General features: G+C 38.5%; 2 protein-coding genes and 1 long non-coding RNA gene across 10 annotated transcripts in view; 2 read left to right on the top strand and 1 right to left on the bottom strand.

Annotated features, from left to right (window-relative positions):
* LOC148225133 (uncharacterized) overlaps window positions 1–3,285 on the bottom strand; it is a 7,793-nt gene extending 4,508 nt beyond the window's left edge. The window contains exon 1 of the long non-coding RNA XR_015802903.1: window positions 1–3,285. This exon is cut by the window's left edge and continues 1,755 nt beyond it. This is a non-coding gene — a long non-coding RNA (uncharacterized LOC148225133).
* A 13,191-nt stretch (window positions 3,286–16,476) lies between these two features.
* Window positions 16,477–88,792, top strand: ITGB8 (integrin subunit beta 8). Of its 4 annotated transcripts, none has more exons than XM_088162843.1 (15): window positions 16,478–16,649; window positions 31,601–31,686; window positions 34,297–34,471; window positions 37,063–37,309; window positions 39,075–39,240; window positions 42,022–42,180; window positions 46,875–46,970; window positions 47,065–47,154; window positions 49,740–49,874; window positions 52,749–53,154; window positions 54,235–54,460; window positions 55,961–56,064; window positions 57,204–57,367; window positions 64,631–64,756; window positions 85,075–88,792. In XM_088162843.1, exons 1-15 carry the CDS (start codon window positions 16,520–16,522, stop codon window positions 85,258–85,260), a joined length of 2,496 nt encoding a protein of 831 aa, XP_088018969.1. In that variant the 5' UTR covers window positions 16,478–16,519; the 3' UTR covers window positions 85,261–88,792. The 4 variants fall into 4 exon arrangements, with proteins under 4 accessions (XP_014749859.2, XP_088018969.1, XP_088018972.1 ...); XM_088162846.1 differs by lacking the exon at window positions 85,075–88,792 and adding an exon at window positions 67,586–67,683; XM_088162845.1 differs by lacking the exon at window positions 85,075–88,792 and adding an exon at window positions 64,980–65,110.
* A 12,780-nt stretch (window positions 88,793–101,572) lies between these two features.
* ABCB5 (ATP binding cassette subfamily B member 5) lies at window positions 101,573–139,918 on the top strand. 5 transcript variants are annotated; one of them, XM_088162855.1, is made up of 29 exons: window positions 101,573–101,709; window positions 105,911–106,005; window positions 107,023–107,110; window positions 107,246–107,294; window positions 108,121–108,265; window positions 108,713–108,779; window positions 108,993–109,184; window positions 110,290–110,461; window positions 111,460–111,584; window positions 113,904–114,078; window positions 114,374–114,487; window positions 115,328–115,438; window positions 117,746–117,871; window positions 119,131–119,334; window positions 120,511–120,681; window positions 123,060–123,221; window positions 123,697–123,927; window positions 125,844–125,990; window positions 126,398–126,502; window positions 127,322–127,399; window positions 127,919–128,002; window positions 129,911–130,114; window positions 130,817–130,917; window positions 132,212–132,352; window positions 132,846–133,002; window positions 135,228–135,425; window positions 136,343–136,549; window positions 137,560–137,706; window positions 138,234–139,918. In XM_088162855.1, exons 2-29 carry the CDS (start codon window positions 105,957–105,959, stop codon window positions 138,429–138,431), a joined length of 3,948 nt encoding a protein of 1,315 aa, XP_088018981.1. In that variant the 5' UTR covers window positions 101,573–101,709; window positions 105,911–105,956; the 3' UTR covers window positions 138,432–139,918. The 5 variants fall into 5 exon arrangements, 4 of the variants coding, with proteins under 4 accessions (XP_088018981.1, XP_014749850.2, XP_088018982.1 ...); XM_014894364.2 differs by lacking the exon at window positions 101,573–101,709 and adding an exon at window positions 105,136–105,231; XR_015802959.1 differs by lacking the exons at window positions 101,573–101,709; window positions 136,343–136,549; window positions 137,560–137,706; window positions 138,234–139,918 and adding exons at window positions 105,136–105,231; window positions 133,185–133,287 and having other exon boundaries at window positions 135,228–135,366.
* Window positions 139,919–144,179: the final 4,261 nt, after the last annotated feature.

Below are 144,179 nucleotides of genomic sequence, written 5' to 3' on the forward strand. Positions count from 1 at the left end.
ATGCTTTCATTCTCTATGCCAGCAATTCAAGCCTTACATCTGACACTCAGAAAGTTTTCACAGATGGTCCATTCCAACCTGCTCTTTTTCTGCTTCCCCTGGGTTTGTACTTTTTTAGGCATTTCCCATCTGCCTGCTTTAAAATCTTTAAATAGGTGGAATTTCTGGTGAAAGGAATGAATACTTTTATTCTGCTTCCAAATTCTTTCCCAATGATGCCACGTGCACATTAGAGCTGGCACACCCATACTTTGAAAAGAAGCATAAAGTTAAGAAGAAAAATATGGACATGTTTCCTATAACAGTGAGTCACTGCTGCATTTTAGTCACAGGCTACAGACAATAAAAGGGAAATTAAGTGTCAGTGATTGAATTGGGAGTAATAGACAGAAGCTCTGTAGAGACAGCATCATCTCTTTTCAACTGAAAAAAAAATGTTCATTTACAGGTGCCTTGTCATCAGGCAATGAAGACAGCTTTAAAAACATGCATGGCCTAAGTGAACAGGACATATACTCATGGAAGTGGTTCCTGAATATCTCTCAGAACAATATGCTTGAATCATACAAAAATGACTGAGAAATAGCTATAAAGAAAGATGGTATCAATAATTTTTAATAAAAATGTTGAAAGAAATAAATTTCTATTCCACAGTGGGGGGAAAAAAAGTAGCAGTATCTGCAACAATTGATTGTTAACAATACAAGCCTACTTCTCCTAGTTTGGCTAGGTAAAAAAAGGAACACAGTAAAGGGTGGCAGCTTTGTTTGGAACTAAGTCTGGTTTTCTGTAAGAAAAATGGTTTGTGAAACCATCTTCAGATTTCAGATTGTAATCCACTTGGTTTCAGTGGGAACCAGAAGGAAAATCAGCTCCTGTGCAAGCTGGATATCCAAAATTATGTTGATCAGTTCCTCGGTACTTTGAATCCAGGCCATTTTTGAAAATCTGGGTTCAGTATACTACAGTCCACTTGTATTTGTAATTCAGTACCTCTATTGGAAAATTATATGAACACTTGCACAGAGAAAGAGGAGTGTATTCACCAGAACTGAAGTACTGAAAACAAATTATTAATCAGGTTTGGGCAATGTTAGTGTTTTCTGTCCTAAATCCAAGCCAATAAATATATCCTGTATGGAACATCTGTGTACTGTGCCACAGTGAAAGCCATGGGCATTCATCAACTCGGTGGAATATAAATTTAAAAAACAAGACAGTGAAGTACTGAAAGGTGTTTTTATGTCACAGGAAGATAGGAGAATTAACAAGCAAGCCAGAAATGAAACAGTGAAATGTGAGAAAAAACATCAGATTAATTTCAATAAGTTACAGTAAAAGCTGGAGGATGGATACTTCAATGAGTTGTTATTAAAAGATCAAAGGCCTTTTCCCAACAAAGTACTATTTGGAGACTCCCCATCTAACAGCAAACAGTCATGGATAAATAAGTTCTCTCCAAATCCATTAACTGTCTCGAAATGTGTGGAGCTATCATAGGAAGCCCTTGGGAATACTGTATGTGCTTTTGATCAGATAATAAAAACGTGACATTTAAGTGTGGTTATTCTGGCATCTGTGTCATTCTTGAGGTTGGATGAGGTTACACAGGATAAGAGTTAAACAGCTGATGAATTGAGCAAAATAAAGCAGATGACTATTTATCAGCCTTTGGGACTGCATACATTCTGTATAGTCTCATCTCAATCTAAATAAACATTACATTGTCCTTATGAAGGACACAGTGGAATGTCACGGTTCCAGAACCATCTGCCTATATATCTGTTAAAGAAAGACAGGCTATAGAAATGTGCTTTGCACTTGGAAGATAATGGGGAAATAACTAAAGTGCTTTAAAATCTGTAGAAGCCAATTCCACTTATCTTTTGCATATATGATTTCTACCTTAAAAGAGTCAAAACAATTTTATGGAGCCAGAATAAGGGCACTGTATCATTTGTGCAAGAGACAGGTTGACATTCCAAAATCATAAGTTGCAGCAATGTTCCAGAATCTGAAATTCTTTAGTCCAGGATTTGCCTTAATTACTACATTAGCTTTTCCACCTTGGATTGGAGAAATTTTACCCGGAATTAACTATCGAAGCCTATGTATTGCCAGAAAATATTCTTGAAGTGGTGCACTTCAATGGGTTCCTCTGAGAGGAGCCAGAGCACACTTGCTAAAATAAAAACTGGCTGACGAAACAGGTGGAGGACTGGTCTTTGTATGGAAATCCAAGGGAAGGTTTATTGGGTCTCAGAGGGAGTCCATGGACAAAGACAAAAGTGGATTGAGGCCACAGGATTAAATATGGAATGAAAGAGGCAGGTCTGAGGGTCAAGGTCCAACGGGAACAGGTAAAAGTGGTGCAAAGGAGGAGCAACCAATCAGGGGAACCAATGGGGTAACAGGGGTGGAGCACTGTGGCAAACCAGGACCAGGAGGGATCAGGAGAGTGGAGAACATTCTAGGAAGTATACAAATAAGATGAACAGGGGCAGAACAGGGATGGAAGGACTGTATAAACCAATAGAACTCAAGGGATTAACATGTGCCTGCAAAGGCCTATGGGAGGGAGGCACTTCTCACCATAACCTTGGAGGGGTGTTTCTCCTTGCCTGCTCTTTCTCCTCCAGGGCTGAGTTATTACAGCCCTAGCGGCAGGCCTCTGGGCTTCCAAATATTCTGGTTTCAAAAGAGAAGAAAATTACAGATAACCTCTTGATGGCTCTATGGAATTAAGAGCATGTTAATGTCTACTAGGATAGAGCCTAGCTAACTGGGGATAATATTAACAGTTAGAGAAATCTTTCTGTGAAGCATCTGTAAGGAATTGAAAACAACTGAGATGCTAGAATATGAATCAGTCAAATGTAAATTTGTGTCAATTGGCCAAAAGAATGGACCCTTTAGACTCCTTAACACTTCTTTAACTCTTCTTGTTTAGCTTTATCACAGACTTCTTCCAGGAAATATTTTTATTCAACATTAAGTTGACAGCGTGGTTCAAAGTGATGAACATTAGTTATAACATTGACATTTCACACTAAACACTCATTAACATAAAATAAAATCCTTTATGTGCACCCTTATATACAGACAGGTAGATTTTAAGTGACAAATAAATAAGAAGACAGACCAAAATGTGCCAACATAATAACAAAGTTACATACTTACAAATTATCTCCGTGTCAACATTCCCTAAGGCCTACCCATTTGATTTAGTACATCATGGATCATATCTTTCTCCATAAATATCTTTTTCTCAGCAGTTGTTCCTGAAAAGGCTTACCTAGAAATGTAGATGTAATTTCTGCTTTTTCTATTTCATCACCTCCTCTGCAGCTCTGGCCCTCTGTTGTGTTTTGTTTACAGGCTAAGAACACTTGTGCTTTAGTGTTTCCCTCCATTTAATGCTGCTGTATAGCAGGCTGAGAGTGTTGTCTAATTTGAAAGCTTTGGCCACTTAAAACGTAGCCGTCAGCAGCAGTTGCTAAGAAACTACAACTTAACTGCTTTCAAACATGGTATTGCTAAAGTGCAATTACCCACACCTGCTATTATTATTTATATGAGCTTATGTGTAATTCCTTCTTCACTATACTGGACACGTCCTCTCTTACCTCCCATTTCAATAAGCCCCTTCTTTCTGGTAACTTCTGAGATCATTCCTCATCTCATCCAAACAAACATTTCAAACCACCCCCATATCTCAAATATTCCCAGAGCGGGGAAATGAGCCACAAAATATCTTTGTGAAGCTCAGAACGAGAGCACATAAACGCCTTTCTGGTCACTGTCACTTAGAGAACCTGATTACGAGACAGAGCCTCCAAATAAATTTTCCCCAAAGAGAAATTGCATGTTTGAGTAGGAGTGGATGGGCATTTTTTACTTGAAGAAAATGTTTATGAAGTAATAAAATATTTAACTAAAAAGTAAGTGGATCATTTAGTAACTCTGTTTCTGTTAAGCCAGCCTTCAAAGTTTTGATATATGAACAAAAAAAATGCCAGTAATAAGGAATATACATGCAAGAGGAGTGGGTGTCCTACGGGTGGAAAACTTTTGTCCTTACCTTTTTTATCTTGTAAACATCTATTGGTGCCTCTTGAATAAAAATGGCATCTTTTACAGTATGTTGGCTGTATTCCACATCAGCTCTGCCCATTCTGTTTACTAAGTAATTTCAACCATGTGAATTAGATGTCGCTTTCTTTGCTTTCTGGAGATGAATGCAAACCTCTTGGAACCAGTCAAGCAGAGATGTGAATGAGTGGAAGTCTGAGCCAGATAATGGGAGTGAACAATTAAAATGCAAAGAATTTGTAAAGCTTGATGCTTGCCCTTTTTCTGCAGCCTGAGGTATGACAGTAAGGAGAAACAGCCTTAGGAAACACACGGCACCTCTCCACAGGTAGGAACAGACAGCCTTGGTCTCCTCTTTCCTTCTACTCTCTTCCCACTAAGAGCTGACGACACAAAGAAGAGAACAGGCTCTGCAGGGAGGCAGCTGTGTTAGCCCTAGTCCAGCTATGGTTTATTGCAGCTGTACATCTTCTGAAGAGACCCTTGCTGGCACCTGAAGATTCAGAAATACTGGAAATTTGGCTTACGTATGTCTCCAGTCACCCACATGGGCTCACACAAAATAGAGAATACAAAAAGGGGAAAAAAAGAAAAAAGAGAGTAAAGAAAAGGAAGAAAAAAATAATCTTAGCTAATAAATACTCACACTCAGGCAGACCTTACACCTTCAGAAACTCCTTAAAAGATAGTAATATATTCTAATGTAAATCTTGTTAGTCACTGAACCACCAGTCATTTAAGTTAGACTACTTGATTTTTAACATCTGGTTCACAGTCAAGGTACAATTCCTTGTCTCAGTGCTGTATTTGGGTATTTGTTCTGCACATATGTAGTTTTTTGGCACTGCAATTTTGAACATCTGAGTCTCTCTGTGGGGTAGTGAGGCAATGTATCCTGCATTAGACTGCAGAGGTAAACAGGATTTGTAGCTGCACGTGATTGTTAATTATGCAAAGAAATACTTTGAGAACATTACAGTAAACAAATGAGGTTATTTGTAAATCTCTCATTCTCTAGTTTTAACTTCCAAACTACATAATACAGAGGCAGTCAGATTTTCCTGTATGAAAATGGCAGCAATTAAAAAAAAAAAAAAAGGCAAGTTCTGCATCAAAAAATATCATCATGCAGTTATTTAGAACAACAAAGATGCATTTCTTTCCCTAAGGGAGAACCTTGAGCCTACAATTTCTTTCAGAGAGTTTTATGTTCAGTAAAAAACATTTTGATATCTCTAGACAACTTAACACATTGTTAGACTGTATTTCAACACATCTACTGCATAACTGCAGCAGTATAAGCTCAGAGTAGTTGTAGCTCATTTTATGAAAAAACCAACAACCCGCCATTTTCACAAAACTATGATTTAGAGTGGAATGGGAATAACAAGCAGGAACTATAACTCCACCTTTGGAGATGCTCAGGAGGCATCACTTTGTGGGAGAAGAAGGGGATCGGCAGTCCCCACCGTCCTGCTGTGATGGCCATGGGGCAGAGGATGTACATGCTAAGAAACCACCGAGGGTTTCCAACCTCCACCCAGATCTGCACACAAATTATCATTCATGTTCTGAGCACAACAGGAGGGCACTAGATTGAATGCCATTTTTATGATAAATTTATCATTAGGAGTAAGACATTGGGGTTTAAGGGTTTAGAACTCTTAAGAGTTCTTTGAAGCAAACAGGGTTCAGTGGAAGAGCAACAGACTGCAGAGTCCCAAGTGGCTCCTGTATACCCAGATATATCCAATTTTTTAAAGATTGTTTCACCTGCATTTTTATTTGTTTTACTTTTGAATAGATTAGAAATTCATTCTTCATCATATTCTGCTTGCTAACTGAGGCAGAGACAATAAAACACACTACTAATAAATCTAGGGATTGAAACTGCAGCCCTTGGCTGCCACCTAAAGGTTTTCCCTTTAGAGGGATACCACCAGACTCCACTCTCGTGTTTGGAATGGAAAAATGCTTGTCTACTACCATTACAGGCAACCTCCATGGTCACTATCACTAAAAGAGATTTAGGGGAAAAAATATTTGTTCTAAAAAAATAAAAACAAAAAGCCCCACCAAAACAAAACAATGGAATGAAAAGAAACTATGGTAGTTCAACTGTACTACAGAAAGAATGATTTCTTTTGCATGCATTTTCAGTTTGAAAGACAACCTAAAATCTTAAAAAAAAATTTAAAAATCCAAGAAAGAAAAAAGCACGCTACTTGGTTTTGATAAAAGACAACCAGAACAAAGAAACAGTACAAACTGCTGAGCAATGAATGGCTTAAGAATAAAAAAAGGGATGATGTGCCCAGCCACCATTTGGGCAACACAATCGGGGCAGCAGGCAGTTTGTGTAGGTCTTATGCTCTCCTCTGAGGAGACATTGATCTCTACAGACACTCTGTAAATTCAACCTCCTCAAAAATAGGAGGAGCTGAGATGGAAAAGAAAATCTTGGCCAGGGCTCCTTTTAGCACCAATAGGCAGAATTCTGCTTCAATTCTTCAACTAAGTACAATTATCTGATTGTCATCAATTAACTCAAAACCACTGTTCCTTATTCACAGTGTCTGTACTAGCTAGGCCGGACCAGTTTTACACAATGAAATCATTTGTTGGGAAAACTTTTTTTAACATATCTAGAATTTGTAACATTGCATGGCAAATGTTACACTTTGCTCCTGGTATGAAGGGACTCTTTTTTTTTTTTTTGGATGTGGATCTGAATGAAAATGAGAGATGTGGCCACCAAGCAAAAATGTAGAACTAGCAGAGAATCAGCCTACAGTATGAAATGAACCTTTTTATGAACTAATGAACTTTTTATGATTTTGTAATGTTCATCGTATATGTCATACATCCTGGAGTACAAATAGCAAACAAAAGAATACATTAAGTAGGAGGTATTTCAAGATAGAAAAATACCCTATATTATCCTAGGCTCAAAGAAATTCTGGACAACAAAAATCTGTTATTTCCTATGGTTTGAGTTTTGAAGTTTAATCCTTATTTACACATCCAACTCCATTTTGACTTTCCACAGGATCTGATCTGTTTATTTTTTGGTTCATCCACTCCTCTTACAGGAATGACACCTCTTGTGTTCTTACAGGGATGTGGACAGACAAATATACAATGATGATCTGAAAAACAAGCCAAGAATATACAGATAACTAGTGGTTTCCACCCACACATGGGAAGAAAATTAGTGACAGCGTCATCTTGGCCTCCATAGTAAAAATGAAAACCCACAAGTAATCAGTAAACTCATAACCGTGCATTTTCAAGCTGTGATCACTGTGTATTTGCAGTATTCCCTGGGGAACAGCTAATGGCTAAGGGCTAAAAATCTAGTCATTCTCTTCTGTCCTTTTGAGTGGTCCCTGTGTCTATGCCATCTGTGGCACGCACAGTTATATTTGAGGTTATTTCCTGGATCACATCTCCTGTGATCATAACCTCCCATGGTCGTTTTTAGCATAGTTTGTGTGTAGGTAAGGAGCATGTCACTGGTATCGTCTCATACTGCCTATGGTGCTGGCTCTTCTGTCCCTTAGTTTTGTTTGGCACCTGTGTTTTTATATTCATCAAGATGAAGTTTTAGTTTAATTTGATGTAATGTAATCTTTACTGGTTTCAGAGTCAGCCAGGAGACATCTTCAGATTAACTTTGTGTGTTCTTTTTTCTCTTCCAAGGCAAAGTCATATAGTTTTATAGAAGTGTGGACACTTAGAAGACTGATAGAATTTAAATCAAGAAAGAATTATAATGGTAATCTTTTCTGACCTCCTGTGTTGTACAGGCTATACAAGTTCACCCAGAAATTGAACATGAATGCTTCTGTTTCATCTATAGTCTGTCTCTCATACAACCATTAAGTCTTGAATTCAAGATCACCCGTGCCAAAAATGGAAAATGGTGCCAAAGAAGTTTTATCAGGAACATTTTTCTTCAAACACAGTTAGGATCACAAAATTCCTCTGCAATCACTATTTCCCCACATCTTCCAGTGTTCATTAGTGCATCATGTCACAGGAGGATTATTTGCTGCTACAATATCATATCGCATTAACTAAATGATAATGGAACAAATTATTAGCCTGGCTGTAATTTAATTTTGTAAAATATTTTCCATTTAAGATAAAAAGATACGGTCTGGCAAATCCTAAGGTAGCTGTGTCTCTACTCAAGTACACAGTTCTATTCACATGCTAACCATGTGGCCTTAATTTTGGTCCTCAGCTCACACTGACTTTATATACTGTGGAGCAATTCAATTACTCCTGACTGCCTCAACTCAGGCTAGAACTGTCTGTCCCCAGAAAAGTCTCTGTTCCTTAGCAATACATTAATCCCATAGTCCCTCTCATGCCTTACCCTGACTTCAGTCACTGTTGGTACCAGATGCTTCAGCAAAGGTGGAAATCATCTTTAAAGGAACATGTCATGGTGTGGCTGTAAGAGAAATTTCTGTGCAGTCTTACAAAGTGGCCAGTTCTTGTTCTGAGGTACTAAAGCTTACCTTTGTTGTGAACTGTTATCCTAGCTAACATAAAGGCACATACAATTTATATAAATATCTTCTCTATTTTTAAATCCTACAAATTTCTTATCTACAGCCAATGAATTCCAAGAGTTAATTATATGTTATTTTTAAAAGAATCTTAGCTTTATTATAGCTTAAAGGATGAACAGTAAAACCAGTAAATACAGTTCCACTGCATCCTGCAGTTAGACAGGAGAAGACTTACTGATATGAATTTAAAAATCAAAAGTAGAGATATCTTTCAGAATAAAGGATGAATTTGTGTGAGGTACTGCCCAGCATACATGCTCTTATGGCAAAATTAAAACAGTCTGAGGATAAGCAGGATGTAAGAGGTGAGAAGATATATGTGGACACATATTTGAAACAATTACAAAAATCAATAAGCAATTTTTTTTTACTATTTCTAAATCTTCCCATCTGCCTCCATTCTCTCTTGATTTTGCATTTAAATATTTCTTGATTTATTTTAATTGTCATTTTGGCAGTGAGTCTTGAGCAGCAATCTGGTGAGAGAGGGGAGATGATATGCAGGTAAATACCACACAGAAAGCAACCAGGCTGTAATTTGCACACCATGTTTCAAGACTGAGGACAAGACCAGATGAAATTCTACCAGAGATGTTCAGAACCTTTGATAATTCTGGAAAACCAGCCACTTCCTGTCCATGCTCCCCATCCCTCCCACTTCCCCCCTCTGCAACACTCAGAGTTTGCCTGTGGGATTTTTCCACTCATCAGCCACTGCTCAATGCAGCAGCTTAGCTATGGGCAGGAGAAATGATTTGCACTCATCAATCACCTAGTTACAAACTTCTGCTTTTGAACTGTTGGACACTTTTGAGCTTGACCCATACAGGTTATACTGAGCTAGAAAGGAACTTTAATTTCTGTTAAACAGCACCAGTGGTGTTTATGAACCGCATCTTAACTTTCCCTTTCAACCTCTAACATCTAATTTCCTCAAAAGATTCTCGGGAGGAACTTTAATCTTTCAGAAGTCCCAAAAAATATTTCCTACTTACTACCTACTTTCTTCCAGTTCCTTGTAAAACATAACATAGGAAACCTCTGGGAAATAACAAGTGAGCTAATGGTTGTCAGGGGCAAATGTGGGAATTTTCTCTGAAAACTTCCAAAATGTCAGGCCTGCTGTACTATTTACAGAGTATTTCATCTAGACATTTGGTAACCCAAGGTCTTAAATCCAGGGGACAGAAAATAGTGGTGTGGAAGGAGGATGAGGAAGAAGATGCAATGCTGCTCGAGATAGCTGCAGCAGAAGCAATCATGACCTTGGGACTCCGTTAGGGAAGTGAGAGACACTGAGAAGGAGTAGGTGGGGAAAGCAATTAAGTATCTGAAGATCCCTTCAAAGTGACTGGGCAGAAGGAGGGTGAGAAGAAAGAATAAAAACTTTTTAATTCAGATGAGAAAGAAGGCAGAATGGGAATAGTAGTCTTCAATGGGAAAAAAAAATAGGAGAAAAACTTTTGAGGAAGATGAAAATGAAAACACCTGAGGTGTAATACAGTCACTTGATGGGCACCTATGTTGGCTCTTAGCACTAAGTGGATATTAAATACTTTTTTCAAGTACCAGAGAGAAAGGTAGGAGACAGGCAACAAGAACAGAAGGAAATGGGTGGAGGTAAAAGAAAGAAAAACACATGGAATGCCAATGTTCTGTGGACAGTTTGAATTGCAATAACAAAAAAAAAAAAAAAAGAAACGTGTGACTTACTAAACTTCACAGTGGCTGTAGAAATAAAAATGCTATTTGTGCATGTCACAAGCTATTCTGTGAAAAATGTATTTTCAGAGTTCAGTTGACTCATCGCCTGTGGATCTATACCTACATCTATCAAAATAAAACCTGGTCTTCACCCATCCTCCACAGAGCTGGAAAACAACATCACTTCAAAGATGCTATGACTGTTTTCGGATGGGCTGCAGTCCTTTGTGAATATAAAACTGATTAAAAGGATATGCTCTTCTTTCTCTGTTAGTTACTGAAGGAAAACATGAAAATGGCACACAGGTTAGTAACACAGGGCCAGGTCTTCGGCCCTTCAGGCCAAAGCCCTACTGGAATAAGGTTAACGAAATAACTCATCTGGCCTAGTGTTCTGTCTATTCCTTTCAGAAATCAAACCATGGTGCCTGTAAGTCCATGAAGTAATATCTGCAAAGTATTAATGACAATATATAGAAGAATCCCAGGTAAATTTTATACTTCAAAGACAGACCACAGGGGAGCTCATGTCTCTGAAGTCAGAAAGACTCTCAAAACACAACACAGTGTATTTGTCAAAAGAAAACACTTCTGTCTAAAATACCAGTTCCATCACATAAAAACACATAGTGGAAATACCAAAAAATCTTAGTGTAGCACTGTTCTTTAAAACTGTTCATGTGACAACTGAAATGTTCTTCTTTCAGAATACATCTGTTCAACTAAATACTGCTGGGGGTTTTCTGTAATTACTTCCAGAAAGAGATTTTTAGACTATTTCAATAACTTCAGATTTGACCACTTGTTACAATACATATTTTTATGCTTTTGAGCATCCTAGGGAGATTACATAGATAATTTCTTATGCTTCCTTGTCTCTGGAAAATTCATCCTACTCTTTCTTAAACAGAGGACAGGGACACCTTCATTGAGGCCTCCTCCCCACCCAGTGCTAATTTACAGATCAGCTGTCTGCTCTACTGATCTCTTAGGAAATGAGTGTCTGTATGGAACTTAAAGCATTGGGTTTAACCTAGTGAACCCTAAACAGAGTGATACCTTCTCACCTGTGAAGCAACTGCCATGTCTGTTCAACTGCTTGCTGACCATTTCTCGTGAGAACCTCTCTGCACTGGCTTTTTTTTTTTTTACACCTGGCAGTAGTCTGAAATATCTCAGGTTTATTGTCTTATTATAAGTCTTCTCCAGTGGACTTGTCAGAAGCACTGAAGTACACAAGATCAGGCTCTGGGATTTCAGAAGGATTACATATCTATCTTTAATATAAAAATTTTACAATTCAATTGATTATATAAAAAAGGAAGAAAAGTGTACCAGCAAGGTATTGCAAGTAATTTTCTCAGAGAAGCAGGATGTAGAAACTTCTGCCAAATAGACGAGAAAAAAAATCACTTTACAGTTAAAGCTTTCCAAAATAATTATGAGTAACAACATTTAGATGCAATATACATAAGTCACCAGACTGATTATATGGAAAATAAATAGTGGTATTCCACCTGTCTCTGCATGACATTGACCGAACTGTTAACATTGAGAGGGTAAATGCAAAAAGCCAGTGGTTCAGATGTTGCCAGACAGTTTCATGCAGGCCTATTGAAGTTGCAAACCTAAGTAAGATTTGTAAACTCACGTAAAATGTCCACCTGAAATCAATGTAAGCCTTCACAAAAAAAAAATAAAATTAAATAGAATACTGGACAATTCAGATTACTGTTTTACCTTAAAATGGACCATTTTCTCTGTGCCATGTACATCAGGAAGTCCAGTAGTATGGGCTGGTAACTAAGGTAGGTATTAATGAAAAAAATAATGAAAAATACTATTTTGGGGAGTAAAGATTTTTCTAGTTTGGAAACTGGCATTACCAGCTCTCCAATAAGAACTGAGCCTAGAAATGAAAATCAATGCGCACGGTTTTAATATCTTATAAAGAAATGCATCACAACTTTTTTAGAATTCCAAAATAAAAACACATTTTGTTAAAAAAATTGTGTACTGCATCAGGCAGCTGGAATTATATATATAACTTTTCTGTATATAATAAACAGCATAGGTGGATTGTTCATAGTCTGCACTTCTGAGGAAGAGGCCTATGACTTCTTGGCAATTGTTTTTTTGGGAATAGTCATTGATTTTTAATTGTTCCATAATTTTTAATTGATGAATTATAAAGGATTTGCACAATACACTGACCTTTTTATATGAAACAAATGCAGTATCAGATTCAAATGTTTTATAAAGGAATGAACCCAAGTGATAGCAAATGCAATTGTATCTGACAGACAAGCATATGATTCTTTTACTCAGTTATACAGCAAAAAAATTCAAATTTGCATGTCAGAAGGACCAAGTGAAGCCACCAAATCCAAAACAATTACTGTACTCTTGCAGGATTCTGTACTATTCAAATAGGAAAGTTGGAGGAAAGCAGAATTAATTCAACAATACCAAAATGCTGTTTATGAGGATTTTAATTGTGTCTAAGATTCCATGATAATGTAAGAAATCACAAGATCAGATAATGAACACTTTTTATTTTAAAAAAGTTTTGATATTAGAAGTTGTAAAACACCATCAATCTTCCCTTTGCAGTCCAGGTTTGGACTCTCCCCCATGAAATGGCACATTAAAGTTGGTTGGAAACATTCAACCAAAAAAGGAACACGATTTTGGTAAGAAAAGTTTTGGGGCTTTTGACCAGCTCTAGTTAACATTCATTGCAGATGCAACATTTTCAATGCTGTTTCCTGAAAATAGAGACTATTCACCAACAAGGTGATAGACAATTCCATTTTCTTTCAATAAAGCAAATGTAAATACTGGAAAAAAGCCACAGTAATAACACTTCAAGAAACTTGGGATACATGTACTATAATAATTCTATAATCCATAGAATAACTTAGGTTGGAAAAAGCCTCTTGAGGCCCAACCATCCCTCTGCTCAAAACAGGTCCAATTAGTTCAGTCTGCTTGGGAACATGTTTAGCTGAGTTTCAACTCTCTTCAAGGACAGAGATTCCACAAACACATTGCTTCAAGGATTCATAGATCTGTGGATAGGACAATGGATTGAGACTTTAAATCCATTTCCAGTGGTGTTAAATTCCTTGTGACAGGAGTTTAAGAGTTACATACTCTCTTATGTGACCTTGGATGATTCAGTTTCTCTACTTGCAAGTCTAAATTATTCAAAACTCCTGCCTAATTATATTACTGCATTTTAAACACTGTCTAAATAACAACATATTCAAAGATGCTATCACTGCAAAGTAAATGTTTTTAAGTCCTTGGATTCCACCATGGGAAGAATGAAGCTAAACAAACAAGGCTTTACATAAACCAGCAGACTATACTTTAAACTCTTACAGCAGCCTCAACACATTGAGGCCTAAACTATTGGCATCTTCACCTCTTGACTTTTTTACAGGCGACTTTCTTCAGGGTGTATAGTTCTCCCCAGTATTGGCATCCTTTTCATTATTAAGTCAATGACCAGAGTGGTTTCATTTTGGTTACCTTATTATCAGATGTTATATGAAAAGAATATTTTTTTTTCTTCCACATTAAACTGTAGGTATTGTCTTTCTGCCCACAGTACCAAATCCTTGCATGATGTTCTCATCAGGAGTAGTGCATGTAATGACTGATTCCTGTTTTGATGATGAACAGCCTTTGCCCAGAAGCCTTTGCTCAGAAGATTATCACATTGTTGAGGACAGCCATTTTCTTTATACTGCTTATAATTTACACTCTGTCTAATAAAGTTTCATACACAGTATATCTGTGTGGGATATTAACTGTATCCTTCCTCCCATCAGCACCACTTAGACTATGCAGGTGATAAATCCAAAATAGGGAGATCCCACTTTCAGTCACTGTTGTTTCTGCTGGCATTTTGTTTAAAGATATTTCTTTGAATTTCTACATGTATCATCTGAATCCTCTTTTTTTTCCAGATAAATTTGAATCACCATAAATTTACAACATCATGATCTACAAATTAGACATTACAGCATGCAACAGGAGTAAATTGAGTTTAGTTCACCAATTACCAGTGTACCTTATTTCAAATAGCACCCAACTAATTTCTTAAGGGACATGTAAATCTCCGCCTACTGTGGAGAAATCATAGAGCTTACCCCTGAAATCATAGAGCTTTAAGGTTAAGAATGTCACAATATTTGAAGTCCTGTGGACACTACACTTCTTTCTGCATGATATTCATATGGCTTTCTCACATCCCATATCCTCATTTGGGCTGTGACACTAAAGGAATGATAGTCAGATGTCTGAAATGGGGTTTTTTTTCAAAATGAAGCAAAAAAGATGATACATCATTTAAAAACTCCCAAGAGTGGGACCACAGGACTGCTTCATTCCAGACTCTTCCTCAGCACTCTTGAACAAACCTACCGTGTTCAGTTTCTGACCTCTGACATTCAGATACTAAACCATTCACAGCTCCTCAAGGCTTAGCACAGGATCTGAAAAGGCTTCCGCAGCCCTTCCTTCGTAAAGACAGTGAAACAGCACATTATTTACACTGGTTGCATTTGCAGGACTTATTAACGTTGCAGCCTGCATAGGCGGACTTGGATGTTGCATAGAAATCCTTTTAGGAACCTGCGTGCACTGTCATCCGTTGCCGGTTTCAGAAATGAAGGATGCCACAGGGCTGGCCATCAGGTCGGCACACCTACCCCGTATGGCAACCGGGCGGGGGCCCGACCACCGGCGTGTGACAGGGCAAGGTGCCCAGATGGGTTTTACCTGCTGGGAAAACGCCTCCAGCCCCAGCCTGTCCGGAGCGGAGCTCTCCAGAGAAGCACAGCGACATGAGCTACGGGGAGCTCCGCCGGGGAGCGGAGCCGGCCGGGCGGGGTGGCGGCGGACGTCGCACCTTGGCCCGGTGGGGCTTTCCTGGCCGGCACGGCGCGGTACTTTCCGCGCACGGTTAACCTTTGCGTTACTCCCACTGCGCCCGGAGGGGTGGAAACTCCGGGCAGAAATCGCGGAGGGCGGTAAAGGAGGGGAGGTGTTTTTAGGTAACATGAAGTGACAGGGGGCGTTTTGCCGGCCTGCATCAGGGGCCGGCGCGCTGCTCCCAGCGGTTCGCCCCGGGAGGAACAGCGGCGTTCCCGGGCCCGAGGGGCAGCGCCGAGGGGTGCGGAGGTGGTGACGGGGCGGGAGTCGCACGAGCAAGCGGCGGCGGTGTGACATGGAGCGAGGGCCGGCCCCGCCGGCGGGGCGGGGCGCAGCGGCTGCCATGGGGCCAAAGCGTCGGGCGAGGTGCGGCGGGGGCTGGCGGCGCAGCGCTGTGCCCGCGGCCTTCGCCCGCCCCCCTGCCCGGGGCAGCGGCCGTGTCGAGCTCGGGGAGCCGCGGCCGGAGCCGCCGCCGAACAAAGGCGCGGGCGGGCGCAGTGACTTCACCGCCGGGTCCGCCCCCGCACTCCCGCTCGCCCGCGGAACCTGCCCCGCTGCCGTCTCCTGGCAACCCGCAGGGACGGCGGGCCCGGCTCGCACCCTCCGCGCTGGGGCCGGACAGCGCCGCGCAGCGCCGCCGGCCGCGGTCTCCCGTCCTCCTCCCTTCGCCGTCCTCGGCAGACCCCGGCCCCCCGACGCGGAGAGGCGGCCGCCGCGGCGGCTCGGGACGGCGCCGGGCAGCGCCCACCTGGCCCCGGCGGGGGCGGGCAGGGGGCGGCCGTCCCCGCCCCCCCCGGCAGCCACCCTCTTCGCCCGAGGGAGGTGCGGAGCCGCCGGCGCCGCTCCCCGCGCGGTGCCAGGAGCCTCCCCGCGCCCCCCGGGCAGGGCGGGCGGCGAGGCGCCCCTGGCGCGCCGGGCTGGAGGCGGATGGAGGGAGCCAAGCTCCGCGCTCGGCCGGGGCCCCGCTGCTGCCGGGGGGGGGGCGGCCCTGGCGGGGCGCGGGGGCGCGGCTGGCGCTGCCCCCGAGATGCGGCGGCCCCCGCCCGCCCCGCCGAGCGTCCTACCTGTGCCGGGCCCGCCGCCGCCCCTCCCCCGGCCCCGCCGCCGCCGCCCCCGCGGGGGCCGGGACTGAGCGCGCCGCGGCGCCGAGACACGGCCCCGACAAGAGGGAGCGGGAGCGGTGCCGGCCGCGGCGCATGATGTGGGTGCCGCTGCTGGCGTGCCTCACCGCGGGGATCGTCTCCGTGCCCAGGTGCCAGCGCGGCCCCGGAGCCTTCCTCGGGGCGGCCTGGCTGCTGGCCGCCGTGCCGGGACTCTGCCAGCGCTGTAAGTGTCCGAGCGCACTGGGGCTGCTCACCGTGCTGGTTGGGTTTGTGGCTGGGTTCGGTTCTGGCGCGGGGTCGTGCGTGGGTGGGGGGCTTGTCCGGGCCCGGCGGCTGCCTTGGGCACAGCGCTGACAGCTGGGACCGCGCGGTGCCGCCGGCACTCGCCGGTACCTGCAGGAAGAGCCGGGCTGGAGCGGCTGCCCAAACCTCGCACCCCCGGGCCAGCCCGTGACTTCACTGTCCTCGCCTTTAGGGAGCCGTGGTGGCTCCCGGGGAGTATCGCCCTCCAGGGTGCTGCGGGTCCTGAAGTGCACCCTCCGCAGCACATCGTAAAGCGGCACCCGGACCCGCCCGGGGCACCCAAGCTAGGGATGGACAGTTCTTGGGGATGGTAACACTGTTTTACGTAGTTTATATGGCATGCAGTGGCAGGGTTAAATAGGGATAGAGCTACGAGAAGATTGTCTTCTGTTTACCTTGGGATAATGCGCATGTTGACAGTTCCCCGGGAGCTACGGTCCTCGGGTGAAAAAGGCTCTGGTAAATGTGGGTAACCCCTCGCGTTGTGGAATTGCTTCCCAAAGCCCCGGGCATCAGTTTTAATGTGTGCGAGCTGAGAGGGGTTTGTGCAAATGTACTTTAGTTCAGCAGTTGACAAAGCAAGCAGGTTAGTCAAGTATTTCATAAAGGATCTTACTTAGCTAGCAGTAATCATAAAAGCAGATCTGGTTGTCAGTCATCTTTCTGTATTTTTTTTCTGCCTGTGGAATAATTGGCATTTCCCAGCTTAAGCCTGGAGCTGATTTAAAATGTGAACATGCAACCTCTGAAACTAAGATTTACAATGGGAACAATGTATTAGTCTTAAGTTCTTTATTGCATATGTGACAAATTCATGCCTAATTCAGCAGGATTTGCCCAGTGCTATTAAAAACAATGGAATAATTTGTTAACTTTCATAGGATAATTTATTTTGGTTTTTTGGCTTCGTATTTTGAATTCAGAACCAAACTAAATGTCAATAGGAAAAATAAAATACATTATTAAATTCCTTATGAAACATGACATCTTGTATGTAGTATCCCAGATTCTTTTTTATGCAGTGCAATTGAGTTGAAAGGCTAATTGAAACTTTATGAAGAGGATGGTTCTGTGCCTGAATGCAGTGTTGTGCTTGCTCATGAGTGTAGTTCCTGGGTACATACTAGTGCAAATAATGCATCAGAACAGAATGCCACAGGGGGGAGGTTGTGCATGGGGCTTTTGTGCCAGAGGATGCTTGCTGTCTTTGTTATGCTTCATAGTGAAAATATATATGGGCAATGCGTCATGGGTTATGTGTTTATTGTGACAACAGCTCTCAGATTGTGCAGACTGTAACTCACATAGACCTTGTTTTTTTCCTTTTTGTTTGAAACCTCTGCTAATTCATGAAAGCTGAAAGGCACACTGAATTCTTTCCTTCATACATAATCACTTTACAGGCTACAGCCGCAGTTGAAGCAAGAAAAGTGTTCTGTTTTGTTTTTCTGTGAATGAACTCGTGAAATTTTTTGTTATTATTAATGTTATTTGTGATTTTTACATTTGGTTGTGATAGCCAGTGCAGCACCACCTGAGTTCTTTGAATGTCTGCAGACTGCTTTGAGAGAGACTGGGCAGCAGCTCCATGTACAGATATTTGGCAGCATGGCTTTGTTCAAGCAGCCACTCCTCTTTGCTTCTGCATCGACTGTGCTGGGCATGGAGAAAAGCATCATGCTGTTCCCGTGCCATCAGCAAGTCCAGTTTATTTATGTGCAGAATTGGCAGAACCTGCATATCTGTTGCACTGAATATACAGTTCTAAAAGAGACTGGAAATAATATGAAATGTACATGCAAGTCAGATTTATTTCATTCTTGTTGGAGCATTTGTGGATCTTCTAATTGAAAAATTGAGAGCTTGATACTACCTGAGTTATTTGTTCTGCAAACTGCAGTTTGAGATGTGAGTCATTGCTTGGGTATAAGTAAATGTAGAATTTGGCGCAGGGTTTGAAGTTACAAGGAGCGGAAAAGGAAATCTCACAATGCTGTAAATTTGCAATTCCCAAATTACAGGTTCTGTAAGCTCAGATAAAAAGAGTAGTATAGCTGCCTTCTACAAAGAGTCCCTTGTTCAATAAGTCTCACCAAAAGGAAATTTGCAGCTCAGTAAGCCAACTATAACAAATACCTGACATAAGAATCAAGCAAGTTCTGTAGAGATTTCTGCAGATCCTTACACTTAGGTTTGAACATTAAAACCTGACAAACTCCTAAAGATGTAAACCAGTGAACTGAATAAAAGCTGGATTCTAGACCAAAAGCATGTGTATGCATTGTGCTAACTAGTTGAGTAAGTGCTCACTTCAGTGAAGACAGTTCCCTTGCCTTGTTCAGAAAACAACTGCTGAAACTCTTTATTTTTTACCTGCTGTATAAGGACATGGGTTATGTGGTCCTTAACTACTGAAGAATGACTGATTGGTCAGGGTTAACAGAGGATGTTGGTTCAAATCTCAGCAGTGTCCCAAAACCAGTTATAATTAAAATTAAAATCTGAAAACTAAGGTATTTGATGCTTTCCAAAATACCTAGGTTTTACTTCTATGAAACGCTAGTAAACAGAGTGTACTTGTGATGTGCAAACAGAGATGAGATGGAATGAAAAATCTTTATCTCTGGTTTAAAAGTTGGAGAACAGTCACACAGCAATTCTCTTAGATAGCTGTGATTGACAGTCTCTTTAAATACCAACTTCAAAAGTTTGTATTTTCAGTCTTCTTTAGAGTGTCATTTGGAAAGACGACTGGGGAAAGAGGGATCTGTGATTATTAAGGGGTCAGTTGTTAATTGATTTATTCCAATAGCATGACTTTTGATTGATTAATTTTCTCCCATCAAGGTTTTTGGTGCTTCGCCAGTCTTGTCACATCAGATTTCCATGTATTCCCTGCATAAGAAAGTTTTATAAGCCATTACTGTGTTACTTCTCAAAGGAATAAGAAAAGCTATTCAAACCACCCATGGAAGTTTTTGAAGAGAGGTGATCAGGAAATGTCCCATGACACACACACAAGCACACAAAAAAGTCTGAAATAAAAGAAACATCATGATAGCTTTAATTGGTGTTTGTCTGTTAATTCTCTTGTGTACTCATGCGGCCCATTTTCTTTTGAGACTCAGTGGAAGAAACCGAGTTGTATGGAATACCCAACACTGAGCCAGTTCAGCTTTTCCCGAGGCTTAAAACAATCCAAGAAGAAGAAAAAACTCATTTTTCATTTCCTGAGTCTGCGTGGGTGACCTGCTCCCTAGGGCTAATGGACCATCTTTGGGAAAGCCAACCTTTGGGAACCAGCCGTTGGGAAAAACAACCTGGGTGTTTGAGAGGGCTGTAAGTCACAGTTCTGAGGAGTAGTGAGGGGGAGGTTTGTTTATGTATGCATTGCTAGAGGAGCAGATTTTGCCCATAACATGCATACATTTGCTTTGTCTCTTTGAGGGGCTTAGGTGGTAAGGTTCTTTTTGTATTTTATGGATTTTACAAGTTGAATGAAACTCGTAGTTGCATGTGTATTATTTACAATGTTTTCATGCTACAGATGTTTGAGATGAGACTGGGAAAAGAGGAGAGGGGCAGTTTATGAACTAGAAGAGCAATAGTCATACTCCTGATGCTCTGGGAAGGTCATCTCTGTCACTTTGGATATGCTGTTGCTGAGGAAAGTTATCAAGGCAGCCTGAAGACTGCATGCAGCAGAAATACTCTCTACAGTTTGAAGAGGCAGTCACTTCTTTTTGGGCCTTTAAACTTTCAAGGACCAGAACTGCAACAACTGAGAAAACAAAATCTACACCCCCTTAGTCAAGAGGCCTGAATGAATACATTTGATTTTCCATTACAGTGCAATCTAAGTTTAATTTACTTCCCCAGACCATCAGAAAGATGTCAGAATGTTAACTTCATGGAAGCTGAAGAAAATTTTCATTAAATGACCTCTATTCCACAAGTGGACATTAAAACTTCAGATTGTAACCACCTTTAGACTTTATAGAGCACATAAATGCTGGTAATAGTTTTCAAATTCCTATGAAGAATTTGTGATGAGTTTCCCATGTTGTGTCTTGAGTTTGGGACAATTAGAACTAATTATTAGAGGTTGGCTAGTTATTGTAGGAGAAGAAAATATGAAGATATTTTATTTACAAATTGTGTAAGTTGACATGGGCTGCTGATACTTATCAAGACTTTGTCAGAAAGTCATCATTATTTTTGTAAGTTCTTACTTAGAAACTAGGTACCTCACATTTCTGGGTGCCTTCTGCCAAGTAACAAGTTGTAGGATGAGAGGAAATAGCCTCAAGTTGTGCCAGGGAAGATTTAGATTGGATATCAAGAAAAAATTCTTCACCAAAAAGGCTGTCAAGCCTTGGAACAGGCTGCCTGGGGAAATGGACAAGTCATCATCTCTGGAGAGATTTAAAAGACACATAGATATGCTCAGGAACATGTTTTAGTGGTGGGCTTGTGCTGGACTAACAGCTGGACCTGAGGATTTCAAGGGTCTTTTCCAGCCTAAATGATTCTATGATTCAAGGAGATACTCCTGAGCCTACATGTGCCTTTCTTTTCCTCATCTCTGAAAAGTTCCACCACTTATATGGAGGTAGAATCATTCAGGACTAAAACTTGAAGTTCAACAGAAGCCTCAGACAGGTGCATATAAACTCAAGTTTTTGATGTAAATGTATATCAGTGTAGAGGATTAGTGGTGGACTTGGCAGTATTGGGTTAAGCGTTGGCCTTAGCGGTCCTTTCCAGCCTAAATTACTCTGATTCTATCCTATGATTCTATGAATAAATCTGATGTAAGAAACATTAACCTTAATGTACAAATTAAATCTACATTACCTACATGATTTTTTTTTTCAACAATGCATATTTTAAAAATTGCATATAGAAAAGCTTTTAGATCAGGATAGATGTATCTTAAACAGTGATTGGGATTTAATGAGTTCTGTCAGGGTAAGAAGGACAGGTGGAATAACTTGGTGTTCTGACCTTTGAAGTTTGCTCAGTGTTATTAAAATATATTAATGGCACTAAAGTCATATGTTATATTTTTGAAGCTTACATATGTGAACTATTTAGTTCTTTTACTGTAACTGGTAATCCAGACATCTTGGTAGAAATTTTACCTCTCATGATGAATTTACCGAAAAATAAAACTGGAGAAGAGTATTGTTTCCATTTTTTTAATAAACTTTCTGGTTTGTTTGTTTGGTTTGTTTTTTAAATTTTTTTAAATAAAATTCTTAAGGCCTCAGTGCTTCTCATTCTGCTTTCATCCTCCCTTACAGCTAAATCATGTTTTCAAAGTTCCCGTATCTCCACTACTAATTGCTGACTTCTGTCTAACCAGTGGAAAGATGTAATAATTCTTTCTCATCTGCTTAAGCAAACATAATTTTTGATGGAAAAAATAGAATATGGTCTGTCATTCCTTTCTAAGTACTTGAACTTTATTAATTTTTTTTCCTTTTGGCAGTTTACATAAGTGGACTTGGGCTATTTAGTTTAACTTTTGGGAAGGAAGTTGGGCTCTAATGAATTAATTCACTGTACACTGTAATGGAACCTTTCTCCAAGAAGAAAAGTAAGCTTCTTGCCAGCCATTCAGGATTCCCCCTTGTTCTGGTGGCAGAACAAGAATAACCCCTTGAGCAAAATGTAAGTGTTTCAGGATGATCGGAATTTACAGCATTAAAAAGCTGCCAAAAAAGCAACTTCTAGCTGAGGCTAAATTGGCCTAAATTGAAAACTTTGCAAAACTCATAATTGACTTTTTTCTTTATATGTTTCTCTGCTTCCCATGACTTCATTGTCATATGCCTGTGGTGACTTCTTGGTATTTACCCATGGTGACAATAATAATGTGTCTGAAGTATTTATGGTCATCAGAAGATAGACAAATTTTTTTAACTATGCTTATTGGAGGAGGAAATTTCTGGAGCTTCAGGCGGGTAGAATGATGTTCCTAGATGTTTGATTTTTATTTTACTTTAGGCCTCTTCTCTGCGCACTGATTTGGGAGTTAGGTTGTTAGCAACAGCAGTTAATTTGGTTCAGATATTGCAGACTTTAGTATTTTTTGGTGTTTTGCAATGTTGGCAGTGTTATGAATACATCTGCATGATGTATGGTGGCATCACGAAAGTATTCCAAGTCTGATTAGACCAGTAGCTGCCCTTTCCAAAATAAATTCTGTTCCCTCTCTATGTTCAAGGGAAATAGGCTAAGTGAATTCTGTTTTTTCTATACTTGAGAATACAATTTATTTCCATCTTATCTCTGCAGGGTGGAAAGGGTTAGTACTGTGCTGAGGACAACTTGCTTCTCTCAGATGGGAGCTTCTTCCTGGAAACAACCAAGTTTCCATCTTTTTGTTCAAACAAGACTACCAGGAAACAAGAAAACTTGTAACAACTTACACGCTGGCACAAATGGCACAAAATAACTAAATAAAACTAATGACATCAGCAAGCAGGCTCTTCCAATCTAAGCAAAATTGTTGGAGTGCATTTTGCTGTTAAAAATGTTGTGGCATTACTTCAGAACATTAAATAAACCACTACCTGTTTAAAACCTAGAATTTACATGTTTGAAGTTTGTCCCTTAGAGAGCATTTAAGCTGCACCTGCAGACCATACACATACATATGTGAATACTTCCTTGAAGGAGCAGAAGCTTGCATTCAAAGAGTCTGTGTGCACCTGTAGTTTAGTTATAGTTAGTATGTGAGTCTGCATATTTTATAGCCTGCAGTCAGGTTTTGTGTAATCTTTGCCCCCAGATTATAAAAATTTAACAGGCTAAACCTAACCTAGAGGTTGGTCAGTGTCTGTTCCTAGACAGGAGGGTTGGGTTTTGAGGTTTTCAATTATGAAAAAATCCCAGAAAGTTTTTTACCAATTTGTCTCAGGGACAATAACCATCTTTGGAGATTGAAAATCCTATTGAAAAGCAAACTGCTGAAAAAACAAATACCAAAGACTTAGTATTCTAGGCAACAGTAACATTTTTTAAATAGCCCTCTTGCATAAATGCTCCTCCCAATCTTGTGGACTACATACAAATCCTTAGGGAGTAGTGGTTATCCTCTCTGATACCAGTCTTAGCTTTTATTTAATATTCATGAGGTTTTGTCATTGTAAGTGTAAACTATGTATTATGCCTTTTATCTTTTGTTTCAACTCTGACCTGTCTCCCTAATCCACACATGCACAGCTTTTAGTTTGGGGCTTTTGGTTTGTTTCAGGAAAATCTTCTGTAAAAGCACAATTGAGTTTATCATTTTGTGTTCAGAACTGAGGGATTTGTTCCCCTAGGGTGTCAGCTTTGGGAATTTCAGTCTAAAATGCAAAGTAGGATTGTTCCAAACCATGTATGCAGATAAAAGAGAGTGAAGTAAGATGTTTGCATTGCTATGGACTGAGAACCTATCAGGTGGTCTTTGGTGACACTGTGTGGGAAGAAATAGCTCTGAGCTATTCTTAGCAATTGCTGATCCTCTGCACTGCTGCTGGGTATGTGAATGAAGACACAGTGCCAGGATGAGGTCATGCTCCTCTGGGGCAGAAAGCAACAATTTGGTGATGATTAGGTATGCAATAAAAAGGTACATTAGAGAAACAATTGGAGGTTGAAGGCCTGGTTGGAGGAGGTAGAGCTATAGAAGATGTGAGAGATAAAGCTTGGGCCTGTCTTTTAATCAAGATTGAAGTTCTTAAGCAGGCAGAAAATAGTAATTTTTATCTATCTACCTTTATAACCATCATGACCTCCTAATTAGGTAAGACTTTACAGAATACACAGGAACATACCAACCATTCAGGGATGTTGATGGGCTACTTGTTAGCAGTGCTTACTAATACACTAATTACTTACTAATTACTAATACAATAAATTAGCAGTGATATATGGCACTAGCCATTCCAGGCTTTGCTCAAGCAGCATGACTGTATTCAAGGTGGCCAACAGGGAGCTTCTAGCTGCTGTAGATGACTGGAGTACAATGCCCATGTCCCATCCTAGGAAACAGAATTAACACAACTCCACACATCTTGAAGTTTCCTTGAAATCAAGGGATTTAATTAAAAAATAAATAAATAAAAATTAATTTCTCTGGTTGCATATGCTTTGCATTTTTATTGGTGTAAAGCTGTGCAAACAAAACCATCAAACCTGTGACATAGAAGCATTAGCTTTTAAGACTGTGGGAAATGAGTCTCTTCTAATGATACACTCCTAGTAAATCTTCCTGTATGTTTTTATTTGCAAGAGACAGGATAGGTTAGTTTCTGAAGCCAAGTAGTCTTTGACTCATTGTTTGCAGGCACGAACTGCATCATCAATAAAATGTAACCATCTCCCAGAAAAGCAGGAAGTTTCACAGAAAGGAGAGGCTGCAAGTAAAGTTGGCTAAGAAACAAAAATTGTGTTGTGAAAAATTTCAAGGTTGCATTGCTTGTTTTCATTCTGTATTGTGGCTTGGGAACAAAGTCAGAGTGGAGTAGTCAACAGCTCTGTCTCATAGTCAAGGCCATGTCTGAGGCTGTGGTTTGAATATTGTGTTTTTAAGTCCTAACTGCGATACCAGTAGCTACTATGGGTAGTACCTTTTCTAAAATGCTGTTATATACATATTTCTGAAAAAAAAATCTTCAAAATTTATATATATATGCACATTAAAAACTTAGGTTGCTATTCATCTGTCTGAGGCTTATGTTCACCAAGTCTTCATCTTGAATGATGTGCAAGCTTCATGTAAGGCTGGAACTTTTCAGAGAGATGAGGGTAAGAAAGACACATGTAGGCTCAGAGAATGTCAGGAGTATCTCCTTGAATTGCAGCATCTTTTAGGCTGGAAATGACCCTTAAGATTCTCTAGTCCAACTGTTAATCCAGCACAGGCCCACCACTAAAACATGTTCCTAAACATCACCTCTACATGTCTTTTAAATCTCTCCAGGGAATGGTGACTCTACCACTTCCCTCGTAAGCCTGTTCCAAGGCTTAACAGCCCTTTCAGTGAAGATATTTTTCCTGATATTCAATCTAAACCTTCCCCAGCACAACTTGAGGCTATTTCCTTTTGTCTTATTGCTTGTTAGCTGGGAGAAGAGGCCAATCTCCACCTTGCTGCAATGTCCTTTTCAAGTATGTCCCTCCTGAGCCTCTTTTTCTCTAGACTAAGCAGCCCCAGCTCCCTCAGCTGCTTTTCATAAGACTTGTGCCAGACCCTTCCCCAGCTCCACTGCCCTTCTCTGGACATGCTCCCATCTCAATGTCTCTTCTGCTAGCAGCTTTCCAGCCCCTTTTACCCCAGCCTGTGGCACCACATGGGGTTGCTCTGACTGAAGTGCTGAACCCAGCACTTTTCCTTATTGAGCCTTACATAATTGGCTCAAAGCCTAGTACGAATATTACTCTCTAATTACAGAAGTGCCCATAAACTTCTTGGCAACTCCATGTCTACATGCCATTACAGAACAGACTTACGATGCATTTTCTGTCCTCCAGTACCAGCTATGACTGTCGTTTTCTGCCAGGGCTTGCCTAATGCTATGTTGACAGAGGTGTCCTCATCTTTTGTCTACGCTGTTCAGCTAAATCCAGTGTCAGCCCTCTCCAGTGGCATCACTCAGACCTTGCACAATGTGCAAAAAAAGGAAGTTGTTTTTTCCTGCATGCTTTGCAAAGACACAAACTCACACAGGGCAGACTGCTGCATTGCTTTGCATTTTAGTGGCTTTTAAAATCACCTGTGTAGCTCTCACTAATGACCCTCGTGTTCAAAAGGCACTGTGTTCATACGGTAATGAAGATTAATTCAGGAACCCCAAAACTCTCAGGGGGAGTATATTGACAGAGTTAGGAATGGAAAGTCCCTATCAGTTATCAAGACTTGTTCACTAGGTATTCTTTTCACTGCCTTTATTTAGATGTGCAAAGACTTCTTATTAATTCTCACCTCTACTTCTTACTATGTCTGTAACCACACTATGGTTTATCTCTTCCAGTTCCATTTTTTCTTTTTAGGAACACTGTAACAGTTGCTTAGTTTGGTTTGGGGGGGGGGGGTGTTTTAGCTTGTTTGTTTGTAAAGGTGTTTTTACACCTTTTGTAAAGCTTGCCAGCTTTACAAAAGTATTTTTTGAGAGCTCAGAATTTAACAGTGTTTTGCACCTTTCTTTTACACATCTTTATTTTCTTAGCAAATTCATGACTCTGCCATACCGAGTTTTAGTTTACTACTTCTTCTGTTGCTGGCAAAAAACATTTTAAAATCAGTGTGCGCTTATATTTTCTGTCTGAATAGTGAAACTAAAGTGCCCAACCATTAATGGAGAAGTGAAACAAATTAACGAATCCCATATGTAATAGAATAAAAGAGAGAAGAAAGAAAAGTTGTTTGGTATTCTTCTCAAGTAATCTTAGGATTTTATTACAAAGCGTAAAAAGTGTACAGTATTCAAGTTGAAATCTCCTTTCCTGGGCAAGGTTGTGTACCTCTTAAAGCTGATTTTGAGGCATACCTTGTAATCTTCTTGGAAAATCTGGTGATGGCATAGTGTGTTTTTAAAACATGGCACAAAAGGCAGAGAGAATTATTTCTTGTTTGGGAAAAAAAAAAGAGGGGAAAAATCCCTAATTCCAGGTCTGTGTTTTAGGATTGGCAGTTAAAGCACAGGCACTCATTTTTTTCCTGTAATCTGAGCAAGTAACTGTCCAACACAATAATCATGGAAAAATAATCCCTCCTCTGTAGCATTTTTATAATGCTTTTCATTGTACCTGTGCGCTCCACCAAAGTGAATCAGGACGCCATGTGTTAGGTGGGACAGCCACTGTCTGTCCCCTCTGCAGGGTCATGTTGCTCTGCTCTGAAGACAGAAAGGTGAAGGTAACTGCAGTATACTACATAAAAACTGCAGCTTTCCTCATAGATTGGGTTATACACGAGTTACTGAAGGCCCCATTCATTATCTGTGCAAGGCATAGCCTGGCTGGTTGCTGCCCTAGAACAAGATTAGATGCACAGTTGAAGGAAAACCAGCTCTATAGAAGCTGAATAATTTCCTATCTTCTTGCTTTAATGAGTCTTCATCAGTCTGAGGGATCAGGGAGTATAAGCTGCAAGCTCTATTTTGGCTTTCTCTTTTAAGAAAGCGAGTGGTACACCCTCCAAAACCAGCACAAGCGTGTACCAACTGTGAAGCTGATACAAATCCAAATTCTTGGCTGTACTTGAACAAAGTGCTGTCTGTTTGAAAACCTGTTTAACATCCCCTCTGAGACGCCAGAGTGCTTTATTGCTATTTCATCTCTGAGATAAATACCCTGACTGTGATAAGGTTACTTTCATAATAAGGAGGCAGGATATAATTATAACATATATGATGTTTGTCTTGCCTTGATCCCTCTTGTTGGAGAGAGTTTAGGCTTGCCTCACCTGTGATCACTGTAAATAGCTGTAGTTGTTGGAGCATGGTTGTAATTTTGTGGAGTAGGCTGGAAAAGTGTAGTTTAACCTGATGCACTTTTTATTATATGCATATGCCTGTGCAGTTCCCAGCACAGAATTTGGCCCTTGTCAAAAATACCTTTTGGCATACATCAGTTCAAACTAAGCCAGTAGAAACTAGCCCTTAGCTTTGGCTGAACAGTAACTCAGTCTTGTCTGGACTCTGTTTTTGGTGAAGTGGCAGGAAAAATCTCAGTTCTTTTTTAAGTCAACTCATAAAAAAAAAATTTCTTGCTTTACTATGATTTTTTTTAAGTAACTGAAGAGTTTATACCTAAACAGTAATGGTTTTAGAGTACGCTTACAACTAAATAATAATATTTGATGAACAAAAGCACATCCATAAATGTTACTGTTTTAATGGACTATGTACTTGGGAACCAGAGTAATGATGTAGACAGAATAATAAATAAAGAAATTAATTCAACTTTTTCAAGTTTCTCTTTATTAAAAACAAAAAATTTCAACCTTTTGCTCCAAAGGTACCAAGCTTGCCAATCTGTGACTTCCTGTGGTGAAAAATTGAGCTCTTGAGAGTTATCAGCAAAGAGATTTGCATCCAGCAGTACCATATATCTCATTTGTTAAAGTGTTTTATCATCTGTGATCACACTGAAACTGGATTTTAAGATTTTTTTTTTGTCTTAGCAGTCTTCAAAGGCACACAGACCCCCCCCTATATTTTACTAGACAGGCTGTATTAATAAACTAAATCAAGTTTCAATAGATTACATAAACTAACCACACAGAAAAAAAATGGGACAGTTATTTTTCAGTCAGTTTTCCAATACATCTGGAAAATGGCAGATAGACACATATTGTTGTTTCTTTTAGCAAGTGCATATTAAATAAAAAAGGTCTTAATATTTTGTTATGTGACAAATGGCATTTAAATTAAAGTATGTGTTTTGCAGACTGGATTATATGTCTTAAGAAAAAAGTCTCAGATTTTGTTGCAGGAAATTAATTAGGCCAGGCTTATTATTTGGCTTACTTGGTTTACTGATTGCAGTGACAAGGAATTAATCTTTCTTATTCCTTATCGGAACAGCTAGAAACACAGGTTTCTCATTTTTTCATGTCAGCTATTTATTCTTATCAGAACAGCTCTGTCTCTTAGAGTGGATATGAGCTTGAATGGGTAACTTCAAAGTTCATATAGTTTTCTCCCTGTTTTGCTCCATGGTGGTCTTAAAACCACTATTATGCTGCAGATCAGCAACTTATATTTTTCCTTGTCCTTTGAAACTTTTACTGAATCTATCACTCTTTTTCTTGTAACACCTTTCATGTCTGCTATCTTTGATATCGACTTGAAGATGGGAGGGATGTTTGTGTGCCAAGAACAATTACATTCCTTTTATTTTTACTACTCCTTCAACAACTTTTCATTCTTTGCACTTTATGAATACTGTCTAGAAAGGGATCTGTGTTAAGGCCTACAACCCTGTGCATGTCAGTACCTACCCAAAACCTTCATACTTTTTTCCCTCTCCTGCAGTGTGTGGCAACATTTTCTATGGCCTCCAGGTCTCCTCTTTCAGACTGCAGAACATAAAGTGCAGTTGCGATCTTATAAGTGCAAAAAAAAGTTATATTGTGTTAGTGCTGAATGAGCTTACTGTCATTTCACATCCAAGTTAAACTTGCTATGTTTGTTTTTATAACAAAAAAGACCAAACAAAAACCTTTAAACCTTTCAGATTTTGTCTTGTTCTTTTCTCTCTCCTTAGCAACTCCTCCTTTATTTATCCCTACCAACCTCTCCCACCTTTTAATCAGTTTTCCCTGTGTTCCAGCACCTTCCTGGGCTGCTTTTCAACTTACAGTTTATATCATACCTGTAGGTCTCCATTTATGCTGTTTTTCTCACATTGCGTTCATGGCAAAAGTTGTCAGCAGCGATTGATATGAAATAGAAATATAGATGTTATTTAAATTGCCATTAACATACACATTATCGGTATAATGCTGCAATTGTGCTGCACTAGGCTTGTTAATACTGATAATAGTATATGTGTTGTTGATATTCATAACATGCAAACTGTGGTTAGTGCCTTGCATCAGCCATTGTTCTAAGTGACCTGTTGAAAACTACATCTTAGAATCCATATCTGAAATCAACAAAATAAATATAAATAAAAGATATTTTAGCACATATTTTCCTAATACAGCTGTTCACTAAGAAGTTTGTCTCATTACCCAGAAAGAGAGATGGTTTGCATTATTATTGCAGGCTGGAAAGAAATAATCTTAGACAGTGCATGTTGCCATAATTTTGGATGAAAACCAAATCTTTCCTCAAACTGTTTTAATATGATGATGCCTGCTATCACAATGGACAATTAACATATGTAGTCTTTTGTTTACAGAAATTAAATTTATTTTTTCCCTGTATATTTTCTAATATGGCATACTCAACATGTCACAAAACAGTGTTGTTAAACAGCACTGCTACCAAGCTGTGCATTTTATACCCTCCATGTAACTCTTAGCAGGTGACTTCTGTCTTGTTTAGAGGTGCACTGGTCTGCAAGAGACTTGTGCTCAAAATGCTGAAAAAATACACTAATGCTGGCATTCAAGCTGAGCTGACCAAGTCCCTTGAAAAGACTTCTCAATACCAACTGCCAGAGTTTCATAGGAAAGAGCAGTAACTTAAGCAATGATCTATAAAACAAAGATGTGAAAAGGATATAAAGGACTTTGCTGGTAGACATGTAAGTAGGCACAATTTGTGCAATTGTTGGTACAGAATGATGTGTCTTCAATCTGTGACACATGTAGTGTTGGATGCATTTCTATTTGCTTCTGGAAAAGAAAATCTTCCTCTTCTGGGAAACTATTCATTGCAAAAATGAATATGCAGAGGGGGAATATTTATAGAAGGTGAGAAAATACTTTGGGTTTCATGAGGAGTGAATAATGAATAATTCAGTCAAGTGTAAATGACTTAAAGGGAAAGTGTCTATGAAAAGATAAGCTACCTAGTAAATTTTTTTCTGTTAGGCAGTAAATCAGCAAGATACATGCCAAAGATAAACTTGAACTTCAAAATTATTCTAAATCAGGATCTTAAAAATTTGGCATTGTGAATTGTGAATGGAGTTTATTCAATCTGTGCATATAGTTCTTGACTGTAGATAAAAGAAAATGATAAAAGAAAATTGTATTCCCTCACCACAGTGCCTTTTATTCTGTTTTACTTCTGTTTTAATCAATTGTCATCACTCTTAATCTGGAGAAGTAATTTTTGAAATCTTGGTTTAAAATTAGGTATTTTACAATTTCACATATCATCATAAATCATGAATGTTTTGGTTTGTATTTCATTGCAGCGGAAAACAGATGTGCCACTTCAAATGCAGTAACATGCACAAAGTGTCTTGCTTTGGGTCCAGAGTGTGGATGGTGTGCTCAAGAGGTATGGCATTTTGCTTAATTACATTTGACTTTATATTTTACCTGCTTCTGGTCTTTATAAAGATAAAAACTTTTAAACTGAGAAAATTACACTGAGAAATAGCAAAAAAAAAATCTTTAAATGATCCCTAGAGACAGAACCTGAGAAATCATGTGAAGTATATTTTGTTTCCAAAGGAGAAAATGCAGTCTTTTATTTGGAAAATTGCAGTAATTTTAAATAAAGTGAGACCTTTTTAATGCATTCCATCTGCTATGTAGACGGCTTTGGCAGACTTACAGTAGCTTTGAGACTTTAATAGTTTTTGGCTTCAAAAGCAAAATTACTTATCAGTACTTTATACTAAGTCCTCATCATATGTGAAAACAAGTCTATACATATGTCTACTGCATTTAGCAAAGGGTTATACTAAAGTGGAGTTGACTTTGACTTCACATTGTATTATGATCCTATCACAAATGGAAAAATTGATGCTTTTCTCATTTTGACACTTGAAACTATCAGTTCTGAGATTTAGCATAAAAGATAGATCTTAGCAAGAATTATTCTGAAATTATTGTTACTTTGCAAACTGTAAGAATATGGGAATTTCTGGTTTTGTTTGACATAAAAAAACCCCCAAAACCCTGTTGGTAGCATGATTTTTAGTAATCATTTCAGAGGAGCAAGCTTTTGAAGAATATCACTGACAATCACGAGCTCGTATGCTCTTTAAGCTCACGGGGAAATTACTGGTAGTGGCTTTCAGGGTAGCAGAGAAGGTAGATAAGTACCTGAGGTGTGTCTGGCAGAGAGAAGGAGTGTAAGGCACGGCAATATCTGAGATACTATGTCTTGGAATCATTAACTTAGTCTGCCAAAGGTAGAAGGCTAAGTACTGCAGGGATAGGTAGAGGCATGCAGGGCTTGTTCTCCCAGAGGAAGCGTAGCACGTGTAGATGGCACAATGGATTACAGTGTGGAGGGGTTCATTATTCTGGCCCCGTGTCCTGCCTTACAAAGGGCAAAGCTTCATCCTCCTCCCTCTGCATTTATCACAGAACAGCATTTGCTGACTTTGCAGTGCTCTGGAGCTGCAGTAGGTCCCCTAATAAGTAGGTACATGGACTTGGCCAGTTTCACTTCTTCTCTGCTTGTGTTGCTTCACTTTTCAAGTCAATCCCGAGGGCTGTTCATGGACACTAGGGCTTGGTGAAACCCTCTTAAATAGCTGGTTCACCTACACACCATCCATGGTTATGGAATGGCAAAACCCATATTGTTGCAGATGGAAATATTGCAGTGCAGTTTAGCCTGCCTGCTTCATGAGAACAATATTTTTAATAAGATAATCAGCCCTGAGGAACTCTTGAGATGTTTTGAGTTTATACCCACACACAGTGGACCTCAGAAAACACTACAAATCTATTAGTCATTACTGGTAACGAGACTAGCTAAATTCCTTACACATTTAAAAATCTAGCTTTTTAAAAAGTACACACTAAAAAGAGTATATAAATAGCAGTAACTTAAAAAGTATTCCCTGTTGTTTTTAATAAAGAAGGTTATAGAAAAAATATATCAGAAACAGACTACAAAAATAAGCTGGAATTTGAAAAACAAGATACAGGACTGTCATATTTCATTCTTCAGGGTCTTTCTCTAATCTTTACAGGGTCTGGATGACTATTTATTATCTAATACACAATTGACTGTATTTTAGATTGCTTATTTTTCTCATTTGCATGTGAAAGATCAGAGATTGTCCTTTGTTTGGTTGGTCTCCAGCTTTGACTCAGATGGACCAAAACTTTGAAAGACTACAAAACATCTTGTCTTTTTCTTTTTTTTCCCCTTACATGTTCAGAATCATATCAATTATCAGATTAGTGGTCAGAAAGGAATTTTGCATTGGATCATTTTGGCACAATTTTTGACAACTCTTCTCTTTCAATGCTGCAAAGGGTGGGCTGCTTCTGACATCATCCTTCTACTAATCACTTTTCTATTGCTACAAGGGCTTTTTTATGTTGGTGGCATCTTAAACTGTCCACTCCTGTAATAATACATGGTTTCCTCTTTCCAGGAATTGAAATTATGTAGTTCAGCAGGTCTTTGGATTTTGTGTAGTGGGATAGACAAATTCAGGTGGCTAAATGCAGAGCTGACCTCTGGTGTTCCTCCTAAATAGCAACCTTAATAACGTTACCAGTGGATTCTTCTGAAAACTAACCGATTTTGATGTTGCAGGAATGATGCTTTCTTGCTGAAACAAGCTCATAGCATGGCACAGAATTGTTTTTAGTGACATTATAATTTCCTTTATATTTCCTTTAGTAATTTCCTTTTTCTCCCAAGTCGACTTGTTCTGAGTGTGCAAGATCCTATTTCTCATTTTTAAAAAATTCTGTGTAGAAAAGAGTCAATGTGGCAATTAGTTTTAACTTCTAATTTAAATATTGCATCATTGCCATTATTAAAAACATATGGCTTCATGAACTTGTTCTATAATTTATGCAATTATAGTAGCATATTTATTGTTTCAAAGACTATTATTTTGGTTTTCTTCATCCTTTGAAGGTGGTACAGGGTTTTTTTTCAGCTCAGATTGTTTTGTTTCTTATTAAACAGGATTTCATGGCTGGCACAACACAGAAGGGACGCTGTGACACTGTTTTCAGCTTAATGAAAAGAGGCTGCCAATCAGATTTGGTTGAAAATCCCACGGTTCATGTCACAATACCTAGTGACCATGAAACAAATACACAAGTGACACCAGGAAAAGTTTCAGTCCAACTGCGTCCAGGTTGGGTCGTCTCTAACATATTGATATTATAATAAATTTAAAATAAAAACGATACTTTTAAGTACAGATATTTTGTGAAAAAGCATCTTGAATAATTATTTGGAAAAATGATGCTATAGCATCGTATTGTACAACTGTGATGGTGTTGCTCCCTTATTCAAGTATTGTCTTCACCAAGAATTGTTTCTGTCAAACACAGCTGAAGGTCAGAATAATGCAAGTAATATGTGAAAAGTGAATTTTAGCTATTCTTTTGTGTTTTCTTATGTGGTTTCTTGATTCTTTAGCCACTTACACTAACAGTTTTGCCTCACATGTGTATAAACAATTCCTTCTGAAAGTAAATAGAGTTTTAATTCCTAAATTCATAATTTGATAACCTTCTTGATTATTTCTTTACTTTCAAGTGCATTGCCTAGAATTCACTAGACTAGAAAAATAGCAAATATACCAAAACCATTATATAAGAAAAGACTAAATTCCTAAAGAAGACTTAGGTGTTCACTGCCTGAATTTTTTTATTACTAGTATATCTCCATTTGCCCTCTGCTCAACTCTAGTTAAATCCGTGTTCATTCTCCTTCTCTAAAAAAGCTGTAGCCAACAGCAGAAGTGAAAGTGATATACAGGGATGCAGGGTTATCTTTTGCTCAATAAAATTTAATTTCTTTCTTTCTTTTGCAAAGAATAATTGGAGAAAGAATGTTTGAGAGGTCAGTCTTTGTCAGGAAAACGTTAGGTGTTTAGGAGGAGTATTCTGCTGATCTTCACTGTAGAAATGATAATTTTCTGTCAATTACAAGGGAAAAAGGAAGGATCTGCATGAGTGGAAAGCACAAAGGAGCTCTGTTTTTCACTCTTTATAATAATAAAACAGTCAAGGTAACATCAGCACTACTCTTTTCCTCCTTCCAAAGAAGTGACTGATGCTCTGCTTTGTACTCAGAAATGGCTTCAGGAACTGACCTACCTCTAAGCTTTGTCTGTAATCATATTTATTTCCAAAGGCATACTGCATTCATAGGAAAAAAGTTAGCTTCCTAAAATTTGGTTTTATTAATATTTTTTCCAGTAAATAATAAAATTAATTTTGGAGTTCCTTATGCTTTGCAGAAGTTTTTGCATCAGGGAAGCAGAAGAATGAAATTTCAAGGACTCCAGAAACTTTTCATATATAGATATCTTGCCCATATTTTCCACCTCAAGGAAACACACGGATATGCCATTATACTTCTTCCTCAGAACAGACATTTGATACAGTATAATCATGCAGACAAACATGCTTTTGTTTCGATACTGGGGGGGGGTTGTCACTGTTTACATATACTCAACATGTAGGATTTATGTGGGAAAAAATAAAAGCTGTGCTCAGTATTTTGCTATATGCAAGCTGGAGACCTGCAAAAGTAGTTTACAAAAAGTAATTCAATTGACATTGGCAAAGAGGAAACATAAATTACAACACTCTGAAATTGTTTTCCTCATGCAAGACCTAATACGGACAAATCCTGACATTTTCAGATGGATTATGTTGAAAGACCATTGGAAGAAAGTACTTTGCATATTTAACTTTTCTGAGTCAGATCTCTGTACTGGATGTACCTTTTGATAGTTTTTATTGAAAACCTGCATAGTTGTTCTGTAACATCTTCCTTCCTCCTGTCTTTTGCTGTATCCTCATTGCATAATACTGGATTAGATTCTCCACTCACCACATGAAGATCTTGAACTCATTTCTGCTGTGAGCTCACCTTTGGGTGACATAAAATGATGGCTAATTTGAAGCCATGCATTACTGCACCTGCTCTGCCCCTACAAATCACTTCACTCGTTTTGCTGACGTTACAGAATATTAGACAAGCAAAAATGTGAGGACTAGTTTTAGCAGCTTCCAAAGCATTAATGTTTTTATTGCATATGAGAATATGTTATAGTTCTGCAGGAGACCCTGACATCTGTCATCCTGAAATAAGAGTTCTGTTTTGTATATACCAAAAGATGGATTTTTTTAATATTAAAACCTTTTTTAAATATATATATATATTGATCCTATGGAGTTTTCTCATCAAATCTTTGGAAGCAGTTTGGGATAAACTTTTATCATCATTTATGTGAGTTTTTCAGGCTGTGCTGTCCATGTGTGTATGTAGTTTTAGATTCTGTCATATGACAAACTATATTTGCAGGATAAATTTACATACTTTGAAGTGACAACCTTGAAGAGACTGACCCCAATTTGTATGCAGATCTATGTCCTTTGTGAGCCACAACTGCTTTTTGTTATAATGCCAAAGGGATTGCATAACCATGAATTTAAAACAAAATGGGTAGAAGTCACATTTTTACAATAAATTGCACAGTGCTCTTGAAAGAAAAAAACCCCAAGATGTTCTGCTAAACACTCCTTTATGGCTTATTTTTGAATGCTTCTTCAAGGTTTCATTTACTCTGGGGAGATTTTCTTGTTTGTTTGTTTTTCTCTTTGCTGACACAAACAACTTTGTGCTGAGATTGCTACAAAAATAAATGTATTTTTAAGCAAGTCCATTCAAAAATAGCAAATAAACTTATTTATTTCTTTTTTTAATCAGGAAGTGAAGCAAACTTCATGTTAAAAGTTCGTCCTTTAGAGAAATACCCCGTGGATCTTTACTATTTAGTAGATGTCTCAGCCTCTATGCACAACAATATAGAAAAGTTAAATTCCGTTGGATTTGCTTTATCTAAAAAGATGGAGAATATTTCTCTTGATTTTCGACTTGGATTTGGATCCTATGTGGATAAAACTGTGTCACCCTATATTAGCATTCATCCAGGTAGAATCCATAACCAGTGCAGGTATGTAGTCTTTTTACATTTACCATAGCACTGAGACATGTATTTAATGACAGAAATATGCATTATACATTTTTTTAATTCTTCAGAAGTTACCTCTGTTTCCTTTTACCATGGTTCTTTGACAAAGTTCCTAAGCAAATGCTGAAAATTGTTTAGCAATGATTACTTCTGAAATACCTGGTGAGTGAATTCAGAAAAACTGTTTCCATATCAGAAAAAATGTGCTGTATTTTCTTTAGCAAAACAAGCCAAAATCCATGCTGCTTTGGAATATTTGGTTATGTTTTGTATTTCATTTTAAAGTCAACTGTTGTGGTTTTGGTTATTTTGGATATGTTACCTAGATTCATCACAAAGTTTTTGCTGTCTGACCTATGTACTTTCTAGTGTATGGTCATGTATTCATAAACTCTTTCCTGAAAATTCTACTTCTTTCAACATGATGTGGTTTCTTTCAGCTCATTTAATGAACACAAGTGATCTTCTGATCTACTTCTGTAGTTCCAGTGTGAAGGAACTCCTCTTTTAAGTAGAAAAGTTATTCTGGCCTGCATTTCCTTTTTTCTGCCATGCCTTATATACCTTGGGTTCAACACTTATATAAAGTGAGGGATCACTTCCAAAACCCTCTGGAGAACAAGATTATTCACAACAAATTCAGAGTTGTATAAATTATAGTAGTTGGAAAAGTGAATATTAATTATTCATGCTTTCTTGCTTGCCTTTTCTGGGAAGACATGATCCAAAGTTCTGTGAAGTCCCTAAGTACCTTTTGTGATTTCAGTGGGTTTTGAATTGGTTCCTAGTAGTGGAATTCATTCTAGAGATGTGATTATCTATGGATAAAGCAGTCATCTAGATCATCTATATATAGTGAGTGTATATTGATTAGCATTTCTGGGTCATTATGCATTTTGCTTGAGAGGAGACATCTGCAGAGGTTTTAATCCTTTCTATTCCAGTTTCTCTTCTTTGACTGTACTTTGATTTGGAGGAGAGCAGGTTACAGTCTGGATGCAGTATAAATTAAGAGAGTTGAAACCAGCTCAACATCTCTGAAATGGATGAGCACTTCAGCTTGTGCCATGAATCACACCTGTGAATGGGTCCCAGGTCAATGACCTGTATAAATGCTGTTTCACTAGCTTACCTATGAGAAAAATCAGACTTTTCCCTTTATGCATAATTTGAGAAATTATCATTTGCTATGATGCTACTGAAAATGGATTTTCCCATCTCTTTTTTGAGGTAGTTATTATTAATGTCAATATTAATTTTATGTACATTTATGTAACACTAATGGATATAGCAACTTAGATTTTGTTGCAGTTTGATCCATTAGCCTGTGTATCAACCTATTAAAAGATCTTATTGTTGCAGTGTGATGCCCTTTCTCAGGAAAATGAAAATCAAAGCTGTACCACGCTGTAGATAATCCAAAATGGTTTATATACTCCCTGAGATCGTGCCATCCCTCTTGTTGCATTTTTGTTCTGTATGAAGCACTACATATATACTGTTAATATATTAACTAAGTTATTATATACAAAATTCTAAAAAATACAAGATAATATACATTGTAGTTAATTATAGCTACTTGCCACTGAACTTAATTTCACATGGAATTGCTCTTTTTTTTCTGTTTCTTACTCTGTGCTACCTACACTGTCATTAGTATCAGAATTTTATGAGTTAATGGGGATGCAATATTTTCATCTCATTCAAAGGAAAAATAAGGCTTTTGATTTGTTTTGTTTTTGTACAGTGATTACAATTTAGATTGTATGCCTCCTCATGGTTATATTCATGTGCTATCCCTGACTGACAATATAGCAGAATTCAGAAATGCAGTGAATAAACAAAAAATTTCTGGGAATATTGATACACCTGAAGGAGGTTTTGATGCGATGCTCCAAGCAGCTGTGTGCCAGGTGAGGAAGGAACTTCTTTACAAAAGAGTAAAGAAAATAGTAATTCAGGCATTATATATATGTGTGTGTGTGTGTGTGTGTGTGTGTGTGTGTGTGTGTGTATGTGTATATGTGTATATATATACATATATGTATAGGTACAGTGATGGTCAGTGTTCCTGAATTCAAAATGCCAGTGCTATGCCTGATACTATTAAGATTTTTTTTCTCCTTTTCCATTATTTTCTCCTTAACTATACATTTCCAATTGAAACTGGAAAAAGAAGAGCATGAGGGAACATGTTTCAATATTGGTTATGGATCTTCAATTTCTGGCTTTAACCAATCTAACATAGGATGGATGATGAAAGCAACTGCTTCTTGTTTGAACAAACACATGTATTAATTTCATGTATTAATTACATAATTAGTTTCAAAAATCATTTCTTCTCCTTAAGAACTTGAAAATTCAATGAGAAGTTTTACATATCTGCTTGTGTATATAAGGAAAACAGAAGAACTTCTGTGTTCTCTGCTTTCAAAGATGTCAAATTTTAAAACAGTACAAATCAACTAAAAATTAACTTTTGTATATTGGTGAAATTTCATCACAGTCTCTCCCATGCAGAAAAAGATGGAAAAGATCTGTATCAGTATAAGCATATATAGCTTATGTAAGTATATAAGCTTATATAGCTTATATAAACTATAAGCATATTAGATAGAGTTTGTTTTGCTCTAGAGAGCTGTTTTGGTTGTTGTTTTTCTTCTTATGCATATTAATGCAATACAAATTTTGAAATTTGGCTGATTTATGGGTTTGCTAATGCTCTATAAATTATTCAACTCCCATTCAGATCACAGGCTTGATTTCTCATCTATTAGAATGATGTCAGGACAATTGTTTTATCTTGTCCATTTTCACACTGTTTTTCTGAGCAGTACAATATCTCAAGGACAAAAGGTAACCCAAACTATGCTAAAAATAAATAGTATGGTCCAATTTTATTTTCAAATTTTGATGAACAGGTAAGCAAAAAACACTCCTCATAAACACTGTGATTGAAGCTATTACAAAAAATTATTCTGAAACTTCAGAAAAATTCATAAAAAATTCAGTGTTTCTCACTGGACACATTCCACACTTATGACATGTAATTTCTAGAATAATATATTCTATGTTCCAAGAACAATAGAATGGAAACATTCCTGAGAATGTGGAGACTTTCCTGTTTAGTGGATTGTGAACTGAAATGGATGGGAAAAATGTGCAATTCATAATGACCATCATGAAGTATAAATTATATTAATGTGCATTCATTTTGCCTGCAACAGACCTTTATAACTTGCTCCATCTTGCTTTAACCAATACATCATAGTTGCAAGAGGTAGCAGGTTAGGACATGGAACTACTGTAAAATTTTGATTGCTGTGACATATGTAGGTAGGAATTATAGAATCACAGAACATCTTAAGTCAGAAGGGACCCAAAAGGATCATCGAGTCCAACTCCCTGCTCCTCAGAGGATTTCCTAAAATTAAACAAGTCCCAAAGTGACAAAGTCAAATGATGTGGTCTTAGGAGAAGAGGCTTTTACAGTGCTGGAGGAGAATCTGGAATTATTTAAAACAAAATCTGTTTACAAATAAAACTTAAAATACTCCTTATTTAGAGGAATGCAGTCTAGGAGTGTCCGAGGGAGACTGATACCTGAAGTATAAGTTGTAAAAGACATGACACCTCTGTACTTTTTATTCTTGCTGGTTTGAGATATTTAATCCCTATTCAGAGATAGTAGAGGTGAGTCTGAGAAGGGAGCTAAGTCCCTCTCCCCGAAGAAAGGAAGGCAGAGAGCAAGTCACAAACACATGACTGAGTACATGGGCTGTATTGCAGGTACATGTTTCACATGAGAATAGTAGAGATTCTGTGTCATAGGCAGGAGATAAAATGGAAGCAGTGAAAAGAAGATGGAATAAGCAAGAGAGGGAATAATGAAAAAGTATATGATATGTTTCCTGTGTGCCTCAGAAATTTGATTATAATCAGGGATATAAATGCTTTGAAAGTACAAATTGGCATCTAAATCAATTTAAATATAAGCTTACCCTGCTGCATCCTTCACATCACTGAATTCCTAAAAGACATTTAATTCACCCTTGAGGCTGCCACTTTGCTATCAATCCCTTAAGGTGGTCAATAAATGTAGAATTTTGCTGCATAATAGGGATTTTCTGAATTTGTAATTGCATGAAGAGCTTCAAAATTTAGTTTATTGATTTGTGATTGCATACTAATGTACTTTCCAGGAAATTGTTTAGGAGAAGGAAATTATAGAGTGATGAGAATATAAAGTAATTAAGTCCAAGTAAAAATAGAACAGAGTGCCAAGTATCAATATAGATGAATGCATATTAACTGGTTGTAATGCTTCCTTGGACCCCAGAGGATTTTACAAACTCTGTGCTTTGTATTTGTACGTAATAGTGACACACATAATGTGGCAGCTGTTATCAAGCCGACTATATAAAGCATAACTGGCATGTATAGTGGGACATCTTTCTTTAAAAAGCAAAGAAAATGGTAAACGGAAAAGAACAAAGAAATTGGTAGTTTTCAGATGTAGTACATTATGTCTATTTCCACACAAAATGCTTTAAATAGCCTGGTTTAAATGTAGTGCTGCCAGGCAGTGTAAAATCTGAAAGTGGTCTTTCATGTTAATTTTTCATTTTGTTGTTGCTTATTTTAGAAAATAGGTAGCTAGTGCTTTCTTATGCCTGATTTTGTTTTCTTTGTAGAGCCATATTGGATGGCGTAAAGAAGCAAAGCGACTGCTCCTTGTGATGACAGATCAAACTTCCCATCTGGCCCTTGATAGTAAATTAGCAGGAATTGTAATTCCCCATGATGGCAACTGTCACTTGAAAGACAATGTGTACATCAAAGCTACGAGTATGGTAAGGTATATGACATAGATTTTGCCTTCAGAGAGGCAATGCAAAACTGTGTAAAGGAGGTTTTTAGACTGCTCTCAAAGCATTGCTTTTATTTCAGTTACTAGAATACTATTCTCCAGGTAGGCAAGTTGTGAAATAAAGAATTGGTCACCTGGGATATTGGCATTATTTTTGTGTGGACTAAAGTATTTCGGAGTCTGAAAAAAACAGTACACAGCGAAGGAGGATAGGTTAGGGTTTTGGTGTGGATATTTATTAGTATCTCATGAAAATCACACGTTTTGTATAAAATATAAGTAAGTGTGTGGTGTGATATTTGCACAAGTAGAAGCTGATAGTATGTAAGAGTTGTACAGTCATGCTCACAAGAAAGTTTGTGGCTATGGTTTATAGTCAGAGGATCCACAGCATTAGTTGAAAAGGCTTGGTAAGAGTAAACCAGGGGCATACAACAGCAATGAGCTGCCTCAAATGGATGGACTAGCTTTAAATGCATTCAGATTTCACAGCAGAAAGCCAATGTGTGGTAATACACACCTGTGTGAAAAGTTGCATCAAATCTACTGCAGCAAAATAAGACATCTTCCACAGATATTTTTAGCTTTCAAAATATTTTCTTCAATAATATATGAAGTAGTCCCAAGTAACTGAAGAAAGGAATTTTTGCCTAAGAATTGTTTCAACTGCTTTGGGTATTTTCTTAAATAAATATGAATTGTTTACTTAGGAAACATGAATCACTGCTTAATTGTGATGTAATCCTGAAGAAAGCAGAAGTATGAACTGTGCTACAGTTAGAGCACGTTGAAGTTTGGTTCTCAGTGCTGGCTCCACTTAATTAAAGTGTACAGCCTGTGTTCAGCCAGAGCCAGCAATGTGCAAGTGAAGTCAGTGACGGCTTGTGTAAGCGAGGTTAGACCTGAATGTCATCCTGGCAACTGTTATTTCCGAGGATGGTGGAGCAGCAGGAAGAGGCTGCTGGCTGTTGTGTGGCCATGAAATAAGGGAGGTTTCTGGGAAGCAGTGAGTGTTCAGGACCTTGCTGAGCGGAGGAGGAAGATCAGTGTGTGCTAACAGGAACATTATTTAGATTTCCGATTATCTGGTGTTCTTGCATTCATATACTCCTTCTGTCACCTCCTGGATATTTCCTCACAGATGTCAGAATTATTTTTTTTTCCATTCTAATCAGTCTATTCAGTTTATTCTACTTAGAGCAAATAATCCTGAAACTTTTCTTTCCCAAAGCAGAACATTCTCTGTTTTTCTTTCTTTTTAGTTTTCCTTAGTTGCAGTGCTGTAAGTCAGAGGATATTTGCTTTGCTTATTAAATAATTGCTAAAGGTACAAATCTTTTTCTGGTGTTCAGGATTCCTTTGATAGTAAAGATACTTCTGTTTCAGGAAAAAAAAAAAAAAACTATTTCTTTTCTGTCCAACTTTGAGAATTAATTTCTGTTGCAACTGGAGAAACTCACCAATGGAAAATATAGACAAAATTAATTAGTATCTTTCTAAGCAGCTATGATAGGTGGATGGCAGACTGAAAAAAAAAAAAAAGGTGTTTTAACTGATATTCTGCATTCTGGTTTGAAAGATCATAATTTTACTGTCCCATTTGGAAAAAGAAATTTCCATTATGACTATTATTGATGTATTTTATGAAATCAGTATTTATAGCAACCCAAATGCAATGACCTTGAAAGATGCTTGGATCTATGATGGCACATTTAGATCCATGGGTTTTCTGGCTACTAACCCTTTTTATAAAAAATATGGGCTATTTTTTGTATGTTAACAGTAGGCATGCACTTAGCACTAGGAACTGCATTTTCTGGAGCAGATTTGATGACAAAATAATGGTGTCTGTAAGGGAGAGTGTGCTGTTTCTTGCTTTTTTCTTCTCATCCATGGTACGTGTAATTATTTTACTCATAGATATCCATAATGAGACTTCAAATAAATGAATGAAATCAGGGGGTGGGATGACTATTTGGTATTTAAATGAAATATCATAAAAGTCTGTCAATCTTTTAGAAAACATAATATAAAACATTTTTTTGGGTTTTTTTTCGTATCAATACCATTTTTTTTGGCTGTGCTAAATTAAAGAGACTCTATAATCACGTTGTTTTCCTGCTTTGATTCTTAGCTTTGAGTAGTCATGAGAAGATTGTATTTTGGCATATTTTTATTTCTTACTTGTGCCACCTAAGAGGACTTTGCTTTATTTATTTATTTGAATAAGCTCAGCCTTTACATCAGAAATGCTTCCACTTACAATTTTCTGCATGTTTCTTTCTAACTTTTGCCAAGCAGTCACATAAAGGTCAACAAAAAAAAATGCATGACAGGAAAGAAATCTAGTCTCTTTTATTTAGGTCTGTGCTTGGTTAACTCCCTTTCTGAAATACTTGACATCTGTATTAGTTATCTTCTCAGCTTAACACAGTAGGTTAAAATAATAAAATTAAGGATGTAATTGAAACAAGAAAGATGATCTAAAATTAAAGTACGTTTACCTGAGCAATAGTGAGAAGAGATAAGATAAAAACACAAAGTACAGCAAGGTTTTCACAGCAGGCAAAGTGAGGCTCCATGAGTGACCACTGGTACCTTATGTCATTCTTTACATGCTTAAAATTAAAAAACTAGTGTGGGTCTTTTGATGCTTTGGGCTTTGGTGTTTTGTTTTTTTTGTTTTTTTTTTAACTCAGTTCTAATAAAAAGACACAAGAAGCTGGACACTCTAGACACTTACTGATGACAAGTGCATGGAAGTTCAGCCTTCCTTGTGAGCAGAGGTAGTCTGGGGATCCTGTTGCTTTACACCTTGCATGTCTGTGGGTGCCATCTCTTGACTTCAGTACACTTTATCTGAATAAGTTTTTGTTTTATGAAGGCTTGGAAAGGTATTTCTGATACTCCTGATTCCAGAGTTCAGCTAGTAGTTGCAGAGTTGTTGAGGAGCCACTCTGCTGGAATTCAGACAGCTCTAGTACCATGTGCTAAGCAGGAATACTGACTTACTTTACCCCCATCTCATGATCCCTTGATACTGCCCCTGTCATTCCCACATTTATGGTGCAGGAGGTGTTTTCAGAACATCTGGCTTCACTTGTGTCCTGGGACCCCTTGGTGTGTCTGTGTAGGGTTTGTGCAGCAGAATGGAGGTCTGTGCTCTGTGCCATGGAGAAGGAAGGAGGGCTTAGCACTGTGTTACAGGCTACTGTCTCCAGCTGGAGCTGTAAGAAGGCCTGTTTAATACTGTGTTATCTTTCATCAGTTATCTTAAGGAATATAATCTTTACCAAAGTGTTGCAACGTTGAGAGAGGCACGTACCCTGGCTAATATCAAACTGCACCAAGAAACCCTCTTGTTCTCTCTGTACAAGGCTCTTTATAGTGGTGCAATATGATGGAAAATGGATTTTGCTTCCTTGCATAACTTTGTCTCAGTTGTCTTGCTATTCAGATTATTGCTAGCAGAGCTCTTGACTTGCAGGGTGTCTCAAGTAACAAGGGACAATGTGAGGAGAAAGGAATTGTTCAGGGTAACAGACTGTGTTTGTGCAAGAGAGAGATAATATGGGGTAGATGGTGAAAAATACCAGGAAAAGAAAGATAGCAAAAGCATATGGGGGATAAAGGTTGAAGTACCTGACCTAAGTGGAGGTGTCCAGATGAAATCTCTGTAAGTGGAATCACAGGTCAAGGCCCCAGTCACTTTCTTTCTTTTTAGTAATGAATTTCAAGTATTGAATTTACTTCTTGAGAACTATTCACTTAAGGCTGGTTAGTAAGTGGTGATTTTCAGATATAGTTTGGTTTACAATACTGGAGCTGAAGGGATCTCATATAACCCAGGTGTACAAAGCCTATTGGTACCCCACAGACACCCTTGAACTTCACCAGATCTTGGATGAAGAGATAGCAACACAGCTCTTGTTCTCAAAACCATGCCAGATCTCTCAATGAGAAGTGTAGAGAGCAGGTCATTGGCACAGGACCTGCTGTCATAGGTACTCCACCAAATAGAACAATGCATTACTGAGGAGAGCTGTGAAACTCATGCCATCTTCTTCAAGCACAAATATGGTTAAGAAAATGTTGCAGGTTGTCATGGTGAGCACTGGAGTCATCAGTCCTTAGGTAGGTCTTGTACATGCAGAGGAGAAAGCTGTCAGTCAGTCATAAGTGAGATAAGCATAGAATACTGACAACGCCTGAGCCTGATCCAGTGGCTGCATTTGATGCCAAAATACACATCTGAGAATCAAACATTTTTAATTACCCTCCTTGCTGTTCCTAAAAGCACACCTCATCTCAGTGCTTTATGTTGTACTTGCTCCCTGACTTTTGCACAAGAACCCTGTTCTAGATGGACCATGGACCATATCCATATTTCTTACACATCAGACTCAAACCAACAAAATAGTGCTGTAGAGTTAGTCCTCCCACTGTGCAGCAGATCTGCCTAGTTGGCAACAGATAAGCCTGGCTGATGCCCTGATGATTTTTTTTTTTATTGTTTATTCAGATGGCTCCATCCTGGTTTTGATGTCAGTCTAGCATTCCCTATACATTTAGGAGTTAAGATTGGATTGGTTTTAGAAATCTATAATGTGTCACATATGAAATACAAGATTTTTCCCTACTAATCTGCAATTTTTTCTTTCCTGTTGTATTTTGCAGGAGCATCCATCTCTTGGGCAGCTGTCTGAAAAATTGATTGACAATAACATCAATGTTATTTTTGCTGTTCAAGGAAGCCAGTTTCATTGGTATAAAGTAGGTTAGAAACCTGATTTATTTTTACGATTTTGAAGGCACAATATTTATACTTAAAATTAAAACTGTGCATAAATTATTGTCTTTCTCATAGGATCTGTTACCTCTCCTGCCTGGTACTGTTGCAAGACAAATAGAATCCCAAGCAGCAAATCTCAATGATTTGGTGGTAGAAGCCTATCAGGTATGATGAGAGTGACACTCTTGTATGTAATATTTGTAAATTTTTCATCTTTCATAGCCTGAAGTTGGAATTTCCAGGGGTGGAAATGTATCCTTCCAAAGGATGGAAGGGTACATTCCCTACTTTTCCTAATATCCAGGTGATACTATCTTATGATAGCTCTCAAAGTCACAGGCTGTCAGAGTCTCAAAGTGAAGAGCTACTGTTTTTAAATTTCTAAGGTTATGTCTAAATATTCTGTTTGATTCTCTGCACCTATTGCTATGTCGCTTCAAAACATGGTTTATTTATTTGAATTTTGGCACCTCAGATCTTTAGTTACAGACTAAGTTACACCACTGTCTAGGCACCATATAAATTCAGAGCTAAACCCTAATGCAGTATCTGGAGATTTTTGCAGCATCATTTTTAGCAAACAAACAAGAGATGAGAATTTACAAGGAGGTAGTTTGAGAATGGTAGATATTGTGAAAAGCAATATCTGTACTGTAAAAAGCAGTGTAATGACTTGGGGGTTTGAGGCATGGAAATGAAGAAGAGTTTTGATAGGGATTTGGGAGAGAACAATGGAAATGGCTTTGTGAACTCTTGCTTGGAGTCATCAATTGAACATAATAGTTTGGGAAAGAGAAAGTAATAGTATGGGAAATAGCATAAAGTCATTTTCCACATATGATTGACACAGACTGGCAGTTTGAAAGTGAAACAGGCATGTTTTTAGTGAAGGAAAGAGGGTATAAACAGTTTTGAAAATGAAGCCAAGAAATAAACATTTGAGGTACTAGAGCACAGGGAGCCCATAGAGCAGCATCTAAATGAATGTGATGGGTTGCATGGTCGAATGCTGTTAAGTTGTGCAGTTACACCCAAACATTCGATTTCAGAAAGCTGAAAACTCAGCTACAGAAGTAGATGCAAGGTATCACTTTTTTTTTTTTAATTAGTTGGATTTGGGAGGCTGAAATGATGCATTTTACTTGCTTAACCACAGAATCGAGCAATTTGCTTACAGAAATTTGCTATAATGAAGAGCCAGCCCCCATGCCTGTTCCTAGTCCATGGAGTGCTTTTGCACACATTTTTCTCACTGTCACATTGGAGACACTGGGAAAAAGGCAAACACATTCAAAAGCAGAGGAGTTTAGGGGTAGTCAAATTGCAGAGAAGTTCTCACTGGTATTTTACTTTCTCTTATTAAGTCAAGAGATCTCATTTTGAATGTGGGAGGCTTGCAGGAAGTTGCTGGCATAAAATTTTGAAAATTGTAGTCCTTTTGTATGACAGCTTTATACTGTCCATCCTAAATTGAAATACAGTTCTTACCCAGTGCAGTGCAAACATTCAACGGGAGGAAATGAAATTTTATGAAACAATTATTTAGTTCAATACAAGATTCAGTGGGACTTTCCTGGTCCAGCCACCCCTAGTTTGCTTTTGCTTTATTTTCATTTTTCAGATACTGTCTTTCTTCCCATCCTTCATTGGATTTTACTATTTGAAATTTTTTATCATAATTTTAGGGGCTTTTTAATATATAAACACATGGTGAACAGGTCTTGAATGTGTTGCATTCTAGAGAAAAAATGACTTAGATAAGAAAAGAAATTTAGTGTTTATATTCAATGACAGTGGGCCTCTTGCACTCTTGTTCCAGGCAGGGAAACCTTAGGCTTAGCTATGGAAAACCCTGGCTGAAAATCCCTGGCTAAAAACCAAAGATGAGTCACTAATTTTCAAAACGTTACTAAGATAAACATGTGTTAAGATTCATATAATTGCATATCCATTTGTAGCAGTAAAAATAGCCCACTAAACTAGTTTTTAATAGTAATATGACAGGAACTTTAAAAATCCCTCTCTAGAATTTTCATCTCATAAGTTTGTACAGATCTCTAATAAATTTTGTAGTGGTCAAAGAGCAGTATTTCTTCCTTGAAGGATTTTTGGTTATGTAGTAAATACAAGTTACAAAGTAGTTGCTTTTTCATTATTTTTTATTGAAAAATGCCCTAATGGGATCAGCCAATTGTTGGCTTATATAGTCTTAGCTGACCCAGAAAAATCAGTAAGAATAATCCCAATAGCCTTTAGGTCACCCTAGGGTTTGTTCAGAGAAGACTTTTCTAAGACAGATGTAAAATATCAGAAGTTTTTAAAGCGTCAAGTCATTTAGGAAACTTTTCTGCTGGATAACAGTGGTTGTATGTATGTTTACTGTTGTATTTTAGGTGTGTGGCTAAAAAAGCAGCATAGACTCAAACAATGAGCAGTTTTTGTTGCACATGGTTGTTAGAATAGATTTTCAAATTGTGAAAAATCCAGTCTCAAAACCATGTTAGCAAAGCTGAAAACATTTTTATCTGGAAAACCTAATCCTCTTTATCAGAATTACCAGTTCACTGGTTGTGTATATTTGGAATGTAATTGGGTCTCTACATGGGAAACAATGCTTTAATTCATTCCTTTATTCACACAGAAAAGCTTTCTTCGTTCTTAGTCAGACGTAGGAGCCATACTTGGTGTTAGTCACTAATGTACATTATATTTTGAGATGAAATGCAATTAAAACTTGTTTTCTGTTACAGAAACTAATCTCTGAAGTGAAAATTCAAGTGGATAACCAGATCCAAGGTCTTCATTTCAATATCACTGCAATCTGTCCTGATGGAAGCAAAAAAACTGGCATGGAAGGATGTAAAAATGTGGGATATAATAAAGAAGTATGTTGATAGGTCTCATTCTCAAGGAACTGGAATACTTATTTTTCTGTTTGGTTGGGTTTCAATGGTGTGAAATCTTCTAGGGATTTACTTAAACTGAAAATGGATTTATGTGATTAATGATCACAGGCTCTCTATTATTCTCTGGGTTTATTTTTCCTGAATCTTATTTTAATTCTCACTAATCCCATGGAACTAAGGCTCAAAGCTTTTCCTGAAAGCTAACGTCCATTAAAACTTTCCTTCTTTGTCCTCCACTGGGCACAACCACCACATCCATTGTGATGAAATCTGTACGTAAAGAGGTTGAAAGATAATCACCCAGTGGAAAAAAATCACTGGAATTTGTGTTCCTTGGATCTGTACTAGATGTCACCTTTCTCTCTTCTTGCTTTAGTAGTCTTCCTGCACAAACAGGGTTGTGGATAATTAGTTTATTTTATAAATCAAATTAATAAAATAATTTATTCCCATTTAAATTGTTTCCACCTACTGAATGAAACAGAGCATCATGCACCATGAAAATGCAGGGGAAGATGTCTGATTGATGTAAAGAACATGGTTTTCTTCCCAGAAAAACTTCTCTGTTCCTTGATATATTTATTTAATTGCTTGGACTACTGGAGTAATTATTTTTGCTTGCCAGGAAGAGGTCTGTGTTTCTAGAGTGCAGGGTCAGGGAGTTCTTTCCTGCTTGACATGTACATATGTCTCAGCTAGTGTGAGAAATAACTTGTGTCTCTGTGTAGAAATAGCAAAACAAATTAAATGTGTGAATTGTAATGTAAATTTGAATGTGTCTTATGCTCTTCTGAATTTTGTCTGCATGCTGCTGATTGTAGTTTCTACAGTTATGGGAGATTTTCTGTTTTTATTCTTAACACATCTTTTCTCCACTGTTGCTCCCTGGGCATGTCATAAGAAACAGGACTGGAATTTGTTCTGTTTAATGAAAAGAAAAATATTTATATCTGTTTCTTTTTAATAAAAAGCCAAGCCAGTTGATTGTAAAAGATTACATGCGGTCCTAAACCTCTACGGCTGTTGAAAATGAGCCATCCTTAAGAGATTAATTTATTTTAACCGTAAATCCTTCTTTCAGTATTTGTTTACAGACAAAATGCTTTTCCTTAATTCTCGCATTCCTTTCATTGTCTAATCCTTCTTCCTTCCTTTTCTTACCAAAACACAAAGTGGATTAAATTCTGGAAGAATCCTGTGGCCTCTTCAGGGTGCAAAACTGACTTTGGCTATTAGCAAGTGTCATGGTGTTGTAATTATTTAGTCACCACAGGTTTAATCTATTTGCTGCTGTGTTCAGAATCAAATTTCACGACTCAAATGCACGACATGATTTTCCCTTCCCTCCCATTTCCCTGCCATTCTTCCAGTGCTGTTTTGTACATGAGGATGATGTTTTCTGGCAGGGCTCCGTGCTGAATAAAAAGCACATTCCCTAGCTGCAGCCTGTCCTCCTCCCCTCGTGATACGCACCTGCTGTATGAATCAATTTCTCTATAGCCACACTTTTGCCCTGCAACCCAAGGGAAGAAATCTCAATGCATGGAGAGTGTGGGCTACTGAGGGGTTATGTGTGTAGTGGCACATTTGAGAAATGAGAAGAAGAAAAGCAAAGGGTGAGACAAAGGCTGTGTGCCCCCTCAATATGACATTAAGTGCATGTTTCTGCACAGCATTCTTCTCCTGTTGTCCGTGTAGGCAGCCGCAGCCCCACTCCCCACAAAGCCACCATTGTCCCCAAGGGCTGGGCTGTTCTCGTGTGGGGGCGCAGCAGGAGGGAGGGACAGTGATGAGAGATGAATGGCTTTAGTATTTGCGGGTAGTTTCAACCTCATATGTAATCAGTTTCTCGGGGTTTCTCCTTTTTTATTTTGAAATCTTTATTTCTTGGTAGTAAAGATTAAAGGTACTTGCTTCTCTTGCATTCCTTTCTCACTTTTTCCTCCTGGTTACATTTTCTTTATGAGGAGACGAGAAAGAGTTGTTTTACTTCAGGAAGCTGAAAAAATTAAAAACCTTTGAGAGAATACTCTGTCAGAAGTGTACTGATAAAAAAAAAAAAAGCCAAAAATCCATTGTGAAATACAAGATTGATATCTAGTGTGTCACACATGTCAGGAGCTAACAAAAGCTTTTAGGAGGGATTGATGGAAACTCTATGGCAATCACCTAACCACCAAAATGATCCTTAGCCCTGTGCCAGGACTACCAAAGCCATGGGAGCTGCTGCTGTAGTGGGCACTGCTGGAATGAGGACCTGGAGGATGGTGGTGATGGCCATGACATGGCCTGGAGCTAGACACTGGGCCCATGGAATTGGGAAAAGTAACTGCTAGCATGTGAGCCATATCTGTGTTTTAGTAGGAGTAGCCAGGGCAATCCAAAAACCTGTGTGGTTTCTATGTGCATGACCAATTCTGCAGCAGGACATTCATAATTTCTTTTTATGAAGAGTATCTTTCTGTTTGTATATTGTCTTGCTCAATCTAGTCCTGATTCTTACCTGAGTATTCTTGTGATATAACAGAATATGCACATTAAATAATAGCAGGAAGATGGTGATATTTCTATTTCCATTTAATTTGTATTAAAGTTGTCTTTTGCAACTATGCTTTCTTAACTTGAAAAGTAGTCTTCTGTCAATCCTCTATTGTTAGGATTTTAACTATATTTGTGAATACAATCATTATAATATATCATATTTGACAAGTGACCACTGTGTATTTTGCTGTTATCAGCTAGTGCACATTCATATACAATATAAGATTCTGCTTTATTTATGTGTTTAAAATTTTAAGCAAATGTAAGCAAAAAAAAAATAATAATGTTAAATCTGTCTTTATTTCTTCTTAGGTACTTTTCAATGTATCAGTTACAATGAAAGGATGTCATACAACTGGAGGAAGAAAATATGCTGTACTTAAGCCTATTGGTTTCAATGAAACTGCCATTGTCAATGTGCAGCATAGCTGTGCCTGCCAGTATGAAGACAGCACAGGGCATAAAAGAGTGTGGGCTGATGAAACTTCTCCTGACAGCAAACAGTCCCAGTGCAGTGACAATAACTGTAGCTCTAACAGAGACACACTTCCCTCAGAGAAGTGCAGGCAGCACCAGGATCAACCCATCTGCAGTGGTCAAGGAAATTGCATAGATGGAAAATGTTTCTGCTACAAAAACAAGCTAGGCAAGGTGTATGGCAAGTACTGTGAAATGGATGATTTTTCCTGCCCCTATCACCAGGGAAACTTATGTTCTGGTAAGTTGCAGCGTTTATGTCTGTATTTTCTTGGTTTGTTTGGTTTTCTGAGGCTACTGCACATGATGCAGCTGAAAACAATGATATAAGGCTGTCAAGAACAAGAATTGTGTGTGCAGAATTAGTGTGGGAAATGTGGTGAACATCCTGTTAGGAATTCACACTCCTGGGCTCTCTTCACCACAGGCATACACACAGTCTTCTAAATTTCACCACCATTTTCTAGGGGATACATTGATTTTTTTTCCCCTAAATTTAGATATTTTCGTATTTAAATCTCAAAATTCTTTATAAGTAATGATACTGATTTCTCAAACAAAAAATAACATTATTCCAGAAAGCTAGTTCATACATTCTAGTCTAATGGGAATATGAGATACTGAGAGATTAGCATGGGATCATAGCTTCCAGGTGAGGTTCTGATTTTCTACCACCCTATATCAGTCCTATGAGAGATACAGTGGCACTTGATTTCAAATACTGGTATAGACACGAACACTGTAGGGAATTTGTGCTTCAGAAAGGAGACTCTAAGTGAAACAGAGTTGTTAGAAATTTTTGTTCTTTTTGTAATCCACTTTATGGTAGGGAAGAGGCAAAAGAAAAGAAAAAAGGAAAAGGAAAAAAGGAAATGGAAATGGAAGTGGAAAATGAAAGAAAGAACCTGGCCTGTGCACATAAACTTTATACTCCTTCCACTGAATCTTGCTATTTATTTGAATGGAATGTTTTCTTGCTAAAGAGAAGTTTGTTTATATTGCCTGAAGACTATTTTCCTGGTCATTGTGTAATTCCTAATCTCCATTGTTTTGATCCAAAGCAAAAGAGAAAATTTTAGTAAAAGGTTTTAGGGTGACATCATAGTAGCAGCTTTTTCTCAACTTTACAATGAACAGCAGCCTTCAATATTGATTATGCCAGTAACTTCAGTCTAAGTTCCTAACTTAAAAACTAATTAGAATGTCCAGGTCTAAACTTGCTCTGTTTAAAGTAAAGCACAAGTACTACAAATGTATACATCTGGCATTTATTTTCTATGTTTTCATGGAAGCATATGACTCCAGACTCTCTGTGTTGTAGGTAATGGTGAATGTGAAGGTGGTAAATGCAAATGCTTTGCTGGCTGGGAAGGTGATCGTTGCGAGTGCTCATCACAATCAGCAAAGCACTGCCTGAATTCAAAGGGCCAAATTTGCAGTGGAAGAGGAAAATGTGTATGTGGAAAGTGTGAGTGCACAGATCCAAGAAGCTTTGGCCGTTTCTGTGAATATTGCCCTACTTGTAACAAAGCCTGTGAAGAAAACTGGTATGTTTCTTGTGCTAGACTTGACTTTTTCACTCCCTAATGTTGGAACATGAAGAAATATTTCTGCTTGGCTAGGTGCTATTTTTCTTAGCTATTTAGATTGTAGGAAATTGGTACAATTCATACTTGATATTTCTCTGTGTAGTTGGATTCACACTGGCAATTAAGAGAATTGCATGTCAGCATCTATTTTAACCATTCTTCATATGAGATCTCTTGGGTAGGAAATAAAACCATACATTTGTATTTTCAAAAATGGAAAATAGATCCTACTTTTGAATGCCACCAAGTCCAATAATATTGTCCACATCTGGTTTTGCACACTCCTTGTACTTCTCTGCTGAAAGAAAGAGGTGTGGAACTAGAACAGAACTTGTGCATTGTCACTGCCATTGATCAGCAGAGCACAAATGGTCTTACCCAGAGAGCAACATTCTTCATTGCTCAGTTTTAAAATGCAATTTTTGCCGTGCTAGTCTTAAAGCATGTAATTTTTCCTTACTTATGTAAAGGAGGAGATGGTGTGGAGGTCAAAATGAGCAAGTCTAGGAGGAGAGAAGCTAGACCAGGCTCTCAGTGGTGCACTGTGTGGGCCTAGCATACACAGCAAATGAAGCCCTTCCCTTGGGCACAGCTCCTCTGCACCCTCTCATCACACGTGTGATGTTCTGCATCTCACTGTGGTGCAAAGGGTAAAAGATCAGCCTTTCATTGGAAAGGTCATTGTACTCAAAACAGAATCATTGTTTATTTGTATTTATTTCAATTATAGCTCTCTGGTGAAAATACGAGAGAGCCGAGCTTGGCCACATCTGGAAAGGTTGCTGCTAAGATTTCACTAGATAAAATGCAGTTAACCTTTCTAGCTTACATTTGTTCAAAGTCTCTGTGAAATGTGTGCCTTTAATAAATTCAGAAGATGGCACGTCTTCATTAAAAATTCAATTAGGGCTTTTTTTGATCTCTTGTGACATCTGTCTCCTTCAGGGCTATACAGTGAAGACGGTAAGACTGAGCATTGCCTCACACTTGTAGTGCTCTCTAAAACTGCCCAGCAGCGCAGACTTAGTTGGCTTTGTCTTAACATAGCACCCAAAAGTTATTGACAAAGCTGTGTTTCCTCTACCTACCTTCAGTTCCAGCGTGCATCCAAATGAGATTGATAGGTAAGGAAAGACTAGAAAGGAACTGGAGGCTGAAAGCTGAGGAAAGCTGGACCTTAGCATCACAAAAGGCAGAGCAGGGATTGGATGAAGATGGCTTGAAGCCAAAGACATGTTTTAATTTGCAACTTCTGACTAGTTGGTTCTGAGAAGCATCAGAGGGGTAAAATACTGAGAGAGGCATCACATTTCAGAAAAAGATAAATAAATGTTGCAATGTTTTTACTAACAACAGGAAAGCATTATGTGTAAGCAATACGTCAGCCTGTTGATACAATCTCTTAAAGGGGAGTGCAGAGAAAGACATAGGTTTTTAATTATAATTTTTATTTTACAGGAACTGTGTTCAGTGCTATCATTCTAACAATGCATCTCAAGTAATACTTGATCAGTGCACAACCTCATGCGCTTACCTACTGCATTATATTGACAATACTTCAGGTAAGTGGCATTTTCTAGGTAATTTTAATAAAAGATTAAAATCTATTGTGATAAGTAATTGAATTTACCACTGTTAGTATGTCTTTTAGAAGTATATAACATTATTACAATAACAAAGAAAGAAAGCAGGAAAAAGAGAAAAATCATTCATAGCTTTAGGGAAAGTGAAAAATAAATAATAACATGAAATAAGCATTGCTAAGTTCAGTTTTCCCAGCTCCTCGAGAAGTCACGTCTAATAATGATAAATCCTGCCTGAGCAATGCTTAAAGAAATATTTATAAAAATTTGTTATGGCATCTGTATGTTTTATTACTTTGAATATGCTTATATTATTTGACATTACCAGAAACAAGAAATAAAGAAATAGAATGCTTACTTCGAGTTCAGTAATGTTTAAATGTTCCTTTCAAGAATAAAAAACTGCAGTTATGAGGGCTGTGGAAGAATAAAATCTTTTTTAATAAAATCTCATAAAGTTTAATCACTCCATGCAACAATAAAAATACAGGTAAATGGTTACCTCTTGTCACTTAACATTTATATAATTCTTTTTATACTTTTTATACTGCAGTTCATAAATGAGGAAACTAATTGCGAATACTTTTTTTCATAACTTAGTGTTAAGGGAAGCTTGCTGTGTTAGTCTACCAGTGAGGAGAGAACTCACTGGTCCAGTGAGGTGAGGTGAGACAAAGATTCGATCAAATACATTTTCTTTCAAATTTTACCAGCGATCTTCACTGTCGTCTTGTGAAGATTAAATTCTCTCTGCCCCAAGCATCTCTAATATTTCATCTTCTCTACTTCAGCTATAAACTCACTCCTGTACAGAGAATTTATGGTGGGCGATACAATGAATCCTGATTCTTAGTTCTGTAGGTGAAAGGAATAATAGTTTCACTGTTTTCTACAATGGATCTTGATCTGAATTGCCTTTCTCGATACGCCCAGCTTTAAAAGCTTACATATGGCAACTTTGCCTCTTAATTTCCCTTAATTTATTTTCCCTTAATTTTTATTTTAGGCTTGCATTACATTTATGCAACATTACTAAGCAGTGGTGGATATGCCTGTGTTAGAGGGATGTGCCTGTTCCATATGTTAGGCTTTACCCTTGTGTTTTCCTTTCATTACAGATTGTTTCTCTGGACGAAACTACTTTAGAGTCTTTTCCATAATCTTTATAGTTACCTTTCTGATCGGGCTGCTTGTTGTCCTTATCATCAGGCAGATAATTCTGCAGGGGAGTAGCAATAAAATTAAATCTTCATCTGATTACAGAGTATCTACAACAAAGAAGGTAATTGATTTCAGAGCCATCATCTTCAGTAATCTTTTTCTTGCATATAAAAGTTAGCTAACTGCTGATAAAAATTGTATCTTCTCCTTCAAGGATAAGATGTTTTTGCCTACAGTTTGTACAAGAACAGTAACATACAGACGTGACAAACCAGAGGAAATAAATATCGACATCAGCAAGTTGCGATTAAACGAAACTTTCAAGTGTGAATTCTGAAGACTGCAAATGTCTATTTCCATCATGCTCAACTTTTAAAAAATTACCTTTTGTACTCTGTGGGAGTCTTGACTGTTGCCATATGGTTTTGTGTTGTGCATTTTGTTGAATACTGTAACAAAGTGACATGTAAACATATTCACATTATGTGATTATGTTTGGAACTATAGCTGCTGTATTTTTTTAAATTTTTTTGAAAGAGAAATGTGCGTTACTACTGTTCAGAAACATTAGTGTTGATGTAGCACTTTAGTATATTCTAATTTATTTAGTTATGGCCTAGAATGTAGATACAAACCGGTCTGACAAAGCACTGATCTCACTCTACATGTAGCTAGTACTGATGTGCTCTGTGGGAATGGACAAAAGCTGTGACTGAAGTATTAACATTGCTGTATATTATAGCAATAGATGAAACTATTAAAATGCTCTTAAATAGAGTAAATGGTACTTTTATAGTTCTCTCAGTTGACAGAATCCACTGATTTGTCTGCATATGCCTCTTATATTTTCCTCATAAAAGTGATGGGATTAAATGAGAGTTTAGTTCCTGGTATGGGTGTATGTTGTGTGTGTATACACACACATGTGCTTGCACACACAGGTAAATTATATATATATAGGGGTTTTTGTATGGATGATGTCATTTAAGGATAATTTATATCTGATAAAGAGTAATTTTTAGCTTTTTTACTTGTTTAAATATAACCCTCCCAATTTTATACAAAATTTAAGGTGTTTGGAAACTGAGTGGCTACAGAAAATAAGAGTTCCTCTATCCAACAGCATAGTCTAGTCAGATCATGGTGATCACTGCCAGCAGACTACATCTTTAGAGTCAGCAGCATCAATTCCATTGCAAATAGATAAATTACACCAGAGCTGTGTTTGGTTTTCTAGCTACATGTCAGTGTTTTGCCAAATAAGGACTTGGATCTTTTCGTAGGATGTCAGGTATAAGTCTGATTTTACATGTGCTCTTTTTCTCTAGGTAAAATAGTTGATGAGATTAGGTTTTCTAAGTTTTTTTGTAACCACTACATTTTTTGGTGGCTGTGCATTGAGAAATGTGTCCAGTGTGTGATGGAGGAAAGAACCTGCAATTTAGAAGAAAGTGAGGAAAATAGGAGTCTTTTTCTCAAGAGAACACATTAATTGACTTTATGCGTATGGATCAGATTCTGCCTTCAGAAACGTGCAAAACTCTTCCAAACATGGTGGGACCAATATAAGCTTATCTGAGAGCAGAATGTGAGCTACAAAGTCAAGCAGAAGCATCTTTTTTTTTTATCCCTGAAACCAGCTAGAGTGGTAGAAGACATGTTATTGTTATATGCTTGTTGGAAGTGTCAGTCAGATTTACTAACTCCATGCTGCTGAAACCCTATGAAAATCTGATCAACCTCTAATGCACTAAAACCTTGCTGGCAAAAAGAAAAATCATCTCAGAAGACAGTGTATCATTTTAACAAAATTTATTACTAATACTAAATATTGTCACTATTTGTCATAGATAAGAGTTACAGAAACAAACCAGGACTTCCTTATGTGCAGTCTTTAGAAATGACTAGTATTTCCTATTCTGTATTTCTTCTGTAAATTCCCACTGAAACCTGAGGACTATGAGGATTTAAAGGAAGGCAGGATGTAGAAAAATGATGAGTGTTTTATGAGTGTTAAGTTTTTTGGGTAATGGATCAAGTGGGAATGATAAAAATAATATACAGACAATGGGCCTTTCATTCGGCATAAAAGCTTAGAGATTGTTTTTTAAAAAAAACAGTAAATTGGACTGTTAAATGTTTTTAAAGCAGTCTCCAAAGTAGGTCCTGAGTTTTCTACCACACAGGTAAAATTGTCTCCTTTAACAAAAAGAGTGTTTCTTTACACTGACCCTGACTTTAGTGATAGCTTAATTGTAGGACCTTAGTTATATATTAATTCTGTAGTCTATCAAGTACTCCTTAAACTGTCATTTTCTTTAAAAGTCTACAGAACCGTTTTCCTCCGCTGTAAAATAAGATTCTAAACAATTGGTTTTGGTGGGATAAAGATAAAAAATTGATAAATGTTGACCTGCTGTTACCCTTGTCACAATTCATGGCTATTTGTGAGTGGGAAACGATCTCTGGTTGTCTATTTAACTTCAAAAAAAGCTTACTGGAGTATATCTAAGTATATAAAAAAGAGGTTAATTATGTTCTTTAAACAGTGTGATAAACCCTTTAAGAAAAAAGATTGCTCAGAATATATTTTCACCCCATAATCGCCTTTAAACCATGTACTAAAGCATTTACTGAACTGATAGCACTCCTTTTTTCATTAGAAATTACTTCTCACTGTTAGAGGGAGTTCAGTTTTGTGGGTAGGAGATAATGGAACTGGGATCTTGGGGGAAGAAAGACTTGAGCTGTAATACCCATCTTCCAGACACATCACATCATGCTGCTACTGCTTTTCTTCTGTAGCACTTGGCATTGGAGTGCTGCCTGTGAAGGGGCACGGTCAGTATTTCCTTATCAGACACCTGCCTGAATGTTTAAAATGCTCTGGTCAAATAGAGCAGGCTTACAGGACGAATTTCACTGTAAGCTGCTTGCTGTCCTGAGATTAAAAAATGTATATAAATTTTCAAAATTTTTAAAAATCAAAAAAGAAAAAAAAGAAAAAGAAAAAAGAAAAAGGAAAAAAGAAAAAAAAAAGAAAAAGGAAAAAAAAAAGAAAAAAAAAGCTTTTTTGCATCTCCTTCATGGCTTTGCTGTATTGTGGAAGAGGCTGGTGAAAGAGAATAAGCTGCTGCTAATGTGACAGGTCAAGGCTTTTAGAAGGCCCGTGGGGAGCTTATACAGAGCAGGATTCTTGGGAGGAGGCTTTGTTTCTAGGGATGGAATCTATCCATGAGAAACTCTGGCTTTGCTTGGTACTTGTTTCCCTCTGCCTTTGACCATGTTTTTCAGAAGAGCTGCTGCAGGAGATGAATAGCTCAACAAAAGCCTCACTATTTAGGGAGCTGTGTTCCCTCAGCACATGACCTTAAATGAGAAAGCAGCCTTTAATTCACAAGGAATTTCTTCAGTGATTGCAGAAGGACTGTGCTTCCTATAGTGCTTAATATGGGAGATATTAAAGACAAATTAGTTCATATTAATTTTCAATGTATTGTGCGTCAAAGATGCTCATGAAAATAGGGAAAAAATAACTAACCTCAGAATAGAATGTTCCAAAGTTCTCAAATAACACTTCTTGTACAGAGCTTCTTCAAAAAAATTAGAAAGAAGTCAGATAATTCTACTGCATGCTTATATCCAAAAATATATGAGCAGATACTGCTGCATCTCATCATTGGTTTGGGGAATTGTTTTTAAATTTGGTCCCAAAAATGGAGACTGCGCATGACTTTTCACAGAATATTTGTTACTGTTAAAATCCATACGTATAGTTTTCAAATTCTAGTCCCCTTTTTTAACCTTTGTCTTGTTATTTGCCTGACACTTCCGAAATTGCATGTTTATGTAATTAAAAAGTATGTCTTTTACTTCAGATTTTTTTGAGTACTATAAAATGAAGAAATGCTATGAAATAGTTATTTCCAAGCATCATGACTACACTAATAAGATTGCTGCAGAAGTGTGTGGGAAAATAGCTGTTTCATCCAGAAAACGTGCACATGGTATGCAAGGAATTTTCATTGTGCCCAGCTGAAATTCCCTTACATTTGCAAGGACGTTAAAAATGAACCTTAAAAAGGAAGGATGTTTGTATGGGCATAGTTTACATTTTAGCTATTATTGACAACTGGATTTATTTTTTCCTCTCTATGATGTCATGAAAACCTGCTATGTAAAGCATTCTTCAAACTGCAATGGAAAAGTATTATTTTCCCAGTCTGATCATATATAATATTTATTTCCTGCTTAATGTTCAAGTTTTGCAAACCATGGGAGTAAATGTTTGAAACAGCTTCAAGCAACCCTCCATCCTAAAAGAGACATATAGGGTCTGGTGATGCCCAGGGCAGAGGCATGCAAGGGCATGGCTACGTGTGTGGAGACTTCAAGAGGGACAGTGCTGGGATCTTGCTTTGCCTTTTGTCAGGGCAGGAAACCTCTTCTAAGTAGGTTGGCTTGGCAGTGGTGGTGTCCTAGGTTTGCATCACAGGCACTTGGCCCCACACTGGGACTGCTCTGTGTGCAGTCTGAACCCTAATGCTGCAGGCTTTTCACATCTTTACTCATCAAAAATGCCTGCACACAACCCAGCACGGGCCAGCCTGTAAACGTGGATGCTGCAGAGCTCCATTAAAGCTCCTGGGGAGCATTTGGGTACCTGCCCATTGACTTCCCAGCAGCCCCTGGATCTCCACCAGCCAGCCTTAAGGAATGCAGGCAGTACCTTTAAAGGGCACTTCTCACACCGGCAGCTGTGCTGAGTCAGTGCTGGGTGACTCCTACTCTGTCCCCACTGCAAGTGACACTGGTGACAATGTCCTGGCTACATTTTGCAACAGAGGGGAAAGCAGAAATGAAGCAATACTTAAGAAAAACACTAATTTTTAATTCTGATCTTGAGGCTGCTCTGATGCACAAGTTCTTACAGAGAATTGAAATTCATGGAGAGGGGAGAAAAAGGTTAAAGGTTAAAGCGGGAATGCATCTTTATAGCAAGCCAAATCAGTGAGGTTTCAGTGAGAGCAAGTCGGCTCAGAATGGTTGGCCTGTCTGGAGAGGGGGCGGGATGGGGACAGGGGAGAAAAACTAAAATTCCTAGATTCTTAAGATTTAGAAATGCTGTTTTGAATTGCGTGTTCTCTTTGTTTCCTTTTCTGAATATGCTTTAAAAAAGAAAGGTACTTATTAAAAAAAAATGTGGCATTTGTTAAAATAATGACTTCTGTACAAATTCTAACATTTCATCCTGATACCTATATTGTATTTGGGCTGTTCCAGCTATATATTTTGAAGGGAGTTGTTGAAAAATGAAAGAGTCTTTTGCAGAGGCATTAGTGTTGGATGAATTCACTGTGCTGACATCTTCACTCTTACCTACTACTGCTTCAAAAATCATGCTACTTTAAAGTGTCCTACTTAGAGATTGTGTGACAGCTATTAATAATACTACAGTTTTAAAATTTCTATTTAACATATACTACCTTTTGTAAAAAAGAAATATAGAGAAATAAATAATGTGTCTCTAGATTTTATGCATAGAGAATGTTAGTAAGGGAAGCGGTTCTAAATTTGATAACTTCTTACTGCTCATTTTTCATTTTAAATACTTTTTAAATCACTACTTTTGCTCTTCTGGAAATATACTGAATATTTTATTATTTAAAATAGTATACTTTTATAGCTGTGTTATTAATTTCAGTTGACTACTAACTTCTATTGTGATATTTATTAATGAGTTACACTGTAGCATATTGAGATGTTTATTTTTCTATCAGAGCTGTAACAACTATGACATAGCATTATTTTAATGCAACATCATTGTACTTGCTCTCTAAAAAATAAAATCAATATTTAATCCATATGGATTTTTCATATTTTTAATATTAAATATGTCTGTAACAAGGAAGACGTTCACCTCAGTAAAGCACATTTATTGAAGTGCACTGATATCTGCAAAGGGAAGAATATGATTGTGGTTATTTTAAAATTGAACAATACTGTGTCTAGAGAGATAAAATACAAAGAATACTTTGTTTATCAGATGTAGTCAAATGGATAGATGTGCATTTGGGATGAACTTTGAGAAGATGGGAAGGAACAAAACTCTATTTATCAGTTTGGAGGTGCAGCTGGTTTACCTTGCCCAACACATCTGAAACCTGAATGTAGCAGAAGGTGCTGGTACTTTGTAGAAGACAAGAAGATACTTCCTATGTAAATACAGTCTCTAGATTGATAAATGGCTGTGATAGCCTCTCTTCTCCCTTGCTCTTTTGGGTGGTCGAGGAGCTGGATTTCTGGGAAAGGGTAAATCTCTGCAGATGCCTCATCCTATGCCACTCACTGCACAGTTTTGGGTCACTTCATGAGTCCTGGTGAAAACATGTCACTGGTGGGGAAGGTGACACACTCTGTCCTCGTGCAGGATCAGTCATAGCATTTGCTTGGCACAATGGCACAAAGTTGCTCTTGAAAAGGACGCTAGAGATGCCCTATATAAGGACATTAAAATTTTGCTGTGATGCCTCAGTAAGAGATATCTGTAGCAATAAGACACCTGCCAGACATCACTGGTAAAGCTACCCATCCATGCTGCTAACATGATCCAGGTTTTGCTTTAGGAGTGAGAGAGCTAGAATCAAGTGGCAACTGATGTGTTTGCAATCATAGTGTCCAGGACTTAACAATAAAAGAGAAACACTAAGAAAAGGTCAAAACTGGAAGGAAAAAAAATAATTAAATATCACAGGGAAAATCTGTAAATCTTTTTTGCTTCTTTTATCAAAGCAAGGAACGTCATCTTAACATATGCTTGGTGAGACTATGTCTGAGAAATTTCCTTTCACAGATGCCGTAATCAACCTTCACTGACACCAGAGCAAGCAGAAACAAGTCCTGTAAACAGAAATACACATTTTCCTTGAAATCTCTTTATTGAGAAAACATTAATGTTATCATTACTCAGAGTAAACATAAGCCTAAATCTGAGTTTTAAATGTAGAATTCATGCATATAACTTGAGCCAAAGCTACAGGCCTCCACTTTGCCATTTGGCAGAACTTGTGAAGCTGAGGTTTTCTTAACACTTAAGTCTCCCATAGTCAGTGATCCTGGCACCAAGCGGTGTTGCATATCCTGTATGTTGTGAAATGATGGTAAGTGCTCTGTATGAAATCTTTCTCTCTCTCTTCTTTCCTATGTTCTGTAATCCAGTAACTAATTCACGCCTATATAATTTTAAATATCCAGGTAAGGACAGGGATTTTGATGCTGGCATTGTATTTAGTCAGTTTTTACCCATATGTACACAACTGTCAGCAAGGGTAAAACAAGACCAAAATGTGTCTCTAAAGGTAACACAAGTGCTATTTTATTGCAGATGCCATTGCCGAGGAAAAGGCTTGCTGCCAAGACTCTCCAAAGAGAAAAGAAACCTAAATTGCAGCCTCTAAAGCCAGAGGAGGAAAGAGATCCTGATTTCAGCCACTTTTTTGACACCAGTCATGTAGGTGTATGCTATTACAGAATTTATCTGCCTGCATGATTCCTTTTGTGGTAGCTGCAGAATTTGATCCAATATTCAGAGAGAATGGCATTAGGGAGAGTTGGTTTGAGTGAGTATCTGAATATGCCTGATGACAACCAAAAGATGATGATTAGAATTAAGAATGAAAACTTTGACTAGGAAGGAGTTAATCAGACAAGTGAGTGGTTTCTTTTACTTTCAGGTCTGCAACAAAGACAAGAACCTTGGAAATGCATTCCTACTACCCTGGGTTGAAAACCAATCAGTTTCATGTATTGTATAAAGTAAATTAAAATCTAGTTTTACAGAAACTCAAATGGTCTGAAGCTGTGGTTAGAACACAGGTGCTGTGAATTCTTCTGGCTGCTCATCTTCTGCTTGGGAGTCTTGGAGTTGTCCAAGTTGGGTTGGACAGTACAGAGTTCATATAAAGTAGGTGTAGGCTGCCAGTCTGATTTATTAATACTCAAGAGGTCCCAGCATTACCATCTGGTTCCTCATTTCAGGGAAACTGGTGGGTGGCAGAAAACAGAATTTTCCTTATTTTTTGCAAACCATTCTATCTCCTCAGCACAGAGCATAGCATGGTCTCTGATTATTTTCTTGGCCTTGAACTGCATGATTCATGAAGGACAGTCACTGTTTAATAAAGATGATGTGTATGCAAGCAGATAAAAGTAAATTATTAACCACAAAAGCATAATAATGCCAAGTTATGTCACATATGCTTATTGAAGTCAGTACATGTGATATATTTCTTTCAGCTCTGCAGCTTGCCAAGTCCCCCTTTTGGGGCTCTAAGCCTCATCCCAAGCCTCTTGTTTATGCCTGAGCAATCTGGAAAGCTCAGGACCTGTTTCTGAGTGGTGTTCACTCTCAAAACTGCTCACAGGAGAAGCCTTTCTCACAAACCCCCTTCTGACTTTTTGGGCTTTGACCATACCTTACCCCAGGCATTCTGAAAGCATCACTGAAGCTGGAAGATGCGTGGCCTACTGAGGAGACTGGGGACAGGACAGTGGATGGAGTTTTCCCAAAAATTTTAGGCACAATTTAACTTTATTCTGTTCTAGACAAAGCAGGAATTTCAAAGACTTATACCACATGGTGTTCTCTAAATTGTCCATGTCTTCAGGAGTGTTTATGGTTGGCTTCTTTACTTGAAAAGCTGCACCCGGGCACCTGTGGAAAAAAAGCCCCACATAACAGCTAAAGTAAATACTTCCTGTCTTTCTCAGCTTCTTTTCTCCTTGTTCATCCCTCTATATCTAAATTGAGCTCTACCTGTGTCTTCTTTGAAAATTGCAGGCACAGGATCAGAGGGCTTCATCAGGAAACAGCTGATGAGGAAAGCTTTATTAGTTTTGGGCAGAAAAGAGCAAGTTAAAGTCTGTAGTGCAAAGCTAAACAAAGCCTCTCTGAACTAGGTCAGGTGCAGTCCAATTCCCCTGCTCCTTTCCAGAGTTAAGAAGTCAGGGCTATTTCTTGGTATACTAGCCAGCCCTCAGATATGCATAGGAATTCTCCTGCTGTAAGCTTTAAATCAGAGCTTCTGCAATGTATATGCAACATACAAACCTCAGAGACAAATTTCTCCTCCAATATCCCATTCTGATGACATTTTTTTTCATTTGTAAATGTTTCTTTCTGTGTAACTTCATATGTGTGTGTTTATGTGTGTGTGTGTCTGTGTGTTCCATCCAACTTAGCTTTTCCTCAACATTGAGAAGTCCATCTCTGCTAAGCAGCCTGTCATAGTCTCACACATCTTTTTTGTATATGCTTAAAATGGGACTCCTCCCCTAATTTCTTATGCATAGCAGTATCTTCCTTTTAAAATTCCTGTCTCTGTTAATGGCTAGGCTGCTATCATGTTGAAACTGTGACTTGAAGTGTTCCCTGTGTCCTTATTTATTCTTTATGCTTTTATCCTTTTTGGCTGCTGCCTAGCACATTAAACCTAAAACATAGGAGACAGGCACAGCACCTTACCCAGGGATTTTTGGTTCACCAGTAGGTCCTAATCACAATGTCAAAAATAATAAATGAATGCTTCCTTAGCCAGTTTTTATCTCATGCTTTGAAAAGAAGAAGTTTGTTTTTTTTTTTTCTCGTGCCCTTGGTTTTCTTAAAAAGAATCATTTGGCCCAAAGAAAGAAAAGACAATGTGTCAGATCATTTTGCAAATCCAAAAAGTGTCATTCTCAGAAGGAAGACTTATTCTTGTGTGACAGACTGAAAGTGTTTCATGCTGTCTAAAATGAAAACCAAGTAGATTAATTTCCAGACCCAAAACCACACAAACTCTGGTTTCAACAACTTTGTGCAAGCTTCACTTCTGTGAATTGCTGGGCTCTTGTGGTTCAGCTGAAGACTGTGTTAGAAGTGAACATGCTGGGCATCTTTAAATATCAAATCCATAAGATCTTTTTTGATATCAGATACACAACAATTTAGGAAAGTTAATGTTATATGTTATATTCCTTCTTTTAAAAAACCACAGTATTTCCTTTTAAAGACTTATTTGGTAATCCAAAACATAAACTTTATTTATTTTTTTTATCTGATATTGTCTCTTGGATCACAAATAATTTCTGCAAGTAAATAACATGTTCTATTTGTCTCCTTTTTATCCACAAAAAAAAAATTGTGTGGATTTCAACTATCTGAAAATACTGCAATGCATAATTTACTGTAATTTCCTGTACTAACTAAGAACTTTGCTTGTCTAATTAGCTGTCTTTATGTCAAGTGTGTTATTGTACTCAATTACTTTTTTCCCCTTCTTTTCCCTCTTTTTTTATGCAGGGAAGGAAAATTTAACAAACGTCTGTCAGCATCACTTGAAATGTCCGAAAGGAAAGTGTATTGCCTAGTCTAATAACAATTATTTAAATGATTTGATACATTTGGTGCCCTAATTCCTACGGAATTCAATGTTTTTACCTTGCCAAATTTTACTCCCTTACTTGGTCAGTGCTTGGTTCCTGCTTCTTCCTTAGGTCAATGCAAGTGCTTGCCAGCAAAGTCTGCAATTGTCCTTTGATCTAATGAAATAAGAGAATTGCTATTCTTCAGCAAGCTTTGGCAAAGAGGACAGTATTGTAATTTTTTATACGATTACAACACCTGGGCTATTGAAGTTTTATTGGATATAAAATGTATAGTCAATTTATACACAGCTGCCCTGAAGTCAGCAGTAAAACATACCTGAAATTTCACTAATTCTAAGGGTTATGATGTGAGGGACTTTCTTGAAGAACTTTTTTTAATGCAAGTATTTTCAAGATCCCCCATGGAATGATATTTTAAAAGACTTTATTTCCCCCTGGTGCCTCCCTAGAGGTCATTAAAATAGGATTTAATTTACAGTATTCACAAGGAAGAAGAATGATGCTGTGCCCTCCTTACCTTTGTGATATGGAAGTGACAGCACCAGAACCATGTTCCAACAAGAGTCCTTACTTTTTATATCAGTACCCCATGAGAATAGCTAGGCTTTTTTCAAACCTGGAGTCCATCTAGCATGATGTATCTGTCTCCAGCAGTGAAGACAAGATGCCATGGGAGGCATAACCACACTCCAACTGTATATTACTTCTGTGAGGTCCCCTAGCCTCAAGTCATTTTTCAGCGTGGGGAATTTCCTATATCTAATTATTTTGGTAAATCAGTAACCCTCACTTTCGAGTATATGCCATTGAGCTTACCTTAAAAAAAAATTTAAAAATAAAAAAATCAGCCACCAGGTCTGGAACTACTGCATGAAGAAGAACTTCCTCTGGTTTTGAATGAAGCACTTGGAATGCAGGAGCTATAGGCAACCAAGAAAACAGAGCGGACATTGAAACTCAGCCACTCAAAATCTGTCACATGTCGCCAGGTCACCTTTCCCAGACTGTGAAGTCCAAGCATACTGAATCATTTATACCAAAGCCTATCTTTATCCTTGATCATCTTTGCAGAACTTTTCAGAGCCTCTTCTATCACTGACATTTTCCTTTCCTTCATTAAGGATGAAGGAGTAGAGCTGTTTTCAAAATTCAGAGTGTATACAACCCACCTGTTTACTAGGGACATACTGATGTTTCTTCCCTTTCATTTTATTGAAATGGCTTCCTAACATTTTTGTTAATTCATTTGATACAGAATTTCCATGTCTTTCTCCTTAACAGAGGTCTTATACTGAATTACAGCATACTTTCCTGTTTAGCTCTGAAACCATCGAACGAAGATGATTCCTTACAGCTCTCTTGCATACAAGTGCTAGAAGTTCAGTTCTCTTTCAGCTCAAGAAGAATCTCTGTCTCTCTCCCTCTCTCTGTCTCTCTTTTTCTCTCTCCATAGCTTCTGCTTTTTCTGTGCATAGCATCATTCCTGGTGAAGCAGAAATCTCTGTCAGATACCCCCCTCCAGTATGATGGCTCTGCCTTTCTACTTCTGTCTCCAGTTCTGCACAGGCTATAGTAAAGGCTTCACAGAGAGTTCCCACCAAAGTCCTGGCTATTTTTTCCAGCATGAAAATCTTTTCCTCCAGAATTTCCTATCTTCTCTCTTCTCTATGAGATTGATGGTTACCTAAATACTACCCATTGCAACCCACTGTCTCTGAGGTTAACCAGGTTTGCACTTAGTAGGTAAATTGTATGTTTGCCTATATGTCTGAACTTTGTGCTTAATCAGAGCATTTTGCTCCTCTTCCCTTCCTGCTGGACATCCTAATTCCAGAAGGGCATTTGCATTAAGAGATGGCTCATGCAATCCAAAAGTTAAGAGAAACCTATTACTGGAGTCATGTTTCCTTTCATTTGCCAATATGACATTCCTGGTTATCTCATCTGCCAGCCTAGGTCTCAGCAGAAGTAAACAGGTTTTTTAAAGACAAAATATTCAGCAACTGCAATGTGTCCTCAATGAATGTCTCCATTAGCCCCCTTCCCTCTGGGCCAGCTATCTGACTTTGATATCCATACACACATATGCTGGCTTTTCCAGAGAGGTGATACTTATACAAGTCTCCCTCTCTCCCTGCAGGAAAGGTGCTTCTAGTGTTCTTCCTTCTTTTTGCCTTTTTGGACAGCTACAACATCAGTTCCAGAAGATGTCTCCATTGCCAGCTGCTCCTTTTTTTAACCTCCCATAGTGCCCTGGCAGCCAGGAAGGCCAACCCTGTCCTGGGGGGACATCAGGCACAGCATCACAGCCAGGCAAGGGAGGGCATTGTCCTGCTCTGCTCTGAGCTGGGGTGGCCTCACCTCGAGTGCTGGGGGCAATTCTGGATGTCACAATACAATAAGGGCATGAAGCTGTTAGAGCATCCAAAGGAGGGCCACAAGGATGGTGAAGTTTCTGGAGGAAAAGCCATATGAGGAGCAGTTGGGGTCATTTGGTCTTTTCAGCCTGGAGGAGACTGAGTGGAAACTTCTTTGCAGTTACACCTTCACAAGGGGAAGTGCAGGAGCAGACACTGATCTCTTCTCCATAGTGACCAGTGACAGGACTCGAGGAAATGGCTCAAAGCTGTGTGAGGGGAGGTTTAGGTTGGATATCAGCAAAAGGTTCTTCACCCGGAGAGTGGCTGGGCACTGGAACAGGCTCCCCAGGGAAATGATCACAGCACCAAGCCTGTCTGAGTCCAATAAGAGTTTGGAAAATGTTCTCAGGCTCATGGTGTCCTGTGCAAGACACATAGAAGAAGAAAATGTTATATATGGGCCCTAAACAGTCCTGCTATAAATGATAGCATCTGATAACTAGATCATTTGGTAAGCAAGTCTCCCTGAATTATATGCTGAATTTTTAATTAGATATAACTATGAATTATAAGCTGAATTTTTCATTAAATACAACTATGGCAAGGAAAAGGATTGCTTCTTAGACAACAATTAAAATGAGACAGAAACTAGTGCATCTGAGAAAAGTTGCAACGAGGATTATCATGTCCTCTACTATGGTGACTATCATCTTTCAAATAGTCTCCTGTGGGGTGGTAAATCACTATTTCACTTCTAGGTTTTGTTCAAAGACTAAAGTTTTGAACTTCAAAATTTTGGCAGAGATTCTTCCAATTTTTGGCACAACACAGTCCCAAATGCACTCCTACATTTGTTGAATCACAAGAAATGGAAAATTAAAAGCAAGAAAAGACTACTGGGATAAATGTGAAAGTAAGAATCATCATTATTGAAATCTGTTAAGGTATTTTCCACAATATGAATCTCTACTGCTTTTCCACATGGGGTGTGTATTTAGATAAAGGTAGACCTCTTGACAGGCCAAAAGAAGGGACTGGCAGGAGCCCTGTGACACTCAGCTAGAGCAAATGCCAAGTCCTGCACCTGGGACAGACTAACCCTTCACCAATCTAGACCAGGATTTGCCTGTTGGGGGAGGGCAGCTCTGCTGGGAAGGATCTGTGAAACCTGGTGGTTGCAACCTGAATGTGTGACAGCAGAGAGTCCTGGCACCAAAGCACAACAGCAGCACCATCTTGGGTTGTATTTATTGAAGCATAGCAAGTGAAATGAGAGAAGAAATTGTCCCCATTGTACTTACACTTCTTAGTACCACACCTAGATATTACATCCACTTTTGGGTCTCAGCACCAGAAAGGCATTCAGGACCTCAGCAAAGGGGTATTGAGATGGTCAGGGTTGCAGCACTTGCCCAGTGAGAAGATGCCAAGGGATATGGGCTTGTTCAGCCTCAATAAGAGGTGGCTCCAGGGCACCAAAGAGCAGCCTGCCAGTGCGTATGGGCAACTGGTCATGACAATGGAATCAGCTTCTTCACCAAGATTCATGGTAAGATAATGGATATAGGCTGAAAAGGGAGTTTGAGACTGGATATTCAGAAAAATTTTTCATTCTGAGGATAATTAAGCATTCTAAAAGGATGCTCAGAGAAGCTGTGCAGTGTCTGTTCTTCAGTGTTTTTTTAAATCCAGCTGGACAATGTCTCCAGCAAAATTTTCCAATGCAGCAGTGCTCTCCTTTGAACAGGAGGTTGGACTAGAGACCTCTCAAGGTCCATTCTAATCTGAATAGGTCTGTGAGTCTGTGAGATATGTTAACTCCAAGCACATATCATTGTTTCCCTCTGTGTTACCTACATTTGCTTCAAGAGGTTTGCTATATGCAGGTGGTCAGTCGTACAGGTCACAGCAGTTTGCTAAGGATCTTCCAAGAAGGAAAAGCTGCAATCATCACACTCCTTTACAAACCAGACAGATACTCTTCATTGAAGAAATAGCTATATAACGAAACTCAATTCAGTGACATTTATAACGTACATTGACTTTGAAAGTGTATTTCTTATCTGGCCGTGGAAGATTTTTTGCCATCTGAAGCGAAGAACCATACTCTGTTTCAAGGCATATATAAATCCCTTTAGCTTCAGTGGGAATAGCATGCACATAGCTTAGGGCATGGCTTGGCCCATGGTCAATAGCCTTCTAAAAGCACTTTTTCCTACTTTTTTTTTCTTGCAATATTCATCTTTTTCCTTTCCAAAGGTTCTGATGTCATTCCTGTTGCTGAAGTTATAGGACTCAATTTAGTGGGAACATCTTTGAAGTTTAATTAGATTTCTTGAGAAAGACCATGGGTAATCTGAAATATAAATTCACAAGACTGCTTCAGGCCAAAAGTGTCATGCAACAATATGAGACCAAATATTATGCAATTGTTCTGTAATTCATGCTCTCTTCCCACTCATGAGTTGAGTTTGAAAAGCTTGTGGAATATATATGACATACCAGAGAAGTGCCAAATGTTCCTTATATAGTCCATTCTCATATTTCCTATGGAAAATGTTCCTTCTTACAATCTTCTCTTTCCCACATTAAACTGAAGTTTGTCCATTACACCAAGGTAACATCATCCATGTCCACAAAATTTCAAGGAAAGCTTCACATGTCCAAAACATCTGTTCTTACAGCAACATCCAAGGTCAGGTACAGACTGCATCCATAGAGCTAGCAAGACTAAGTATTATATAATACATAGAGCTGCCATATATGCCCCTTTTTCTACAAATGCATAAGTAATTATACAGAATTATCCACATCTGACTATAAAGACTTGAAAATTGAACCTTATAGCTGTTCTGAACTAGTCCTGGCCTTGTCTACCTGCAAGTGTTTGCAGTGGATGTGCAGTCAGCTCTGATTTGCTTTTGGGGGCAGGGCCAGAGACCCAGGACAGGAGGACATGAGATTACACACACACACTCCTGTGCTTTACTCAGGTGGTCCCTCACAAGGCACACTGGCAAGTATGGGGCAGTGGGGAGAGATGCTGTATCCCACTCTCTGGCATCTCAGCACTTCCCTCAAGCCTAACAAGCAAGTGCATCTGCTTGGCAGCACAGAAGCTGGGCTACAGCAGAACAGCATCTTGTTCACAACTGAAATATTTTCAGCACAGAAGATCCTGAAGTGCATTTACAAATGCTAAGTTAAAATTTACTCTTAGTAACTTACTGTCCAACCATTTCTGTCTCCAGTGGAATAGAGACAGCAAAGCTGGTGTCAACTTGTCCAGACGTGACTGTTTCCAAGGGCTAACCTGAGACAACACAGTCACCAAGCTCATCCTAAACTGCTCCTCATTTGACCTCTTTGCAAATACTCCTGGTAATGGGTCAATATATGCTGCCTTGGGAAGAGTCTGCAAGGGCAAGACTAAGAGGTGACCAGTGGCAGTGACAAAGATGTTTTGTCAGCAGGTCATGGTGATGACAAACCACATGGTTGCAGTCCATGATACGTCCTTCTTTTCCTGAATATGGGGAAGTTTAAGATCCCAGAAGATAAGATCCCACATGGAGGTGGGATGATATTGCCTTAATCCCACTTTGAACAGATTTAATGCATGGACCTACTGAATCCTTAGGCAAAATCAGCATTTCTTCGTATCACTGAAATAAGAGTTTTGTGGATAAAAATCTTCCATTCTGTACATTCAGTGTTTATTTCTTATAAAAGAAATTAAAGCACTCATCAAGAGAACGGAGCATGTAGAATTTTACTGATGTTGCAACCCACAAACAGCAAAAGATCCCTTTGCGTGAAATAAAACTTATATTTGGTTACAGCCATCATTTTACAGCCTATAGCTTTGAGATCTGATTCATTATGGCAGAACTCTAGTTTTTTAAAAGGCATTTAGTGTAATGTTAGACTGATGCTAAGATGAATGTCTTTTTAATATTTTAATGGTTTGTTGTTCTTTAACTGTCAGCTATGTAAAAGTAATTTATGTGTTGAAAATAACAGCTGAATGTAATTTTCACAGCTGTGAGTCCACTAAAAGAAGTGCCCACAGGTCTCCTACTGCTGCCTAAGGAGAGGAGCGTGACTATGGACTGAGAATTGAATATGTTATAAGCCAGAAGTTTTGGGCAATGTATTTGAGATAGTTAGTATTTTTCATGGTGTGTAAATCTGTCGTGTGAAGGCCTGAACACATGACATCTTTGTGGGATGTCAATATGGCATCCATACAAGGTTCATGAGTAGTGGCACATTTGTGTCTCTAAATGCCAGATTTTGCTCTGAAGCCGTGTTCTCCAGGTCACCCAAATGGAACATGATCACCTGAAAGAAGCCACTCAGGCCCACCCAACCCAAAGCCCCACAGCTGGACCTCACTGACCTATCATGCTTTCCTCAAACCTTTTTCTAGCAGCTGCTTTATAAACCAGTGAGAAGGATGAGAGCAGTACAACAGAGCTGTGGGGCTGGAGCCAGCCCAGGAGGAGCCCTGGGGGGAAATCCCACTCCAGTTCATTATTTGTGTCCTGCAAACTGGCCCTTATTCTCACAAGCCCTCTGCCCAGTGCAGCAGTGCCCACACAAGCCAGCAGCTGCACTCTCTGTTAGTATAAAACATTCCTTTTTTGCCCCTTCTTTTCTTCATTTTAAACAGTCTGAGGAAACAATTGGGATCCCTAACTCATATGCCTTCTGTAGGGAAGCTGACTTGTCTGCTACAGACTGGTGTTGTGCCAGGACTTCTCCTTACAGAAAAATGAGTTCTTCCTTCATGATCATGCTTTGGGTTTGTGTAGGAGTGTTTGGTAATAATAAGTGCATGCTTTATTCAGCTTCATCCAGTGATTTTAGGTCTCAGGAGCACTACTCCTTTCCCCTTCAAGGGGATCCCTCCTCCACAGATGAACTGGTCAGCTATTCATACAAATACTGTTTATTCTGGTTTTGAGTTATGCCTATTAAAGAATTTGCTTTGCTGCGAGAGAGGCGTCCCTGGGATTTGGGACTGGCCACGTGCCAGTTTCCACATGCAAACCCTTGGAGCTACTCTCAGCCTTTCCATTGTGGCTTTGTGCTTTGACAGCCTTCAAGGGCAACATTACTTATTTATTTTCTCTTTTTTTGATGTGTGTCTGAAACTAGGCATCTGATTGTGCCTTTCAGACTTTAAAACAAGTTTAAAAAGCATGAGTTGTGGATATGATGAAATCTGGTTTCTCTCCATCTACCAGAAATCTCCACATCTTTCCCTGATAACCCCAGCACACTCCTTCACGTCCCTGTTTATTTGGTTGGTAGACAAAGGGTGGAAGCAATGCCTATGGCCATTGGCAGGTTGCTGGGCCAACAGGCCAGCAACAACCAACCTTTGGAAAGGGTAGAGGAACACAATTGTTCCTGTATCTTGTGTCCCCAGGCACCATTTTATCCAAACACCAAACTGGGAGAAATTTCTACATTTAAGAACTGTAGGCTGATTTAATCTTTCAGAAGTTATGAATGGCAAGTGGCCAATTGAAAATTAAGTGATCGTGCAAATCTCTCTTTCTCCTGCTTTTATTTTTTAGTGATGTTTTTCAGGAAACCACAAGAGTTAAATCAGCAGTTCCTAAGCTTTTTTCCTGTGGTTGATTTGGGCAAACAATGGTGCCCACCCACTTTGCAGTTCTTGCTGTGTTTCTATTTCCTCATGAGAAACCAACCAAAATCACTGCTGAAGATGGAGCTGGGAAGGAGAGGTCCCATAAGAGCAATAAGCTGCCAGTAAAGTCTATCAGAAGGACGCTGCTGCTGTTGCTGTGTATTATTACTGTACTTCCAAGGCTGAATATCAGTCTTACATGATTCTTTTTTCTTAAAATGCTATTTGGGTAAATAGGAACATATCCCACAGGAGGAAAAATTCATATGTCATTGCCTTCCATGTTATGAATTATTGACATCTTCTCATGCTTCCTCCAGGGAAGAAAAAAGGTGTGGATCCAAAGAATGTCAGCAAGAAAAAAACATCAAGCAATTTCAGTACACTTGACACCATGAAACAGGCCTTGAAATAGAATAACCTCTTTTTGAGGTTCCAGAGATATCAATGGGGAAATTAGGAAAACACTTCCAAAATGTCAGTGTTTAGGCCTATTAATTATAGTTTATTTTTAAAACAATAAGTTTTTGATCAGGAAGCCTAATTTCATTTTATATACCTTTATATTTAACATTTTCAGCCATTTTACTTATTTTTTCTTTTTTTCACAAATTTAACGATACTGGAGTGGCATAAACAGCACACAAAGCAAAGCTCAGTATTGGGAAAATTGCTCATACAGTTGTTTTGGTTGGTTGATCTATTAAAGTAGTGGTGTTAAGAGAACATCTTAAATTGCACAGTAATAATCTGTACTTCCTACTTGGAGTATGACGGTTTTCCAGTGTGGTTTATTACACTGTAAATAACTCTTTTGCATCTGGGTTGATTTGTTCATGCAATTAAATCTGAAGGAAAAACAACACAGTTTTGCAACAGTTAAATAACGCAATTGTGCCATCCAGTGGCTTGCTACATTAACTCATGTCTTCTCCTTCCACATAATCATTTGGTGTTTCTTTTTTCTTACTCAAAATAATATGCAATTCTTGCAACATTAAATGTTCCATGGTTGAAACCCTACATATATATATGTAATAAAATTTTAATTCTAGTCAAACTTCTTTTTTCTACACTGCTTAAACTGAAGGCCCAAAAGAAGAATAAGATGTGCCATATATTCTTTTAGATCAGTTAGGGATAAGTTACAGGTTATTACACATTCTATTATCAAATATCGCGGACCATCGGCAATAATGAGGAAATAAAAACATAGCATTTATCTACTGTTACTACGAAGAAGGGCAGAACCCTTTAATGATGTGTTCCCAACAACTTTTTGTAATAATAACTGTGACTGAATTTATTAATTGGTTCATGGAATATCTCTGCGAGTGTTTGAAAGAAAAAGTCAGAGGGGGCAGACAATATGACAAAATAATCCTATGGTATGTTTACAGTCTTAAACGTGTCATTCATCTCTTGAGGATAATTTCTAAGGCAATTCTCTGGAGCCTGGTGTGAGATCTGGGCCTTGTTGCTTGAGTCTGTACTGAGTAGATTGGGAAATGTGGCCACAAGTCAAAACTTGAAAATATGTCATCATTTCCAAACAAAAATCCACTGTGATCACTTCCGAGGAAGAAGAACCTCCCTGATTACAACATTTTGCTGGTGATTCACAGGTCTGTTTTGGGGAAAGTTTCATTACAAAAATTAACTTATGGCATCCATGTGAAGCCTGCAGTTTGGACAAACACAACACTGCGTGCATGGGTGTGGAGGACCAGGCATAAGCATTTAGGTGTATTTTGCCTCAAACATTCTGACTTGTGACAGGAAAGCTGTGATCAGAAAAGAAGGTCCTACAGAGGTGGGGCAGCACTTTGCTGAGCCAACTTCTTTATCCACCTTGAGACTCACTCCTACCATCTCCCAGCTCCCTTCCTTGGAAGGCTCAGAGGGGCTGAATGCACAGATGCAAACAACGTGGCTGAGTTTGTGTGATGAAGAGGGATGAAAAAACAGTTTTACATAAGAAGCTTGCATCAGAAAAACTAGAAAAGGGAGTGCATCAGTCCCACTCACTCTTTCTCTTTTTCCTCTTTTTTTCTTTGTCTTGTTACTCTAGATCCAGACTATTCACATAGTAGGACATTGAAGGATCTAAGGACTGATGATCTTCTTGCTTCTCTTTCTCTTTTCCACCTTTATTTCTCTCCTCTCTTGCTTTGTCTTGTCAAAGTGCAACTGCCATATTCTACCATGTACTTTGCTCTCAAGTTTGTTGCAGAAGCAGGGAGCTTGTAGAAGTGTGTTATAAAAGTTATGGGCTTGATAGAAAACCCTTTTGAGACTGAAGAGTGGGCTAGTTGCCAGAGTTAAGACAACTATACAATAAAGCCAAAGAGAGTTCCCTGACAAGTGGACAGGTTCAAACTTCTGGGAATTTGTAATAAACATTGTTCTCCTTAGCAAGTTGGTTGTGACAGTGAGAATGAAAAAAATAAGCAGCTGCTTGGTGGAGGCAAAATGCAAGCGAAGAATCTCAAACATATATGGTGCTACACATAGTGCTACATTGTGGAAGAGAAACAGATTCTGATGGACCATTCTGATAACTTTTCTCACTCAAGTGGTTTGCCATTGCCTTAAAACATTAACCCTTGTGCACAGAAGTAGCACATCTCAGAAACTGTCACCAGGAGAAAAAGTGCATCATTAAAATAGAGTGGGGGCCTCATGCTGTGGGTAGGACTCATGCAGGGACATTTCCCAGTCCCAGCACACAGTGACAGCTTGCTTCTTGTACGAGAGCCCTGTGTTCTCCCAGCAGTGGCAACATACTCTTTTAGTGGACAGACTGGCCATTTATTTTCACTTGGATTTAATCGCAGGTTTTTAGCTCTTGAGCTTTTCATGTGGTCCAACAGTGTAGTCCTTCCAGGAAGAGCACAAACACATGTTGTGATCCCATGCAAAGCTGTCTCTGTCAGGTACAGCTATCAAACCATCTCCCATTCTGGCACGTCCTCCCCGCTGTCCTCCTCCACATTGCTAGCACAGGTGTGACTCACTATATCTCAAACTTATCTGGCAAGTATTAAGCCATTCCCAACATATTTTTTTAAATGCAAGCAGAAATTCCTCTATTCCAGGACTTCCAATGAAATCTCTCTTCAATGCTGCCCTGCCCTCAGGGACATGAATTACCAGACATCAGTGCCTTACGCACTTCATCATGATGAGATATGAGAGAATAGGTAACACGGTGACAATCCTTTTGTTACAGAGATGCAGGAGGCTTCTCCCACAAGGAAAAACTCAGATCTAAACAAAACTGTATCTTAACCTGAGGTTTAGAAGGTGTCTACAGATTTAGGGTGTCTTTTGAGACGGCCAATCCAAGAGGAACTTAACTGGCAAGAATCCAGCATTTTTGAGGCTTCTTAAAAATGAGGCAGCAAAATCACTGGTCACTTTTGAAAATGTTGCTGGAGATGCTTTATACATACAAGTTACAAAACAGGGTGTTTATTCACCCTGTACTTCTACACCTGGAAATTATATTCATACTATTGCTTTTATTTTAGATATCACTAGCTGTTCATAATGAGAGATTTCTTATTATTATTATGCATATATTTAATATAATGTAACCTACATTAAATATATAGACAAAAATACATGTAATATAAACTATAATAAATATAATACATAGATGACTTATGCTGTGTTATAGAGTATACATTCCACTGTATTATATCACATAATTTCTAATATATACAGATCTATTCCCAGAAAACAGATGAATAACAGCTAAATGCAGATGTTCTCTGATGGTTGTTTGGTGATTTTGTCTTTTCTAAGTTGTTACAAAAAGCTAATGTTTAAAAAATGAAACTAACCACAAACCCCAGCACCAAAATGCCAGGAGAGATGAAGAATCAAGACCTTCTCAAGCCAAATTTTTCTCAGCTTTTCAGCTGCAAAACTCTGAAGAGGCTAAATGACAATTTTGGATGTTTGTGTTGGAGGGAAAAAAGTCTTCCTCAAGCACAAGACCCAGCCTTCCAAGTCAGTTAAAAATTCGCTGCTCGGCAGCCCTTTGAAGAAGGGAAGTGTTGACAGTTGTCGCTATTTCACTCCCGCTGGGTGTGTGTCTGCTGGGCAGACTTCTGCCACCCTTCCTGCATGAATCCCACTTACCAGATCCAACTGAAGTTGGGACCAGGTGTTGATACAGAATCGTGGATGAGATCAGCATTGCTGTAACGGTTCAGATCAAAGGAGGGGGAAAAATGTCTGAGCTGTCTTGAAGAAACATTTATGAATTTCTTGTGAATAATTTTTACTGGTCACAGGACCTAAGGTAGTATGTAAACAACAATCCTCATATTTAGCACCAAGAGAAAAAAACAGTATTAGTGTTTTAGTGTGGCAAATAGCCTGGCCACGTAGTTAATAATAAGACAAATGAAAGGAAGCTATGGTAGGGATATTTTTCCATTTTCACCCTCTTGCTAGAAGTGCTGGCACAGTTTTTTGAGTCAAATCTCAGTAGGGAGGAGATAAGGCTGTGATTATTAGCCCTCTGACTCCTAGCCCTGCCCTGTTAAAGCAAAGTTAGAGCTCGGCTGGACCTGCAAACAAGGAGGCATTCACAGGGCTGAGCTTTCATCCCACTGGAGTATGTGTAGCTTGAGATATCTCACTGCATTCAGATTCTTGTGTGCATGGTTTTCATCGTTCCCCAGTTAAGTGACTCCATTCCTTTTCCCATTCATTTTTGGCTCTCTAATCTTGGCTGTCTATGTTGCTTGTTCTTGGGGAGCTCTTGGCCCTACAGGCATGAACTCCTGTCATGTAACTCCTGTTAGTTAAAGCTAATCTCGGATAGTTTTGATATGCCTGGGCCGCCTTCCAGAGTCTGATATGTTAATGCACAAAAACAATGATGAGTCAGGCAGGCTCTTCTTTTTGAGGACGTTATATTTGTCCCTTCTATGGCTTATCTATTACAGGATATAACAGCCATGCCTGACCTCTTCTGAGGACACTTTATTGGCAGTGTGCAATGGTCATTTCCACTTATCATGAAGAGCAATTGCTGTGTTATCAAGTTTGTAAGGAAACTTCGTCAAAGGCAATCATCAGAGATGATTCTCTGTCTTCTTTCAGCTATGAATTCTTCTTCAGCAGTAGTATTTGTGAGTTACTCTGACATAAATAATTCTCAAAAATTAATTTCTCTCACAGCAGTCACCACCCAGGAGAAGATGCCAAATTTCTTTTTCTTTTGTCTCATTAGTCACAAGTAATGAGCATGTGTGCAAATTGAAGCTCTGATTCCTAAAACTTCAGGCAGGAAGGCAGCATCAGAAATTAACTACAAAAAGTCAGCAGCAAGTTTGCTTTTGGCTGTGGTGTTTCATGCTCATATCCAGATCTACAGCTACTTGGTAATCCCTGCTCACCCATCTTTTCCCACCATCTACTGTTAAGGTAAACAGACTTTTCCCCCAATGGTAGTATTGTCATCCAATGTATCATTTTCCTCCTATGTTTTCCAGTTATTTTCTAAGATTCATTTTCATTTTTAGAGAAATTTAGATTTTACTTTAAAACTTTTCAGTGATATGCTGGCTTAAAGATCAGGACCCAATCAGCAGTTACAACCTACTTTCAGTACTGATACAGTGTCTTGGAGATGCAACAGTTCTCCAAATTCTTTCTAGTATTCTTGTTCTTCCAGAAATATTTCTGCTGTTGTGATTGCTGATTCATATCATATCATATCATATCATATCATATCATATCATATCATATCATATCTAATATAATGAGAAGCAGACTACCTTCAAGATAGTCCTAGATTGTAAGAGGTTCCCAGCCCTTAATTTCTCATGAAGCTGCTTCTAGAGCTTCACATTCACTTGGTGCCTTTTTGCACATCTGCAGCATCACTAAAATTTTTGGAAAGGAAGCAGAACAATTAAGTAGATGAGCCAAGGACTGTTAAAATGTTGATTATGTTGAAATGTACAAGCTTTTTCCCACTACATCTGGTGCTGGCCTTCTTATGGCAAGGGAAGGAGATTTTGAAGTGGTTTGCTCAAAACCTTTCTTCTGAGCCTGGCAACATCTGGTGTGTAAGTATTGGTTCAAGGTCTGATTTTTATCCATACTTAATCATGATGGGTCATAAATGTACATTGTGTGGCTACAGGTAGAGCTACTAATAGAGTAAATTACTTTAAAAAGTTTAAAAGACATAAAATCTTATTGAAAGAGATAACCCTCAGTCAATGTTGATAGCAACAAATATGGCGTAAATTACAGACCAAAGTAGCTCCAGCACTGCTGTAACTTTCATGCCTTCTAAGAAAGTTTCTCCTGTTGAGATCTCTCAGTCTTCATTTCTGTCCAATTTTGGCTGATTTGATGAAAAGCTATTGACTTTGCTGGGTTTGACTTTTCTTTTGGTTTTAGGGAGTTTGATTCTGTTTTTCCCGGTTCTGGCCAATACAGGCTAAATTTTTTGCCATAGCCAGGAGTGGCATGACCAGTATGGAGAGGTTATTGTATAACACCTCATGTCACTGTGGGGAGTGAGAAAAGGGGTCCCTTTCAGGTCAGGCAGCATTGGGCAGTCGGGTATTGTGGAGTGTTGCGTGTGCTGAGCATTCACGTGGGAGTCGTTCGCCTCTTGTGCTCTGGTGTCAATATTATCACTCTTATTTTTCTTCTTCTTTCATTGCTGTTTCCAGTAAATTGTTCATATCTCAACCAGTAATCTTTACCTTTTATGCCTCCAATTCTCCTCTCTATCCCACCACAGGGGAAGGAGAAGGGAGACGGGATTGAGTGAGTGGCACATGGTTTGGAGTGTTTTGGTAGGAACACTAAATTGGGGAATACCAGTCCTAAATCATGACAGCCTTATTTTGAATGGGTAAGACCTCTGTGATATGGTGGACAATGGCTGAAATACAAATCTTGTGAGGCTTGGCAGATTGCTGACGTCACACTCCCAGAAATCCACCAAGACGAGTGCTGGGAGCTTGCAATGGTAGAAGCAGCTGCTGGATGGCTGGAGATGCATCCCAAGCCTCACCGTCCTGGGCTTTGGCACCCCTGAGAGAGCCGAGTCAGACAGCAGGACTCATTGCAAAAACAGCCTCAGAGAACACCTGGGCCAGGTTTAGAGTGGGTGTATCATACTGCCTACCATGCACCAGCCCAGGGAAAACTGAATGGTGCAACGGACTGCTAAAAACAACATTGAAAACAATGAGGGGTGCAACTTCAAACACTGGGATCTACATTTAGTGAGAGCCACCCAGTCTTCACCAATTGACCTGGCCCTGCCCAATGAAATCCTCCACATACCACAGAAAGGAATGAAGTCCTGTAGTGCATTTGAGAAAAGTGTTAGGGGATTAGTCCTTCCTCAAAGACAAACACACCTGTGGTATTCTTTTTGTTCAGGGACCTGGATGCATTTGGTGTGTAATGCAGAAGGACAGGGAAATATGATGTTTACCTCATAATTTAATTTTATTAAATTTAATTTTTTTTATTAAAAAGTTTGTAATATTGAATTGTATAATACTGTTGCTGAATGACACTGCCACTGTATGCCATAACTACCAAGGACAGAAAGTATGGACTGCTCCAGATAAACCATTCATGAAGTTCTTACGTGGCTTGCAAGCACCTGATGATAGCACACCAGCACTCCTGCAGTGGAAGACAGCTAGGATGGATAGAGCCCACAGTCAGGACTAAATGAACTCAACAGTCATCTTGGAGGGACAGCCATTGACTGTGGAAATTATGCCAGTGCTTAGATATAGATATAGATAGATAGATAGATATGGATATAGATTAGATATAGATATAGATGATATAGATATAGATGATATAGATATATGATATATAGATATGTATACATGGGAGGAGCAGCATCTGGACAAGATGCAGATGGCATAGAATAGGAGATGGTGATATGAGTGAGTAGAACATGGTTTGGAGTGGCTTGGCAGGAACATTAAATTGGGGAATACCATTCCTAAACCAGAATACTGCTCCATACAGCTTTTGTGGGAAGGGTTTATGGAAATACCTCTGTTCTGTTTGGGTACGACTCACCACAAGGTCTCTACACTCAAATGAGCAATGTGAAGGCAGGGGTGCTATGGTCATCCAGGAAGAGTCCAGCTGTGGGGCAGATGTGTGCTAGCACATGCAGCTGTGTGAGCCAGTGAGGACAGATGAAGTACTAAAAGATGAAGTTTTTTCTGATGAGATCTACAAAACAGAAAGAGAAACCAGGCACAAAGGAGCAAAGTTCACACAAATTTCATCACACCTGCTTTAGCACACCTCACTGTAGGAATTCCTGAGTGAATTAATTTTTAATGAGAATCGAGTGAATTTTAAAAATGTTTTGAATAAAGGCATGCATAAAGTTTTGAGTAAATGCTTTGATAAAGTATTGAATGCAAGACAAGACATTGCCATCACACACAGCTTATGCAGTGCACTCTCTTGCAATTCCCTTACAAATCATTGAGAGCTCCTCTGCCCAGATAAATATTTTACCCTACGCTGTAAATTCTAACTGTCTCAATAAATTTGCTAGACCTGACCATCATAACACCAATGCAGAACAAAGCTTGAGGGCAGAGTAGCATTATGGGCTCACTTTGTCTATGGTCTCTTGGACCTGCTGTCTTGTCACTAGCAAGTAATTAATGTGCAGAAACAGGCTGAACAAAATTTTACTCCCTGTAAATTTTGAATGTGCAAGTTCTGAGGGAGTTTTTAATTCAAAATTACTTTTGCAAAATAAAATAAGCATAGAACCCTTGCCAGATTTTTCTGAGATAAAATCAGAGACTTGGGGACTTGTGGTGAACTAATTGGTTATTTATTTACTTTTCTATTATCTTTTAATGTGTGGTGTTAATTTCGTTCTAGAAACTAGAGCAAAGGTTTTTGCTGAGTGTTGGCAGGATCTGGGAACCAGCAGCATCAGACTGAATGCTGCTCCTTCCAGTTTTCTTCTTCTGGGAGCAATGGAATTGTATTACTAAATTTTCTTTACTTCTGGTAAAGAGGCACAAAGATGTTCTGACCAACATGCATACTTTTCGTGTTAGATGCAATACGTGAAGCTGTATAAATTAAATATGTTAACACAGGGTAGGAAAAGAAAGTGATTAATTTTAGGGAGAGAAAATAACGAAATTAGGGCAAGACAGCAGTGCAGTTGTGAGAGACAAGGCCCAGGAACAAGCACTTCTTTAAGGGCAGCTGTGGGGACATGGTTTTGCTGGCAGTGAGTAGATATGTGCCTGCCTGAGGATGGATTAAATGCTGAGAGCAAGCAGATTTTCAGCATTATTCTCACATCATTTCTGCTTCTTATTGCAGATATTTCCATGGTTGAAGGTAGTATGCTTTTTAGCAGGACTGGAAGACCTGCTCTACAAGAAGTTCTCCTTCCCTGCTGTCATTGAATTTATGAACACTAAAGGAAAATCCAGGCATTCATGCCAGACAATACAGTCTGCTGTGCCTGTACAAAATGCACTTGAAGGTACCAAAGAAAATGTTTAAAATGTGTCTGCTCCCAAGTACAAGGTGATATTTTAAAATGTTCACCACCCAGAAGCCACTAGTCAATGGACATTTGAAAATAAAACCCAGAATACAACTATCTGTTTTCATTAAGAGTTCTTCTTACTCACCAGGTGCCTTATTGAACAATGAATTGACTCCCAGCCTTGCTCTCCAGAATTAGTGAACAGGTTTTTGATAAGCTAATATAGACTGAATGTCAGTCTCCTTTCCGTTTGAACATCTTTGATCAGAAGTAGGTGTAAGATTTGGTAAAAGCCTATAAACTGGTTTGGTCAGCAGGAAGCTGCATTTTTCCGTGCAGGAGAAGGATTGTTTTCCATTTGGAAATCCACTCTCAGATGTGGGAGCTGCTCTAGCTGTCCCTGCAGGTGAGGGGAGCGTGTGAACCACACCTCACTGCTCCTGTCCTGTACCAGTATCTCCAGGTGTGCCCTGCTAGCACAGAAAAACACAGTCCAACAGGCTACCCTTTGTTTCCAACATCTGCATTAATATTTTAAGTTCAATCAGCAGAGAAGAGTCCAGAGCAATAATCAGGCTCCAAGACCTCAGTGACTCACAGCAAGAGCCCAAACTTCAGAGAGACAGCACGAGGCTTGGTCCTCTGGCTGCTCAGCTGCACAATTTGCTTTCTATCCAGCTTCATCAAAGAACAAGTCCTGTCATGGTTTGGAGGAGGTGAAAGGCTTTGGCAAAATTCCAGGCTACAGATACAGGCCACAGATACTTATTCAAGACAGAAGTATAAGTCATCAGGATGAGTGATAAATTTTATTTGATTTCATAATCCCATTCATCTTTTCAGTTCACGGTTTCTATTTATTGTAATGAGCTTATCCATACAGTGCTAGAAATTCTGATTGAAAATGTGTTTGTTTTCTATGCTTTTCCCAATATTTGGACAATTTTCCCCTCTTAGATCTTCCAACTTTTTTTCATTTTACTTATCCAACAAAAGCTACATTATTTCTGCATATACTCTGTACTCTTTTTCAGTTAATTACTTTATCAATTTTTACAGTCCAGAATTCAATCAATGTGAAAAACTAGTTACTTCTGGGCTTTAATTAATAATTCATCTGCCCATCTGGAGTTCTTACCTCAACATGGAAAGATAAGGCTTTTATTTTGGCAAACCTTCTTTCCCGCCTTGTAATTCTGGGGATCCCCTGCGGGCCTTTGAGTTGGTATTAGGCAAAGTACTTTGACAAAATGATAGCTTCTTTATTTGCATACTTTCAACTGTAATGCCTAATTAAAAACAGGCAGTACATTTTTTCCTCATTTAGTGCTGATCAGATCAGATAGCATGGAGTAAATATTATCTCAAGCTAAACAAGGTATGAGAGCCATCAGATACCGGTTTTGGGTGTTTGTTTTCTTTGCTATTTTAATGGACTTTGAAAAGTGTAGCAAAAAAATCTATTAAGAGTGTATTTAAAACTGCTCAAGTTACACAAAGATGAAGTGAAGCATCCCAAGCATTCTTTGCCTGCAATGGGAAATGCAAAACCTGACAAAACTACTCGTTTGAAAAGGCAGCCCCAATGGAGCTGCCACACCAGCCACCAGCCATCACCCTTGACACTCTGCAGCTCTTCTCTCTGCATGCCAGTGGTGCTCCACTCCTCTTTCCTCCAGATGTAATACCCACCTCTTCCTGGTACTGGCTTTCTATAGAGTTTCTGGATTATATTATGTCTTCCTTTTTACAAACAGCCCAAAAAATTCATTTACAGGAGTGTCGGTCCAAATATGACAAAATATTTATGAAATTTTCATATATGCTCATTACCTAATAAAATGTTTTCCACTGTGTTAATAACCTCAGCCTCATTAATTAATCACATAGAGCACTGTATCCCCAAATATGTCAACCTCTGTCAGCTGGACCACTCTGAAGATTCAAGTAGGTTCAACAGTTTTTTCTCCAGTATTGTAGGAGACATTGGGATTTAGCTGAAATGTACTATTCAGTAGACTGTAGAACTTTGGATCATTTAAATTATGAAGGGTGACCTTCTTTTTTTAATTAAGAATATTCTATATTTTTCTGTTTCACTTCAATTAATGTTGCCATTAGGAGAAATCTCTCTGAAATAATATTATTACTGAAATTTACCCTGAGCTGGGGTGAAACCTGGAAAACACTTGTAAATGGACATCATCAGGCTGGAAACAGAGGCTACACTTCTCCAAAACAATCTTCCTTCAGACAGTTAACTCTCTTCAGTGATTTAGAAATACTAAAAGCAACTTTTTTCCAACAGTATTTTGGCTTTTCCACTCGCAGTCCAGCTGGGTCCTTCAGATTTGAGATAAGCAGTTACCAAAAATAAACTTTGTAAAAACAGAGCCAACTTGAGCAAACCTCCAAAAACACTGCATGCTAAGGTTGGGATAAATGCAAACACATTCTTTTGTGTCATCCAATTCCATTATCTAACATTTGGTTGGTGCATCAGAAGGAAATCACTATTTCAGTAAAGGTAATAGCAGTAAATGACTTACTTTCAGGAAAAGCACTATCTGCTTTAACATTTCTTGGCTATTGGTTTTGATTTGTTTGTAGTTGGGTTTTTTCCCATTCCTTGGATATGAATGTTTTTAATTAGTTTCCAGAAAATGTGCAGTGTATCTTCAAGTTCTCTAAATTGGCCATCTTCCCATCATGTGACTTACACCATGGAATCTGTCTTCCGTATATTTTATCTTCTTTCAGGTATTAAACATATAATAAATACAAAGTTGGAGAGCCTTATGATTTTTTCAGTGTCATTGAGGTCTCATGTGATTAACCCACCGAGTAGAGCGTGAAATACTGAGGAACAAATGTTCCACAAGACGGGAACTGCACACAGTAAATGAAGCAAATCGTAGCTTAATGCTTTATATGAATGTTTGGTTCTACTTTGTTTCCCTGAGGGTAAATGAATATTTTATTACTTTTGGTTGATATATTGAAACAGATAAATACGCTAATGCTGATTACCGATAGCAGCTTATGGACAAAAATTAAGAAAACTACATATGTGGCAAAGAAAAAGGCATACAATCCTGCTCTTCTTGAAGTCAACTATGTTAGTTTCAAGCTTACCTAAAAAGCTGGGCCATATGTTTCATTTGCATATTAGGGCCACCTCCATTAATGCAGTAAACTGGATCAGGAGGTGATTGAATTTCTAAGTAGCACTTATGTTTATATCTGTCACAGTGCATCAATAACTACTGCTACAAGTTACAGCTAAAGTCAGAGTTATCTGTAAGAATTTTGTTTTGGAGTATAAGATCCACCTGGAAAAGGATCTTGAAGAATATGAAGGTTTCTGACCAGCAGGAAAACATTCACCTAAACTTCCTGTGATGTAAAGTCAGCCTTGTGTTAAGTCAATTTGTAAACCTGCTCTGTTTAATGCAGGATAACAGTTTTGGGGACCAGCCTCCTCCACAAAGCAAAAGAGATCCTGGAGAAAATTTTCACTTCACGTTAGACTTTTTTCCTTTGGACAAAAAGTTCTTGGTCAGTGTTTGCTTCATATTTTTGCAAACATCCTTCAGTTTTACTTGCATTTCTCCATGTAGTAAGCAAATGCATTGAGGAATAGCTGGTACACTGGAATGAGTACATCTCCCTCACAATAAGATATCAATGGTATAATCAATAAAAGTAATTAAATTTAGAAAGATCTCGTTGAATCTTTTCTGCTTTTCCTTTGCCAAAGTATTTTCTGCATTCAAAGTTCCTGTCACCCCACAGTAAAATCTGGTTCTAACAAACATTTGTCTGTGAGACCTGTGAAAACTCTTCAGCTGTCTTCTTCTTCTTCTTTATGCCTTTCATCATTACATGTTCTATAAAAAGCTAATATTAAAGGACTAGTTCTTGTATGCCTCTGAAGAAAAATCTAAAATACATGTACTAGAATAATTGAAATAATGTATTTTATATATATGAAATGGAATAAAGGATATATCAAGGGCTCATAGATTTTTTTGAAAACATCTAAATTTTATCAGGTAAAAATAATAAACTTACCCTTGTTGATATTAAATTTTTTTCAGGAAGTCGCATGCATTTCAGAAATCCTGTATCTAGAAGTCCTGTCATTTTGAAGTTGTTTTGAAACTAAAGTAAACCTTACAGCCTCAGAGTAAGATCTTGCTAGACCAGACACTGGAAATATCAAGGAAATAAGCCATGGAGATAATTTGAGATAGGAATTTTAAAAATGTGAATGTGTTTTGGAAAATTCCAGATGAAGTGCCACTCTGATAGGAAAAATGTTTCAAGAGTTATAAAGCAGATGTCAAATTTGACTGAAATCTTGTTCAGAGAAGATGGGTCAGAAGGACAAGTGGGAACTCTTTTTTTAACTATTATTTTTGAAGCATGGAAGACAGATTTGTGGATCTCTTCCAGGGAAACATGAAACAAGTCCTGTTTTCCTGGGCATGGTTTTCCCAGGTGCTGGAAAAAGTGATAGAAAATTAATTTTTATTATGTGTTTGAGACTTTGATTTCTTAAACACAGACATGTCAGAAAATCAGTAAGGCTTGATCATAAAGAAGTAAACAATAATTCGTTTCCTCACAGATAGTAAATTATACAACAAAAGCTTAAATTTTGTGGCAGGTCTTTTTTCTCAGAAATTAATTTACAATCTTCATGATATTTCTGCCGAAATAAACACTCACACACTACCACTAAAGCTGGAAATATTCCATACTGTACAGAATTTTATTTTTTCTTTTGGTATGAAATGGGTGGCAACTTTCCAATATCATGAATGACCTTCCTGGAAAAAAAGCATTATTTTGATAAGAAAAAAACCCCCATCCTTATTTACTGGTAGATTTAGAGTTTTTGTTTTATTTTTTACAAGTAATACCAATTTCCAAAAGTTAAAACTGAAATGTTGATCTCCCCAGCTCCTGAAGCATGTCCCTTTTCCTGTTGCTGGACAAGACTTTGTCTATGACAGCTAAAACTTTGAGCTGTGATGGGCACAAATCTAGAAAAGTATCTAAAAATTCTTGGAAAGAAAACAACTGAGACAATAGAAAAACCTACACCTGTAAATTTCTCATACTTTTGCGTCCTTACATGACCCTGTTGTGATGTTGCACACTCCCTTCTGCTCGCAAGGCAGTAAATGGACTTTTCCTGGACAGATTTACCATACAAAAATAAATCCAGCACAATGTGGAGATTATTCTTGGAGCTCTCTCCCTGCTGGAATACATTAACCCTGTACAATAAAAGATCTACTGAGCTGTACCCAGCAATGATTGGTTTCTAAATATTGATCTTTTGCACCAGGGCAACTCCTACCTTCTGCACAGCACAGCAGCTGAGCAGATTGCCTTCTGCAGTGATGTTTGTTTGAATTAACAAGTTAACAGGAGAAAGAGGTGTGTTCCACTCATCACGGTGATGTGCATGGCGAGAGGCAGCTTTTCTATACTGGAAGGTGAGCTGAAATGAACCTCACTCCCTTTCTGTCACCTTGCATGAACATCAGGGCCAGGTTCCTGGTTCATAACCTTTTATCTCTTTGAAAATATTAAACATAAACCACCCTCTGATAAGCACTGATAGTGCATTTTGTAAAGGAGCTGTAAAACAGAGAAGGCAGTTAAGAAACTTGACTTAAAATTTCCCCTCTGGCTCATGGGAATTTCCTGCTCCCTGAATACAAAATAGGTCTGTGGGGGAGAGAACAGTAACCAACTGAAGGTGTGAGGGTACTACAGCTCTTGAATAATTACATGTAATAAGTGATAAGAAGTAACAGAGACTGTTTGTTTTTCTTTTTAATTTCAATATTTTCTGACTCATCCAACACGTCAGTAGTGCTTCCTGTCAATTTATGGACTCTTTGGCGAGTGAAGGCACTTTATCTCTCTCTGATTGTGGCTATATTCAGTTATCTGCTTCCCACTGCATAAATCTCTGGTCTATTTGCTAGTCACTTGTTACCAAAAGTTTGAAGCGTAATTTGATTCTGATAACCTTCACATTACACAGATTTAGCATCAAACTAAAAGCTGGTTGAACTGATCACAGATTATATTTCTTCTATAACACTCACAAGGGCCTTGTGGTGGGAGGGACATCAAGTCCCAACATTTTGTTTGTCTCTTGGAAATTAAGGTTTTTTCACAATGTTTCAGATTTCCATGCCTGGTTTTGTAGCTGGAGCTCAGTGCTTGGAGTCAGTCTGCCTTGGCTACGTTTTACCTTACTATGATTAACTTAACTATTCATTTACTCAAATATGTTTTGCTATTTTTTTTCTTTTTAATAAAAAATAAGAGAGATAAAAGGTCTTGCTTGTTTCACTAGAAAGTTGAAATCCAGTCAATACTGTAATATCATTGCAAAAGATCCTAAGTCTCAGATGACAGTCACTATGAAACTCAAGATATTACTAATTTAGGGGTGTTAAGTAATAACTGCTCCAAGAATAAAACTGCTCCTGCTGTGAGGTGCTAATGGGTGAATCCTAAGCCTGACCAGAGATGGGAGGGAAACATCTGGATTTTCCTTTGATGCCCAAGGATTCTTCATTTTGTTCTGCAAGTTCTTACAGAGCCAGGACTGGGACTTTATTGCCTTTGCTCACAGGCAGCAGGCAGAGCAGCAGCAGGGCACCTGTCCTTGGTGACCTTTGGGAGGCACACGGCAGGGACACAGCTGAGCTGGCCAGGAGTGCCCAGGAGGGCTGGTGAGGCCAGTGGTGGAGGAAAGAAGGAGTTATTTAAGGTCGAGGACAGAGGGGAGAAAGAACAGCCCTGGGTATCAGAGCAGGAGGTATCCTGTTTGCCACAGTGCCTTTCTGTGGGGTTGTTTATTACTGTGGAGCATGCAACACAGGGCACGTCTTTTATGGGAGGTAAACAGGAATGGCCTCAGCACAGCACATCAAGTTCTTAATTAGATTTCCCTTCACTTTTTTATCACGTGCTTCAGCAGGAGCCCAGCCTGCAAATGCTGGCCGAGCAGGCTTGTGCATGTGCATGACCCTGCATACTGATAATTCACCCACTTCTTCAGCTCTTTCTCACGATCCTCCCACTCCTGTGTCCTTACTGTTTGGGTTGTTAAGCTAAGAAACAGCTTCAGCAACTGAGATATTTTTCCTCTCTTTTAAATACATCATGTGGGAGAGTAAATGAAAGATAGAAGGTGATGTTTTAAAAAAATGCAGTAGTAGCAACTCTGCAGTTTACAGCCCACGCAATGCTTTACAAAATATCCCAGCTTTAAACAGAAGGTATGTCCTGCTGTGGCCTTCCAGATTTGCCAAGATTTCCTGACCAGCCTAGTTCAGTTCTGTTCTTCCTTAACAAAAGTCAACAGGTTTTTTTCATATACCATAATATTCAGCAAAATCTGAAGAGGTGTGACTCGTATTAATATGTTCTGCAAAATTGAAACCTTGGCTTTAACACATCTGCTAACACCACAGAAATTCTAGCTCCTCTTCTGTGGGCAAAGGTCATTCCCAATTGAAAGCTTATATTTCTGAGCTCTAGCCCACACAGTTCATCTTCTCAGAAGAAAATAAAATTTTATTGGATTTTGTTTTTCATCTGCTGACTGAATTTTGTACTATGTACGTATTTGACTTTTCTGTCTGTAGAATTTGGGCATTTCATCCTTTCTTTGTATTCTCAGACCACTGCTGTGGATCAGGAAAGGTGCCTTTCATAAATTCCATTTCATAAATATATAAATAATTTAAAACTTCAGTAAAATTTCTCCTTTTTTTAAAGTAAATAGGAGAAAATTATCTACCCAAGATCACACAAGTTAGAGGTTAAATAACTGAAAAAGCAAACAAATCACCACTTTCTGGACTACCTCATATCTAACAATATTTTCCTAAATATTTAGAGCAAAGTTCTTATTGTTAGAAGACATGGGGAGTTATATCATTACAGGAATAAGGGATATAACATAAAGAAAGTTGTGTGTGGAGTTCCAGTTTAATTCCCCACATTAGTATTCGTGAATCAATGCTCAATCAACCACTTCAATGTCTGATTTGCCTCTCCTGTGAACCTTCTGGTTTCATGGTGAAAGAACAATAATTTAATTCAGGATATGCACATAGAAGCAGATGACTGATCATAAAATAACACTTCTTAATTTACATGTTCATGTATCCTCAGCACCCAAAGTTTAAAATACTATCTTAAGGAAGCTACTTTGAACCTTTGTTTTGCAATATTTTTAGGAAAGCTTTTGGGATGGAGTAATTCAAAGACCATGAAAATAATCTAACCACTTGGAAAATATTTTTTTTTAATATTGCCCTTTGTAGCTATATAAAAAATAAATTTGTCTACAAAATAATTTTGAATACATTTTGAAAATTTCCCTGAATTTAGTGCAAGGTGCTCTTCTAACTGAAATCCATAGGAAGAAATTCCTTCTTCAAAAATTGACAACCATCAAGAAATAATCTGAACACTATTCAACATCATAGAAATATTGAGTTTGTCATGACAACATCATTTTAGAAACACTTCATGGATTCTTACTCCTACAATTCATCTGAATGGAATTTTGAAGTTACACCATGCTTTATACTGTCCCTGTGATATTTAGAAATAAAGCAAGGAAAAGCAAGATATACCACTCTCCCTGACTCTCTGCTCAACTAGTAATTCTTTCTTGGCAGTTACAGTGGAAATATTATGCTATATTGGTGTAGATAAACTTCATTATTTTATTTCTTGTATAAAATCTACCTTAATAGGCAGGATAAGTCTTGACTGTCAGTGTCAAGTCTTTTTCAATAAGGACATTTTGTTGAAGACAGCAAGTTTTATCCAAAACAGCAACATTTCTGAATTTTTATAAAAGAGGCCATCAAAGCAGGCAATTTAATATACTTTTTTTTAAGCTGTGGATTTAGCTAATCTCTTTTCACTTCTATGACCATTCTCAAAACAAGCCACATGATTTTTCTGCACATAAATGCCTAAATCACTAAATGCAAGTCTATAATATTTACCCATGTCACAAGTCGTTTTCAATGTTGTTGGCTAGTTTAAACTCACATTCTTTTCAAAACACATGTTGGCACATAAATTCAAATTCATCAGAAGGAAATACCCATAAGTACAGCTTTTTATAATGGAAGGTTTAACCAAGTCAGAGGTTCTTTTTTTTCTGAAGGAGTGAGCCTTATGTACTGCGTCTCAGACAGCGAGGGACACAGTTATCCTAAACTCAATTTTTTGCTCTCTAAGAGGATGATAATTTAGACTACTGTGATTCCTTAAGAGTAACATTTCAAGGGGATGATAGAGCAGAATGAATTATGGACTTTATTTAAACCAAAAAGACATGCTTACTGAAAGTTTTGACCATCCTGAGCCACCATCTTTCCAGGCTTTCCCCGGGGGAAAAATGCATTAACATTTGCAAAAACACAGTGATGTTTGCCTACATTCAGCATGGAACACTGTTCCCACCTTTGGACATGTAATTTTAGATGTCTGCTTGTAGAGATATCCTGCTCCCAGAGCCACACTTGTGACCCACATCCTGCAGAAGCAGCAATTTAAATGTTGTGCATCCCACAGAATGCTCATCTGCTGGTGGATAAGAGCTTCTTGCCCTCATTCTTGATTGCTTTTAGCACTTCAGTAATTTTTGGCTTAGTCTTGTTCCATGGATGAACTTTTATGTGCTTTTGGCAAGAGAGGGATTATTCCCTGTTGGATTCTGGTTAAGGCTATGATAGGTTATTCTGGGGTCTTTGGCTGGAAAAGACATAATAATAGTTTTCTTGATTAAAAAATACATAAATCTCCAGTTCTCAGGAGCAATAGCTGGGTTCTGAGCTTATTCATTTTTATCAAGTGTATAGCTAAGGCAACATTGCAGAATGTTGTATTCCATGGCATTGCAGTACAAATGCCTTGGAGGTGTAAAAGTGATGAATGATCAGATTGTGTCTTCTTACTGGTAATAGGATAGCATCCAATATAAACAGAAAAAAAAATCCAATGCTTTTACAGTGTTACTGGTTGAAAGTTCCTCCTGATTGCTTTCTTGGACATGTGGTAAGAATTTACTTGCAATTCATGAAAAGCTTTTCTGAATGACATTAAAAAGGGTAACACAGTACATAGTGACTTCCAGGATATTTGGTAATGGGTAGTGGGTACTGCTGGGATCTTCTAATTATTTCCATTAGTATCAGTTCATCAGAATAATACAATTGAGAGATAGTGAATGACACAGATTGTTATAAGGAGGAACAAAAGAAAAAAGTCTTTTTCTTTTTTTTTCTTTGTACCTAAGCAAATTTGTATCCCTTAATAAATCAAAGCAATATTTGAGTAACAACCATATTGCAACTGAATTTCTTATTGTACTTTGAGTTTACTTTTGGTGACACTGATCCCAAATAGTTACTTTTTAGTCTATTTTACTATCAATGTCTATTTTACTATCAATATGCAATACAACTAAAGATCCCTTAAAATGAAGTATTACTTCTCTGAATGTAGTTATTTTATGAGCTTAATTAAGTGATGTACTACCTAAATTTATTCCTGTGCTAAGACATTTATTAGGCAATGGTGAGATCATTCAGGATCTTCAAATAGCTTTTGGTAGTATTGCAGAGATAATTTGACATCCTTTTGAAAAGAATAAAGAGGAATTAAAATCAGTTACCTTTATTTTTCAGTGTTCCTATCCTTTCTCTTGTAGGCACATAAATGAAGATTGATATATTTCAAAACCTAGTCTCTGGTAACCTTATCTTCTTTGGGAAGCTGTTGCTAATTTGAAAAAGCTAACTATTTCCCAAATCTTTAAGAACTATTCAGGCATGATCTTGTGCATACTTTGGAAGAATCAAATTCTACTTAAAAGGAAATATCTTTCATCAGACTTTTATATTAGCCATGTTAAATTCAGTCCAACCAGAATTCTTTAGAGTTCTTGTAGTCTGTTTAGAAAGCAGTACAACAGAAGGAAAGTTTGGTGAGAGCCCAGGCATGACTGTGCAGTGATGCATACAAAAATGTACACTTACATAACTAGTTTAATATCACAAACACATTTAGAGCTAAAAGTTCAGCCCTGCATGAAAACAGCACAGAGTCCTGATTTAGAGTTTACACCACAACAAAAAACAGGATCTGTATCTCACTAGCCCCTTTAGTCACCTGAGGACTCCTCAGCCCATGTAAAGGGCTTCCTTCATTCTTGGAAGTGTAAATTTTTAAAGATCACACTGGACAAAACATGCTCCTAAACCCTGTTCACCTGTCAGCTGAAAGACTGGATCAGGAACTTATGGGAAACAGATGTAGTTTTAGATCCCAGTCTGCAGAGTATGCAGATAACCAAGGTCAGTGAATACTATCACTTCTCGAAGTGGAAGGGGGAAGAAGTGGGAAAGGGAGATTGTAGTGACACCTGAGAGACTACCTACTCAAAAGGAAAGGAAATTTAGAAGATGCCAGCATCTTCCTTTTCAGCACTGGAGTTTGACTAAGGCAGCTTTGGGACATGGAGTTCTCACTGTGCCTCTCACCACAATTTATCCACCTGTGCGACAGACAGGTGTGATACTTTGTTCCTCCCCTCAGCCCGGTCAGTCTTGTTACCTCTGAACCAGAACTCAGTGCCATCATAGCCAGCATCAAGACCAGCCAGCAGACACACTGCAGTCTGAAGTGCAGGAACCACTAGCTGGCAGGAATCCTACGGCTTTTTTTGTGGAATGCCAAAATATTTTTCCTCAGAAGGGAATGCAGCCAAGTACATGTGAATGGTCTGTCATGGAAAAAACCTAACTACCCCAAGGCAAAACAATATTGTGACCACATGGCACTACCTCATGAACAGAAGCAACAACTCTAACATGAGAGATTTAAGGCAAGTCTATAATTGGGATAATTTATTCTGGGGATTAATTGCAATTTGCATGCAAGTAGTACAAGGCAGCTGCCTTCAGAAATTTTCCCCATCTCCTCTGTTCTGAGACAATTTCTTATTAACCCTAGGGTACTTTTCCCATTCATGTCCACAGGGACCATATACCTTGGAGGTGACTATGAGATGTAATGCAAGGGGATAGCTAAGATTTTCAACACCTGACGCATGCCAAAAGAAATGGGAACTCTTAAACAAAGGAAAAACGTGGGTTTGAAATGAGGGAAATGGTGATACCAGCAGCACAGGCAGGTGCTGTGTCTCTCAGAAGAGGGAACAGCTAGGGTGCAGAGCTGGGTGGGGGAGCAGAGAAGAAAAGCTATGATTTAGGGAAAACTGTGCTCCCAAACATCAACACCAGCTCAATCTGGAGATAGCCACTCTCTCCATCTGTCAGGACTTGTCCATATACATTATTTAAATACAAAACCCACAATTGTTTGTCTTAAGAATTTTATTTTAAATAGGGTTAAATGTTTTATGTGTGTCTTCATCGCTTTTTTTCTGCCTCTCCGGCTTTTTTCCTAGATTAAATAGTATCAGTGAAGGTCACTCTGCACACATCTTTAAAATTTTTTTTAAAACCTTAATTTTTATTATGGCCTGTCCTGACAAGGGAAAGATTCAGTGATGTTCTCGTGAGTCATGAAGAGCATGCTCAGAGAGAAGAGATGTTTACACTGATTCCTTTAGATGAAAATTACCACATTCACTGACCCTTAGCAGCATATAAACATTTAATCAGAACATCTTCCAGTAGTAAACACATGCTACGTGTATGAATAACAGCCATTTGATTCAGTCATGTTATTTAAATTATATATATGTACAAAATGTTCTATTATTGGAGGGTGAGACGGTAAAGTAAAAGCGAGAGGTCCTTGCCCTCAAGATTTGGCATTATGTTGAGAAATACAAATATTTAAAAGAAAGTAATTGTCACTTGGTAATTCCCTTTGAGAGTTTAAGACTAAAAAGTGAACTTTCTCTGTGCTCTTCACATCCTGTCCAGCACAATGCAGCACGTTCAGTGTATTGTTCAGTTCAAAGATAAGAGCTTGACTGGTGCCATCCTTGTAGTAAAGACATCTGATATTTTCTCCAGATTTTTGTTGATAATTTGCTATCACCTAACTTTGTGATAGGTAAGATGGAATAGTGTGCTTGAATAAGACCTTTCAGACACAGAAAGGTTTTATTTCACACAGCTTTGTTCACCCCAGGGTTATATTCATGAAACACTATGAAAGTATGCCTCTGAAAAAATTGTATCAGGAGTTATGTCTACACTGCTGAAAATATATCCATTACCTGCAGAAGAGGTTAATGGACTTCATGGTTTTAACAGCTTTTATCCATTTTGCTCAGAAATAATCCCTCTGGACAGCTTCATTTCTATGGAAAATCACTTAGCTTGAGTTTCCTTGGCATCTTGGCAGTGATGTTATATGGAAAGAAAAAACACAGAGAAACATTTTTGTAGGCCAAAGCTAGGGATATTCATTGCATTGTCTAGAATGCATCATGTCAGTGCAGAAACAAAGCCACAAGGACAATGTTCCAGGATGGCGCAAGATGCAAAGAACCAAAAGTGTTCTATAGAAATAAGCTCTTGGGAGTAAACTCAGAAATAAACTACTCCCAAAACCAAACCCCACTTTCATCTGAAAGTGAAACAACTGATGCACTTCAAAAACAAGCCTGAATATTTATATTAATTTCAATGGGCCATGTCAGTGACCCACCCCAGGGTACAGGCTGGGTTGTGAAGTCACTGCCATTTGTCCATTTTCCCATCTTTCACCAGTGGAAATCTTCACCAAAACTGTTGCCAGCTGTTCCACAGACTCAGTTTATTTCTAAACTCGTTCTTTAATCACAATGCAAATTGTGATTAAACCACTTTTGTTTTGCTTTACCCTTCACTATATTTGTCAGCACAACAGAGAAAATTACGCTTACAAAGATCTCAGAAGATAACTTCATCTTTTCTCAATCTTCAAGGCAAAAATCTATACCAATCTTTTTCTTGTAGAAAAAATTGCTCCACTTTAAAAGAAAAAAAAAGGAAATACATCACAAGTCTAGACACCAAGAGTTTCATCAGTTATTTGGCCCAGTTCATTCTGTTTTTTTCTTTCTTATTGTAATTCAGTACCACAGTAGATATGGAAGACACTGGATTATACTGGTTTCCCAACAGTGTCTCAGATTTTTCTAGAGTCGATTGCATATTTTCCACTATATCAAACTCAATTCCACCTGTCTTTCCTCAAGGGTCATACCTTTTATATGCTTTCAGTTTCACTTTCTTCCTTAATTCCTATCACCCACATCTGTCTTGAAACAACCAAAATTAGAACTCGTGCTCAGGACTTGATGCAGTGCCATACAGAGAAAAGACGACTCCATATGTTTCACATGTGACTCTTGTGTGTTTTTGTGAATTTTTATTTTTTTCATCCCAGTTTGACAGCAGTGGCTACTATTCAATTTTCCCTCCAGTACATCTCCCAGATGCCATTTTGCAGAAAAGCTTCCTGTAAAGTTTTTCCTAGGTTCTACTTATTGATAGATTATCTCTACACAAGAATCCCATGCTTCTGAATGAAATGCTCTCTTATTTGTGTTTCAAATTCATAACAAGTTTATATTAATTACCAACTCTTTTTATCCCTTTTACCCTTAGACTGCCTTTCCATAAGTAACAATGATCCTATTGAGTAAAAACAATCCTATATTCAAGTTTTCATTTATTCTGTTATCATTCCTTTCTTTTTCTCTAAATAATAATGAACTACAGAATATCACTGTCTCTTTTAAGCGAATCTCCTTCTTTGATTTCATTCCATTTCTCAGGATGAAATGTGGAAAAGCCCATCTCGAGTTACTTCTTTTGACTCTTGAAAGAAAATTCTATTCTTGACACTTTCCAAGAATTTAAGGGGCATTTTTTTTAACTTTTGTCTCTGTTGCCCACTTAATGCTCCTGAGCTGATAGCTAAAAACTCATTGTTCTGTCTTTCTCCTGGTACAGGACAGAAGGCCCTAGAATTAATAAATTGATTACATAAGGTAGTTCTTCCTCCCTTTTGCTTTCTTTCCTCCTTGTCTTTCTGAAATACTTGTATAACAACATCCAGTCCCCTGAACTATCTCTATAGATCTTTACTGGTTTAAGTCACCATTTTCATAATGTATGAAATTTTCTTGTTCGAGGCATACGAAGTTTCCAGCAGAATGATTGCCTTCTTTTGCTTGATATGATCTTACTACTTAACTCACTCTATTACTTCAAAGGAAAAAATAATAAAAATCTCTATTTTATAAAAAGCAATGAATAACATTGGCTTGACTTCTTTTTTTTAAAGCAAGAAGAATTACAGTAATTCTGCCAAATTCTTCACACGTATCACTTAAGTGTCTCCCAAAACAGACCTGCAAACAGATGAGACTAAAATGCTTTTCCTTGTTTTTATTCTTTGAGAATATGTGTACTACAGAGAACTTGAAAAACTATTTCAGCGTCAATGAATGAATTCTTGCAAGTTGTTCTGTTTGGAAACTGTTATAAATAAATAAATAGCTATCTTTGATGTTACTTTTTAGTTAAAAAGAATCAGATGCATTCCTGCTCCCCAGTTTCTGAGAAACCACAAATAATTGTTTTTCTTGGTTACAGCATTAGGACTTTTGGACAATATAGCTCAGTCTTTCTCAGAAAGTTCAAGTGTTGGGACATATTTTTTATCTGATTTTTCATTCCTCCAACATTCACCTCTATCCAGACCTTCTTCCTTCACTGCGTCAAGTCTCTCCGCCGTTGCCAATGTTAAGCACAATAAATAACATTATTTCAGTTTGGAGAATTACAACATTTAGTTGGCTGCTTCCTTTACAAAGCCTCTCCATTTATGCCCACCAAAATCCAGTCTCCTAATTCCAAGTACCGTGCCATGACTACAGATACTCCCCGTGATTATTAATAGTATTACTGTTGAGCTTCAGTGTAGTATATATATATATATATATATATATATATATATATATATATATATATTTATATATATTTATATAGTATTGCTGTGGATATGTGGAGGGGAATTATAACTAATGGCCCCCAAATCCTACAATAGCAATTTCCCATTTTTAGTTTGATTTCCAACAAATAAATGAGCAAGCACGATTTTCTTATCTTTAAGTGACTCTGTCAAGTCCTTTCTGGCTGAATCTCAGGTCGCATAAGCAAAAGTTTCAAAGCAACAAAAACTGAAGTGCAACATGGTCTTTTATAGGTTCTCCCTGTGAATTACAAGCCAGCATGAAAGATGAAGGTGATCAGCTGTAATTAAGGTAGTGGGTCAAATACTAGCCCTGACTTCCCACATGGTTTCTGAGTGCAGAGAGGTGTCTTGCTATTGTTCTTCTGGTCTGCTGGAGAAATCAAAAAGTGGTAAGGAGCTATAATACCGGTAAAATACAGTACACCTCCTTTGTATTTGACTGTCATTTTGAGGAAATGTTTCAGTAAAGCTGGGTGTCACCTGGTTTTGCACAGCATGCATTGCATTCTTTTCAGGGTTAATGGTTTTCTTGAGAAAACAAGTTGTCATTTCCAGCTAGTGTTACAGGGTGTTTCTGGTAGGGTGTTTAATTTGTTTGTTTTTAATAATGTTCTTATGGATAATAGGGTTTTTTTTTAAGTAGATATATTTTCTAATCCATTATTGCTGTTGTTAATCAATGATATTTGATTGTGTTTAATGTTACTCTTCCTGTCAGTGACAACATTTAGACAGATGAACTAAGCACATGGAGACATGGGTGTATATTGGCTGTTTGGAATAGAATAATTTTCAGATGCATCGAGTGTTTTCTAAAGATAGAAAATACTTTTTGATAAAGGAAGAATACTATTTCTTCTCCAAATTGCATTATGATATTTTTATCATAATGTGTTTGCCCCAAAATTACAAAGGCAAAATTGTAAAATACTTTTTTCTTTGTTGCTCCTTTCCCTTCAATTTATCGGAGTCTTCTCTGTTTTACACGTGGATTTTAGTCCAGATTTTTTTTCTTCTGCAAAACTGTCAGAATATGCTGATTAATTTTTTACTTAAGCACACAGTGGTTAGTTGTAACTAGAATGAGAGCCCATGTTTCTCAATAGGATTGATTGGGAATATTTTTACAGGAGACCATTTCTTATTCCTTCTTTTGTTCATTTTCTATTTAATCTCTTTGTTTATAGCTTGAGTGGGTTTTTTCTCCCTTTGAAGATACTCATTACCTTGCATAAAGCATAGCATCACTTCCAAAGGAAGACATGGGGAGAGGAGGGAGAGAGAAGGAAACAAATTCCTGCTCAACACCCTGTGATTCTTTTTTCTGCGTGGTTGGTTCTTTGCCCTGCTCTTCTCTCACACCCTTTTAGGACCAACTTTTCTATGCAGGGGAGCTCTGAGGCTCTTTCTTGCCAGGCCTGTGGAGTGCTGAGCAATGGATCTGAGTTGTGATAGACACTTCACTGTCACTGTGTGTGAATAACTGATAATGAGGCTTTGAAAAGTGGAAGTGTCTGTGTTTTGGAGGTATTAAACACTACCTAGATGCCAGTGATGCTGAGTACAATGTGTGAACATTTCATAGCTCTGAAATCAAGTCCTAGTGATTTTTTTTTTTGCATCCATTCTTCTACTTTGCTATTTATGTGCTCTCAATTCCACACCAGGAGCTTGTTTTCCAGGTGGGATGTCTCTCTGTCTAAAATTTATATGCAAATATAGTTTTCTTCTGAAAATAACAGTTTATGACTGGTTTAAACAAAAAACTGAGATATGGCAAGGAGATGTTCTCCCTCTCGTTGAGATGAGCAAGAAGAAAACCTGTTACCTTTGGTGGAGGAAATACTGCATAAAATTGTGAGCCTGAGGCTGGGACAGTGAAGTAATTTCAGTTTGCTGTTCTGTCTCTTCCAAAAATCTGTAAATTCATATCCTTCATGGCAGCAGAAGCCAAAACCCTTCTTAATTTTTGAAACAGAGAACAGATGTTTATGTGCATAATGCAGGCTTTACACTGAGCTGTAGAATCATAGAACCATTTAGATTTGGAAAGATCTCCAAGATCATTGAGTCAGACTATTAACCCAGCACTGCCAAGTCCACCACTCAGCCATGTCCCTACGTGCCACAGCTGCACATGTCTTAAATGCCTTCAGGGATGGTGACAAAACAACTATCCTGGGCAGCCTGAACATGCAGGGTTCCAGTGGACAGGAGCCAATAATACCCAATACTACATTTTCTTCTGAAGTTCTTTCAGAGCATCATGAGCACTGAATGTAACATAAACGTAATCTGAATACCCAGTGGGAGGGGGACAAGGAAAACTTAAATTAGGCCAAGTTTTGAACTTGCTACTTGAGAAAAATTTCAGCTGAGTAACTAGTTCAAATATCTGAGAGTCTTCTTAGGGATGCTGGAATTTGAGTGGATGGAAGAACAACTAGGAGTTTATATATCATAAAACCTAGAGGCATTATTGCAAGCAAATTATATAAATTACAATATGTACCAGTGGGGGAGCTGAAGAACTGTTATTTTTAAGCCTGTGCAGAAAACCTTTTTTACCTGATTTCTTCAGACAGGCATGAAAAAAGCCCACATCAACAAAACCAACCATCACCCTCTCAATTAGCCGAAAACCAGAAACAGTCTTATTTCTGGGGGGAAAAATAAAAATCCCACAAAAACTGTGGGGAAGAGGTGACAACCAAATGAGTAAAACATGTTCCTTAACCTCTCTAAAAACAATTTTGAATTTAGCTGGCTTCAGTTGTTATGTCATTTAGAAGTGGAACACAAAAGCTTTTATTTAATAACATTATTTAGTTGAAATTCACCAGCGTATCTTCAGTCTTATTTGAAATTCTCCAAGTGCAGTGATGCAATTTCCCAAATGTGGCAGAACCTTGCAGATAGCTTTCCCGAATTTGAATGTTTCCCTGGACAAAGACTCTTCAAAGAACTCTTCCCTTCCTCTCTGCTTAGCAGCTGAGTTTTCTAGCTTCAAATTAATCTAGTTTTAGTAATGGTGAGACTCTGTGTTCCGTTCTGGGCTTCTCAGTGTAAGAGAGACGTGGAACTTCTAGAGCAGGTCCAGTGTAAGGCTGTGAGGATGATGAGGGTACTGGAGCACCTCACTAAGAGGAAAGGCTGAGGGAGCTGGTCCTGTTTAGCCTGAGAGGGATCTCATCAATGCCTGTGAGGATCCGGTCCCAAAGGACAGAGCATCCCTTTTCAGTGATGCTAGGCAATAGGGCAAGGGGCAACAAACAGAAATACAGAAAGCTCCACCTGAACATATGGAAGACCTTCTTTGTTTTGCAGGTGACCAAGCACTCTAACAGGTGTCCCAGAGAGGCTCTGGAGTCCTCTTTAGCTGGGAATATTCAAAATAAGTCTGTACCGATCAAGCCTAAATTATATGCTCTAGATGACTCCTCTGGAGCAGGAATGTTGGGTGGGGTGACATTCAGTGGTCCCTTTCTAATACTGACCATTCTGTGTGACTCGGGACGAAAACGATATCCCGGTAAGGAGCCGATGGGCTCCCGGTGAGAGCTCTGCAAGCTCGGAGACCCTCGGGAGGCTTGCGAAGGGCGGCAGAGGGCAGGAGCCGGCTGGCCGGCTGGCATCCCTCTGCGGAGCCCTTATCCCGAGAGGCTGCGGCACCGACCTTTATCTGCAACCCGAGCCGAGGTGGGCGGAGGGCGGCTCTGCCCTGCTGCGGCACCGACCTTCATCCGCAGCCCGAGCCGAGGGCGGGCGGTGCCGCCGCTATAAAGCCCGGGGCGGGCGCTGCGGACCCGCCCGCGCCGAGCGGCCGTCGGGGCTGCATCCATCCATCCATCCATCCATCCATCCATCCATCCATCCATCCATGCGTGAGGGAGTCAGCGTGGGCTGTGAAGGTGAGCTGGAATAACGAGAGGGGAAAAGCACAGTCAGAAATCCAACAGGTTGTTCGTTCTTTTTTTGTTGTTGTTGTTGGTTGTTTGTTTATCTGAGATTGATAAGGCATTTTCTTGTCAGTGTTGTTTTAGGCTTCGTCAAATTCATGTGTAACTTTTTGCTTGGGATTTTGTTGTTGTTTGATTTTTTTAAGCCAGTATATTTGATAGATCAAGAGGAAAAGCCTCGGGACACTTAGAGCATCATTTATTTACTGCCTCTAAATGTATCCTAGTACCACATGGCATAGCGAGTGCATGTCTTTATTATTGTACTCGTGACCACATTATGGCTGTTCATTTAGTTCTAATCAAACGTAAGGTAATGAGGGAAGTCATCTATTCTATAATAGATTGTTTACAAAAACTTTTATATTAATGATTTCAGGATTTAGCACAAAAGATTACTAAAACAGGCTACTGACCTAAGTTGCCTAGTAATAGTGTGCGTTGTTCTTAATATCTCATTAATAGTAGTTCTTTTTTCATGCTGTTACCTATTTTATTTACTTTTTAGTCTTTCTATATAAGTAGAATAATGTTGAGACCAAAATGTGATTGAGTCATGGAAAAATCCATTGATGTGAACTCTTTAAATATTTATTAAATCAAAGTGTTTGGTTGGGGGGGTTTATTGCAGGTTCTAATTAATGTGACTCTCTCATAAGCATACAACAAAAAGAACAATGAAGGACTATTCTGCAAATTCCACAGAACAGGACCTCCCTAATCCTGGTAAGAAGGAAAACCACACGTGTGTTTGAAGAATATGTTCCACAGATTTTAATCTAAAGAACATTAGAAAGCTCTTCTGATTGCCATAGTGGTTTTGTAGGAGAGAAAATGATGAAATTCCTACGAATGAGTGAATTAAAGCCACACCTATAAAACATTTTCTACATGAATCAAATTCAACAGAATTAATTTATATTGGCCCAACTTTTCAGGAAGGCATGAAAATTCTCCTGAGGTAAGCTGGAAGAATGTTATTGCTTTCAAATGGTTGTCTAAAACAGCCATTGTCGGCCAACTAACATTAAAACAGTAGGTAGAAAATTCTATTCATCGTGAGTCAGCAGCTAAAGTTAAGGTAAATGTAAATTGGGAGTGGCTGGTGCAGGGAGCACCTTTTCTCCTTCTGTTTTACAGCTGGCTCCCCACTGTGGTTCCTCGTCTGTTTCTTTATATATTTGTTACGTCTTATTCTATGCATTTAGAACTATAAGCTTGCAGGGTAGGATTATGCTTTCATATATCTTTCTGACATCCCCAGTACAAAGGAAGTGGGACATGCAACAACTACTGCAATAGAGTAGTGAAGATGGTTATTAGAGTCAAGGACGTGATTCTTTAGTTAACTGCCATCAATTCTGTGTTACCTACAGCAATTATAACCCTCACTATAAGCAATTCCACTACTTTCGTTAGGACTTCTCCTAATTTGCATTCAGTTGTGCAGGTATTTGAAGAAATAATTAACTCTTTCTTTTTGTCTTTGATAATATTTCTGTATACATATACTTTAATTATAAAAATGAAGTTGTCTCCGTCTCAGAAATGGACATGGAAACTTTTTCTGGAAATAAAGATGAACTGAAGAGAAAGAGCCTGTTGAATTTTTCTTGAAACTTCCTCCCAAGAACATGAAAAAAACATAAGTCTTTAAATGCAAAAGAATCAGCAGTGAAAGACACAAGAATGTGGTACAATAGATGGGTTGTTATGCTAAAAAAATGTCTTTTTATGTCACAGAATTTGGAAATAAGGGGTGTGATGGTCCTTCTTTCCAGCATGAAGAACATGTAGAACAAATTGACCAGTTAGAGCCCAAGAAGAAAAAGTAGGTATTTTTTTTAACTTAAAGTTAACTGGGTGTATGGGGAAATCAGAAGGGCAGGGGAAGGAGGAAAAGAGCTTAATACAGGTTTGCCAAAAAAACCCCTCATCTTAATTAGTCTTTTGTACTTTACTCTAGGAAGGAAGATGAGAAGCCAGAGAAACGAATGGTTGGTGTTCTTGAATTGGTTAGTGTCCCAACCTAAGGTTCAACTTTATACTTTTTCTTTATTTGGCATTGTGAGTTGTTCATGAATTACAATTCATAGGCAATGAAAAACCAAAGAAGCCTGAGGACTACTGATTCTAGACCTGCTCTCTGAGAACCAGTGATATGGTTCTGTGTCAGTTTTCTATAGGACAGCTATTCCCAAACAAAAATTACTCTTGCATGTGGACTTGCTTACTCTGAAACAACAAAAGTTTTATTCTTCTTCATGGTTTATTCCACGTGTATTTGCACTTTGAAATGGCTAGGCCAATAAGGAATAAAATGCTTCGATTTCAGATTAAACATATCCCGTGATATCTATAGCAGTTGAAATTCACATTCTTCTTTAAACAAAACAAAGCTTCAGGGGTAGACAAGTCTTAAGATACAATCTCTCTCTGCTGAAAACATTTTCTACTGATAGGTGTAAGCCAGGTGCTGGTCAATAACTCACTGTTGTTTACACTGTAGAGGCATTATCTTAGTAAATATGTAACTCAATGGAACACAAAATACAATATATTCTACAAAGGTCATCATCGCTTGCAAACATGTAGATTTTTTTCCAGACTGAGAATCTGTGTCCTGCCAGTATTCTCTTAGCAGCCTGAGTACTGATTTAAAGATGTTGGGCTACTATAAAATCCTTACATACTCAGTTTACCTTCAGTTGGAGTGTTGCTACTTAAAATATGTGGATGAAGCATATTCTGCAAGTCTGCTGTACTGTAGCAAATGCATGAACTGTCAGGTGCAATGTCACTTTTTTCTCTTTTTTCCTTTTCTTTTTAATGCTTACGTAGTTTCGCTATGCTGATGGGGTGGATGTCCTGTTGATGATAGTTGGTTTGGTCGCAGCAGCTGCAAATGGTACTGGAATGCCACTCATGATTATTATCTTTGGAGAGATGACAAACAGCTTTGTGCTAAGTGGCATACAATCCAATGGTAAAAAGTTTAAATTAAATTTCTCTACATACTGGTTTTGCTCTGCTACTGAGGCTAAGATTCTTTTTTTCCCCCAGACTATACACTGGTACATATCTAAAGAAGTATATTATGAGAATCACTCATCGTGCTGAAAATAACCCAGTCATTTCAATCCATCTTTAATGACCAGACCAAATGGGAAAATCAAAGCATTGGATGTGCATTTTATGAATGAACTCTGACTTTGTTGAAATAGTAGGGAGTATGACTAATCTCAGTTATCAGGCACTAATTGCTTAAAAATAAATGTGTATTTGCCAAATAATTTTGTATTTAAGTTTGCATTGCAAGACCCCATTTGCAAAATACAAAGCATACCCAAACTTATGACCCCATATTGCCATGAATCAACTGTTCTATATAACATTTCCACAAATATTCCTACTTTTTATTTCCCCTTCACAGATACCTCAGTAAACAGTTCCAGCTGCCCATCAGACCCAAGCGTGGATATAGAAGGTGAAATGACAAAGTAAGGGTCTGTAGTTATCCTGTTAATGTACTGGAGGATTTTCTTTTATTGTGTTATCTGTTTGTGCAGAAGCCATATTTGCTTCCCAATAATGCATCACAGGCTTCAGTATTTATTTTGGTGTGATTAATGAGGACTAGTTGCTGCTCTGTGTGTCTAACTTCTCTCACGAGGTACAGTGGGATCACATGGGCTTTTGTTCCCTTATCCCAGGTTTGCTTACTACTACGTGGCAATTGGCTTTGCTGTGCTTATCCTGAGCATCATCCAGGTGTGGACGTTTATGGTTACTGCGACAAGGCAGACCGCAAGGATCCGGCAGAAGTTCTTTTTTGCAGTGCTCCATCAGGAGATGGCTTGGTTTGATACTACCCAGATAGGAACACTGAACACCAGACTGACAGAGTGAGGGCTCTGTTTTTGGGCTTTTTTACACACATACACACACCTCCAAGTGTGGCATTTAAAAAGAAAACTGACATTTATCTCAGCAGAATAGCCTATAGAGAGTTAAAAAAACCCAAAAACCAAAAAAATCCACCAAACCTAAGGTGTGAAATATTACAGCTTAGAGTGAGAAATTCATTATCCTTTTCAGCTTCATTTGTGCAGTTTCTGTGATATGTGCATTGGAAGGGTTTTTTCATTAAATGCCTGACACGGGCTTTCTGAAGTAGATGAAGTACATGTCAACCACTGCTAAACAAACATCTCTGTCTCCACCTAGTTTATAAACACCAAAATCTGACATTTAATTGAATGGAAAGGACCTTGTACTTGCACCCAGTCCTATCTCAGGCAGTATTCTATCTAGCCAGTTAAAGTCTTTGGAGTTTTTCCATAGATTTAAATAGATATAAGGGTAAGGACTATAATGCCTATGTGCTATGGGATTATGTGTGTGAACACTACTTTTTTTAATTTTATAGTAGCCTTGGATACAGATCTGTCCTGAAAAGTGTATGAGAAGCTTAAATGAAAACACTCTCAACTGTAATATCTGTATTTTCTGGGAAGAGAAAATGAGGAAAAAAATTTGTGTGAAAAAATAGAAATTATTCCAAATAATGGTTTGATGGAATGGAAGTAGCTCTTCATCTAAGTCAGTAGCCAAAATTAAGAACATAAAGTGCATTGGAGATGTGAGCAGAAGAAATCATTTAGAGATGGTCATGTTGGGTGAAGAGGCTGCTTGTTTACTTACATGGCTCCATTTGGATGCCAGATGAGGAAACTAGGTCATTGGTGACCTAGTGACATGGCATAGAAACAGAAGAGAATGTTGAGAATACAGAAAATGAGTCCTTAAAAATAGGAGGTTTCTGCTGTGTTTTGGCCACAGAAGAGCTTAATGGTACAGTTCAGTAGCTGTGGTTAGAAATTTTGTTTTGCCAGTTAGGAAATGGCAGAGCTCCTGACATGAGGCCACACAGCATGAAAAGAAGTGAGAGGGAGTCACAATGAGAGGCATTCTAAACTAACAAATCTTTTTCTATTATTGTTATTAAAGTGACATCAACAGCATCCGCGAAGGCATCGGAGACAAGATCAGTATATTTCTGCAGTTTTTTTCCACGTTTGTGTCAGGGCTTATTATAGGACTCATCTATGGGTGGAAGCTGGCACTGGTGGTTTTGTCAGTCAGCCCACTCCTCGCTGCATCAGCAGCATTTTGGTCAACTGTAAGTGTGTGGGGATTTATAAACATAGAAACCAGGAAATCTTTACAATTCTTATGCACAGAAAAGGGGGAGAGAATGGGAGAAACCTAGTGTGGTTTCTAAGTTGGGAAGTTGGTCCCACTCTTACTTTGATTTCTGCTCCTCCTGCAGCCTTTCTCTGGGTTCCCAAGCACACACTTGTAAGTTGTGTTCCTCCTGTCTGCATATCCTGTCCTCATGCCATGTTGCAGGAGGGTAATCTGCATCGGAGCATCTTTCTGGCACTGCAATTTCCTCATGGCAAGCACTGGGGAAGAAGCCCTTGCTTTTCCCTCCTAGCACAAATACTTTTCAGTCTCTTTCCATCTGCACATGCATGTACTACGCCTCTTGCAAATAATTTTCCGAGCTTCATGCTGTATACAGAATAGATCTATACAGCTATGCAGATACATACAGCTGCTGCAAACTGAAGTGATATAAATCGCTTATAAATCACAGTATAATGGCTGGAGAGATTTCCCTTTCAGATAGGAAAACTTTTTCCCCTTATGCACTGTTTAGCCACATTAATGTGTATGGCTATTTATATTGTTTTATGGGATTTTTCCTACCTGAAGCATTACAAATAAGCTAAGAAGAAGAATGTTAGAGGCTGTAATGTGATTGACTTGCTTATTTCAATATCAGCTGCTGCTCTAGTGTCTGAACACCTCAGAAACTCAGAGCAGCTCCAGCACTTCCTGCTTCACTCTTCTTAGTGTAGTTTGTAGGCTGTCCTCAGCCTGGGAGGAAAGTGGATCAGCCAGGAAACTCACCTGGTATTTGTGTAGCCTTTGACTGTAATGAGGAGATGATGATAAATTGAACTCTGTTTGAGGGAAATTCCAGGTGTAGGGAAGAGCTGACTCCCACATTGCTAGTCTGATCTTGTGCACCTTGTGATTGTTCTGATTCACCAAGAAAATGTATGTATTCTTTCAGTAGGCTGCAATAACAGCTGTTTTTCAACTTTTCAGCTCATGGCTTCCCTTACTGCTAAAGAGCTGTCTGCCTATGCCAAAGCGGGAGCTGTGGCAGAGGAAATTTTGACAGCAATCAGGACTGTTGTGGCTTTCAATGGACAGCAGAAGGCATTAGAGAAGTAAGGTTTTAGATTAATAATTATATTTAAAATATGGCAAGGAAATTTAGTTGTGGATTTGGTTTGTGGGAATTTTTTTTCGGCAGGGGCAGAGGGATGAAATTCTCCTTGGTGTCATTCTGTCTTTCTATAAGTGGACAAATCAGCTGAAAACAAATGTGTGCAAATAGACCTAGTCAGTGAATACAGGCTGCCTGGTGTCACTGCAGCATAGATGAAAATTTCTCCTTTGATTGTGATCTGGAGTTGAATTGAATGTGAAAATGCTGAGAAGGTTACCTTTACCTATGAGTCAGATGCAATGAAGCATGCAATCAGTTGTTTATCTTCTAGAGCATTTGTGCTTCTCCTCTGATCTTTGATTACTGAGCTTAGTTTTAAACTACACTGGATAACAGCCCTGGGTAAAATCACATCACTGGCTTTTACAGTGATTTGCAAATAACGTGTAGTTGCCCAGTGCTGGCCCTAGTCACACATATAAGGTGAAATGATTGTGGCTGATCACAAACGTATTGACATGAATATCAGACAACTCAAAAGGCATAAGCAATAATTTTTTTTTATAGAAATACAAGGCATCACCGATTCCATGAAGTTGGGAAAGGCAAAGGAGATGACTTGATCCATATGTCCCATGAAACTCTTCTATATTTTTCAACTCATGTTTGCCTGTCTTGTGCAAAATTTTTAAGGTGGTGTCAACCCTAGTTTAGGATCCTACAGCCTGTTCCTGCATTTGCTTCCAGGGGATGGAGTTCTGACTATTTTATTGCCCTGTCTTCTGCTTACTGGAACTTGTTATTGAAATGCAACAGTATTAACACTGTTCCTGCTTGCACAATAAAGGCAAAAAAACCCCTAAGATGACCTAGATAAGTTGCCCTCCTCTCCTTCTGCAATTACCAGTGTCTGAAAATTAAATTATGGGAGCTGCCAATATTAATTCAAAATACTTTGCCTAAAAACAAAAGAACTGATACCAGAATCAAGTAAGGCTGTTCCTTTTTATGATTGACCAGTCAGCCTCTTCCACAGCTCTACCTCCATTTAATCTAAAAACCCCAAACAAACATGGAGGCTCCCCTAGGAACATCATCTGCTAGGGACAAGCTCCTACTAGGGAGTGCATTTTTCAGATAGTGGATTGTGACTCCTACACAGGTCTAGAATGCTGATCTCAGTTATGAAAAGCATCCTTTCACTGCACAGTGCCTCCACTGACCACAAAAGTTTACTCTTGCTAGGGATCTTCAGTCACCTTTAGTTTCTGGCACTGGGTTGGCTTTTCCTCAGCATTTGAGTGATCACATGTATTTATCACACTATTTAAATGCAGTATTCATTTCCCTGGATGACTTATGATGCTGCTGACTCAAACGTAGGGCCTGTTTTTAAGAGCAGAAACAAGACAAAATATTTCAATCTGTTTGACTAACAAATACAGTATTGGTGGCATCTTAGAAATATACATGAACAAAATTAATGCAGTTTTTATTAGGTTGCTTCCCAAATGAATGAATTTCATTAGTCTTTCTATGATGGGGTTGTACTTTATTGAAAATATGAATTGGGAAAAGAGTGCAAACTACTGACCATGCTGATTACAAGTAGAAAGCTACACTGTTCCTAGGCTACACTTTGCATAATGAGCTTCAGTAAATGAAAGCTATTTGCTGAAAACCATAGATGAGTAAATGAATTTAAACCATCCTTAGAAGAAAGAGTTCTCTAGTTGAAATTGTTAGTCTTCATACTGATCTTCTGTGTCCACTGGTTATATATGTTAATAAGTAAACTGATGTAAGGGAAAGATACTTGACATCCCAAAACGGCCAACTTTGCAGTCAGAGGGACATCACATTTTTCTCTTTCCCTATTGCCTGGGGTTGTTGGAGGATTTTACTTTTATTTTGTTTGTTTTAAATGTGGATGACTAACCTTTACCTCTGTGGTAAACAATGTTGCTAAAAAATTTTCAAGATTTCCTTTCAGGATTGATGGAAACAATGAGTTCAAGGGTGCTATTGTGTGTTCCATTACGATAACAAAGTTGTGCTGCTTAATTGCTTTCTGAATGCCTTCCATAACAGTATGCCAATATTGTTGGCATGTCAGAGCAGATTTATTCAAATTAAATACCTCCCTAATAGTTCTCTGTAAAAAAAAAAAAAAATTATATAATAATCTGTATTCTGTTTGAAATTTTAATTGTTTATCTTACATGAATCCAGTTAATTAAGAAAAGGGCACTGAGAAATATCAAGCAGAATGGCACGTGGTACCTGTCAAATTAATGGTTTCCTTACCCACTTTCAGATATGATGCAAACCTAGAGATGGCTAAACGTGTTGGAATGCAAAAATCCATTACCACTAACACATGTCTAGGTCTTTCACAATTTTTTATCTTTGGATCTTATGCCCTTGCATTTTGGTATGGAACCAAGCTCACTGCTGAGGATCCACATTATGACATCGCTTCTGTGTTAATTGTAAGTATAGCAATGCAGCTTTGAAAAATGTTCTGTATCTTCAGGGAAAGTTATGCAAGTGGTGTCTTTGCTTTCTGCCATGTGCTGGGTAAATTAGCTGTTAGAGACTCAGTATAAAACAACTGAAAGGTATTCTTCTTTCCTAGCTTTTAATAGAACAAGCTTGATTGTCTTGGACTCTATTTGTAAGGTGGGATGAATAACCTAGAGCTGGTGCTTAAGCCTTTCTAGTGCCCATGTGGGCACAGGTGGCACTGAAATCATTAATTGCAATGTTCCTCTCCATCTGCCACAGGTGTTCTTCTCTGTGCTTATCGGAGCTTTCTTCCTGGGCCAGGCAGCTCCTAACCTGGAGTCTGTGGCCAATGCACGTGGGGCTGCCTATGAAGTATATAAGATTATCAATAAAGTAAGCACCTAACTACATAGAACAGAAGTCTTTCAACCAACTTAGCTTCCACTCCCTCTCCTCTTAATTTTTTTCCCCTTGAGAAATGTTACAAAAGTGCTCTAAAGCCCCAAATCACCTATAGATGTTTGCTACAGAAACCCATACCAGTTTCATTCATTTAAAAAACCCGGCCTCTTTGTTACAGTGAAAGCTGGAAAACCTGGCATGTGTGTCTGAGACATGCAGTTGAGATTTTTCTCTAATTAGACTTTCAACTCCAGACGGAAAGTAATATGGCACTATGCTAATTTCAAAAAATGCATATATGCACAAATTCAGCTGAGATGGGGTTTATTGGGGAGGGCAAATTGGTGAAGAGGGATTAATATCTACTACTGAAAGTTATAACAATAATCTGTAATGCTGATGGTGTTATAAAAATGGTTTTCCATATCATTCTCTTGGTCTTGCTGCACTATGCAGCAATTGCATATCTGTGTATATAAAATATTTCAAAGTAGAACTAAAAAGTTCATGGAGAAATGGCTACATCATTCATTTTGATGTGAGCATAAAACCCTCCTAATACAGATTGCTGAGACCCATGTTTTAGCTGCAAGAGAATGCAGTTAAGTTCTGCAATTACAGATTTTCTGCTATGGATTTCTTGCTTTTGAAAATGTACTATATTTGTCAAGTAGAATTCACAATTTTATGTTCTTCCCCCATACTCAGCATTCTGCAACAATGAACTGCAGTGTAAACTAGGATCTGAGAAAGTAAAGAATAATGCATGTAACAGAAATAACAGTTCCAAAGTGAAATAACCACTAATTTATTTTACAAATCTCTTTCCAGAAACGGCTCATAGATAGCAGTTCTAAGGAAGGTTACAAACCAGACAAACTCATAGGAGAAATTGAATTCAGAAACATCCATTTCAGTTATCCTTCTAGACCTGATGTTAAAGTAAGTGTTCTGTTTAGATCACTGTACTGAAATTCCTCAGCCTATGTCCATATTGTTTGTCTAATTTTGTTCTTGAATGCGAAATGCATCCCTGTTTTGGGGAATGGGGAATAATTCCCCCCCCAGTTATGCACAAAGGCAACGCTCTAGATCTACTCTCTCTGCATATCTCATTCTCTTCTGCAGGACAAATCTAATACATGTTGCTCCTAGTATGAATTTCTATGAACAAGAACTTTGATAAATCAAATACGATTTTTCAAAATCTTTAATTAAGGCTTCCGGACTTTAAGCAGTTAAACCAGAAAGTTACTTTTTTCCAGTTTCTTGGCTCTTTGGAGTTATGATATCCCATGTGAAAAATTGTTGGAGACAGAATTTACAACAATATGCTATCCAGTGGATTGAAACATATCATCCTAAATGTACATTTGGAAGTCAAACATTGTTTTGGGTGCATGTTAAAATTGCTGTTCAAGAAACTATTGTCTCTGTTCTTTGCTAATTCAGTTTCCATTAGTGACCTGTGTGCATCATGTCATGGTGATTACTCCCGTGGTGAAACAGTTGGTTTGACCTCTCTGCCATATTTGTTTATAGTCTTTTGAACACCTTGATAAAGGTGAAAGGAAAAGGAATTCACTGCTGTTATTTCTTGTTTGATGAAGATGGAAATAGAGATTTCAAATGTCAACAATTAAAAGCTTGACATGTGGATTTAGTGGTGAGAATAGGAAGGGTTATATCTCTATGACTGTTTCTTCAGGTGGTCTTTCCCAACTCAGTCATCTGAAGTCTCTCCCATTGTGCATCAAATATGTTTCCAGGACAATGGGATGGCTGGAGGGCAGATTCAGAGCTGGGCTTTCTCCTTAACTGTATTTTGTACAACGCATCTTCTATCCCCCTTGGCTCAGAAATCTGAAGGGACAGAACAGCGTCTTCATCTTTCTTCCTAGAAATCCTCTTAGGGCTCCTGATCTATGTTGTGAGCACACCAAATGAGAGAGAAATAAGCAATATTTCTCATCCTTCCCAAATCTGAGTCAGCAGCTCCCCCTACTAAGAGCATCAATGTTATTTAGTAGAGCCAAAAGGAAGCAGCAAAGCTGCATAGAAGTTACCCACGATCTCTCAAGCAATTGATGCAACACAGTATAATCTTCCCTGTCCAGGTTAAACCAAATCAAAGAGATCTAAGGAGTACAGTTATTGTTAGTTTTAATCTTGACAATACATTGCCTGATGAAAGAGAGTTAGAAGTAGCCTAGTATGTGGTAGTGATTATTTGCATCTGGAGATATTATGGTATCTAGAATAAAGTTTATTCTTGATAATGCAGGCACCAGGATATCAGCTTCCTGAAGATATAAAACTGAGTGGATGTAATACAGGGAGAAAAGAGGAATATTGCAACTATTTTAATCTCTCATTGCAAAAACATGTGTAGGCAAACTTATAAATCAACCTGGTATAAACAAGAAGAGTTCCCATAGCAGCCAAATATTTTGGCAACTACACAGCATTACTTGTAATGACATGGACCTCTTTTGAGGTAAAATATTCTCTAAATGTGAAAATAGCAAAAATTATATCATTAATCTATAGCTACTCCCCAGGTTGCTGAGGCTGTTAACAATAAAGAATAGGATTTATTTAGGGCTTCCCAGCAATTACTTCATCAAAACAGCCATTTATATTATAAGAATAGAAGAAAGCAAGCTTGGTTTTTAGTGATACCCTTTAGCACCTGAAAATAATTTTCTGAGATTCATAGTTATTATGCTTTGGAAAATGGAGGACAGCAGGAGAATTTAAAACCCCAAGCCTGCTACCAGATCACACAAATTGGAAAAAATGAGCTATGAAGTTCAGAGTAGTGTGGCTGTGTCAATATTAGTTTATTTGAGTGTGCTGGGGAATTTTCCCAGGCAATGGAATGCAATGGTCTATGCAAGGGAGCTCTTAAAATGTTTCTTGGCATGAACTTGGCCTGTTCCAGCTATCAATCTTCTCAAAAAATTCCCAGGCTTGCTTTGGTAGCCAGAAGGATCTAGGGACCATTCCCAAAAGGCAGGTTGCATGCATCCTTCCTGTTTCAAAGGCTAATACATTTCACAAGCACAGGTGAATACTTCTTCCTATCAGTGCTCCAGGATATTACCAGGCACAATTAACTTATTAATGTTGCCATAACTTCAGACTGTAGTCTTCACTACAGCCTTGGTAGCTACAATTACCTTGACAGATTGTTTTCTAATTAAACTTGTTAAATTAAGGTATAATTTATTTTTTTATTATTCCCAGATCCTCAAAGGTCTAAACTTGAAAGTTCAAACTGGGAAGACCATTGCTTTAGTTGGTGCCAGTGGCTGTGGAAAAAGCACTACTGTTCAATTGCTGCAGAGATTCTATGATCCTGACCAGGGAGAAGTGAGTGTCTGCAAAAGAATTGTAAAAACTCAGAACTATTAGGACATGCATGAGTTTCCCATGTTGACTGAACCTTTTTTTCTATTTTGACTGAATTTGACCATATATCTCCATAGTTCATAGTTTCCCAATTTAAATTTCAAATGAACTATCTTCTCTTGTTGGCTTGACTTCATTATTCTGCTCCTTCTTACAGTGCTATGTCACAAATAGCAAATTCCACAAGTCTTGGAATAGACTTGCAAGATCTGACCTTAAAATAATTGTTATCAACTGTTCATTTTTAAAGTTCCTTAAATTTTTTTAAGCAGAGCATAATCCAACACAGACCTGCTGTATTTTGCTTGCTTTCCATTGAATGTAAGTTAAAACCTGGACAGAGTTTTCCTATTTTAAATGGTTGTTTTCTTGGCTTTTTTTTTCACTATCTGCTAACCCACAGTAGAAGTTTCAGTCATTACACATTGTATATGCTTTACCACGGAACACTAAATCCAGTTGGTAAAAGGTAAATACTTCCCACAAGAAATTTCCAAAGGAAAGAAAAGGAGAGAAAAGAAACAATGTGTTTTTTTAAAATACACTTTTTATTCTTGATATTTGAAGGATATTAATTAATAGTTGCTACTGTTACTTGAAATTAGGTAAACATTTCAAATATGAAAAATTGAACTATCAATATATAAGGTGTCAAGGCAGCTGTTTTCAACACAGTTCTTTGTTAAACTTAGTTTTCCTGTGACTGTTCATTCCTGCCCCCATGCTTCATTTTGCTGTGTTAATGCCGATGTTCACATGACCACACTGCAAATTACCTAGGTTAAAAATAACTTTCCCTTTCCTTTTAGTCAGCTTGAACTCTCTTTGATCTGGTGTAAAGCCCAGGCACAGAGATAATTGTGTAACCACAACTGTGAGGACATCAAACTGGCATAGGGGCTTGCGAGTCATGTAAAAACTGTGCAAGGAAGCTGTAAAATTCTTAAGCCAACTCAGACAGGATGGTTATGAGGGAAAACAGGCAGGAAAAAAAAAAGCCCCAATGTCTTCTCTGTTTATGCCACTCCTCATCATTTTCCAGCTTGTGCAATGGCTGGAAAAACTGCAGTTGTAGCTTCTCCCCCAGCATAGTTTTCTATTAAAGACAATTTTTTTTTTCTTGACCTTCTGGCTGATACTTCATTCAAGTAAAAGTAATTAATTGCTTTATATAAACAGAGTACATTTCCTTGATTTCTTCGACACACTTTTCCTCTCAGATTACCTTAGATGGTCGGGATATTCGGACTCTTAATACAAAGTGGCTACGAGAAAATATTGGCATTGTGAGCCAAGAGCCTGTTTTGTTTGCAACCACAATAGCTGAGAACATTCGCTATGGCAGAGAAGACATTTCTGATGCTGAAATTGAACGAGCAGCCAAGGAAGCCAATGCTTTTGACTTTATATCTAGACTGCCTGATGTAAGTTCATTAATTTACTTAATAAAGGTCCATTTAGGCTGGTGTACTATTTCTGGGAGGTAGAGCATGGGAATCCAAGTTATACTACAACTTCTCAAAATATACTTATTGCCTCCAGCAGCTTTGAGTTTAGAGAGTTTTTCAGCTAGATATTGTGCCTTTGGTTGCTCTCAAAAGACTTGTGCTGGAGTCTGGGAAAAAATGTCAATGCCTTTACTCAGGAGAAAGGAAGCTTCACAACTGTAATGCCATCCCTACCCATTTCATGAGGCATAGAAGAGCTGGCTTTTAAAAAGAAGAACCAGAGATCCAAAGCCCTTTGTCAGGACCTGTTTGTACATTCACGTGAAATGGGGGGAGTGGGTGGAAGTAAATAAGTATGCCCTGAACCAAGACCCTTTTAGCAGCTACGAGCTTAAGCTCTCCCTTTGCCTGTGATTCATAACTTTGAGCTCTCTCTTAGCAATAGGTGCCTTACTCCTTTCAGGATGGGGATTAGAAGCAAGGTCAAGCATTCTAAACACATCCTCATAAGTGGATAATATGTCCTTCCCTTTGCTCTGGAAGTTAAAAAATGTGGGAAAAGTGCCCACGTAGGATTTGATTTCAAATCCTTTTACTAGAAAGCTTGGCTCCATCTCTCAAGCATGTGCCATTCCAAGCATGTCAATCTATTCCAAGGCTCCTTCTTCTCAGGAAGAGTGATTTGATCATATTTGCACTTAAATAGCTATATAACAAAAACCTACAGTGGACTTTGAGATTTGTCAATAAGTGATATGGTCAGTAGGAGCCAAACCATGACTCTGAGGGGGAGTGTTTCAGATTCAAAGGAAGAACACTCTTGGTGTGCCCCTATAATTCCAACCCTTTTGGAAAGGTAGGCAATGCTCATAAAATATAGAGATCCTTTTACAAATTTTTCTTGAGAAACCCCAAGGTTTGGAGCACTGAGTGAGCAATAAAGATCTTTAAAGAACCGTAAGTTCAAAGTCAGGCAGACAAAACATGTGGGGGTAGGATGGTTTGGCTTAAGGGCTGGTTGGATGGATGTTTGCTCTGCCTGTGCTCAAGTCAGCTGGAAGAAGCTACATCTTCTAGAAGATGAGTACTTGGGGTTACACTGAGAAGTGAGTATTTGAGATGTCTCACAACTTCTGTTCTCTCCTTTATCAGAAATTTAACACTATGGTGGGAGAAAGAGGGGCTCAGCTGAGTGGAGGACAGAAGCAACGAATAGCTATTGCCCGTGCCCTAGCAAGAAATCCCAAGATTCTTCTTCTGGATGAAGCTACGTCTGCATTAGATACTCAGAGTGAATCCATAGTGCAAGCAGCTCTTGATAAGGTAGGACTCACTTAAGCTAGCAGCTGCCATGGAAAAGTGCAACAAGTGCTTTAGAAAAATTAATGTACAATTTTCAGTGCAGGCTTCCATCAGAATCAAGAACACTGGAAAATGAAATTGGGATGGATGCTCAATTTCACTGTTTGAACAATCAAAAATTTAATTGAAAATCGGGTTTGTTTATTTAGGGGTTTGGGTTTTGCATTATTACTAATTACAAAGACACTTAGTCATGTGGAACTGTAACTTAAGTCTCCTGCACTCCCCTTCTCAAATAATAATTGTTCATTTGCTGGTCAAATATTGATTGCCCTATCAAGGCAAGGTATGAGGTCAGAATGGCCTTTCTCTGGTGGATTAAAAGAAAAACGTATGTCATTGATATCCCTAGTATTTGTTCTTTACTGAATAGTTGCTTCATAATTTTCAGAAAGCTGTTGGGATTTAGCCATTTTCATTCTTTCCCTGCTTTTAACAGCCCCACAGCTCTAGGGTGGATACTGCTGCAGAGCAGAGCTGTCAGATCTTGCATCCATGTCTCTGATTAGCACACAATACAATCCTCACAGCCCATCTTCATCAGCAGTTTCCATCAACATACAGTGGAACCCACAGGCTTTGATTGAAAAAACTTCATGGTTTGGCTTGAATGTTTTTTCTTTTGTCTAATATTTATTTTAATGTATTCTTTTAAATTAAATGAAAAATCCTCTCTTTCATTTCAGTAGTTAAGCAGAGAGATACAAATTACCAGTGTGGCTCAAGGGAAATATAGAATTTGTCATCTTCACTTGCTAGTCAGTTTATTTCCGAGGTAAAGTGCAGCTGTTTGTTATATTCGTGTCATTCCAATGATATTAGTACTGAGGTAACATGTAGATGCAAAAATAATATTCATATAATCTTTCTTCTGCATGTTTGTTTTTGTTTTTTTAATTTTGTAATCAAGCACATGGCTTTTCCAGAAGCTTATCGCTTCATTTAGTGCATAACAGAGGGAGGTCACTCAATTAAGTGGACTCTTTCTCATCCTTCTTCATGTTCTCAGAACACACCAAAATAAGCCCTGAATCATAACTTAGTCATCTTTTCACAGCTTTTTGATGTCCATCAGTGTAGTCCCCTAATGAGATTTCCAAATTTCTTTTCAATATCCCTGAGTGGAAAAAGTGGTGCTACTATTGTTCATTATTTTTACAGCTGAGAAGCAGAGTTAACCTCATGAATGCTCACTGTTTCTGGGCATTCATGTGCAGCTCCTTGTAGCCAGATGTTTTTTAGATAACTTTGTATCTTATAAAGCATCTTGTTAGCTCTGATCACAGCTCCCAGCTGCAGGGGTGAAGGCTTTGTGTGTTAGGCCAGGGGTATAAAAACCACACTGGGTCAACTTCCTGGGAGTGACTTGTATCAGGTCCATGAGAATGGCAGGTGCAGGGGGAAGAATTTAAATCTCCATGGAAGCAGTCCTCTACTGCAGATGGCCTCATTTTCTTCATGCCCCTGTTCCTGTGCCCATATGATGCACAACTTCTGTAGCAAGAAACTTCCAGCAGGCTCCAGGAGCACAGAACATGCTTGTTGCATGAGGTTGCCTTGGATCTCTCCTCCTGCCAAGCTGCCATCTGCTCCAGGCATCAGGGTGGAGGGAAGCCAGCCTCTCCAGCAGGCACAAGGTGGCCTGTGTTCATTTTCTGCCTGAGGGCTGTGTGTGCCACTGGTCTGTGTGAGGGAGCTGGAGAGGGCTGGAACACATAACCTGCCGACTGAGACCTCAGCAGCTCTTCCTGCCAAATCCCAGCAGGATTATTGTCAAATAAGTTTGTTTCAGAAGGGAGTGGCGCTCACCCATTTTTTGATGCAAGTTTGCTCCTCTATGATTTCCTGCTAAGTCCTGTCAGAAATGATTCTGATGTTGTACTTCCAAAAATTTGCAGGGACAGTATATAAAGAAAATATCTGCTCTTTCTATATTGGCTATCCTAGCTTTATTTTCAGAAAAATCTAACTATTCTCACGGTATCTCCCCATCATGCTTGCATGCACATGGATACATTTTGTGAGCAACTCTAGCTCAAACAGTTCAAGTGTTATTAAAAAGTCAAATAATACATTTTAGTTATGGTTTTTAATACTTGTTGCCTGTTTAAAAAGTTTAATGTGGCTTTCTTTATCTAAATTAGTCAAACGAAATTGTCCTTGGACTGCTAAACAAGGACACGAAACCAGGAAAGAATAATAATCCTTGCTCTTAAAAGAAAGAAAAGTATTTTTAAAGTTTTGATCTACTTTATGTTACAGGTGACTGAAGTAACTTTATTTCTGTGCTGTTTTCTGTCACAGTTCAACTGTAACTGTGTTTTGTGTGTTTCTGCAAGGCTCGGGCTGGACGTACCACCATCGTGATTGCTCACAGACTGTCTACCATCAGGACTGCTGACACTATTGCTGGATTTGAGAAAGGTGTTGTGGTTGAACAAGGGACACACAGTGAACTGATGCTGCAGAAAGGCGTCTACTATTCCCTTGTAATGCAGCAGGTAAGAGCCAATTTATTTACTTTCTTTCTCCATTTCACAAAGCTGTCAAATGGTGGGTGGAGCCATTTTCTCTCTCTAGTTCCTGCATGTTGTCCAGCTGGCAGCTGCCCAGTTATTCTAGTCTGGGCACGGACACAGGCTTGGAATTCTTGGGGGTTTTACCCATAAGTGTTTCATATATATGCAATCCAGTATGTCAAAACCATAAGTGAGTTTAAGGCACAAACTGCATAATTATGGCATAACCACAGAGGTGTTAGATTCCAGGTGGATTCCATAGACTGCTTTAAAGGAAAAGAGAGGGAAAAAAATCAGAATCAAATGGCCTACTGCTCTGCAATTGCAGACCGAAATATGTGGCCTATAGACAACTGCAGTTACACAATTGAAGCAGCAGTAATCATGAGAAAAAAATATACTTTTCTTTCTTCCTACTCAAAATGCCTTGTAACTGTATATCCTGAATTCTCACTAGGGTTGTAGCAGTGATGTTCAAGATGATGGCACATCAGAAGATAGTGAAGGCACAGGAGGTGAGGAATATGAGGAAAAAAATCCTATGGAAGAGCTGATTCTTCAAGATCATTTTGAAACATCTGTGATACCAGAGAGAGGCAGCATTCGAAGAAGATCCAGCAGATATAAGAGCAAGAGGAGGTCATCTAAAAATCCCTTTGGAAAAAAGAAGAAAAAAAAGGAGGTGGAGGTTGGTATTAGAACTTCAGTTTAGAATTTTAATTATAAGATGTAAGCATTAAAAAAAAAAAGCACATAACTTGAATTATTTTTAGATAGCTGGCTTTCAGGCAGCTCTGGTGCTATTGCAGTTGAAACTCACCAGTCTGAGTATCTGAGGACAATTTGTCTTAACAAAGATCTTCATTTTAACACTACTGAGTTAATGTAGAACTGGAAAAAAATTGCAATTGATTTGTCACATTACTTTGTACAATTTAAGAGTACTATTCCAGTGGTGCAGATGTTTTAATTCTACCTAATTAAAACTAGTTATGAAATTTCATTTGCAAGATTCTTTACTCCCTGGTACTTGCTGTTGCAAATACTGCTGGATAATACAATCCCTGGAGTGTGCATACCCAAACTGAAGGCACTTTGGAGTATCATATTACATTTATGTCAAGCAAAAAATAAGGAATCAAAACACTGACATTTTGAAGAGCATTCCATTAAAAGAGCCATTACTCTCTCTGTTTTAGTATATGCTTCAGTTTTGCAGGGTTTTTGCAGATCAAACAACTTAGCTGACATCTGTCATACATCAATAAAAATCACATAGGAAGTTTGGGTTAAGAAAAACTATTTTATTTCATCAAAGTTGAATAAAATTTGCTCATAGCATCAAAAAGTAGATTTCTAGTGCATTCTGGATCAGACTTGGGATGAACAGCTCAATAGAAACTTGATTTTGTTTTCTATTTCGTAGTACTTTTTTCATGAAATGTGTTGGAAGAGTGGTTTGGTATACTAAGGTTGCTTGAGTTTGTTTATTTTTTGGGCTTTTTAATTTCAAGACCTTTGAACTGAAGAACTAAAATATAAATTCCTAAGTAAAACCATTAATTCTTCTAAATCTGTGGAAGTTAGGATCTCATCTGTAATAAATAATATTTAAAATAATTAAATCCTTAATATAATTTTGTCTATAGAGTTTTCCTCCTCTCTAAAATACATCTTTGAGCTAATGAATATTTCAAATAGTGAGAACGAGCTGGACCCATTCCCATTATCACATAAAAAGTCATGTAACTTCAAAAGATGCTTTTTGGCTGTATATTAATACTGCTTAAGACCTTAGAGGAAGCAGAGGGCGTTCATGCTCATATTCATCACATTCAGAAAAAATGAAGAAGTTGAACATCCAGTAGTTGTGATTATTTCTCAAAAAGTCAGCCCACTTTTATAGTTGAGGCTTAGCCACCCTCATTCAGTATCTAAAACACAAGATGAAATAACCAGGAAGCAAGAGCAACCTGTTTATAATCCTGACTAATATTTTGTCTCATTTCTGATGTTTTCATTATTTGCTTTTCCAGAAATATCCTGTTGGAGGCACAGGCACTTAAATAAAGTGGTAAAGCAAGACAGAACTTTTTTTGTGCCTTCAAATTGCAAACAGGTTAACTGACTCTAACAAATGCCTCGTTCCTGGCTTTGGCAATGATTCATTGTACATAGTTTGCCAAAGAGAAAAATGACCTCTCGACCCAGTTGTTCTATTGCCAGCCCACTGGCATTTAGCTGCACTGAAGGGATCTCTTCTGTCCTCTGAGCTGGGAGTTTTTCAGCTCTTTGTAATGATTGAAATGTTAGTTGCCATTAACGGTGACCAGTCCTGCCTGACTTTCAGTGAACTGTCCTGGCCCTTCTCCCTTCATGACTTAGCCTTTTGTTGAGTTTTTTGCCTCCAATTTTTTACAGTGCAGTTGATGTTCTAGGACATTAAATAGCAAAGCAGCAAATCCAGCATGTTTGGAGTGCACACAGAGGGCTTTCAGCACTTTACCAAGACAGTTCACTGCTCAAGGTCTAATGAACACTCACTGTCTGGGGAGTTTTATGTTCTGCAACCTTCCAAGGAAAACTTACAACTTTTTCCTGTAGGAAGAATATCTCCCTGCTGTGCCTTACTTAAAAATCCTGGCTCTGAACAAACCTGAGTGGTTCTATGTGCTGCTGGGAATGATTGCTGCCGCTGTCATAGGTGCCGTCAATCCTACATTTGCTGTTATATTTGCAAAAATTATTGGGGTAAGTGTCTTGGGGTTTTTCTTTTTTTTTTTTTTTTTTTTTTTTTTTTTCCTTCTTTCCTCAGTTCTTTCCATGTAGGTCTCTGAGTGGGATAAGCTTGCAAATACATCCATTGAAAAATGTTGAAGGGACTCTCTAGAAGCAGGGGATTGTGGAACTGCATCTGACTAGCAGAGGAAAGGAAGAACATTGATGGATCTGGGAGAACAAATTAGTGCAATGTAGCTTAAAAGGAAAGCTGGACTATCTACTGGGTCCTCAACAGAAAGTTGACTGCAGACTGATTTTAGGATCCAGGATACTTGCCAAAAGAAATTAAAGTAGACAAGTTTCTTGAAGTGAAGGATGGCTAATGTAATGGATGCTTGTCTATGTACTCATTTTTATGGGTTATTTCCTTTTTACAGGCTTTTCAAGAAAGAGATCCAGAAAAAAGGAGTAAAAACACTGTGGTGCTTTCTTTAATATTTCTTTTACTTGGAGTGATTATTTTCGCAGCATACATAATCCAAGTAAGTGTCAGTGAAATCTGAAAAGTTCTGAACTCTCTAGCAGGCTGTACCTATAACTCATATCAACACAATCGGAGAAGTAAAACACCAATCAGATCTTACAAAAATATGCACAAGTGCCAGGGTCTTCCTGAGATACGTAGGTTTAATGTTAATGTTCACCTAAAGATATATGTCTATATTTGCTCTTGGTTTAATCCAGCCACTGAAGGCAATGTTAATTCAGCATGATTGAAATCAAAGTTGAGGCTCTGGCCTTAAAAGTCAAAGTTAATACTGATATTTCTTGCTGACTAGTCTATAGGCTCTTGCCAAAGTAAGTATAAAGCAGACTCACTCTTTCCATTGCAGAATGTGCTTTTTATACCATCGAGTCAATTCCATCATTTGCTGTTCTCTTATGCCTGCTTTAGAGCTTGCAGGAAACATTAGTGCTCACTGATGTCCATATCATAAAAATCCATTGGTATGACTGCTGTGAGTGAATGTCTGTGGTTGCAGTCAGGGTAGGGAGGCCAATCACCAGACAGGTTTATTTATCTTGTAGTTCTGCTGTCTCTGTGTGCAAGGTTGACCAGAAAAGTTTAATCTCCCTTTGCTTGGGTGGTTGTGGTATAATTATGTAATATATAGATGCCTTCTTTGCTATGTTGCTTTATTTCTGTGAGAAAATCAAGTTTCAGGTTCAGGAATGTGAATGATGCTTTTCCCAGGACATATATTCACAGGAGGTTGTAGAAGTGATGGCTTTTGTTGTGCAGATTTATAAACAGAGCTACAGAATCAGATGAGAAAATGTGACTCTTTTTCCTCCTGCAGGGAATCATGTTTGGGAAGTCTGGGGAAGCCCTAACAATGAGACTGCGCTCTTTGTCCTTCAGAGCATTACTTCAGCAGGTATGAATTAGGCAGTTAGGATATTGAGAGAGCAGTGGGTGTGGACTAGAACCTGTGTGTTCATAGGAACATCTGAAAGGAGCCAGAAGACAGTAAATTGGTGATTGGAAGAAAGAGACCTACCACAGTGTTTGTAAATAAAAAAGCTTCCTTTCCTTTCTGTGTGTACAAATCCTTGTTGGTCCTTTCCAACTCAGGATTATTCTATGATTCTATAGCTGATGGGATAGGTAATTTGTAACAGAACAGTTAACCTCTTCCAGGTTCCTTAACAGGACTAAGGAATGTCTAAGTAAATAGGGGTTATGAGTTTCTAAATAGGCGTGTTCAGGAAAACATTGCGGCCAAGAACACTTTGATTATGAACAATTAGATGTCCACAAAAGAATAATTTTTTTTAAGCTTTTTCTTTTTGTTTACTTGGAAATGCTGACTAGACAGAGAGAATATTCAGTTAGCCATCCTGTTTTGTACTTTCATGTAATCTTTTGAAACAAAAATCAATATCTTTTCTTGCAGGAGATTGGATGGTATGATGACCAGAAAAATGCTGTTGGTGTTCTGCTAACTCGTCTTGCTACAGATGCTTCCCAAGTTAAAGGCGTATGTTGATTCTTTTATGTGTATTTTTTAAATATCTTTTTCTTTGCAAATATTAATTGCAATTGGCAAGGAACTCCAATATTGTTTCAGAAAACAAAGTAGAAAATCTACCCCACAGACTGGCAGATGCATTTACATAGCATGGTAGCATGTTCCACACTGGAAATGGTTTCCCAGCTGATAATTTACAACAACTATCAAAAACCCAGCAGATGTTCATGTACCTTTCATGTACCTCCCTGCAAGTCTTTAAGCTAAATATATAATAATTGTAGACCATTTCACCAAAGTGAAATCTCCATACATGCTTGGAGCACAGTCACTGGACCCCAGGTTTTTACACCCTGTTATGAGTGTCACCTGAATGCCACACAGGTTGCATTTGCAGAGGAACCTCAGTGAAGAGAATTCTTCTTCCCATTGCCACAAAATGTGCTTCACAAACAGAAATAGATCAACATAATTAAAAAGCACCATGGAGGGCAATGGCCAAGGAAGGGAACTACTCAAGAAGCTGGTGTGAGAGAGGTGGCCACTGGTGAGAGAATATGGCAAATTCTGCACAGTTCCTTCAACTGCTCACCTCATCAGCAGAACCTGACAGTCTGCCAAACATTGCTGTTTCTTCCTGTTTCTTTCCAGGGGAAAAAAAATCAGTGCAGGATTTGTGGGGAGAAGTTTACTAGTGCCCTTTTTCCCCTCTTCAGATTTGTATATCACTAATCCTTTAACCCCTACATTTTTCAGTCTCTATAGGTTTTTGTTTCTCTCCAGCCCTCCTTCGTTGTGGGCTTGCAGGGATAAAATAGTCTCTGACAAATGTAGTCATTTTCATCTTTTAAAGTTTGTTTGATTCAGTAGCAATGAAGTCTATCACCCTGTGAGGGCTGTAAAAAGGAGGGATGCACAGAGCTCCCTAACTTCAAAAAGCAACTAAAGGGCATGAATGGGTCTCTAGAGCTACTGTGTTCTTTGGAGTGCCAGATGTCAGTAAGTCAGTACCATGCCTCATGTTGCTCTGGTTGAAGTTTCCAAACCTATCTTTATGTGCAACCCCTAGAACATATGGCAACAATTCACCTTGGCATTGGTTTAATTAATATTTTAAATTTATTGAACAAGAAAAGTCTTTTCAGGGCAGGAAAGCCTTTGGCAAAAGAAAGAATATTTGCTTCCCACCCAAGGGTTTTTGTTTTTACCATCACGCCAAGCTCTGGAAGATGAGCTATTTCCACAGGGCTATTTGCAGAAATTCTTTCTGCAGATCAGAGGCCACCCATATGCTGGATACTAATCAGCTCTCATTTTGAAAAGTTTTTGATGAAAAGGTTATACAGGCTGGGAGGAGGTGAGAATTCTTCAGTCAGAGTTAATCTTTCCTACTCATTATCCCACTGAGATAAAGCATTTCTGCAGGGTGGCCAAATTCAGATTTCCTTTCTCTAAGAACATAATCTCAAGTGCAGCAATATAAGAAGCTGAGGATGAATATTTTTCACCACTGTTAGTGTGGAGGGTCTCAGTGGATGGCTGTTGTTAGAACCAAACTCCTCTTTCCTAATGCTGGTCACTTAACTGCCAACTTGCTCTACCGTCACAGTGGTCACCATTTTCTCTAGCTTGGGTAGTGTGTGAAGTCCCAGATACAAATGAAATCATTAAACAACTGTCACATCCATCTCTCTAGACTACATTAACACCTCTTGAAGGCCTGAATGCTGGCAGGTGTGAGGAATCTCCAGGAATGGTTACAGAAGTTGGTGCATAATGTCCACACACGTGATTACACGTGGTTTAATTTTCCAGCCAAACCTTTGGCCTTGACTACAGTAATTTGAAGAGGTAATTTAAGCAATAAAAAGAAAAATCTAATTACATATATTTGGGGGGCTTCTGGGGTTTTCTTAGGCAACTGGAAGCCGACTTGCACTGATGACTATGACTGTTGTTACCCTTGTGACTGCCATCGTTATTGCATTTGCATACAGCTGGCAGCTAACTTTGCTTGTCCTGGCCTGCATTCCTTTTGTTGCTGGTGCAAATGCTGTGAATGCCAGCTCTATGGCTGGTCATGCTGCAGAAGACCAAAAAGCTTTGGAAGAGGCTGGAAGAGTAAGTTCTTCAATTTTATCTACAGAGCTTGTGTGAGATCACTTTTAAGAACAACACTGCAGCTGTATTATAGCTGACTCAACTGTCCAAGATAAATGAAGGGTGTTGAGGGGAACGTTTATATATCTTCAAGAAAAGCAAAACACAGATAACACAAACCATCTGCAAATTAGAATATAAAAATGCATCTGAAAGACTCCATAGTGGATTTCTGGGCAGTGGCAGCAGAAGCAGCCACAGCACCAGTGCACCTTGTGTCTAGGATGAGCAACAGGCCCTGCGCTGCTCTGCTGCAGCCAGAAGTGTTGCAGCATTGATAGCTTTTCATTCTGTCATAAAGGCAAGCCATTAATGTGCTCAAGAGTTTCAGGGTACTGTCTTTATTCACCTAATAGTGATCTTCCAGGAGACAGAAGCAGTCCACGCAAAAGAGCAAGCTGTGTCCAGATTACTAGTACTTGTCCTCATTTTATTAAATCTGGTTTCATTAATGAGGGCCACAACCTATGGGTTAGGGAAGACAATGCTGATGAATAATTTCATTTCTCAGGACTTTCTTTACCTTGATCCCTATTCTTAAGCAAATATGTTCTGATCTAAAATAATGCGAGAGCAGAAATCAAGGGCTCAGAAGATATCTTGCAGATTGCAGTTCTAAGAGTAATGAGTTGTACCTCTTATTTTTTTATTATCTTTGTTTAGATTTCAACAGAAACAGTTGAAAACATAAGAACTGTAGCTTCACTGACCAAGGAAGAAGCATTTTATGAAAGATATGTTGCTAGTTTGAATCATACATATAGGTGGGTTTTCTTTCTTTACAGTGCATTTCAATCTTCCAGATTTACTGTAAATACCTTTCTTGGAACCTAACCAATACCCAAAAGACTGGGGAGAATATAAATAGCTGTTCATATAGCATTGAAATGTGTATAGTCTCTATATTTTAATATATGTTCTTATGTGCAGAGTGAAAAGAACTTTTGAAGGATTTGTCTTTTATTATGCAAACACTTTATAAACTGCATTCTCTGCATATGTGTTACAGAATACTGTGTTTGCCTACAATATAAGATATATGTTCACTCCTTATCAATGTATTGCACTGATACTACTTAACTTAGGAACTGACAGTTCCACCACACCCTTTATAACATAAACCAGTTTTATTCCCCTCATATGACTTTGAACCTTGAAAATAACTTCATACATTTCCCTTGTTTGATCCACTACATTCTACTGACTTTTCTCCACTGAAATGCATTTGAATCACCACGGTTGCCAGATTTTTCTAGCTCTATTTTATTTAAATAAAATAGCCCAAAATCTAAATTGCTTCTAATGTAAAAGAAGGAATTGAAAATGATCTATTGCAAAATCTGTCCTCCTCCAAAATAGTGTTAAAATTCAATGTCTGGTGAACTGCTAAGAGCCCAGATTTGGGCAGGATGATTGCTTGGACTGTCACAGGTCTGATTTACAGCTCAGATTAGAAAGGAGATTTCCTCTTCCTCAGAGAGCATCCTAAACAATGAGGACAGAGAGTTCACCAGATTTTTATTTGGTGTGTGTTCAATTAGCTATACAAAATGAAACCTTTCCAGAGGGATAGATTGGGAAATAGTGGCAAAGTCTGATTTCCTGTGGGGATACCCAGCAATGAGCCCCTGCTCTGCTCAGATGGGATGAGCTGGTGGAAGCCTGCAGGCAGCTCTTAGGCCAGGCTGGAGCTGTTTGTTTTCGTAATACAATGGCTCATATGGGGTAGTTATTAACTTATTTCATTTTAACTAACTGCTCTAGTGACCCACCCTGCTATAAAAGCAAAGGAAGGGGATTCAATGTAACATAACCGAGGATCAAGGATTTCATTGCTTTCTGTCCTAAGGGTGGTTCTGTGTCATGAAGCCAGGGGCTCTTAGGGTCTGGCAAGGATTGTTTGTGAGTGCGGGTGCTGTGGGCTGATTTGTTGTGGTTTTGTGGGTGAGCTGGGTTGCTTGAAAATTTTATTACAAAAGTCTTTCTATCTCCCAGCCAGTGTCTGTTGTTTCTGTTTTACAAGTCATTTATTTTTTTACAAGTCTCTTCTTTTATCAGAAAATCTCTGAGAAAAGCCCCTTTCTATGGATTTACCTATGGAATAGGTCAGTGTTCAGAGTACTTTATTAATGCAGCAGCCTTCAGATTTGGAGCGTGGCTCATTGCTAATTGTCTGACCAACTTTGAAAATGTATTTATGTGAGTATACTTCATAAAACATAAAAATTATCAAAATCAGTAAGCAGTGTAGTGATTTCAATGCATGCAAATTATTTTATCAAATTACAAAGGTAATGGTGCATGGGAATCCAGGAATTCAGTCTGGTTGGGAGTGTTCTTTGGGCATTAAGGACTGTTTTGGGGAAAGGTGCATATTTGGGCAGTGAAAATAGTAAGAGTGAGCAGCAAGCTCATCACACCTGCTCTGGAGAAGCCTTTGCCCTTTGACATCCCTTCCAGGCAGAGGGTGTTAAAAAGAGAAAGGATATGATAGCACTGCTCAGCTGTAAAGCAGCTATGAGAACAAGCTGACCTTCCTAACACTGGATGACGTCTTGGAGTGTGAGGAGCTCCAGAAATATCATAACCTAAAGGTGCTAAAAAACTTTATTCTGAGGGTATGTTTTACGCAGTAGGAAAAGAATGCATTGTTCTACCTGGAATCAATTATGCTTTGTCCTTTACTTTTTAGAGTCTACTCTGCTGTCGTGTTTGCAGCTATGAATGTTGGTCAGTCTTCTTCCATGGCACCAGACTACGGCAAAGCTCGAATGTCAGCCCAAAGAATCTTTCAGCTTTTGAACAGAAAACCTCTTATTGACAGTTACAGTGAACAAGGTGAAAAATTGGTAAGGGTTGGTGGTATTTTGCATGGGGGTTTGGGGGTAGGGAGGGGTGGTATTTGAAATCTGTTTCTTTGGGATTTGGGTGTTTTGTTTGGTTTTTTTTTGTAAGTGTTCTTTTTTCACAGGAAAAAATGTTGCAACAAACTAAATTAGTAATTATCTATTACTGGCAATTATATTCACAGATGCCTATTTCTTAGGGTGTCACAAAAGGATGCTGAATTAGGATGACCTAATTGCAACCTGAAGGGAGCCTGCAAGAAAGATGGAGAGGGACTTGTTACAAGAGTATGTAGCGGTGGGACAAGGGGGAATGGCTTCAAACTGAAAGAGAGTAGACTTAGATGAGATACTAGGAAAAAAATTTTTCACTGAGAGGTTGGAATGAGTTGTCCAGAGAAGTTGTGGATATCCTATCCCTGGAGGTGTTCAAGGCCAGGCTGGATAGATCTCTGAGCAACCTCGTCTAGTGAAAGGTGTCCCTGCCCATGGCAGGGGGGTTGGAACTAGATGTTCTTTAAGGCCCCTTCCAACCTAAACCATTCTGTGGTTCTGTCAAAAGACAGACAGTATAATAATAGTGGTACTGACTTATTTAGGGACCATATTATTTCTGGGTTTCAGACAAAAGTGTATGGCCTTTAAGATAGTTGTTCTCTAAATGATTAAAAAAATACTTTTCATTCTACTGACTAACAATGTAAATGGCTTCAGGAAAATACTGATAATGTCAGTTCCAATAAAAGTTTTGTTATCTTTGTAAGGGTTTTATTTTTCTACTTATTTTGTAAATAAGAGAGATTAGTTCCTTTACAGACAACACTTTGCCAAAAGCCACCCTATTTCATTTGTGGAAACTTTTACAATTAAAAATGTACTCTTATGAACTCAAAACCAGCTTAATGAATAATTTAGTTTACTCTAAAGTTGGAGGAGGAAAGATACAAGCAAAGACAATAAAAAGTAAAAACCAAAAAACACCCAAAGAGCCTCACTTCTAAACCAAAATTGTCATTAAGGACGCTGACCTCACCTCTTGTCAAATTTCTGCATGTAGTGCTTTCAATTTACATGTTCTGGAAGAATTACAGTGGCAATCCAGGTTCATCTAAATTTAATTTCCCATAATGGTTTAGATGGTAGCTCCTACTCAGGAAGCCATAATCCAATTTTCTATAAATTCCAGCTTATATACAGGATTTTCAGCCTTTAAAATTCTGAGCATGCTTGCATGTTTTCTTGAACCAGAGTTCTCTGGCACAGACATTGAAAGTCTTGGCAGAAGGTCTCCAGTAAAATAAAGCTTAACACTTTTAGTATAGACTGGACTTAACTGCCAGTGATGCCTGTGACTTAGCAAAACAAAGCTTTGAGTCCATCAAATTTCGTTATTACCTGCTGTGAGAGCATTGTAGGAGTGGTGCTACTGGCATGTGCAGGAGGCTGGCTCATACCCCAAAGAACAAGACAGGCAATAGCCTTGGCATGTGCCTCCTTTCTTCCACTTGGGCTTAAATATCAGCCTGGCTAGGATGGCTAATTAACAACTATCACTGCTTTTTAAAACACAGCTTGTCCTTTGTGCCCTGAAGAATTTAGCTCTGCTATCTTAATCTCTGATTTTGACCTTCTGTTACATTTGTTCAAACTCTGCTACCTGCAGGGTAAGATGAGGAAAGCAAATGATGCAGTTTATACTACAAGTAGAATTGTCTCAATTAAATGTATTAGAAATGAAAAATCTGGGTATTGTCTATTTTTCCTAAGAGGGTGTTTGGGCACTGGAACAGGCTCCCCAGGGAAGTGCTCACAGCACCAAGCCCGACAGAGTTCAAGAAGTGCTTGGACAACACTCTCAGGTACATGGTGTGACTCTTGGGAATGGTGCTGTGCAGGACCAGGAGCTGGACTCTGATCCTAGAGAGTCTCTTCCAGTTCAGCTTGTTCTGTGCTTCTGTGATATGCTTTTCAAAGATGAATTGAAAAATAGACACAAGAGATGTAGAAAACTTCTCCAAAAGGATGTAGTGACTTACAGAACATCCTATCACTAGAGATACTATGCTCAGTCCAATATGTCATTTCAAAGAATTTCAGAAGCAGATTTAAAAACACCTTCCCAAACTTTCTTGGATCTCTCACTTTAATAACCAAGTCTTAATAAATGTTGTTATAGTTAAGGCTAATAAATGTTAATATGAGCATGTGAACTCTCTACTGCTTTTCAGAGCCATTTTGAAGGCAACATTGAATTCAGAAACGTCCATTTTGTATATCCAACAAGGCCTGAAGTTCAGGTTTTGCAAGGTCTCAGTGTGAAGGTCAAAAAAGGACAGACTCTGGCATTAGTAGGAAGCAGCGGCTGTGGCAAAAGCACATCCATTCAGCTCTTGGAGAGATTTTATGACCCTGTGGAAGGACAAGTGGTAAGAATAGACTTGTGTGGCTGTTAATAGTAATTAAATCTACAGAACTCTTTATCTGCCAAGGTTTCAGAGGCTTTTGACAAGCCTGGCAGTCCCTCTGTTGAGATGCCTTTTTTTAGAGGTGTGAGGTACTGAGATGTGCCTCCAGTGGATCTGTAGGCAACCCCCAAGCCCTGTCATTGCCCACCCTGTGCACTTGCCCACATGTATGAGCAGTGGCATCCATGTGGCACAGTGTGCTTCCTCAGGTCACAGATCTTCCTAGGAAAGGAATGACCATGTCTGACTGCACTTCTTCCTTAGGGCTCCTCACACCCTGGTCAGACAGGGGCATAATATTAATGTATCTTGCTTATCAGTGTGTAAGTGTTCTTGCTGATGTGAGTTAATATATTAGGGACACAGATATATGCTTCAGATAACACAGCTGTAATCTCATATAGATGTTACTGTGTCACCATCCAGAGGTCCCAATGGCTTTTTGGTGCAACCCCTGTTAATGGGTATAAAAAGTCAGAAGAAACTTCCTTTGGAGGTTGTAAGATTGAAAGGCCTACAGCTGAGAATATTTATTGTTGTGTTCAACTTTTTAAGGGACAGGCTTTCCCATGAGCTTCCAGGTGCTTCTTGTGGTCAGTAGGGCTGGAAGGACCACAAGAACAACCTGTTACCTGCATGTTGTTTCTGCCTGCTAGCAAATGGAAGCAAAACAACACAAAAATAAAAATAAATGCAGGAAAATATTTCATCTATTCCGCTGGTTGTTTTCCATTTAGCATGCAAAAAATTTACTTGATTCCATCTGGTAAGATAACACATAATGGGCTTTCTCTTAGAATTCACGTTTCCTGTTTACAGCAGGTATGTGTGGATGAGCTCAGTAGAGCTTGGCATCATGTTTATTTTGCTTTTTCTAGCTAGCAGATGGATTTGATACCAAATCTCTGCATTTACAATGGCTGAGGTCCAGGCTGGGCCTGGTGTCACAGGAGCCCATTTTGTTTGACTGCAGCATTGCTGAAAATATCCAATATGGAGACAACAGTAGGGTGGTTAGTCAGGAGGAAATTGAAGAAGCAGCTAAAGCAGCAAATATTCATTCCTTCATTGAAAAACTGCCAGAGGTAAGAGACAGTGATGTTTTCTTCACCATGAGATTATATATTTGGAATGATATAGAGATATCAAGGTAGTGCTTACTTGCATGGGTCAAATTAAAAATAATCACTTTTGTTTCCTCTAATATAATAGCCTTTATGTTTTAAAATGTCAGTGTATTTCAAGCTCAAAATCCTTTTTAGTTTGTTAAAAAAAAAAACAAAAAAAAAAAAACAACAAACCAATGTTTCCACTATTACAGTGGTAGACAACCCAGAATATTTGGGGGGTGAGGGGCATGTGGGGAGAGGGAAATGCAAGGATGTTCTATGTATAAGTAAGTGCTCATAATATTTTTTTATATATTTTTCCTTTGACAGCAGAAATGTTTCAAGTTATTCTGATAAAGACATTTTATTTTTCTAAAACAATTTAGTAAAACAAAATAGTATATTTCTAATTGAATGTATATGCACAGGGAGTGTTTCTTAAAAAGTACAAAGGGGAAGTAAATCAAAAGTGAATGACATGGCATTTGACCTTCATGCCTGACAAGAATTTGGTTCTAACAAGGAAAAATACTTTGATAGTGTGTTTTCACTGTAGTTCTGGGTACCTGAAACTGAAGTAATAATGGTGAAAAATATTTCATTTTCATTACTACTAATAATGCTTGAGAATCTTAATTCACAAGCAATGCAGCATCAAATTCTTCATGTATATGTCAGGAAGCCTTAATTGTTAGTTAATCTTATGATTATATGCTCTGTGGATGCTTCTCTGCTGATACCATTCAAGACCTATTCCAGCCTTTGAGGGAGTAAATTTTCAGACTGGGTATGAATATATGTGGTTGTATTTATAACTGCTTGTACTAGAGGTGTTTATAAAGCCTTAGTTTCCTTAAAACCACATGCACTATTCTTTCTTTCAAGATGAAAATGCTTAACTTTAATATCCATTAATAAATTTACTTCTCTAATCTTCTTTCTCTAAGAGTATTCACTGGTGATCTTTATTATTTTTTAACACCCAGAAATATAATACCCGGGTGGGTGAGAAAGGAACACAACTTTCTGGAGGTCAAAAACAAAGAATAGCAATTGCCCGTGCTCTGGTTCGTAATCCTGCTGTTCTGCTTCTGGATGAAGCTACCTCTGCTCTTGACACGGAAAGTGAAAAGGTGAATCATGATTATTATGTGAAATACTTATGCCTATGTACATGGCTAATTGTTTTCTGTAGAATAAAATTAAAGCAAACATGCTACAGATGCTCAATTGTGAAACAAATCAGGTGTATCACAGTAGCTTTCCCACCTGAAATGTTTGAATTGAACTATACTAGAAAGCTGTTTATATTTACTAAATAGAAAGTAGAAAAAAACTGAAACTTTAAATATAAAACTCCACATTGATCTGATACTCCTCAGCTCTCTTCCTCTCAGAGGTATTTGATGGTAAATACTGAATTTGTGTTCTGACCTGAGCTGGATGCCCAAGAACACACTTTTCCATGTCTCACACTTGTTTGATGAGGCTCACTGACCTCAGTGAGAAGTCCTGTTGAGTAAAGTCTCCTGTGTGCACTGACCTGTGTATCTGTAGGACATGTATTCAGGTGATGAGAGAGTGAGAAATCAGATGTGGTTCCTAGGACAGGGGTAGCCTTTTGAGATGCTAACAGCATTGCCGTGTTGTCTGTGTGCAGATTGTCCAGAAAGCTCTGGATAACGCCCGGCAAGGTCGGACCTGCATCGTCATTGCTCACCGCCTGTCCACCGTGCAGACAGCCGACATCATCGTGGTCATCCAGAACGGCAGGGTGGTCGAGCAGGGCACCCACAGCCAGCTGCTGGCAAAGGAAGGACACTACTATGCCCTTGTTAATGCACAAGTCTCTAATTAGTGCTGCTTGCTGAATTATTTTTTTTATTTTAATTTTGTGGGGTTTTTTTACGGGAAGACATGAAAAGCTGTACAGAGGATTACTGTTGGCTGTGTCTGTGCCGACTGAGCAGGAACTGTGCTGCTGCCTCCTTTCTGTATCCAATGTAGTCCTTGGCCCACACATCCATGGGGATGAGCCATACATGCCTGGTGCTGGGGCACAGAAGGCACACAGAGGAGTCCTGGGGACTGAATGAGTTGAGCAGTTTGGTTTGTCACATGCTCTGGAGGGTCAGACCTGGTGTAGTCTCACCCACAGCTCAGGTGGGTACCCTGCTCTCCCTGTCCCCCCAAACCCTGGCCCCCAGCAGCTGCCATAGACCAAGGTGATAACAGTATGACATCAGTAAAGCATCATGGATAAACAACAACCTGGTGCTTGGGGTTGCTCTTTGGGTGTCTTCTGCAGCCAGATGAAGTCATAAAGTCTTCTTTAGTTAAAGATGATTATCAATTCTTACTGAAAACTGAGATCCAAAAAAAAAAAAAAAATACATTAAAGAGAAGGATGTTGAAGCATGGGTTTGGTTTGGTCCCCTACTTTATGCCACATTTCTCATATATACATATATGTGCTTCACACATTTCTTGTGTTGCCTGGAAAGGCTGACCTGGAACAGAGACTAGACAGAGCAAAAGGAATAAAATAGGTATTTACTGAAAGGATACACTTGGGGCAGTGCAAGACCCCAGCTGGGGCTACACCCAAATCAAATCCAAGATGGATCCCAGTCACGAGTTTTTACACTTTTATAAGTTTTGGTTCATCTACAACTTGGGGTCAATTATTCAACCACAGCCCCAGGCTATGAAGTCTCAGCCCCCTGGCTTACCCCCTTTCCTTTGCCATTGTTTATGCTTTTTGGGTACCAGTCGTCCTTGATTCTCTAGCTAGAAAGGAATTGTTTTGTCTAACTACCCTGTGAAGAGAACTTATTAACACCTACTAACATCTAATATGAAGTTTCAGAGTTACACACTAAGCAGCAGAGATTCTGAAAAATATAAAAGCTAAAACCCAAGGCATCACTTGGATATTCAATACTCTGTTTCAGACAAAAACAGTTACAACCTTTCCATGTCAAAATAAACTGCATAAAAGATACCATTTTTTTGTTTAGTATTTTTCACATGCTGACCTAACAGAGTTTAGTCATTCTTTGTATCCATCAAGATAATTTCAGAAGTTTTGTGAGGAGCTAGGATGGCATCTATTGGCATGGACTCCTGTCAGCCATGTAAACAGCTTTTCTTTAAAATATAGGAAAAAGGAAAAGTTGTTTTCAATATAAGTTTCTTTCTTTTTAATAGGCATGGTACTTAGGGTCATGGTTTAGTAGTGGACCTGATAGTGTTGGGTTAACACTTGGACTGGATCATTTAAAGGGTCTTTGTCATTCTAAATGAGTCTGTTATTCTATGAATAATTTCAAAGATTTTTTTGAAGTGTTGGCAAAGCTTGTTTATACATGTGTTTTAATAATTTGTTATTCTTCTGATATATTCCTCAGGGTGCTGCAATACATCCTTTAACTGTTGAAGAATATGTACTCTGTAGTCAGAGTGACTCAGCAGCTGGGGCTTTTTGGCCGGTAAAACCCAATTGCAGCATTTTAATTTTCCAAGGCTTTACACGTGGCTTTGGGCTAGGATTTATAGCTTGGAGCAACCTGCAGTACTTTATAATTTCCAGATTGTAGCAGACAAACTTACAGTAATTACCATCTCCTTTGCTCATTTCAATTATTTTCCAGCATCAAGACCTACAAGGGGAATAAAACACAGAGAATGAAATCTGATCTCAGGTTTGCCAAAATAAATACAGTTGTTCTCCCTCACAGTTTTTCTCAGAGACTGTTTCAAGAGGAATTTTTATTCATTCAGGCCCCCCTCTTGTGTGATCTCTTAATTTTCTAGTGATAGGCACATACTATAGAACTGCTGCCCTTATTACATTCCCAATTATCTAATGTGGGCTCAAATTAATTCCCTTTTCCCTGTCTTATTTCTATACTGGAGTTAAAATTACAAGCACTAGATTTTGATTCTCAATTTTGAAAAAGGGAAGTAACTTCAGCGTGCATCGTATCCATTACTTTTCAACCTGCTGTGCCTGCCTATTAGCACACAGATGAAGCTGGATGACTTTACTGACTCCATGAGATATAAAGAGAAATATGTTCAGCTTGTAGGCAATAATAGTAAACTCTGAGAGTTTATTTCAGACCATCCAAGTCACCTTCCTGGCTGGATATGCCCATAGAGCTTGCAAACTGGCTATGCTCTGATTAAAAGGAGACCTATATTAAGAGAGAAATGTCAAAAGCACCTCTTTCAGCACCAAGCCCTATATGATATAGAAATCAGAAGGAAAATTAAAAATCCTAACAAAGGATTTGTTGGCTCCACCGAGTAAACACTAAATTTTTCCTTCAACATGCCTTCTAAATGCCTTCTCTGAAGTCTTCTCTCTCTTTTGTGAGAATTCATATCTTAATAATTCCATAGGAGACTTAGATCAGTGCTGGCATTAAGCAAATGTGCGAGCTAAGTGCTCCTCTTTTAGTCGTGAATGAGGCCTTTGGTGCTCCTTGGCAAGCACAGGCCAATGTGTTCCCTTCACCCCTATCCTTGTGGCAGTCATTTTAGGGGTGAGGTCCCCAGTGACACCAGCAGTGACTCAACATATTGTAAGCACGTTTGGAGAACATTAGCACTTGTGCATGGTATGGGGAGATTTTGAACTCTGATACCTGGGATATAAAGAAGCACAGAACAAACATTTCAGGAGAAAAATGTAATTATAACCATGTCCTGGTTCTGGCCAGGACAAGGCTCGTTTTTGCAGTAGCCAGGAGGGAGCCTGGTCAGGACCCAAAGGGTATTCTCTACCACCTCATCACTGCCAGGGGTGGGGCAAATGGAGTTTCTTCCAGGAAGAAGGAGTTCTTCTTGGTCAAATAAGTGTGGAATTTTTATAGCAGTTCTCCAGCTTGGCCCCCATTTAAGGCTCATCTCCTGCCTGCAATCATGGGCACTCTGCCCAGGGAACTCAACTTTTCCAAGGAGAAAAAAAACAGCTTACCTAAGGGAGACTGATGAGAAAGCTGGAGAGGGACTTTTTACAAGGATGTGCAGTAGTAGGTCAAGGGGTGATAGCTTTAAACTGAGAAAGTAGACTAAGAGCAGATATTAGGAAGAAGTTCTTTACTATGGGGGTGGTAAAGCACTGACATGGGCTGCCCAGAGAAGAGTGGATGCCCCACCCCTGGAAGTGTTCCAGGCCAAGGTGGATGGGGCTGTGAACAAAGTGGTCTGTGGAAGGTGTTCCTGCCCATGGTGGGGAGGCTGAGACTAAGTGATCTTCCATGTCCCTTCCAACCTAAACCAACCTGTGATTCCATGGAGAGCAGAAAAATTCATACCGTTTATCTGGAGATGTGGCTGTGTCTTGCTGAAGCAGGAAATACAGTGGCAACTTTTCCAAGGTGTTTTCAAACTCTTCTGTTTCTTAATGGATTTGGATAATATTAGAGGAATGTGGTCTGGCAATCACTAGAACTATATCAAAACTGCTAATAAACTGGACAAAACAATGGGTGAAAGCCTGTGCTTTACCTCCTTACTGTGTATCCCTGCTGCTGCATGTAGACAAACCAGACTTCTGTAAAACACATCACCATGTCTGAGATATTAAAGTGCTTCTAAGATCATCAACGTAGTAAATAAGAGAAAGACCTGGGCAACAAGGTCACAAACAGCATCCATGTAGTTTCTTCTTATGAAATGTACTTGAAGGGCTTATTTTGTTTAATCCTGATCCTGTACTTGTATATGACTGGTAGTTTTAGATGCAAAGGTAGAAGAATCCAGTTGCCTTGTTATCATTTATCACCTTCCAGCTGTCCTATATACAAGCTTCACCACAGATTGCCCATTGCCATGACATTTTCCAGGGTTATGGCTCTCCCTGACTGTTCTCTTCCAGTTGCCTGCACTGCTTTTCCTCCTCAAGCACCCTTCTAGCACACACAACAGATGCTGCACCATGTGATCTGGTGAAAAATGCAGACAGAGATGAGAGGAGAAGTGACAAAAACAATAGCAAAGCTAAAGGATTACTTTCTACTATTAACAAAAATTTCTCAGGAGAAAACTGGTCACTGCACTCAGTAAATGAATCATTTATACTGGATTGATTTCATCTGCCTCTGTGGTGTGCCTTGTTATCCAGAGTGCAGGCAGCTCCTATCTGCCTGAAACCCTAGCAATTATCTGATTTTAGCATTTTACTGCCTACCTGGTTGGTCGGCAGTTAAGTCCAGAAACTGAAGCATATCTTTCCATTTGGAAATAATAATTTGTCGTGCCCTTAGGGAAGCTCAGACATCCGCTGGAGTTATCCCCCTGCTGCTCAGTGACATCAGTATCCCAAGCTCCAAAGCAAACTTGCTAAGCCTTCCTGTAATTCTCCTGAAGATGCCAGGCTACTGAATGCTTTCACGGAAAGATGTTTTAAAGTCATGTTAGCTCAACAAATAGATTTTGTGGACTTGTTTAAATTGACCAATATACTTTTCATTGCACCGTTCTTTCCATGGGAGTAACATTCTCATTTCTTTCTAATCCTTATGAACAGAATGTCTTTTCAGTGCCCTCTCCCTCCTATGTTGTCCAAAGCAAAATCACCTTGCAGTCAATCAGCCCTGGAATAGTCCCTTTTGTTATGGTCCTTGAAGTTTGAAAGAACAGCTATAAGAATATGGCTATTTTTGTGGAAAAAATTGTTCAAGTTCATGCCAAAGAAAAAGGGATATCCTCAGTATTTGATCCACTGCGACCAGCATTCATGGAGAATGCACATGTTATTCTACCAAGAGGGTACCAAGGGGGAAGAGGCACTGCTGTGGGGCATTTTCCACTTAATTGCAGACAGTTGGGTCTGAAGTAATCAACCAGATGACCTTTAAAGTGCTCTAGGACATGGCTCTTCTGTTTCTAAACGTCTGCCTGAACAGACAGTGAACCAAATCAAAGTGCTTATTTCTTACTATAAATCGAAATTAAAGTTTCAGTTTTTAGTCAGAGTATGCATTTACATATACATCAGGTGAAGAGAGTTCAACTCTGAATGTTTTATCTTTCTCAAAGAGATCTCTAGGTTAGATTATCAGTCCTGCAAATAATTCTTGGAGATCCTTACCTGGGATCTCCAGGCATATCCAGATAGGCACTGGGGAGCCCAGTCTTGCAGACAAATGCTTTGAGGAAGAGGAAGGATCTATGCTGTAAGGGCCAGTTTTTGTCATCTAGATATTAGCAGTGCAAGAAGCTTTAGAGTGAAGGAAATACAGTTGGGAAACAGGAAATATTTTCCTAAATGTGAAAAAAATGAAAGGAAATACAAGCTGCAGAAGAATACAAACCAGCTTTTAACCATGACTGAATTAAGAGAATATGCTTTTTTTTCCCTCTTGGATGGCATGTGGAAAATTTTAAACGAGAAGTTAACATTTTCAGGAATCAAAATAGTTGATGTCTCTAGCATCTACATATAATGCCTTTTATGAAATCACACTAAAAATTATGAGTTCCCATTTTCACATCTGTTACTCATATGAACATATCCCTGACAGTGCAGTATGTGTGTTTCTTCAAAGAAAACTCAACCAAAAAACTATCACTTTATACAGCACTAATAAGTTTG

This window comes from Sturnus vulgaris, chromosome 1 (genome assembly GCF_052056855.1).
Source record: "Sturnus vulgaris isolate bStuVul1 chromosome 1, bStuVul1.hap1, whole genome shotgun sequence".
Classification (NCBI taxonomy): domain Eukaryota; kingdom Metazoa; phylum Chordata; class Aves; order Passeriformes; family Sturnidae; genus Sturnus; species Sturnus vulgaris.

Coding starts and splice junctions, on each gene's coding strand:
- ITGB8 (XM_088162843.1), top strand. CDS start 16,520: ATGATGTGGGTGCCGCTGCTGGCGTGCCTCACCGCGGGGATCGTCTCC. Junction 31,687..34,296: donor GTGGATGGTGTGCTCAAGAG/GTATGGCATTTT, acceptor CTTATTAAACAG/GATTTCATGGCTGGCACAAC. Junction 54,461..55,960: donor AAAGCCTGTGAAGAAAACTG/GTATGTTTCTTG, acceptor TTTATTTTACAG/GAACTGTGTTCAGTGCTATC.
- ABCB5 (XM_088162855.1), top strand. CDS start 105,957: ATGAAGGACTATTCTGCAAATTCCACAGAACAGGACCTCCCTAATCCT. Junction 115,439..117,745: donor CTTCTAGACCTGATGTTAAA/GTAAGTGTTCTG, acceptor TATTATTCCCAG/ATCCTCAAAGGTCTAAACTT. Junction 133,003..135,227: donor GTGAACAAGGTGAAAAATTG/GTAAGGGTTGGT, acceptor ACTGCTTTTCAG/AGCCATTTTGAAGGCAACAT.